Source organism: Lactuca sativa, chromosome 8, assembly GCF_002870075.4.
Source record: "Lactuca sativa cultivar Salinas chromosome 8, Lsat_Salinas_v11, whole genome shotgun sequence".
NCBI lineage: Eukaryota > Viridiplantae > Streptophyta > Magnoliopsida > Asterales > Asteraceae > Lactuca > Lactuca sativa.
The window spans coordinates 167,222,684-167,366,862 of NC_056630.2; the positions used below are offsets into that span (position 1 = coordinate 167,222,684).

The following is a 144,179-nucleotide window of genomic DNA, read 5'->3' on the forward strand; positions in this document are numbered from 1 at the left end:
AATCCATGCGGTCCGCATGGATTTACAAATGGTCCGCGTGGATCGCACTGTGAAGAACCCGAATTTTAGCCTTTTGCCTCTATATGGGAGAGTTGTTGGAATACTTTTGGGCAACATTTGGATCGATTTTTGACCACTTTTACTGAAGTTTTGAGAGGATTTTTCATTATGAAGACTTGAAGAAACAAACACTTTTTCTCTCTAGAAGATTAGAAGATTTATGGATTTCCTTCATCTTTCATCTTGAACAATGTTTGGTATCTCTAATTTCTCTTGTTTTTGTTTAATCATAGCCATGCTAGGCTAGATTTATCATTGGTTGACTTGGATGTAAAATCTTGAATGTTTTGGTTATTTTGAAGAACTCCATGAACTTGTGTTGAATATCTATGATCATATTTTCTATAAAAACTTCCTTCATGTTTATATATCTCTAGTCATGAATATTGATATGTGAATATTATTTTTGTTGGTTAAATTATTGGCTAAGTAATGGGTCTTCAGTTTAACAAACAACAATTAGTTTAAATGTTTGTTTTCATTTCATTTAGACTAAGAAAATATTTTGTCCATAGTGGTAATGAAAGCAATAGATTAGTCTTCGGATTTGGTGACTCTTAAAACCTAATGCTAATTGATTTTCATGAAATTACGTGCTTCATTAGTTTTGTGACATTGCTTTAGGAAATGTGCTATGAGCTTCTCTAGTCATTTTAATACAAAAGAAGAGTTGAGGCAAGTTATGCTTATAAATTGCTATAGCCAAATTATATTAAAAACACAAGTATTGCACCTTGGTATTCTCATGATTATTTAACCAAATGTTCAAGTAATGAAAGTCTAAAGTCAACCATCTTTATCTTATTGATTTTACATCAAACTTTTCTTTTGTTGAATTATGTTTTTAAATGTTAATGTAATTCTAGTTTTATTTTAAACATCTTAAAAGATCAAAATCCCCCAATTTTATTTTATTTTAGTTTTACAAGTGTTTGTACACCAAGATTATCATAGAAGTAACAAATTGAACCAATCTCCGTGGATACGATCCCTTTACCACTATACACTATTTTAGTGTGTAATATTTAGGGTATTAATTTTGTTGGCCTCGACAACCACCAAATTTTGGCGCCGTTGTCGGGGATTGGTTTATAATTAATCAGTTTGTTTCCCGATGTCTAGATCTCATTGTGCAGGTACTCTAGTTTCAAACTCAAAAAAATGAAGAAAAAAGTATGGTTCGGGAATGAACACCCCTTGCATTGAAGATAAACTTTCTGAGCTAGCTCAGTTAGTTATGATGATTGAAAGTGACCAAAGTGTGCAACCTATGCATCTCCCTTTCTTTGTATTTGAGATAGTTACACTGCGATATGATAGCTCTAGATCCTCGTAGATAGGATGGTTGTTATGGTGGTATGAGTGGTTTGATCTGTATATTTTTGTAGAGTGGAAGAGGTTATTTTTCTTGACCTATAGTTAGGTCTGACTGTTTGTATGCTGGTAAGAGACTACCTATTGTATGTGCACATGATTTTTTGCTAGTTGTGGGGTATTCTATCCTGAGGATGATAGGACCCTAGTATATTGGTTAAGACTATTATACGGTTATCTGATATTGGTGCACATGTCTGATTGATAGTATGTGGGTATTCCAACATGATGGTTGTGGGCCAGGAGTATTCCATCCCGGTAGGATGATTGGACTCATAGTAGGTAGGCATTCCAACCCGATGGTTGAGGGACGGGGGTATTCCATCGTCAGACTTCTTCATCTGATGTCCGTTTTCCTCATACGAAGTCAGATTTAGACGTTCTTTTTACGTACATTTACGGTTTAATGTTATATACAAATTTCATTTAGATACTTAAAGCTAAAAAATATTGTATTGAAACTTCGTGTTTTTTGTTTAATCGGTGTTGCCGGTTTTGTTGGGAATTTTAGCATAGTTATAACTTCTTCGTTATAACTCGGATTTTTGTGTTCTTTATATGTATGTAAACCTTGTTATGATTCCTACCACTTCATTTAACCCAAACAAGATTTTAGGAAAGTTATATTTTGACCTAAATTTGACTGGTGTTACATATTAATGTCTCAAAATATTGGGTTGTCACAAGCAAGGTACATGATGGAGTTTGTCGGTCTTTTTCTGGGTGCCACAAGTGTGGCAAGGAGGGCCACATAGCCAGGGACTGCAGGCTGTAGGCTCCAGCTGCTGGAGTCCGACTTTGTTATCATTGTGATCAGGTGGGCCATATGAAGGCCCAGTGTCCCCTCTTGGCTGCTAGGCCAGTGCAGGCCCCAGCACCAGCCACTTTCAAGCTCACTGACAGGAGTCAGGGCAGGGCAGAGCCTCCGAAGGCTCCAGGGCGTGCTTATCAGCTTATGACCGGGGAGGCCGGATCAGCGCCAGAGTTATCAGCCGGTATGCATTTTCCCTATCTTCTGTTTATGATTGCATTGTTGGTTTCTTTTCTTTGTGCATGAGTTATTAGGGCATAGGAAATGCTTGTGGGAAATTCTTGGTTAAGGAGTTATAGATGGAAGGATCTTGTGGTGCTTTCAAGAGAAAGATATAGGATAGAAAATCGCCAGATCAAGATGAGTAGCTATGATTCAAGGATTCATAATTCATCAGTGGCTAATGTTCTAAGTGGGGGCGAATTGGAATTTCTCAGATGAGGTATTGTATTGATATGATGCTGCCTTATGCAGTTGGATGTCGGTTTCTAGAGGGACACATTGTAGTGACCAGTTGCTGAAGACCCAGTATGGATGTAGATCTATGTGTAGGTGTGGAGTATTCTTCCATGCCAAAAAGCGATCAGTGGGTATGTCTTCAAGTGATGAATGTGTTGAGCAAGTGTAATGAGGACTCTTTATAGGTTATTCAGTTGCGTTTTCTGGACCTGAGTATATGTGTGCCAGAATAGTAGCATGTTCCTTCAGTGATTAGTATGGAGAGAATTCTTGATGCCATGGCAATGTTTGATGTTGCAAGGTTGTGGTCAAGCCTCCTTGGAGGTGGCAGAGATGGGTATCTCCAGGATGGAGTTTTGATCAATGGAAGTGGAAGTAGCAGCGTCAACACACTTGAAGCAACCCAGATCTATGTTGAGAACCATGTGAGGGTATTCCAGCCATATGTCGTGGACATAGAGATTATGATAGTTCTGTTCCCTGCTATATCATGTTTGGGATAGACATAATGTTGAGGTTTGGATGAGTTGTTCTTGGTTTTTGCCGAATTAGAGGAGTTTGAGGGGGGATGCAAGGATAGTTCCTTGGATTTCAAGTATGGTTGGAAGATATGGGTTATGTTGTAGTGGTATTCCAATCTAGGGTATTCCATCATGAGGATGACTGGACCCTATTATTCATTGGACCGGATATGTTTGGTATTCCAACCTAAGGGTTGATTGGGCCAAACATGTGTGAGGATACGAGGGTATACCATCCAAGGGATGACTGGACCCGTCGTAGATGTACCTAGCATTCCAGCCCGAGGCTGATTGGGCCAGGTATGAGTGTTATGCGATTTAGCTGGTTGTCCATGAGGGTTGTTTGGACGCGGAAGGATGTGTTATCTTAGCACAGAAAAGGGATTAGATTTAGGAGGAGAACTGGACGAGTTTCCTATATTGCGAGTACCCGGGTTGTCGTCAGTTTTTGCAAGAGAAAGATAGCTAAGTGCTATGGTAGGGTCCTGTTGTTTATTATGGTATCCATTTTTCGTAAGCTGCATAAGTAGGTGCAAGACGGGAAAATGGTAGTATCGTCAGGTGATATTTAGTTGATATGTGTAGTTATCAGGGGAAAGAAGCCGGTGACCGGCTTGGATCAGTTGACAAGGTTCGACATCGAAAGAAGTTGTTTCATAAGAGATACAATAAGTAATGTCGACTGAGACCGAGGTTCGGTTCAAGGCGGGAGATTGCATTGTAGCAATGATATTTGGAATCATGTGCTACAACCAGCTTCGAGGACGAAGCCTAACTTAAGTGGAGGAGAATTGTAACACCCCAAGTTCAGATGCAAGAGTTCAGATGCTTAAAGTGTAAATTGAGGAAGCTACTTGACGAGTAGGTGAGATTACTCATCGAGTCGGAGCGGGTTCTAGTCGCGAGTTAAGTGACCAACTCGCCGAGTCGGCGGTTGCACTCGACGAGTTGGTGCTGGGAAGAGAAAACCCTAATCTTAGGGTTTGCATCCTATTTAAAGGACCTTAAGTCCTCACCTCAGCCTCCTTGTTACCTCTTGAGAGCCAAAAAACCCTAAAATCGTGTGTGAGCCTTTGGAGTGATCTTGGAAGCTTTGGAAGGAGATTCTAGCAAAAGAGGCTTAAAGATCAAGTGCAAAGCATCAAGGGACTCGTATAGATCCAGAATCTATTTCATTTTAGGCACATTTTTGAGGTAACAAGTTGTTACCTTGATCCTTTCCTTTCTAAATCAACCTATGGATGGATTTGGGGCTTTTTAGTATGTTTAAGATCCATTTCGGGTCGTGGGTCTAGATCTGAGGTTGCAACTTCAGATCTAGACTTGTATTGGTTTAGGAATCATAAAGCATCAGCCCTTGGTTTTTTTGTGAAGCATTCTTGCCTTAAACCCTAGCCCTACCTTTGTTTTGGGCCAATAGCACCTTGTACTCATGTAAAGTTGGCAGCTTTACGTGAGAGTCATGCCCTAGGAGGTTGGATCTATAATATGGAGCCTCTACATGGCTCAAAAAGTGACTGTATGGATGAAGGACTGCAGAGAATCGACGAGTTTCATGGGTTGAATCGGCAAGTCATATGATGATGGGCATGGACTCGATGAGTTGGATGAACAACTTGGCGAGTCTGTTGAAGATTGTCGTGGACTCGACGAGTCATAGCGCAGACTCCCCCCCCCCCCAACCTCTTCTGGTTAAGACTCAGATCAGTGAGTTGAGTGGTGACTCAGTGAGTTGGTCAGGATAGGACTCAGAGATTCATGGTCTCGACGAGTCATGGGGTGACTCGGTGAGTCGAGTCGTGACTGAGAGTTTTCTGAAGTTAAGATCCCGGTGAGTCAAAGGGTTAACTCGGCGAGTAGGGTCAATCAAGAAGGTTGACTTTGGGCCAGTACTTTGACGTTGACCCGTTTGACCTTCAAGGGTATTATGGTAATTTGTATATTTATGTCAATTGATCATTGATGGCTATAGGTGTTAGAGTCTGGGGCAGTGCTTCGGGATTGTGCTTTCGTGGTTCGGTTCGGCAGGTACAAGGTGAGTTATCCTCACTATACTCAAGGGTCTAAGGCACCAAGGCTAACCCTTTGCTTTGTATTTGAGATAGTTACACTGTGCTTTAATAGCTCTAGATCCTAGTAGATAGGATGGTTGTTATGGTGGTATGATTGGATTGATCAGTATTTTGGTAGAGTGGAAGCGGTTAGGCTTTGTGACCTATAGTTAGGTCTGACTGTCTGTATGCTAGTCGGAGATTACCTATTATATGTGCACATGATTGCTTGCTAGTTGTGGGGTATTCCATTCTGAGGATGATAGGACCCTAGTATGTCGGTTTCGTCTGTTATATGGTTATCTGATGTTGGTGCAAATGTCTGATTGATAGTATGTGGGCATTTCAACCCGATGGTTATGGGCCAAGAGTATTCCATCCCGGTAGGATGATTGGACTCATAGTAGGTGGGCATTCCAACCCGATGTTTGAGGGCCTGGGGTATTCCATCCTGATGGATGATTGGACCCATAGTAGTTAGAATAGATGTAGGAGTGTGGGCATTCCAACCAAATGGTTGTGGGCCAGGAGTATTCCATCCCGGTAAGATGATTGGACTCATAGTAGGTAGGGCATTCCAACCCGATGGTTGTGGGCTAGAGTATTCCATCCCGGTAGGATGATTGGACTCATAGTAGGATGACATTCCAACCCGATGGTTGAGGGCCTGGGTATTCCATCCTGAAGGATGATTGGACCCATAGTAGTTGTTGTTGTATGTGTAGGTGTCCAAGCATTCCAACCCGATGGTTGTCGGCCGATAGTATTCCATCCTCGTAGGATGATTGGACTTATAGTACATTGGCATTCCAACCCGAAGGTTGAGAGCCAGGGGTATTCCATCTGGATAGTTGATTGGGCCCATAGTATTTTGTTCATTGATGTATGTGTATGGTTATGTGTGTATGGTTATTTTGGGGGAACTCACTAAGCTTTCGGGCTTACTGTTTCAGTTTATTGTTTCAGGTACACCAGGAGATCGTTGCAAGGCAAAGGCGTGTTCGTACCACTCCTCATATTTCATGATTTTGTGATTTAGTTCTGGGGATACTCTGATGTTTAAACTGTTTTGAAAACAATTAGTAATAACTTAATGGTTTTTGAATGGATTAAAATGTTTTAAATTTGCGCAAATTTTATGGGTGTTACAATACAATTGATATAAACAATATAAAATACTAGTTAGGATGACATACCTCTTAGGTAGCTTGAAACCCTAATGTATTTTTCCTTTAAAAGCTTAGCCCCAATCGTGTGGAATCCTCAAATGGAATCACAACACATCATGGACAAAGGTGGAACTTGAGAGAGAATTCCATGCACCCAAAAACACCTATGAACTCCAAGAACATGCACGTAGGCATTTTTTAGGTTAAGAACTTGTATTTATATGTTGGATTTCAAGGGTCATGCGTATAACCCAAAACCATACCCATGGGTTTATGATCCATGGTTCATGTGGCCCAACTCTTTATGTATCCATACATAAACTTGGTCCAACATGGATCATAAGCCTAACACATATAAATGTAAATATAATTAATTACCATAATTAGTCCATATAGATTTTAATTAGTCTCTTTTGATCACTAAATTAATTCCAAATTAATTCTTGATCAATACTAATTAAAACATATGATTTAATATTAATATATTATAACTTATAATATATTAATAAATAAAATATATAACCTTCTCTCAAGAATCCATCCTAACAAATTGTCTTGATGACATGCAACCCAAATGGACCATGCTACTCTTGGGTCAACTACATACCAATAATAGTTATGGGCTTAGACATCCAATCCAACAGTCTCCGACTTGGATAAGTCTAAAACTATTATTTCAAGTACGAATCCAAAACCTGACTAGCAATCATAGCTCTTAAAAACTGCTGTCAAACTCTGACATAGTCAATGACGTGTCCATTAGAAAAGGGATCATATATTTCTCCATTCTAGATACCATATGGACTGAGACATGGATTATGATCATACTCTCTGTCCATCTGTGGTTTCCCAATTTCCGATTTATGACAACCGACTAATTCAACAAATCAAATCAGTCCAGGCCCGGCCGGGTACTTACGTTTTTCATCTCTAAATCATCGAGGGGCCCACGGATATCGCTTTTATCCCTCCAAGGGTAACAGGAATGGATAAACTTCGACTCATATGCTTGCTCTATTTACTCATCAATTCACACACAACAATGTGTTTTATAACACCAAGTTACCGGTGCGTTATCACATTATCAATGTGTAACCGACTTGTAGACTGCAACTCATATCTCCAAGTTTGAAGAATATAGGATATTATCATCTCATGATCACTCGTGATAAAATCGATGAAGTGATTCAAATGAGCGTGGGTTTAATCCAATACTCGAATCCTATTCCAAGAGCACTCATGAATACTGCAGCTATGTCCAAAACACCTAGACCCATTCATGACAATCTTTCCTCAATACCTACTTCCAAAGTATGATTGATTGTGGATTGTTTGAATAACCTAGTTATTTGGGAAGTCAAAACATGCAAAGTGAAACACAAGAATAATACTAATCCTATATAGCCCAAAACTTTTGAGAGTAAATAAAACACCTTTTATTTAATCACGATATTCATTACTCATTATTCATTGTATAATGTTTCAAATAATCAACTTAATACTTAAAATAAAACAATAGTTGTGCCATGCTCCAAGCATGCACACTATGTTTACCTATGGTCCTTTCTTTGTGGACTAGATCAATTGAAAACATTTCAATGATGCTCATTTCACAATTCCACATCCTTATGACAAATGTAAGAATACAAGATTATTTGCCAATTTGTTAGATTGTAAGCTTGCATGTTATGATCGTCTTGTAATGACTATGCATAAGCAATAACAAAGACTTGGCTACAAACATTATAAAGTATTCTAATCAAGAGAAATTCCATGGAAACGAAGTCTAAAATTCAAAGTACATTCCTTTGAACATCCTTCTAGCATTAAGTTTTCTAATCTTGCATAGATTTAAAGAATAACTTCCACCTATGGAAACATTTCCATATTCCCATTTTGACTATCACTTCTAAACAAGAGTTGCCTTTTTTCAGAAGATGTCAATATGGTCCTTTCCAAAATTTAAACCATGCTTCCAAGTGTCCAAGAGCAACCAATCTTTGGTAAACCTCATATTGTCCTCGACAATTGCTTAATCATTTTAGTCATATCCAGTTCTCGTCCTTTTTCCTATTAATGCCACAGGCATTTGGAAAATTTATAAAAGATGAATATTATAGCACATGAAATCGATCCTATACCCAAAACATATGGGACACGATTCATGATGTCTCACATAAAGACATGATACTTGAGCAGTCTTTTGCTATAATGTTTCTATTTGCCATGTTCTCACATTTCAGACTATGAAGAGGGATGCCGTAAACATAATCGAATTTTGAGAATGTAATTAACATTTCCATATATAGAATTTCCTTATGTTGAACCATTCCAACATTACATTCATATATATATACTTGACTAAATTTGATTAAAATCTCAATCTAAGCTTTTAGAATTGAGATGAAGTATAATTTCCTTTCCCTTAATTACAACAAAACAACTTGTCAAACCCTGCAACTTTGCAAATTGAACCTTTTGTTTTTTATAATTAACATTGCTAGCTTGCAAAATTTAACATGATACTCATGCTCCCACTAACATGATAATTATATCCTTATTAGCATAACACTTATGCCCCCACTAGCTTTGACATGTATCCAGAAATCAGTAGGATATCTAGAAATGATTACTTTGTTGACTTTCTTACCAAAGTTCATATTCCTGATACGAGATGCTTTGATAAGACTTTATCTAAGCTTCCCAAAACAGACACCTTTCCTTAGATAGCTCACATGTGTGTTTAAACAATTATGAAGAGGGTTGTCGTAATCAGAACGTTTAGACCTTTTTCCATTTCTCACAATTCGAATTATGAAGAGGGATGTCGTAATCTAATCCTTTAAAATCTACTTAGTGAAAGCGTTTATCACCATCATTTTCATGAATCGGATAGATACCACTTGGCACTTAGATTTTATGGTGTATGTGTTCCTATCCATGTGAATTTGTCATAACCATAATCACAAGAGAAAGTTAGTGACAAATCCAAGCTTATATGGACTAAACATGATCAATCTAAATTTCTTGCCACTTGGCAGCTCAAGGGCCTACCATTGCTTCCAAGTAGTTACGAAAACAACAGAGAAGTCACATAACCCACATGCATACTCAAATTTAATTGGAATGTGTACAAAAACAAGAATATGTCAACATGATAGGTTACAAACCTCAAGTCGTGTACTAGTGTTTAACAATAGGTTTACTCTTGATTAGTTCTTGAATCTTTCAAGATCTTTAAGACTCCCACTGACCTCTTGACATATAATATTCTCTATGTCAAGAAACATTTCTTAACAAACAAATATTCACGAGTTAGTGCAGATTCTTATCAAGAAAACACTTCACACTATTGGTCTTAGTTGGTCTTTGTTTTATCCAAAACATCACAACTCAACAATTTCAAATGTACAAGAGTAGAAAACATTTTACTCTACATTTGATAAGTGTTCTAAACCTTTCTTAACGTTGTGTCACTCAGGATCGATCTTGGAGTGTTATTCTAAGACTCAATTTTGGAACGAAGCATGATTCATCTTTTGATTTAACCATCTCAACAATTCACGATTCCTCTTCTTAGTCAAACAAATGCACCAAGATGTCCTTAGAGGAACAATTGTGACATGGCTTTCCATAATCTTTAATATGATCATAAAACATGATATTGAAGTACTCTCCCATCTTTTCATATTGGAGAAACTTTTATCTTTCTTCCTTATTTGATTCTTCTCATTCGTCCTGCCATACATTGAAAATTTTCCAATGTTTCAAAATTATACATAAAATTGTAAGCGTAACATATTTACTAAACTTTAGTAAATCATGACGAATAGTCTTATCGTTCTTTGTGGTGGACCTGATCAGCGTGCAACCAAGTGTACCCGATCTCCTAGTCCTTCACTTGACTCACATATACATGTGAACAAGGAATTAGTCTTAATTTCCCCAAGATGAAAATTCTCATTCATTATACAATACAAGTTGCATGATTCCAAGTTTCTATCCAACTGAAACTTGGGTGATGAGAATCTTTCCTTATTTGGTAAATTATGACACTGCCACAAACGAAAGAATCAAATCCAATTTCCAATATTTCTATCAATGGAATCATATAAACAACAATTTTTTTACTAATGCCATTGTAAGGAAACTTAAAATAAAAATAAAAAAACTTTTCCTTTATTTAAAAAATTGCGGAAAACTTTTCCTTACAATGCAATGTCAAATGAAAAACATGTTGTTATATATTCCTAAGCAATCTATCATGACTCTTAAGCAGCAGCTTAGAATTCTGATATTCAGATCATGCGATCGAAATCCATCTCTTCACAATCAGAAGTAGCTTATTCTTCCTTTAAGCTTCATTTCTTTTCTTCAATTCTACAAAATTTCAAAATGCGACCTACTCACATCATGTAATAAGAATCTCCAAATAGGAACTTAATAGAGTTAGATAGTGGACTTTACCTGAAGCATAGCCAAATTTTGACTTTTACAATGCGAGTGAACTTTCAGGTAAATAAGGCAGATTTGCAACCAATGCCCCTTCTTTTGGAAATAGAAACATATGGACTCTTTGGTAATGGTACACAGGACTTTCACAGACTTAGCAATTCTCTTTACCATTGGGTCAAATGACTTGACAATGGCCGATCCCTTTCCATTGGGAAAATAAAGCTTTTCTAGACTTCTAATGTTACTATTGTTAATGTCCAAGGATATTTGCGAAGTAGATCTTCCAATCAAATTTGCCTTACCAGTGCTCTAAATCATTGTTGATTCAGTAACAACAAGAAAATAGGTAAGATCAATAAGGGTCATGTCGTTATCTGTCATCAGGGAGTGACTAAAGAACTTAGTTAACAACCAACTTCCTCGAGACTTCGACACCCAAATCTTCCATCATGTCAATATGTGACTTCATTTCCAAGATTTGAGCACATATAGACATTTCTTGCCAATAGAGATTGAGTGACATTGAACTTTTCAAGTACTTATGGGTTAGGGAGAATAATTGGAGGAGGTGGAGGAAGTGAAGTATGATTTCTAGTCCCATTAATGCACAATAAAGAGATTAATCTTTCACCTTTGATCGCCATGTGGGATATCATCTTTATTAGCAAAACTTTATCCAAAAGGATAAGGAAGACCATAGTCATCATAACTAGACATCTATGAGGGAGAAATTCAAGTTAAGTTGATTTAAGTCCTTAATATAGCACATATTATGAAATATTAAGGCTTGGAACCAACACAATATTTTATAACTTGGAAGAGGAATGCCATAATCCAAGATACAAAATATTTGAAGGTAGTTAAATGACGATTTACCAATTTCCACCATGAAAAATGAAATTTAACATTAGGTTTTAAATTAATTAAAACTCCTAGATCTTTTGAGATGCATTGAACTATTTAATGGCATGTTTAAATCTCGATTGTGCCCTTCAAGTTTGTTACTGGGATGCCGAAGATCACAAAAAAGGAGTGAATAACCATGCAAATTAACTTGGTACACTAAATGTTACAACCACCTAATAAATGTGCCAGTTAACCACACATGATCCATTGATCTGTGATTAACATCAAGCTACCCTTTGTCACACACTGTCAGTACCAGATTAGTGTGTCAGTTAACCACACATGCTCCACTAACGACTTAACAAGGTGCAAACTGCAATTCCATGGGTTAGCACCATATTCACATTTTCCTAAGTAACTAAGATGGGTAATTTATAACTGTAGTTACTTAGTATTTATCAATATACTTTTAATGAAGGGAGAATTAGTGTCGTGTCCTACCCGTTCGGCTAACGACCCTCCACCATTCAAGGAAGCGGTTGGTGAGAGTGGACACCCATTAAACTGCTATTTTATAGGTTGTAGCCTTATACCCCCCTTATAGAACGACTTAACGGTAAGAATGACTTACTCTTATACACAAATATTAAACCTATAATATTATAATAGTATAAGGGTTGAATTTTAAACATTTAAAATTTTAAGGGTTTGAATAAAAGTATACATGGGAGGTAACTTTACAAATTCCAAAACTTGAGGGCAAATTTTGAACAATTCAAGAACTTTCGGTTTCCATAACTTATGTGTTTAAAGTAGTTTAATGAAAAACTCTTCAAGTTCCATTACTTGAGTACAAGTTATGGAAGACTTTAAAAACATTTAAAAAATGCGAATCTTAATTTTCATAACTTATGGAATTTTTATGAGTTTTTATAATTCATAAATCAGACTTTTCATATAACTTGAGGACAAGTTGCAAAACACATATTATGAACAACTTTTAGATCAATTAGGATCAAAAATAATTATCACATAATTTTTCTATTAATCTAAACTAACTCATAAGAACAAGATAATTCATATAATCAATCTTCAAGAAATTAGCATATTCATATAAACTAACACAAAACTTGAAATTATGACAATTATCTAATAATTGGAAGAGAATCAACATTACGATAACAATAAAATCAAATTTTATGAACAAAAACATTTTGTGGTAATGATTCTAATCCAAAACAGGCCAAAAAAAACTCAAAAATCTGCTGTCTGGACTGTGAACTCGTCGAGCCCATTACTGGACTGGACGATTCGAAGACAAAACACATGCAACTCGGCGAGTCACCCAGTGGAATCGACGAGTTGACTGGGCAGAAGGCAGAAATTTCGATTTTTTTTTGCTTTGAAAACCAATAACAACATCAAATATAATAGAAAACAACACATGGCTCTGATACCACTGTTGGGTTTTGTATACTACAAAATCCTATGATGCGCATACAACCTAAACACCTTGGATCTATGTTTTCTCTAATTATACATGCAATCTTGTTTCCATGGCTTTAAGCCTACAACTAGCATACAATTCATATAAACAATATAAAATACTAGTTAGGATGACATACCTTTTATGTAGCTTGAAACCTTTTTGTATTTGGCCTTTAAAACTTAGCCCCAATAGTGTGGAAGCCTCAAATGGATTCACAACACATCATGGACAAAGGTGGAACTTGAGAGAGAATTCCATGCACCCAAAAACACCCATGAACTCCAAGAACATGCATGTAGGCGATTTTTAGGTTAAGAACTTGTATTTATATGATGGATTTCAAGGGTCATGGGTATTACCCAAAACTATACCCATGGGTTTATGATCCAGTGTTCATGTGGCCCAACACTTTATGTATCCATACATAAACTTGGTCCAACATGGATCATAAGCCCAACACATATAAATATAAATATAAATAATTACCATAATTAGTCCCCGTAGATTTTAATTAGTCTTTTTTTATCACTAAATTAATTTCAAATTAATTTTGATCAATACTAATTAAAACATATGATATCATATTAATATATTATAACATATAATATATTTATAAATCATATATATCACCTTCTCTCAAGAATCCATCATAACAAATTGTCCTGATAACATGCAACCCAAATGGACCATGCTACTCTCGGGTCAAGTACATACCAATAATAGTTATGGGCTTAGACATCTAATCCAACAGATATCGTGTGTGCCTCCCGAGAGGTAAGTGGAGTTCCGGATTGATTTGGTTCTGGGAGCGGTGCCTATCGCTCAGGCACCTTATCGCTTTGAGCCACCAGAGATGTAGGAGTTATCCTCATAGCTCCAGGGGCTACTGAGGAAGGGATTCATCAGGCCGAGTAGCTCGTCGTTGGGAGCGCCGATCCTTTTTGTCAAGAAATAGGATGGTTCACACTGGACGTGCATTGATTACCGGGAGTTGAACAAGCTGACGGTCAAGAACCGTTATCCACTTTCGAGGATTGATGATTTGTTTGATCAGTTGTAGGGGGCGTCTTGGTTTTACAAGATTGATTTGAGGTCTGGATATCATCAGATGAGAGTCTGTGAGGAGGATATCCAGAAGACGACCTTTAGGACTCGCTATGGGCACTACGAGTTCGTGGTGATGCCTTTAGGGCTCACCAATGTGCCGACAGCATTCATGGATCTCATGAACCGAGTATGGATGCCTATGTTGGATCGATCGGTGATCGTTTTCATCGATGATATCTTTGTGTATTCCAAATCCAAAGAGCAGCATGATGAGCATCTGAAATATTCTTGGAGTTTTGAGTTCGGAGAGGTTGTATGTGAAATTCTCCAAGTGTGAATTCTGGCTATGCGATGTCCAGTTCCTGGGACAGCTCGTTAATCAGAATGAGATATTGGTCGACCCACACAAGATTGAGGCAATTATGCGATGGGAGGTGCCGAGATCCCCATCCGAGATTAGGAGTTTTCTGGGATTGGCTGGCTACTATCAGAGATGTATCAGAGATTTCTCCAAGATTGTCATCCCTTTCACCAGGTTGACCCGGAAGGGTGTTACTTTTATTTGGGGTCCCAAGCAGCAATCCTCATTTGAGACGCTTCGCCGGAGATGGTGTGAAACCCCGATGTTAGCCCTTCCTGAGGGAGTGGATGACCTTGTGGTATACAACGATGCATCTATATCAGGGATGGGTGCGATGTTGATGTAGAGGGGGCACGTGATAGCGTACGCATCGAGGCAGTTGAAGCCTCATGAGATGAGATATCCCGCCCACGATCTAGAGCTGGGGGCGGTGGTGTTCGTCCTTAAGATCTGGCGCCACTATTTGTATGGGGTTCGGTGTACCATTTACGCGGACCACAAGAGCCTGAAGTATCTCATGGATTAGCTCAACCTAAACATGAGACAGAGGAGATGGTTAGATGTGGTGAAATACTATGACTGCGAGATCACGTATCATCCAGGCAAGGCTAATGTGGTAGCCGACGCCCTAAACCATAGATTTGAGAGTGCTCCTATCCAAGATGTGTGTATGAGGATGACGGTGATGACTCCAGTCTTAGATACCATTCGAGAGGCCCTGGTGGAGGCCGTGAGACCAGAGAACCGCAAGAGGGAGTAGTTGATTGGGCAGGTGTTTGAGTTTGTGACAGACAGTCGTGGGCTTATGACTTTCCGAAGGAGGATTTGGGTGCCTTATACAGGCAAAGCTCGAGGTATACTGATGGACGACGCGCATAGATTGAGATTCTCAATCCATCCTGGGGCCATTAAGATGTATTTGGACCTAAAGAAAGATTATTGGTGGCCCTGTATGAAGAGGGATGTTGCTTGGGTAGTTGAGATGTGCTTGACCTGCTATCGGGTCAAAGCAGAGCACCAGCGTCCACATGGTCTATTACAGCCTCTAGAGATCCCCCAGTGGAAGTAGGAACAAATTTATATGGAATTTATCACCAAGTTACCGAGAAATGGCATGGAGTTGACGCAATTTGGGTGATTATGGACCATCTGACGAAGAGCGCTCACTTTCTCGCTATCAGTGAGAGTTCTTTTGTAGAGAGACTGGCTGAGATCTATGTGAGAGATGTGGTAGCTCGGCATGGAGTGCCGACCTCGATAGTGTCAGATTGAGATGTGCGCTTTACTTCTAGGTTCTGGAAGAAATTTCATGAGGATTTGGGTACCCGGTTACATTTCAGTACCGCATACTATCTGCAGACAGACGGACTGAGCGAGCGGACGATTCAGACTGTTGAGGACATGTTGCCTTCATGTGTTATGGATTTTGGAGGATGTTGGGACACTTATTTTCCCTTGGCTGAGTTTTCTTACAAGAACAACCATCATTCGAGTATTGGTATGCCTCCCTTTGAGCATCTTTATGGGAGAAGGTGTCGGACTCCCATTTGTTGGGGAGAGGTAGGGCAACGAGTGATGGGTGGCATTGAGATGGTGCTGAAGATGGCTGAGAAAATTTAGCAAGTCAGACGGAGGTTACTGACGACCTAGAGTCACCAGAAGAGTTCTACAGACAGGCGATGATCCGAGCTGGAGTTTCAGGTCAGAGATTTTGTACTCTTAAAGGTATCCCCTTGGAAAGGGGTGATCCGATTCCGGAAACGGGGCAAATTGGGGCCCCGATACATCTATCCTTTCAGAGTGGCTGCCATAGTGGGTAAGGTATCTTACCGGTTAGAGCTACCTTCATAGTTGAGTTAGATCCATTACACCTTCCACGACTCTCAACTGAGGAAGTGTGTAGCCGATGAGGCGGCAGTGGTACCCTTACATGACATCCAGGTGGATGCAAGCCTGAATTATATTGAAAGGCCGATTGCGATCTTCGATCGAAAGGTGAACATTCTGAGAAACAAAGAGGTACCCCTAGTTCATGTCCAGTGGCAACATCGGAGAGGGTCCGACTTCAATTGGGAGCCGGAATCCAAGATGCGAGAGCAGTACCCAGAGCATGACTTCGAGGGCGAAGTCTAATTGTAGTCGGGGAGAATTGTAACATCCGTAGTTCCAGGTATATTGTTTATTTATTTATTTTTGAGGACTATTGAGCAACTCGACATGTTGGTGCAACAACTCGTCGAGTAGAATCACATTGTGCCACGTGGGATTAGTGATCTACTCATCGAGTCAGAGAGTCGACTCGCCGAGTAGACGCTGTGAAGTGAAACCCTAAATCCCCGGTTCTGGGGCCTATATAAGGTCACTTATAGCCTCATTTGTGGCTCATCGGCTTCTCCACCTTCTGTGCGAAACCCTAAGCGAGTGTAGTAAGCTAAGAGAGTCTCCAAACTAACCTTGAAGGAATTTAGTGCATCTTTGAGGAGGAAGAGGAGTTTGTTCAGAAAGCAACAAGAAAGGAATTTAGTGCCTCTTTGAGGAGGAAGAGGGGTTTAGGCCATTTCTTTGAGAGCTTCAAGAGGAAGGTAAAAATTTTAAATCTTTCCCCTTAATTTGGTTAGATCTCATGAGTTGAGAAATTAGGGTTTTCATCACATTTTATTTTGGGACTAAGAGCATACTAAGTTATCAGAGGTTTAAACCTCAGATCCGGATCTTGTGAGGTCCCTAGAGCCCTAAGGTCCAAACTTTATTCATCCATATGAGGAGTATGGTGTTTAACACCATTTGAGAGCATGTATTGGTAGATGTGAGCCAAAACCACCATGTATGAGCGTAAAGATCAAAGATTTACATGACAATCGAGCCTTAGGATGGTAGATCTGGTGTTTGGAGTGATAGATCTACCTTGAAACGTCTGAATGGGAAATCATATCGAAGAGACTCGTCGGGTCCATGAGATAACTCGACGAGTCGGTTAGGTTTTGTCCCGATGCGCTGGACCATGAGATAGCTCGGCTAGTTAGGGGTTAACTCGATGAGCTAGACCTTCGCGAGACTTATGACGAACAAGTGGGCTCGACGAGTCACATGGGTGCACTCGGCAAGTCAGGTCAAACCTAGACTGTTGACTCGAGTTTGACTTCTGTTGACCTTAGGGTTTGGTCAACATAAGTAATGGAGACCATGGGGGGCGAGGGGGTAAAATAGTTATTTCCCCATTCCAAGAGTTAGATAGAAAGAAAGAACAACCTTTGGTGTATTTCAGTATGAGTAGAGTATTAATTAGACACAATTATCCAATGTGTTATGCGGAGGCTAGTTTGAGATTTTTGAGTACGAGACTTTTACTTGCTAGCTTACAAGGTGAGTCTTCTCACTATGCTTACCATGAGTGGTATCTTTGTGTGACTGAGATATCTTATGTGCTTATCTGCGTATGGTGATATTCTGCATTATGTCTTTGTGATTTATGTTGAGTATTATTATTATGAGCTTATTGAGTTAGGACCGGAGGGTCCACCCGAGTTGTGGGACCAGAGGGTCTCCACTGGAACACATTGACCGGAGGGTCGTATTAAGTTAGGCTCTAGTGGCTAACATGATGTGTGTGGTATTTTGGGGAACTCGCTAAGCTTCATGCTTACTATGTTATGTGTTATGTGTTTAAAGTACATCCAAGGATCACAGGAAGGCCCCAGATTGATTGTACACACACTCGCGTTGGAGATATGTTGGTGGAGGATTATGGATCTGTGATAAACAATTTTTGAAAACGTGTGTTGATGTTTGATATTTGAGATTTTTGAGAAGTATGTCATGTTTTTATTTGTGTTTGAAAATGAAAAATTTTGGTACGAAATTTACGTTGTTACATGTGATGCATCGATCACCAAAATTTGGAGCAGTCCTCATGCAGAGAGGACGGGTGATAGCATATGCTTCGATAAAGCATAAGTCGCATGAGGTGAGATATTCCACACACAATTTGGAGTTGGTAGCGGTGGTATTCGCTCTGAAGATTTGGAGACATTATCTCTACGGGGTCCGTTGTACCCTATACACGGACCACAAGAATTTGAGACATATCAAGGATCATGTAACAACCCAAATTTTCAAATGAATTTTTCATTTTCAATAATCAAAACATATCCCAGTAAACCACCAAATCTCAAGTACAATCGTTTTCAAAATCAAAATGTCAAAAATGTTATTTCAATTACCAGAGTGTCCCATAAAAACGCCTGAGAGAGTGCATGCCGTGCCATCAAGCCTTGCCCTTTTCCCGTAGACTCAGAAGTACCTGAAACAAACCAACAAGCTGTTAGCTAATGCTTAGTGAGTTCCCCATAGCATACCCTACATAATCCACATAATCACATATTCCATATTAGCTATGAAAGTTACACTAACCACATAAGCCATCCATACAAACATATAAGGATGCCTTAGGCTCCTCCTAGGGTTGTACTCCAGGATGCCATGGGGTCCCCCACATGGTCGTACACCTAAGTGTCTTGGGCTCCCCCATGGTATTTAGCTTAAAAGCCATGAGCTCCCCCACATGGTCTTACATCCAAGTGTCATGGGCTCCCCCATGGTCTTTACTTGAAAAGTCATGGGCTCCCCCACATAGTCTAACATCCAAGCGCCATGGGCTCCCTCCATGGTCTTCCCTGGAAGTATCACATATATAACTAGCATACCACTTAGCATATAACCAACTAGGATACCACAAATCACTACATCAACTAGTGTACCACATATAAAAAAATGGGTCGGCCTTGGTGCCTTCGACCCATTCGTATGATGAGGAGACTCACATCTAAAAAATCTTGAACTGATGAGATAAGATCAGATAAGTGCCAATGCGCAGCTCGAACTCAACTACCTATAATCGCCATGCTACTCGTCGAGTGCATCTAGCAACTCATTAGGTTCCTCCAGTGTTTAGATAACTGGGGAAATCCCTAACCAGCTCGTCGGGTTATCTCATCAACTTGCCGAGTTACTCGTCAGACAAAAAATGGGAAAAACCGATACAACTCTTCCAGTTATTTTTTCAACTCGCCAGGTTTACTATGCATACCGAAAACATGAAAACCCGCTCCAACTCGTCGAGTCGTCAGGGAAACTCATACAGTTTTCCCTTGTCTTAACATAATCAGTCCTTCCAATCGAATCCAAACCTCCAAACTACAGATCCAGTCCCTTGAGACCGAAATACCATGTAAATTTGCAAACTTTACGTGCATGCATGGCTTCAAGTGGCTGAAAACTAAAACTAGGGTTCATATAATGCTTATGACATGGGAAAGGGCCTAGACTAGGTAAAGGGAGCAACTTTATGTCCATGAAGGCTTAGAGGTGTCCAAATCTGGAACCATATCCTTATGACAAGTCCAAATCTGACTTTGACACCATTATCTTGTTCAACTCTTGATAATCTATACACATCCTGTGCTCCCCACGGGGAACTACACGGACGGATAAACCCTCAGTCTAGCAGCTCCTGAAGCTGCGTAGATAGCCCTACATCTCGGACGGAGCTAGCCAGTATGGTGCCTTGGCTATCATAGCAGCACCCGACACCAAATCAATGTGAAACTCAACTTGCTTCTCCGGAGGCACTCCAGGAAACTCTTCGGGGGAAGACACCCCGAAAATCTCGTACATCTGGCACACTACCCGAATCTGTTGAGGTCTAAATCCTTGTATCCGAGATATATGCCAAAAATCCAGAATAGTCCTGCTGAAGAAGTCTCCTAGCCCTCACAGCTAAAAAGAGGGTTGGCCCCTACGAGGCCCTTTCTCCATGAATAACTAGTTCTCCCCCACTTGGGGTTCGAACCCTCACCAGCTGGTGCTCGCAATCAATCATGGCCCCATTGGCCCCCAACCAATTCATCCAATACCTTAAGACCGAAATACCACGTAAAGGTGCAAACTTTACGTGCATGCATGGCCTCAAATGGCTAAAACGCTAAAACTAGGGTTCATACAATGCTTGGGACATGGGAAAGGGCCTAGACTAGGTAAAGGGAGCTACTTTATGTCCATCAAGACCTAGAGGTGTCCAAATCTAGAACCATATCCTCATGACAAGTCCAAATCCGAGTATGACACCATTTTGCACCAAAAATGACCCTATTCTTTCATAAGATGAGATCTAAGCAAATGGAGATCAAGGTAGCAACTGTTTACCTCCAAATCGATGCTAACACCAGGTAGATGTCGGATCTAAAGCCCCCTCCTCACTTGAATCTATTCAACCTTCAAGTTTCCTTCCAAAAATCACAAGATTCACTCTCCAAAGCTTACATACACTCAAGAAGACAATAAAGCATGACAAGGGTTTCTCTATGGACAGTTAGGACGATGAGGGAGGCTAACAATGAGCCATAAGTTCTTTAAATAGGGTACAAACCCCTGAAAATTAGGGTTTTCCTTTACAGTGCCTACTCGTCGAGTTGGGGCCTTCCAACTTGTCGAGTAGATCCTAAGTCCCGCGTCCATAAACGATCTCTACTCGTCGAGTTGAGCTCCCCAACTCATCGAGTCTCAGTGCAAAACCCTAAAAAAAACATAAAAATTAAATGATACTTGGACGTGCGTTACAAATCTCCCCTACTTTAACTAGACTTTGTCCTCGAAGTTCACTGACGCAAACAAATCCGGGTAGTGATCTAGTCACTCGCATCTCCTCTTCCGGCTCCAATGTCTATTCAGAACGTCTCCGGTGCAACCATTTCACCTTCACTAATTTCACCTCTTTGTTACGAAGAACCTTGGTCTTCTGATCCATAATCGCAACAGGCCTCTCAATGTAGTTCAGGCTCTCATGCGTCTGAATGTCGTCCAGATAAACAAGTGTGGCCTCCTCTGTGACACACTTCCGAAGCTGGGACACCTGAAAGGTGTTGTGTATCTGGCTAAGCTCATCCGGCAGATCCAAACAGTAACCCACCTTGCTTACCCGGGCCGAAATCCTGAACGGGCCAATATATTCGGGGCCTAACTTGCCCCTCTTCCGGAACCTGATGACTCCCTTCCATGGCGACAGTTTTAGTAAAACAAAGTCATCCACCTGGAACTCGAGGTCCGATCGATGCCGGTCATCATAACTCTTCTGACGGCTCTGTGTGTCTATTAGCCAGTCGCGCACTTGCTAAATAAATTTTGTAGTCTTGAGCACTACCTCGGTGCTCCCCATGACTCGGTTCCCTACCTCACCCTAACAAACAAGGGTCCTACATCTCCGACCATACAACATCTCAAATGCTGGGCGGTCGATACAAGCATGATAACTATTGTTGTATGAAAACACTGCTAGTGGGAGGTATGTATCGCAACTCCCTTCGAAATCCAACACAGATTCCCGAAGCATATACTTGACCATCTGGACCGTCCTCTCGCTCTGGCCATCTGTTTAGGGGTGGTAAGTCGTGCTGAAAAGTAACTGAGTGCCCAGTTCCTTGTGGAACTTCCTCCAGAATCTAGACATAATTTGAACATCCTGATCAACGATTACTGACACTGGCACCCCGTGCCAAGCCACCACCTCTCGCACATAAATATTCGCTAACTTGTTAGCGGATATGCTCTCGGAGATTGGAATAAAGTGGGCACTCTTCCACAGTTTATCCATAATAATCCATATGACATCCACACACCTCGCTGTCCTCGGTAGCTTCGTGATGAATTCCATAGTGATCTCTTCCCACTTCCACATAGTAATTGGTAACGACTGAACCTTACTGTGAGGTCTCTGATACTCGACCTTGACCTTCGTGTAGGTCAAGCACCGCTCCACAAACCATGCAATCTCCTGCTTCATGCAGGGCCACCAGTAACTCAACCTCAGATCCATGTACATCTTCGTTGCCATGGGTGAATAAAGAACATGGGTTTGTGTGCATCCTCCAAAATTTTCTACCTCACACCCCCAGTTACCGGTACCCACAGTCGGCCACACTATGTCAAAAGACCTCGACTATCCCAAACAAACAAGGGATACTGACCCCGAATCCGCTATATCTTAAAATTCTCTTTCTTCACACCTTTTACCTGAGCTTGCTTGATCATATCTAACAAGGGAGAGATCACTGTCATCCTCAAACAAACATTCCCGATTGGGGCACCTGCCACCTTGCGGCTCGAAGCATCGGCCGCCATATTGGCCTTCCTTGGATGATACAAAATTTCGCAATCATAATCTTTTAGTACATCCAACCACCCCCTCTGCTGTATTTTTAGGTTTTCCGGATCCACGAAATGCTTCAATCTTTTGTGGTCAGTGAAGATGGTGCACCGAACTCCATACAAGTACTGCCTCCAAATATTGAGGGCGAACACCACTGCCCCCAATTCCAAGTCGTGAGTGGGGTAGTTCACCTCGTGATGCTTCAATCTTGGAAAACCAAGACGCACCCTACAGTTGATCGAACGAATCATCGATCCTCGGAAGCGGATAACGGTTTTTCACCGTTAGCTTGTTCAGCTATCGATAATCCATACACACCTTGTGTGACCATCCTTCTTTTTCACAAACAGGATCGGTGCTCCCTATGGGGAACCGCTCAGACATATAAACTCTCGATCTAGAAGCTCCTTAAGCTACGTAGATATCTTGTATATCTCGGGCGGAGCTAGCCGGTACGGTGCCTTGGCTATCGAAGCGGCACCCGACACGAGATCAATGCGATACTCCCCTTGCCTCTCCAGAGGCACTCCAAGCAACTCTTTAGGGGAAGACATCCCGAATATCTTGTACATTTGGCACACTACCCAAATCTGTGAAGGTCTTAATTCTCGTATCCGAGATATACGCCAAAATCCCGAACAACCCTGCTGAATAAATCCACTAGCCCTCGCAGTTGAACAGAGGGTTAGCCCCTGCGAGGCCCTCTCTCCATGAATAACCAGTTCTCCCCAAATTGGGGTCCGAAACCTCACGATATGGCTCTCACAATCGATCATGGCCCCATTGGCCCCCAACCAGTTCATCATGTCGATCACCTTCAGCCCTTGCAACGGCATCAGGACTAGATCAACATGAAACTTCTCCTCAAGCACATTCAAGACACAGTCCTGATACACCCTCGGAACACTCATAGTCTGGTCATTCGCAATCTCAACCTCAAGCAGGGAATCCAATATCCCCGGTGCATCCTGAAACTTCTTGCTAAGCGCAAGAGATACAAACGATCTGGTAGCACCCTGGTCGAATACAACGTGAGCCAACATACCATTGACCAAAAAGGTCCCTATACATGAGCACATATATACAAATAAGCAATACAAATCAATATCAACCAGGGAGGATAAAACTCATACCATCCACGACGTCCGGCACTGCCCGAGCCTCCTCGGTAGTCAACTGAAATACGCGACTCTTCACCACTGGAGCATTCGCCTTAACGGGGCGGCCGTCATTAATCCTCAGTGTGGCGGGTGCAAGCACCGCCACTACTCCTCCCCCCTCCTTGCAACCTTGGACAATCGGCCCGCTTATGGCCGGTATGGTTGGATTAAAAACAAATCAAGCCCTTCTTGGGGTAATCCATGCTCATGTGACCCGGCTGGCCACATCCGTAACATCCTGAGCCTGCTGCTCGACAAGCCCCACCGTGCGGTTTACCGCACTTGGCACACTGGCCACGGCCCTGCTGGCCCCTACTGGAAGGATTCGAGGTCTTAGGCTTTTTAGCCTAACCTACTGCTGTTTGTGCCTACTCTGGTTTCCTCTTGGTGCGGAACTCCAACTCCATATTCCCCTTACGGGACATCTACACAATCTCGTTCAAGGTTTTACCCCTGTAAAGCTCACAAATTCGTGGATATCATCCCTCAGCATGGAAGGATACCTCTTCTTCCTAATGTCCTCATCTGTAGCATACTGTGGTATCAAAATGCTTGTTCCCGAAACTTGGTGGTGATCTCCGCCACAGTTTCGGAGGTTTGATGGAGCTCCTGGAACTCCCTCACTAATCGTTGCACCTCAATAGGTGATGCAAAATCCAAATCAAAGCGTCTAACAAACTCTGCCCCTGTCAACTCATCCACACATGTTGCTCCCACCTATCTAGACACCTCTCCCCACCTATCCTAGGCTCGATCCCATAGCATACACGAAGCAAAAACCAACATTTACCGTATCAAGGCAAGAACTTGTGTGTTGGGTGTTCTCCATGTCCGCCACCCGGCGTCGGCTAATTGTCGTGTCCCTGACCCCGAAGAACTCTGGCGCTCCACACACCTTGAACTCCCGGAATGAGGGAGTTCGGCCCTCGACCTAGCCCGCAACAATCTCAGTTCCGAATGACCTGAGCCTCTCCTCCAAAATCTCCATCACCCCTTCCTTGATCGTCTCGGAGATCACAGGGGTAGCGTCAAGGATGCCCTTTGTAACCTCGGTTGCAATGAGGTCGCGCAACCTCTCATCAATGGGTTTGGTACCGTCGCCCGACCTAGATTTGGATCTTGATTCTGATCCCCCTGCTCCAAATCATGTCACCACCATACATAACTGCAATATCATAACACATAAAGATCAGGATGTCCAAAATGGGGATCCTCCTACATCGGTTCTCCTTAGAGCCTCCAATCTAACATTGGTTCGGGTACAAGTCATGTGCTTTCAGTAGTACGGGCCTAATACTACCTTCCACACCTATATACACCTTCCCCAAGGCTCTACCTGGTAACCCTAATTTATCCCAAAACAAAATCTATCTTGCAGGCAACCGCATAGTTCAAATCCTACACTATCCTAATATTTGCTCCATCCATAACAAACAAGTACTGAATCATTATAGGTTGGCTTTATGCATGCAAATTATACACCGAAAAGGATCAAATAGACTTTCGAATAATCGATTCTACCCTAGGACCCCAACCAACTAAGGAACAGGAAGTAAGGCCAAATCAATCATTCTAAGGCTATAACCTCCTAACTGTCTACAATTTTAAAAGCGTACACATAGCAAAATCCATCTGACTATCATAATCCAAATATCAATATAACATGGCTAACAAATTGGGGAACTACTTACTTGAGCTCGGCCGATGATGCGCATTGCACTCTCCTCTTTTTCCATTTTAAGAAGTTTTTAACTTTTGATTTTTGAAAACAGTTTTACCATTTCCTTTGTTTGAGTCTTGACACACCCGAGAGTGTGTCTGAATCCCTCAAACCAAGGCTCTGATACCAACTTGTAACAACCCAAATTTTCAAATAAAATTTTCATTTTAAATAATCAAAAAATATCCTAATAAACCACCAAATCTCAAGTATAATCATTTTCAATAATCATAACATCAAGAATTTTATTTCAATTATTAGAGTGTCTAATAAAAATGCATGAGAGGGTGTATGTCACACCATCAAGCCTTTCCCTTGTCCTTAGGCTCAGAAGTACCTGAAACAAATCAACAAATTCTAAGCTAATGCTTAGTGAGTTCCCCAGAGCATACCCCACACAATCCACATAATCACATAATCCATATTAGTTAAAAAAAGCTACATTAACCACATAATCCATGCATACAAACATATAAGGATGTTGTGGGCTCCTCCTAGGGTCTTACTCCAGGATGCCATGGGCACCCCCACATGATCTTACACCTAAGTGCCATAGGTTCCCCCCGTGGTCTTTAGCTTAAAAGCAATGGGCTCCCCTACATGGTCTTACATCCAAGTTCCATGGGCTGCCCCATGATCTTTACTTGAAAAGCCATGGGCTCCCCCCATCGTCTTCCAAACAAGTATCACATATATAACTAGCATACCACTTAGCATATAACCAACTAACATACCACATTTCACTAAATCAACTAGTGTACCACATATCACAAAATGGGTTGGCCTTGGTGCCTTCGACCCATTAGTATGGTGAGAAACTTTATGTCCATGATGACCTAGATGTGTCCAGATCTGGAACCATATCCTCATGACAAGTCCAAATCCGAGTATGACACCATTTTGCACCAAAAATGACCCTATTCTTTCATAATATGAGATCTAAGCAAATAGAGATCAAGGTAGCAACTTTTTACCTCCAAATGGATGCTAACACTAGGTAGATGTCGAATCTAAATCCCTATCCTCACTTCAATCTCTTCAAGCTTCAATTTTCCTTCCAAAAAGCACAAGATTCACTCCCTAAAGCTTCCACACACTCAAGAAGACACTAAAGCGCGGCTAGGGTTTCTCTCTGGACAGTTAGTACGATGAAGGAGGCTAACAATGAGCCATAAGTTATTTAAATGTGGTACAAGCACTAAAAAAACTTAAAAATTAAATGATACCTAGAACATGAATTCGATATCATCTGAACTATAACATTAGGCTACACAGGTGGCTGGACATAGTCAAGGATTATGACTGCGAGATTCTTTACCATCTGGGTAAAGTTGTGGCGAACGCCCTGAGCCGCATGTCGACTGTATCTTCTGTTTCAGCTGCATGTATGAGGATATGTGTAAATTCTTCACATGTGAGCTTGATCAGGGAAGCTCAGGCCAAGGGTGTACGACAGGAGAATAGGATGTTGGAGAGGATTAGGGGCTAGATTACCAAATTTGTGCATGATAGTCAGGGATTGTTGATCCATTGTGGTCAGGTATGGGTTTCGATGTCTAGTGGGGTCATACTGATTGTATTAGAGGAGGCTTATAAGTCTCGCTTCTCTATTCACCAGGGGCCACCAAAATGTACCAGGATCTAAGTTTGAGTTACTGGTGGCCATACATGAAGAGGGAGATCGCTTGGTACGTTGAGAGGTGCTTCACTTGTAGGATGGTCAAGGCCAAGCACCAGAGGCCGCATGGCAAGATGCAGCCTCTAGAGGTTCCCATGTGGAAATGAGAACAGATCACGATGGACTTTATCACCGAGTTTCCGAGGACGACGAAGGGATATGATGCTATATGGGGCATCGTGGATCGATTAACCAAGAGAGCCCATTTCCTGGCCATTCAGGAGAGTTCATCGGCCGAAAATTTGGATGATGTATATATCCGTGATATTTTTGCTTGCCATAGGGTGCCGGTCTCTATTGTCTCGGACTATGATGTTCGATTCACCTCCTGCTTCTGACAAAAGTTACGTGATGAACTAGGCACAAGACTGGATTTTAGCATCGGATACCATCTGCAGACAGACGGCTAGAGCGAGCGAACCATTCAGACCCTTGAGGATATGTTACAACCCTGTGTTATTGACTTTGGTGGGAGTTGGGACTCCTACCTACTATTGTAGATTTCTGCTACAATAACTTCCATTCCAGTGTTGGTGCTCCACCTTATGAGCTGTTGTATGGATGGAAATGTTGTACCCCAATCTGTTGGGGTGAGGTTGGTCACAGGTTGATGGGTGAGACCAAGGTGGTTCTACAGACTACCAAGACGATTCAACAGATCAAACAACGGTTGCAGACTACTCAAATTCAGGGTTGGAAAGGTGATTCGCTTCAGGAAGAGGGGGAAGTTGGGTCCCCGATACATTGGACCCTTTCGGATCATTTCCAGGATTGGCAAGGTGGTGTATAGACTAAACCCTCAGGATCTCAATCAGATCCATAGAACATTCTATGTTTTGCAATTGTGGATGTGAATATTAGAGGACGAGGCGATTGTATCCTTAGATGATATTCAGGTTGATGAGCGCCCTACGTAGAGATACTGGTGGCTGTTCTCAAGATGAAGGTGAAGGTTCTGCATAACAAGGAGGTACCTTTGGCAAAGGTATAATGGGAGAATCAGAGGGGCTCCGGGTGGATCTGGGAGCCGGAGGACGACTCCCATGTATGAAAATTTAAAGATATTGTACATCACATAAGACCTACTCAATGATTTGGAGGCCCGAAGTCGTCATGTAGAAACTAATCAGATCACATGGTTTATGGAACCTACTCGACGAGTTGGATGGCCCTAACTCGACGATTTGAAGTTGTGTATGAAAACCTAATTTTTAGGGTTTTCACCCTATTTAAAGGACCTTAAGTCCCCTCTCCAGCCTCTCTTACCACCTTATCGCCTAGAGCAACGCTATTTTGTGCATCGTATCTCCTTGTGTGTGTGTGTGTGTGCGAAAGCTTGGAAGGTGACTTTTTGTGCTCTTTTGGAATGAAACCCAAAAATTGAAGAGATTAGAGTGAGGAGGAGGCAATAGACCGGACATCTACTCTGTTTTGACGACCATATTGAGGTATAAAGTTGATAGCTTGACCTCTTATTGCTTAGATCTCCTCTTACGAAATTATATGGTCATTTTTTGTGAAAAATGGAGTCATTCTCTGATTTTAGCTTGTCAAGAGGATGTTATTTCAGATATGGACACCTCTAGGCCTCCATGAACATAATGATGCCCACTTTATCTAGTCTTGGCCCTCATCCATGCCCTAAGCCTCTTATTAAGCTTAGTTTTAGCATTTTAATTCCTTTGATGCCTTGCATGCACGTAAAGTTAGCAACTTTACGTGGTATATCAGTCCTAAGAGGATAAATCTGTAGTTTGGGGCTTTGGATTCAGCTGGAAAGGAATGAATATGAAAAGGCTGAAGGAAGTCAGCGAGTTGCTTAGCCAACTCGACGAGTTGAGTCGGGTTTTCCCACTTTCTGGATTCTAAATAAACTCGGCGAGTTGCTGAGATAGGGTTTTCCCAGTTTTCTGATTTCTGAAGGAACTTGACGAGTTACTAGCTATACTCGATGAGTTGGGTCAACGTGGACTGTTGACCTTGATTGTTGACTTTGACTTTGACTGGGGTTGACCAAGTTTGACTTTTGAGGGTATTTTGCTAATTTGGGACTTGATGGAATTAGTTCTATGGTGGTTGTAGGTGTTTGAGTTTGGAGCCATGTTTTGGGAGCTTGATCTTATAGTTCAATTCGACATTGTGAGGTGAGTTTTGCTCACTGTACTTAGGGGTCGAAGGCACCAAGGGTGGCCCATTGGATTGATATCTTGGTAGTTGTTGTTATGTTAAGTACAAGTTAGTTATGAATGCTAGTTTGATATGCTAGTATGGTAGGTCTGTAGGACTACCTGTGATACTATCTAGTTATCTATATGTGTTTTTAGCTGTTACATGCTGACATGTTGTGTGGGTAGGATTGAGGTTGTACTGCTCCGTGCGGTAACCAACAAACCCTGGAGTATGCTAGATATGAACTATGGGCCAGGTAGGGCATGCCAGACTAATACTGAGGACTCCTAAGCATTCTAGATGCAAGCTGAGGGCCAAGGGAGCATGTCGGACTCGCACTAAGTGCTGATCATTTATATATCAGTCTTAGGACTGAATGGGCAAGCCAGTCATAAGCTATCGGTTCAAAAGCAAGCCAAACTTATGTTTTGGGCTCAGGAGCAAGCCATATGTGAGTTGTGGGACTGTAAGGCAAGCCATACTGATATTCTGGGTTCGGGGGTAATCTAGTTTGGAAAGCTGTGGACTCATTACATGCTGTTATTATGTGTGCTATTTGTTATGTATCAATATTTTGAGGGAACTCGCTAAGCTTCGGCCTTATAGTTTTGGATTTTTTTTTCAGGTACTTCAGATGATCGCGGGAAGGCAAAGGCTTGATCGTGCACGTCCTCACATTTTATGATTTTCATTTCTAGGATACACTGATGTGAAACTATTTTGAAAACATTTTGTAATAAGTAATGGTTTTTTGATGCTTGAAAAAGTTCTAATTTTTTACGAATTTTATGGATGTTACAGAATAGGACATAAAATTATGGTACCGTGCAAGAAAGTGAAATCTGGTCTCCTTTACACCGTATCATTTACAAATTGACCGCCAATACTATCAACGAGAGACAGGAGGGGGACAAAGTCCCGAGGTTGGATGTTTTCTTTCTTTGGAGCCTTATGACTCCAGATATCCTTGTTGACATTTCGTATCTTGTGGCAAAATTTTTGGTGGTTCGGGAAGGCAAGGATCGTCGTGGGTCTCCTCTTTATGTTGGAATGTTAATTACTCAGTTGGCACGGTCTTTTGGGATGCTTGAAATACATGAAGCCTCTATGTTAACAATCGAGCCTGGAAAATCTTTTTCTCTACTTTTGTACAAGCGCGTTAATATTGTCATTGACAACAGGTATGGTAATTATTCCATTCCCAATGATAACCCAAGAAACCAACCTCAAAGGTGGGTGAGACAACGAATGGGTAATGCGGATGATGATGAGCCACCATTGATACCGACAAAAGACGAGCTTCCTATGGACCCTTACAATGTTGCTCTTTGGCGGTATTAGGATAATTTTGGTCATGGTGTCAATTATAGCAACATGAACTTGGATCTCCTTATGCAACACATGAACATTCAGCGACCCAATGTGTCGCCAGTTACGTACATGTACATACCATGTTAGGAAGAGTTATAGCAAGAACAACAAGATGAACCGAGTGGTAGTAGAGGTGGAGCCAATGATGAGGAGTTATTTGTTTTATCCTTTGTTTGGAAGTAGATTAAAGACAATTAATTTTTGTTTTGTTTTGTTTTTTTTTTGCTTTGGTTTGTTTTGGTTTGCTTTGGTCTATGTACTTAGATATCAGTAATTTAGGATTTGAGCATATCGAGTATTATATTGATAAGCCGAGTGATGAGTCACATTTCCAGATATGAACATCCTTATTGGTGACAAATTTACGGAGGAATTATGCTGAAAAAACAGCACTATCTGTCATGATTAATAACCAACACGACGTGGCCATCCTTACCATGACGTGTTGTCGTTATAGAAAACACAAAAACTTAAGCCACCATTCAACACAAAGTGGTCTCTTTTACCACGAGGTGGTGACTTCTCCGGTGCGATTTTTGAGTCTTTTCCTACACATTATGAAGTACAAATGTCCAAAGTTTTTGAGTCAAATTCCATAACGGTAAACTACTTCTAGTTTTAAACATATTAGAGAGCGATACTAAACACGAGCAACACAATCCACATAGCATTTTCTATTCCAGGGGAGTTTATTTCTTTTTCTCCCTCTTTACATTTCTGTATTAAATAGCACGCAATGAGGGCATTGCATCAAATAAGTGAGGGGTAGGGGTATATAGCATTATGAAAAGAATTTGATTTTTCAAAATTTTCATTGCTAGTTTTGACAAACATGCATTCATATAAACTTGAAATAACAGTTTACATTAGGAAAACCTAGCTAATTTAAAAATTTTGCTAGTATTGTATGGGATGATCTGATGAGATCCCAAATGTTTACTTGAGCCAACACATATTATAGTGTATTTGTGGCTTCCCATTTCCCTGTGAAAAGTCATGAGATATGAAAGATAATCTGGAAGCTTATATGATGTAATAAGTTCTACAGCGTGTACCCGAAATCCATCCAAGAGAGCTTATGTAGTCATTGCACTTAGACTAATACCTTAACCAATAAAGGTTGAAGTTAAGTTCCTTGCTTAAGCATGTAGGACTTTAGTGGAAAAAAGTGAGATATGTAAAAAAAAATTACCAAAAGTATAAATAATTTTGGAACGATGAAGTATGAAATTCAAAGATCAAACGTTTGAAGAAATCCAAAAAGTTGAAGATACCAAAAATCAAACAAAAAGGTGGTGAATATATCAAAGAAGAGATGAAATCCAAAGAGCTACATTGTGGTATCGAAGTTGTAATTATTTCTAGAGTTATGTATGCTTGGTGGTTTAACCAAAAATACCTTGAGGTTAAGAAATATTTATGGCGATAGATTCGGAGGGTTGCAAAAATGAATGTCATATAAGCTAAGGGGTGAGGGTTCATAAGGATTGTGAGTATTTAGGAATGAGAAGTTTTTAGGAACCATAGACGCAAATATATGCATTGTGGTCTTGGGATAATGGTTGGGTTTGAAATAGATTGTTTTATACAATATTAGTAAGATAAACAAAAAATCATTTTTCTTGGGAGCAAGCAAAGAACAAGTGTGCGGTATTTTGATATGTTCATATCTATAAATATATTTGTACATCATATCTTAATATTTTTAGTTATTTTTATGCCTTTTACAGAACAAAAGGTACTTAATCTCTTGAATATTGTGTTGTATGGATAAAAGATATGCTCGGAGCAAAAAAGAAGCTGGAAGCTGGAAACAAAGAATTTGGATCAAGACTTAGAAATGAAGAAAATATACTCTTCACGTCATGGTGACATTCCCACGACGTGGTGTTTTGGAATGTCCCGATGAATCTAGAAGACTAACTGAATACGGGATAAACACGAAGACCACAACGTGGTGGACTTACCACCTCGTGGTGATCTGTTTTTGGGAAATTATAAATAGAAGCTATTCTCCTCCAAATTTAGAACTTTTTTGGAAGGTACTATCGATTTTTGAAGGCCTAGTATCCGAATTGAAGCTTGGAATTGAAGAAGTCGATCATAGCTTTGGGAATTGAGAGCATTAAGGCAATACAACCCTTATTTACAATTTTCTACTTTGTTTAATTATGTTTACTACTATGAATTTCGTTTTTATGAGTTTGTTTGTTGATATCATGGGCTAAAACCTTATTACTTTCGTTTAGTGTAGGTTTTCTTGACTATTAATGGCTTGATTTATGGTTAGGATTAAGTTTTGTTGGTTATTTCTTACAATAGCTTATTAAAGAACCTTCTATGCTTATGAAAACTACTTTTTTGTTTATTGCTATGTTTAATTTAGATTGCATGACCATCTCTCTTTATTAAACTTGAATCTTATGATAATTATGATTTGGAAAAGTTATAGGAATAGTTTTTTGACCAAAACCTAAGGTTAAATATGAAATGGGTAAATAAATGTAGGAGATAGTATATGACAATCAATCATATATTAAATGGAGTCAATAAACCATTTTGATCAATCCATTATAAGTCTAATTTAACTCGAACTGAACGCTAGTGGCCTTGTTAGTTTATCCACTTGATCACCGTATGAATGAACTTGTTTGCTAAAGGATTAAGTTATTTAACATTAATTTGGTCAACTTAGGAATCGGTAACCAATGAAACATTAATCCATTGCACTTCCATAAATCAACCATAATAGCAAGTAAATCGAAGCTAAAACAAAACCTCTCAAATTCCTTGGTTAAATCGTCTTTTGTGTTCCTTACTTTTTGGTTTAATATTTACTTTATTAGTTTATAGTTAGTTAGTTTGGTTAATTAAGTTTCTATTCTTGCAAAACTAGAGCAAACCCCTTTTCCTTGATTTGTTAGTAATTTAGTTAGTTAGTAGATTAGAATTAGCTAATAATCTTCTAGTAACACCTGTTTAAGGTATTAAGTAATTTACATAAATTTTTTGGGTTTGTGCATGGACTCGGCGAGTTAGAAGCCCCAACTCGTCGAGTAGTGGCCGTCTCATGGACGTAGGGGCAGGACCTACTCAACGAGTCGGAAATATCGACTCGACGAGTAGGAGCTAAAGTGAGAAAACCCGAATTTTAGGGTTTCCACCCTATATAATCTCCTGAAGAACCTTGAGCCTGACCTTCCATCAGCCTCCAAACCCTAAGAACTATGCAAAACCCTAATTCCCATTCTCTTTCATTTGGGGAGCCAGAGTGACTTTTGAAGCTTAAGAAGAAGGAGATAGTGAGAAGAAGGAGAAGATCCAGCAAACCAAGCCCTCACTCTTGAGCTTGACCATCTTGTGGACTGTTGTAAGTCTTCAAGATTCGATTTTTATTATAGAATATGGCCAGATCTTGAGTTTACTCTTCATTTCCTATCCTTCTTGTTGATTGCATGCATGGGGTTCATAAAGTTTGCAACTTTATGGATCTCTAGGGAAAAATAGTCCCAAGGTGGGCTAGATCTAGCTTTTGATCAAGCAAGGATGTCATGCAAGAGTTTTTAGAGCATATTTCCACTTTTTGGCCATTTTGACCTAAACACGTGCATTGGACATGCATGTCCATAAAGCCTTCATCTTTGGATTGTTTTAGATGCACTCGATGAGTTGAGGTCAACATGGATTGTTGACCTTGACTTTGACCATGGTTGACTTTGATGGTGATTTTGGGATGATGACAAGTCTATCTTATGATGCTATAGGTAGTTGAGTTGGAGCAGCACGTGGGGCATATCTGATTCTAGCTTGTCGGTTCAGCATTCGTGAGAGGTGAGTCTTATCACCATACCATTGCGTCTAAGGCTCCAAGCCTGGCCCATTTTATGTTATGTGGTACACTATTTGTAGTAGAAATGTGTGGTATGATAGTTAGCTTTATGCTAAGTGGTATGCTAGTGATTATATGATATTTGTATGGAATACCTAGGGGGGTGGGGGGGGATCCCGTGGTAGTTGGATATAAGACCTTGTGGAGGAGCCCATGGCATTCCTAGGTAAAGATCATGTGGGGGAGCACATGACATGATGGTATAAAACCCTGGGGGAGCCCACTGCATCCTTATATGTTTATGTATATGTTAGGTAGTATGGTAGATACTTCTGTGATATATGATATGCTAGTTATTTATGTATGTTATTGCCAGGAAGACCCTAGGGGGAGCCCGTGGCATTTGAATATAAGACCATGTGAGGGCGCCCATGGAATTCCTAAGTAAAGACCATGTGGGGGAGCCCAAGACATGAAGGTATAAGACCATGGGGGGAGCCCACGACATCCTTATATGGTAGTATGCATGGCTTATGTGGTATATGTAGCTTTTATAGCTAATATGATATGTGTTATGTGGATTGCATGTGTGGTATGTACTGGGGGACTCACTAAGCATTAGCTTATAGGTTTTGGATTTGCTTCAGGTACATCTGAGCCCAAGGGTAACGACAAGGCTTGATGGCGTGGCGTACACTCTCTCTAGCGTGTTATGGGAGACTCTGATGTTTTGAAATAAAAGTTGTAATTGATTTGAGTTTTGAAAACAATTATATTTGGATTTCGTGATTTATGAGATATTTTTTGCTAATAAAAAATGAAAATTTTCTTTTGAAAAATTGGGTTGTTATATACGAGTTGGTATCTGAGCCTTGGTTCGAGGGATTCGGGCACACCCTCGGGTGTGTCAGAACTCAAACTAGGGAAATGGTAAAAAATGTTTTCAAAAATAATATGGAAGTTAAAATTTTAAAGAATGGAAAAGAGGAGAGTGCAACGCACGTGATCGGCCGAGTCAAGTAAGTAGTTTCCCCATTATGTTAGCCATGTGATACTGATATTTGAGTTATGGTAATCGTATGGATCTTGATATGTCTATGCTCATAAAACTATATACGGTTAGGAGCTTATAGCCTTAGAATGATTGATTTGGCCTTATTTCCTGTTCCTCATCTGGTTGTTCTCGTAGGGTAGAATCTATTATTCGAAAGTCTATTTGATCCTTTTCTGTGTATATTTTGCATGCATAAAGGCAACCTGTTATGATCGGTTTGATTGATGTGAGTAGAGAAAATCTTAGGACAGCCTTGGATTTAATGTATGCGGTAGTATGTGGGATATGGTTTATTTTGTGATGGCTTGGAGTTATCAGGTAGAGCCTTGGGGAATGGTATATGTAGGTGTGGAAGGTAGTATTGGGCCCGTACTACTGAAAGCACAAAACCTGGTACCCAAACCAATATTAGACCCGAGATCTCTAAGAAGGACCAGTGTGTCAAGATCCCTGTTATGGACATCCTGATCATTATGTTTATTGGATTGCAGTACAGTATGGTGGTGACATGACATGGAGCTGGGGGATCAAGATCAGGATCTGGGTCTGGGTCGGGCGATGGTACCGAACCCATCGACGAGAGCTTGCGTGAGCTCATCACAACTGAGGTTACGAGAGGCATTTTTGATGCTACCCCATTTATCTTTGGGACGGTCAAGGAGGGCATGATGGGTCATGGAGGAGAGGCTCGGGGCATTCAGAGATGAGATTGTTGCAGGTTAGGTTGGGGTCCGAACTCCCTCGTTCCGGGAGTTCAAGGTGTGTAGGGCGTCGGAGTTCTTCGGGGTTAGCGACCTGTTTGATAGCCGATGCTGGGTGGAAGATATCGAGAACGCCCACTGCACGAGTTCTTGTCCGGATGCAGAAAAGGTGGGTTTGCGGCATGCATGCTTAGAGACAGATCCCGAGACTGGTGGGGCAAGGTGACTATGTTGGGTTATGTATACCACTGTTGGATTAGGTGTCTAAGTTCATAACTATTTCTGGAATGTACTTGACCCGATTAGCATGGTCCATTTGGGTTGCAAGCATCATGCATTTCGATAGACTAAAATGAGCAAAATAACACTTAATGTTTATTAATATATTATAACTTCTAATATATTAAAAATATTATTTAATTAGTATTGATCAAGAATTAATTTGGAATTAACTAAGTGATCAAAAGAAGACTAATTAACTATATGGGTTGATTATGTAAATCACCCATACTTGTATAGTGGCCTATGCTCCATGGATTATCAACTTGGTCTAAAACCCATAGGATGCTCCATGGAGGCTCCATGGTGTTTTTGAACCCATGGATCCAAGAAATAGAGAGTCATGTCAATTAGGATTTACATGGTGTAACCCTAATTATGACACACTATATAAGAAACATGTTGTAGACCAAAATCGACACTACTAGTGAGAACAAGAGGGCATAGTCGATTTTAGAAGTTTTCTATTTCTCTCAAGGTTATTCCAAGTGTATTTCGTGTTGAGTGAGACATTTGAGGCATCACACTTGAGGTGCTAGGTTCACAAGGTTCTCAAGGAATTCAAGCAACTAAAGGTATGTATTTCTTACTATCTTTTATGTTTAAAAGTTCCCCACGTATGCTAGATAGGTTATGAACCTTGGAAAAAAAAAATTGCATGTATCATAGATAAATTTGTTGGATTAGTGTCTAAGTCCATAACTATAATTGGATGTACTTGACCCGACTCGGCATGGTCCATTTAGGTTGCATGGCATCATGCATTTGGATAGACTAAAATAAGAGAAATAACACTTAAGGTTTATTAATATATTATAAGTTCTAATATATTAATAAGATTATTTAATTAGTATTGATCAAGAATTAATCTACAATTAATTAAGTGATCAAAAGAAGACTAATTAAATATATGGGTTGATTGTGTAAATCATCCATACTTGTATAGTGGGCTAAGATTCCATGGGTTATCAAGTTAGGCTAAAACCCATAGGATGCTCCATGGTGTATTTGAAACCATGGATCCAAGGAAATGGAAAGCCATGACAATTAGGGTTTACCCTAATTGTGACACTATATAAAGATCATATTCTTGGGAAAAATCGGCCACAAGTGTGTGAAGGAAAGGGCAAGTCAATTTCATGAAGTATCATTTCTCTCTAAGTCCATACAAGTACATATGGTGTTGTGTGAATCATTTGAGGTGTCACACTTCGGGCACTAAGCTCTCGAGCTACATGGAGTGAAGCTACATCAACAAGGTATGTATTACTATCTAGTTCATTACCCAAGTATCAATGTTTTGTATGCAAGTTAGGGTAATACCTTGGATATTCATATTTGCATGTATAATAGAGAAAACATAGATCCAAGGTATTTAGGGTTGCATGTACACTTAGGAGTGTTAGAATGCTCAAAACCCAACATTGGTATCAGAGACTAGGCTTGTTTTCAATTATACTTGATGCAAAGTGCTGAAAAATGCTAAAAAATTGATTTTCTGGCTTTCTGGGCACTGGACTCGCCGAGTCCACTGATGAACTCGCCGAGTCCTTGAAGAAAATCATCCTACTCGTCGAGTAGGTTCATACAAAGCCGATCTATAAGGGGGTATACGGTTGCTGCCTACAAAATGGCAGCTTAATGGGTATCCATTCTCACCCACCGCTTCCTTGCTCGGTGGAGGGTCGTTAGTCGAATGGGTAAGACAAGGACTTTAATTCTTCATTAAAAGTATGATAAATATAAAGTAACTAAATGTTTTTTTTTATAAATTCCCAATCTTAGTTACTTTAGGAAAATGTGAATAAGGTGCTAACCTGTGAAATTACACTTTGCACATTGATTAGGTCGTTAGTGGAGTGTGTGTGGTTTACCGGCACACTAACCTTAACTTAACAAGGTAGGAAAAGGGTAACTTAACATTTATCATAGTATCGGTGGAGCGCATGTGGTTAACCAACACCTCGATTGAAGGGTAAGTATTAAGGGTACCAAGTAATTTGCATGGTTACTTCACACCTTCTTTTGTGATCATCGGCATCCCAGTCACAAAACCTGATGGGCACACTCGAGATTGAAACATGCCATTGAGAATTTCAATGAATCTTAAAGAGTCTAGGAGTTTCAAAACCAATTAAAACCTAATAATTTATTTTGTTTTTTCAAGATGGAAATTGGTGAATCATCATTCACCTACCTTCAAATATTTTATAGCTTGGATTAGGGCATCCCTCTTCTAAGTTATAAAATATTGTGTTGGGTGCCGATATCGTTGCGAGGGTTGAAGGTGATTGTCGGCATGGACTGGTTGGGGGCTAATAGGGCCATGATTGATTACCAGCGCCACTTGGTGAGGGTTCGAACCTCAAGTGGGGGAGAACTGGTTATACATGGTGAGAGGTCCTTGCAGGGGCCAACTCTCTATTCGGCTACAGGGGCTAGTAGATTTATGCAGCTGGGATGTACGAGATTCCTGACTTATATCTCAGATACGAGGGTTGAGACCACGACGGATGTGGGAAGTGTGCCGGTTGTACTGGAATTTTAGGATGTCTCTCTCGAAGAGTTACCAGGAGTGCCTCCGGAGAGGCAGATGGAGTTTCACATTGATTTGGTGTCGGGTGCCGCTCTAATAGCAAAGGCACCATATCGGTTGGCACCGCCTGAGATGCATGAGTTATCTACGCAGCTTCAAGAGCCGCTAGACCGAGGGTTCATTTGTCCGAGTAGTTCCCCATGGCAAGCTCTGATCCTGTTTGTAAAAAAGAAGAATGGGTCACATAGATTGTGCATTGATTATCGGGAGCTAAACAAACTAACGGTGAAGAATTGTTATCCAATTCCAAGGATCGATGATTTTTTCAATCAGGTGTAGGGTGCGACTTGGTTTTCCAAGATTTATCTCCGGTCGGGATACCATCAGGTGAGGATTCGGGATGAGGACATACGGAAGACAGATTTCAGGACTCAGCATGGGCACTATGAGTTCATGGTGATATCGTTTAGGCTCACCAATTCCCCAGCAGCGTTCATGGATCTCATGAAAAGGGTGTGTAGACCAATGTTAGATCGGTCTGTGATCGTTTTTATTGATGATATCCTAGTCTATTCTAAGACCAGGGAGCAGCATGAGCAGCATCTGAGAGAGGTATTGAAGACCTTAAGGGTGGAGAGGCTGTATGCCAAGTTCTCGAAGTGTGTTTTTTTGTTGCGAGAGGTACAGTTTTTGGGGCACATCATCAACCAGGAGGGCATTTCGGTTGATCTATCCAAGGTTGAGGCAGTGATGCGGTGGGAAGTACCGAAGAATGCATCTGAGATCCGTGGATTATTGGGTTTAGTGGGCTATTCTTGGAGATTCATCCAGGATTTCTCCAAGATTGTTGTGCCGTTGACCTGCTTGACCAAGAACAATGTGACATTTTGATGGGGTACGGATAAGTATTTGGCTTTTGAGACCCTGAGACAAAGGTTATGTGAGGCTCTGATTCTAGTACTATCCAAGGGGTTAGATCATTTGGTACTGTACCGTGACACATCGATTTCAAGGTTTGGTGCGGTACTAGTGCAGAGGGGGCACGTGATAGCGTACGCCTCGAGGCAGTTGAAGCCTCACGAGGTGAATTACCCCACTCACGACCTAGAATTAGGGGCAGTGGTGTTCGCCTTCAAAATCTGAAGGCATTACTTATATGGAGTGTGGTGCACTATCTATACTGATAACAAGAGTTTGAAGTATTTGATGGATCAGCAGAACCTCAACATGCAACATAGGATGTGGTTGGACGTGCTAAAAGATTATGATTGTGAGATCCTATATCATCAAGGGGGCCAACGTAGTGGCCGATGCTTTGAGCCGCAAGATGGCAGGGTCCCAGATTGGTAACATTTGTATGAGGATGACGGTGATCTCTCCATTATTGGATATGATCAAGGGTGCCCATGTTGAGGGAGTGAAGAAAGAAAATTGGAAGATAGAGTGAATTCAGGGACAATATCCTTTGTTTGTTAAGGATAGTCGTGGCCTTTTGACACAGTGTGCCCAAATGTGGGTACCGATGACTGGAGGAGTGAGATAGAAGATATTAGAAGAGGCACATAAGTCCATGTTATCAATACATCCAGGGGCTACAAAAATCTATAGAGACTTGAGACTGAGTTATTAGTGGCCCTGCATGAAGGGGGGATCGTCTGATTTGTGGAGCGGTGCTTGACCTGTAGAAAGGTCAAGGCCAAGCATCAGCGGCCTCATGGCAAGGTTTAGCCACTACCCACTCCCATATGGAAATGGGAAGAGATCAATATGGACTTCATCACAAAGATACCGAGGACAATGAGGGGTGTGGACGCCATATGGGTGATCATGGATAGATTGACGAAGAGTAGCTAGTTTATTCCAATTTATGAGCGTATATCCGTTGAGAAGTTGGCGGATATCTATGTGTGGGAGGTGGTGGCTAGACACGGGGTGCTAGTGTTGGTAGTCTCTGATAGGGATGTTCGGTTTACATCTAGGTTCTAGAAGAAGTTCCATGAGGAACTGGGCACTCAGCTACGTTTTTGCACGACATAATAGCTCCAGACTGATAAACAGAGTGAGAGGACAATCCAGACACTTAAGTATATGTTGCGAGCACGTGTGTTGGATTTTAGAGGGAGTTAGGATACGTACCTCCAACCGCCAGAGTTTTCGTACAATAATAGCTACCATGACAGTATCGACCGACCTCCATTCGAGATGTTGTACAGTAGGAGATGCAAGACCCCGGCTTGTTGGGGCGAGGTTGGACATCATATCATAGGGAGCACTGAGGTAGTGCTCAAGACTATCGATCCAATTCAGCAGGTGCGCGACCGGCGACGGTGTGAAAACCCGAAATTTCTAGCTTTCATTCTTCATTGTTATTAAAGTTAGCTTCGTTTTGCTATTTTATAATGAGGTTTTGGGTCAAAAAGAGTGCTTAAAGCTTAGTATAAATGAGATACGTGTCGAAGGATGGATTAGATTGGGTGTAGCATTGGAAAAACCGGCCAAACACACCCAACCAGGTGAGTGCGGCCAGCCAGCTGCACACAGGCCAACCACACACACCTCCAGCCGCACTCACTCCCCTATATATACTATCCTTGGTCATTTTAATCATTTCTTACACTTCTACAAAGCAAGGACCCGAAAATCCTCTCAAGTATCATCCGGAAAGGTAACATCTTTCACCAAGAACACCAAGAACACCATGTTTTCTGGCAGCACACGCCTTCTGGCAGCACACCTGGCTGCACACATGGCCGCACACACGTGCTGGCAGCACACCTGGCCGCACACACACATATAGTGTGTATTTTGGCCATACACTATCTTGTATAGCCTTATAACCCTTCATACAATCATATATGGTTGTAACACTTCAATATAAATGTTTACTAGTCCCTAAAGTGGTCCCAATTCATTAATTAGTTGTTCATAACACTAATTATATTCATATATGTGCCAATATATGATAAATAGGATTCGCGTGTGTACTCAAGTCACCACTTGGCGCTTAGCAACTGATCCAACATTGTCATCATAACCACTCACTACAGGTGAGTTCATACCCCTAAATTAAGCTTTGAAATGTTTTTAAATGATCTTATGGGGGGAATACAAGTTGAACAATTATAGTTATTATATCAATCACATGTGATTAATGACTACCAAGCAAATGGTTTTCTTACTTTCCAAACTATTTATCAAACTGTTTTACCTCAAACTGTCTTACACACTCCTTTAATTGTCAAATACTTTTACTTAAACTCTTTTAAACTTATATTCTATGTATCTATATAAATATAGTTATATAAGTAGGATTGAAAGGACTTAGGACTGCTAGTCTACCCCGCTTCCTGTTCTTGTTTGATTGTGTTCTTAGGGTATCAAGGTTAGTTGTCCAAAGGTCGTTTGAATCCTAGTTATATATTATGTATATGTATATAGATATAAAAGGTTATTTCTTTCATTCAATTCCATGCCCTTGGGTAGCAAGGGTATACAAACATGTTCATACATTACTAGTAACCTACCATAGGGGTAGTTTAGGAAGATACTATTACTAGAACAATGAAACATACAATGAGTCAGTTCATACATGAGTCAATACATACTATGATGAGAACCAAACATGAAACAGAGTGACGAGAAACAAACAATAGACACTATGATGAGAAACAAACATATAGCCTAGACAGAGGAAGAATACACAATACAGCTAGCACACAAATCACATTTCATATACATTAACCACATTTATGTGAGCCATTAAGCAGGGCATGGCACTACCTACCATGACTGCTTTTGTATCCAAATCCCCTTCATTGGACAGCGTATTGAGGTTGCGTATAGATCTATATTGGATTTGTTGGGTCAAAATATGCTTTATACTTTACTTTTTTGGGCAATTATATTTTTGTGTAATAGTTTATGAATTTTCGGTCTAGTTTACGGCTGAGTTTACGGCCGTAAACACCTTACGGCCGTAAACTCATTTACGACCCATGTGTTTCCGGCCCATATCCAACATGTATAAATAGAGGTGTTAGGGTGATGAGTAGAGATTGATGATTGACGAACAATGAAGTAGTTTACGGCCAGAGAGAGAAATCGTGTATGTGAATCTTTTGTATCCGGATTATAATTCTAATCAATTCATACACAGATTCATCATATTCTTCTTCTCCTCTTTTATTTATCTGATATCATCCGTTTGATTGGGATTCCGCACCATCAAACGGATCTGACTGATACACGGGCAGATTAGGGACTTACAATTGGTATCAGAGCCAGTTGTATCAGTCAAAAGGAATTATTGTTTCATCCAATAATCGAATATTCTGTGTTTACGGTACAAGCTTACGGCCGTAAACACCGAGTTCTTGGGCCGTAAACTCTATTTGGAGCATTATTTGATCTTATTTTCGAAATATTTTTGCGTTTTTGGATAGATCTTGCAAAAATAAAGGGGGTTTGTTCTTTGTGTTTTTCATAAAAAGGGGTTTTTGATTGAGTTTTGGAGCTTCAAAGTCGAATTTTCACGTAATCTTAAACTGTTTTCGGCCGGAGCTTACTGCCGGAAACAGTTCACGGCCGGCGGCGGCATTTGCGTTTACGGCTAGGGTTTCCGGAGGCTGTTCACGGCCGGCGACAGCATTCCAGTTTGCAGCTAGGGTTTCCGGAGATCTCGGCTCGGTAGATCGGCTCGGACGTGGCGGCTCGCGATTTCGGCTCGGCTTGGATCGCTGCTTGAAGTGTGCGGCTCGACAAGAACGGCTCGGCTCAGCAGGATCTTTTGATCATTCAGCAGCTTCAAATAAAAAGAAGGGGACGCGAAGCTAGGGGGAGGCCGGGATTCGAACCCATGTCTTCTATACAATCAGTCACGCGCTTTGCCACTTGGGACAACATACCTGTTGTTTCAAAGCTTCCATTTTTTTAACTATAACCACTTCCTGTCGCAGCAAATTTCGCCAATTTGTCATTTTTAGCCCAAAAATTAAATTTCTTTTAATCTTAAATTCCTTTTTCATCCAAAATACAATTAAAAAAAATAATAAATAAATTAAATTAAAATTAATAAATAAAATTATATTTTAATTTTTGACTTTAAAAACTTTGACTTCTAGTTTTGACTTTCTCGTTTAATTTTTAAAATTTCAAATTTAGCTTTTCGGTTTGACTTTTAAGTTTGACTTTTGAGTTTTATTTTTTTTTAAATTTGACTTTTAAGGTTGTTTTTAAAAATTAAAAAAAAGGGGGGGCATTTTAAGTTTGACTTTTAAGTTTTATTTTAGCTTCTAGTTTTTTTAATTGATTTTAAGATCTACGAGGGAATTTGAAAACATGAAAGAGAGTCGTCAGGATATCTTAAGACAAAATTTCAACATGTTCGATTATATCCCTGGAGAAACCCTCGAAACTCAGTTGCAAAGATTTACTACACTCACTACTGAGATGAATATAGCTTGGATCTTCTTGACTAAGTCCGAGATAAACAAAAAGTTGCTAAATTCACTTCCAAAATCGTGGGATATGAACGTGGCTATCATCAAGAAGACAAAAGATCTCAATCATCTTAGTCTTGCTGATGTAATTCATGAACTTGATGTTTTGAAGTGTAGAGAAACAATGAGTTCTGAAAACATTCCGGTCACTGAAGTTATACATGTACTCCAGCTTGTGAAGCCACGATTAAATTTCTTCGGGAACAAATTGATATATTTAAAAGAGAAGTTGAGGACCTGAGATATGAAGGATATCAACTCAGGAAAGGACAGTACCCCCTGAAGGCTGAATTAGAAGCAAAAACCAAGGACTTTAGGAAACTTCAGGAAGAGTACAGCAACAAGTGTGAAAATTATGATTATGTTAAGAGTCAACTTGCTGCTGTAACTGAAGAACTTGATGCTTTAAAAATTAAGTGTGGAAAAGCTGATGTCAGTTTCAAAAATTATACTGCGTCAAGTCAGATAGTCGAGTCCTTATATGAGACACAGTTAAAATTCAAAGAAAATCAAAGCAAGGGTCTAGGGTATGATAGTGTTCCTCCTCCTTTCAATGATAACTACACATCCATCCCCATGACAAAGAAAGAAATTGACATGGAGGCACATCTTCGATATGGCAAACCAGCTGGATTTGTGTCAGGAGGTATTCAGGTTGACAATACTGATGTTTCTGTTACATGTGCAGGTAAAGTAGCAGAAGATGAGAACAAGGAGAGCACTTCTGAACAAACCAATGACTCTTTGAACTCAGAATCCATTGCTTCAAATTTTGTTGCTCCTAACAAACCTGTCGTTGAGAAATACAGGCCTCCAATTCCAACGCAACAAAGTGCCTGTTGCAATTATGCATGTGGGGACAACAAGAAACGAGGCAAGGATACGCCACCAGGGGAAGGAAGAGGTAACTTCACAGTGAAGAAAAAGACTTGTTTTCACTGTGGAACACCTGGTCACATTGCCCGAAACTGTCCTAATCGTGCGTACGTTCCCTACTACGCACAAGGCTGGCAGAACGCGTCAAGAGGGAGACACTCCAAAAGATACCCCTCGAGATCACGATCAGACATTGACGATTGGAATGCCAAGAAGGCCAAGAATTCAACTCCCAAGGCCAAGCATCCAACCCACAAGGAAAAGAATTTGAATCCCAAGGGCAAGAAGGGAATGCCGGCCAAGAAGCCCAGTTCAAGAGATGCTCCCGTGAAGCCAAAATCAAAATCATCTCAACGGTCGACATCAAGTTCCAAATCAAGTACTGAGCCACCCATAGGATCGAAAAAGAAATGGGTTAAACCCAACTACAAATGGGTTCCAAAGGCTCACCCTCCCAAATCAACTAACGACTCTAATGTTTCTACATCTTCTGTTTGTGATAAGCAGGATATGTCATGGGAGAAAGTATTGTGTGTTGATGACAAAGGTCGACCTAGTTTCAAAATGGACTGGGTTCCAAAGACCAACTAATCCCGCTATGTGTCGGAGCAGCTATGGAGGCATATCATCAGACTTCGATTTGTTGGTAGTGGTTGTTTCAGGCACATGATAGGAGGCATCTCTCAACTGTACGACATTCAGAATTTTGTTCGAGAGTATGTGTCCTTTGCGGGAAAGGAAAGAAGGGAAGAAAAGAAGGTATCACACGGGGTTAATGCTTAATGATATGAAGAATTTTCGGATCTATTCTGAGATTACGTGTGTTGTTCTCAGACCTTCTGGATGCAGATTCAATCGGTGAATTACGGTTTGCGTTTTCTTCTCTATACTCCTAAGTTTTTGTTAACCTGATTTGCTTTAAAGACTAATTTTTGTTTTAGGATAGTTTAAATTTGTGCATTTACTTTCGTTTCTCTCCTATGCACAAATTTAGGGGAGAAATAAAAACAAAACAAAAATTTTTTAAAAAAAAAATCCAAAAAACATCAGAAAATTAGAAAATAAAAAAATATATTGGTTATGAGTCTGTGCTTGAGGGAGATGTTTTGGGAAGTGATATTATCAAGTGATAACAGGCAATCTGAGTCTGCGTAACGTACCCAAAGTTGAAGGGTCTATGCCCTGACTTGATGCGTCGGTAGGCACGAAAAATTCTAAATGGACTTGACTGGGGAGATTTGAACTTAGGAAATTTATAGACTTGACAAATCTTGACCTAGTTAGATACGTTTAGCCTGACAATACGACGCTCGGATAGGTTGAGCAGGGAGATATATATGGGAATCTACTCGTCACATTAATTGAACACGTACTTGGAACCGTGGCTTAACTTTTCCTCGATGTGCGGATTCTGTCCTTAATTCCGATTGGATGGGGCGACTGGTAAATTCCGATAAATTAGGTCTGTAGAAAATCGTTTTCTTTCTTTCTATCTGTTAGTCATATGTTGTCTCTTTTGCGTGACTTCCAATCCGACCTGGTACACAACATATGCAACTCTATTTCTCTGCAGGCTATATATAAATGTGTGAAATACTTCTTACCTGTTAGCCGTATGCTGTCTCCTTTGTGCGACTTCTAATCCGACCTGGTACACAGCATATGCAACCTTCTTCTTCTCAACCCCTCTGAAGTAGTTAGCAATAGAATTCTGAATCTCTTCTCTCTCTGAATGGTTGTCTGCTCACCCGGTGTTAGGAGTACTCTGGAAGTTCTTGATGGCTGGGTCATATCAGGAAGCGAGAAACACGTTTCAGTACACCTAAAATTGAACTCATACAGATTGTCTGTAGATCTCGTTGCTCAATTTAGGTGGACAACAATATCCCTGGTCGTCGTCATATGAATGGTCCTTAAGATATAGTATCTAGGAACTTAGGATCAGATATAATATCTAGGAACTTAAGTTCACCTGTCTTGTAAAAAATAGTATGTCCTAAATTTGTCAAAAAAAATTCGTGTTTAAGTGGACAACAATACCGACGATCGACCAGACAAAGATGTGAATATGGAAGGTACCGACAAGTGGATAAAGTCTGTCTAAAAACTTTGATCCTAAATCTCTCTTAAAGTTAGATATCATTTTTGTTTTTGTTAAATTTGTCATAGTTTCTGCTAATTTAAATATTAGGGGAGAATTAAAAATTAAAAAAATAATAAAAAAAATCCAAAAATAGTGTTATTTATGTTTATTTCTTGTTCAGAAAAATAAAAAAAAAATAAAAAATCCAAAAATAATTTTCTTTCTATTTTAATTTGTGTGCTAAGTTTTCTTTTAGTTTTGTTTTGTCTTGAAAAGTGATTTCAGGTATAGATAAGACTCATGGAGTTTGTGTTGAAGATTTATGAGCCAAAGCCTCGTCCGTGAGCACCGAAGAATTCGCATTCAAAGGAGCAAGAAATGAAGATTATTCTTTCAAATTCAATCTTTCAACCCCAGAAGCAAGGTGAAGCTGAAATTGAAGATTATGTGACGGATTGCATTGAAGCCTCCTCAATCAGTCTGCTGCTATCTTTGTACCTGCTGAAGTGATCCAGAAGATTTTGTTCTCTCTGATTTTCTCTTTGAAGATTCTCAAGCTGAATGCGCCATCTTTCAAGAATCAGTACAAGAAGCCTCCTCACCCAACGTGCGTTCAATGCTAAATTCTGAAGAAAACCTCAAGTTCTCAAGATGAAGTCATTCATTGAAGATTCATATGTTCATCCTAATGTTGTGAAGAAATCGAAGGTTAAAGCTGAAGCCAAGCTCTCATTGAACATTATCAAGAAAGTCAGCTATTTTTTAGGGGGAGCTTGTTGGGTCATTAAGAAAAGAAAGCTATAAACCAAGGGGGAGATTGTTGGGTCAAAATATGGTTTATACTTTACTTTTCTGGGCAATTATATTATTGTGTAATAGTTTATGAATTTTCAGTCTAGTTTACGGCTGAGTTTACGGCCGTAAACACCTTACGGCCGTAAACTCATTTACGACCCATGTGTTTCCGGCCCATATCCAACATGTATAAATAGAGGTGTTAGGGTGAGGAGTAGAGATTGATGATTGACGAACAGTGAAGTAGTTTACGGCCAGAGAGAGAAATCGTGTATGTGAATCTTTTGTATCCGGATTATAATTCTAATCAATTCATACATAGATTCATCATATTCTTCTTCTCCTTCTCTTTTATTTTATCTGATATCATCCGTTTGATTGGGATTCCGCACCATCAAACGGATCTGACTGATACACGGGCAGATTAGGGACTTACAGGATTGACTATCCTACACCTTGTTGCTCGCTACAGTAGGACTTGCAAGTCTATAGGTGCCAAACGTCATTTTCACGGCATCTTACATTGTCGTCTTTCAGCTAAGTCGGTAGCAAGATAAAGGCCGATCACATGTCACCTTAAAATTTACATTAGGTTTAAGGTAGTTAGTACAACAGTAGCTACAATTTACTACATTGCAGTGCTATAACATTTTCCCTTTACTTTTTACTTTGTGATGTTCACACAATAAACAATAATGCAAAAACTATATTTTTGGTTAATGATAGTCGGATTTGGGAAAATACACACTTTTCCAAGTGACACACACACAAATACTAGATGCCTTGGAAGAAGGCTACTTTTAGTAGAAAACATAGGGTTTTCTAGGAGAGTTCAATCAAATACAAAACATTTAAAAACATACACATTACATCTTACAAAACATCATACAAATGCTTTGATACAAACACAGACACCAATATACTTTTGATGTATATAATTTTTGGTGCCAGGCATTGAGAATAAGGAGCTCGTTCAAGACTCCTCTTTCATTTTGATGTATACAATTTTTGGTGTCTATAAAACTTGACAGAACACACCTGTATGAAATTATACTATTAATGCAATGGATGATGTTGTTGCTTGTTTACTACTTTGCATTGTTGTGATACTGTACATGACGTCCTCCACCCCAGAACGTTTCCGCCGTTCATCGGTTTTGGGGGTGTGACAGATTGGTATCAGAGCATTGTTTATAATGAATTGAGTGTATCAACCCATAAAAGATATATAAACTATAAACACAAGCGGGATTTAAAATACTCTGATAAAGAGTCTATACTTTTAAATAATAAAATATTTACCCAAGTATACATACCTGCATTCATACTAAAATCAGTGTCACTAGGACAAAACAAAAGTATTACGATTGTTGGACAGCACAAGTAGACTTAGAGACATATGGTCAACCCTAGGAAGATGTAGCCTGATCAACTACATTATCTGAGGAGTGACTAGCATGTGCCTAAGTGTGGTTGTGAGGTTGCAACAAGTCTAAAAACTTACCAACACTACTACAACAAGAACTGTAGAAAAAAACATTAAACTTAAAATACTATAGGAGTATTTTGTGTTACAATAATCACTTATCTGAGAATTAAAGGTCTTTATTAGTATGCAAATAGTTCCTTAGTGGATACATTACGGGTATATTTGCCTAGGACATCATAGCCTTAGAATCTGTGAACCCTTGCTTTACTTCCTATTATTGTTTGATTGTGGGCTTAAAGTTAGGATTCATTTATTCGAAGGGCTATCCTGTCATGAGTACATATAGCTGGTATGCACTAAACAAGTATTGGAGTAACTGATAAGGATCATATAATAAATTATCTAGTTAGTTTGTCTATTACTTATTTCTTTATCCCTCTTCTCGCATAGATTAAATGGCTGGATTCCATATCCCCGGAGATCCGTACTTCCCCAACAACGACAATGCAGGATGGCTAGAAGATGAACCAGAAGATGATCACCCAATTCCTTTGGATGATCATGAAGTTGAAGGCTTTTCTGATGGTTCTAACTTAGAGCCTGAAGTCAACAACCTACCTCAAGTAGGTCAGGCTCTGAATAACAACCCCCGACCCGCATTTCAAGGACCCACACCTCTGTGGGCAACAAACTTGAATACCTGGAGCCATGAACAAGGTATACCTATTCCCTACAATGGAGACAGAAGTTTCTACAACCTCACTGATGGAGGTTCTGCTGAAAGAGTCTTACCCATGATAGTTAGTAGGATGTCTCAGAACACGATATTGGGGCAATCATCTATCAATCGAATCTTGGAAATTGATGCCAACACTGGTGTTAACACTATCCAGATTCGCCAACTAGAGTCTTCTCAGGAAAGAGCTCAGGTCAGCAATGCAATGCTTCATAGGGAGCTTGCTAAAACCCGAGCTGAAGTCAGGGGACTTCGAGCTCAGCAAGCAAGATCGGATCGGCATTTAAGGGACATCGAGCGACTTCTGTTGGATTCGAGGACTCACTCTAGCAGTTCTCGTCGCCGATAGAATCTTATTAACTTTTCTTTTGGATACAACATAGTTATGTAAAAACTTTAGGCTAATTTCCTATCCTTGTAAATCTTAGACCTGTTAGGTCTTGATTAGGTCATGGTTCTGTCAAAATTTTCCATCTTGGTTGATGTAAGACCTACTTCTAGGTCATTTTTCCCAAACTTATTACATCTGTAATTACAGTATCTTTGAAAGATGTCTAATCTAATGGAAATTATTATTCAAATTGCTTTCGTCTTCATTCAATCCTATTCATTCAATTATGCTGTTGGGCTATTGAGAGTTAGTCCGTGTGTCATTCTCATCAATTTTCCTTTCAAATTCTTATCAATATTTGTACCTTTCTAAAATTTCAGTTAAAAGATGACTCCACGCAAATCACCAAGAAAAAGTCCTCCACTACCACCTATTCCTCAATTTGATACAGCAGCCCGCAATGCTACTGTAGCTGCAGCTGTGGCAACAGCCATGGCTGAATATCATTCCTCAAGTTCCACTGAAGGAGGGACTCCTATTCCAACTATACAGGTTGAAACCCCTGTGCACTCAAAAGAGTGCTCCTACAAGGATTTCACGAACTGCAATCCATTGTCCTTTAAAGGAACTGGCGGAGTCATTGTACTCTCGCAATGGTTTGAGAAAACCGAATCGGTTTTCGCAATCTGCTCGTGTCCAGAAGGGAGCAAGGTGAATTTCGCAGCTTGCACCTTTGAAACAAAATCCCTAGCATGGTGGAATGGCCATGTTAAGTCCCTATCTCTCCTTGTGGCAAATGATATGGGCTGGGATACTTTGAAAGACCTCATGAGTGAGGAGTACTGCTCGGGGGGCGAGATTCAAAAGCTGGAGGAAGAACTTTGGCGCCTAACCATGAAGGGCTCCGACATTGTCGCATATACCGCCAGGTTGTGTGAACTGGTGGCCCTCTATTCCAATATGATTCATACAGAGGGAAAGAAGGTCGAAAGGTTTATATGGGGACTGGTGCCACCATACAAGCAAATTTTTTGTCATCACGCCCTACTACATTCGATAGTGCCAAGCGATTGGCACAGCAACTAATTGACCACGGGGTACGTACCCCGGCATCAACAACCACCCTAGCCATCTCAGAACCAACTAGAACCGCAGAGTCCAAGCAGAAATTTTGGGATGACAAGAAAAAGAATAAGGCTATCAAGAAACAACAGATCGTGGCAGTTCATGCTGCTACGACACCTGCCACTGCTGCTATTCCATTAAAGTAGTATTCTGGAAGCTTGCTGCTCTGCAACAAATGTAATTACCACCATGTGGGAGCCTGTCGGGAAATGCAGCGTGTAAACTGCAACAGGAAGGGGCACACTGCCCGTTTCTACAAAGCTCCGGCGAGGCCAATCACCCAAGTCCCCGGCGCTGGAGTGGTCCAAGCTTGCTACAACTGTGGCGATGTGGGTCATTACAAAAGGAACTGCCCCAAGGTAGGAAATGTCGGTGGAGTAGGAGGAGTTCTGACTATAGGCCATAAGGAGGCGATTGCCGACCCCACAGTGGTCACTGGTACGTTGCTCCTCGATAACTCTTATGCATGCATTCTATTTGATAGTGGATCGGAGAGAAGCTTCGTGAATCAAAAATTTGCTCTTTTACTTAAGCAAAAATCACGGGCACTCAAAGAAACGTTCACAGTAGAAATGGCTAATGGGAAGACAGAGAGCACTAGATGCATATACTTAGGGTGTACTTTAACATTAGATAGTCATTCATTCTCGATCGATCTCATGCCAGTCTCAATTAAAAGTTTCGACGTCATCAATGTCATGGATTGGTTGAGTCTTCAGCATGCCGATATCATGTGTTATGAAAAGGTTGTCCACCTTAATCTTTCGTCTGGTGAAACCCTAGTAGTTTATGGCGACAAACCCGGCACGAACCTTCATATCATCTCGAGCATTCAAGCTCATAAATTCTTGCGAAAGGAATGTCGCACATTCCTTGCTCATGTGGTCGATGTGAGCCAAGAAACAAAATCTATTTAGAACATTCCAGTAGTACACGACTTTCCTAACCTCTTTCCAGAAGAACTACCAGGACTACCTCCGCAACGACAAGTCGAGTTCAGAATCGACTTAGTTCCAGGGGCTACCCCCGTAGCCAAATCGCCTTATCGTCTAGCACCTGCAGAGATGCAAGAACTATCTTATCAACTTAACGAACTACTCAGTAAGGGCTTTATAAGACCAAGTTTCTCACCCTGGGGAGCCCCAGTCTTGTTCGTCAAGAAGAAAGACGGATCGTTTCGAATGTGCATCGACTACAGGGAGCTCAACAAGCTAACCGTTAAGAATCGTTATCCTTTGCCAAGGATAGACGATTTATTCAATCAACTTCAAGGGGCGAACTTCTTTCCAAAAATCGACTTAATGCCGTTCGGATTAACAAACGTGCCTGCAGTATTGATGGATTTAATGAATAGGGTGTGTCGCCCTTACTTGGATCAGTTCCTCATCGTCTTCATCGATGACATACTTATCTACTCTCGAAGTAAGGAGGAACATAGTCAACATCTGCGATTAGTCTTAGAAACCCTGCGCACAGAGAAGCTTTATGCAAAATTCTCAAAATGCGAATTTTGGATCCGCCGAGTCGAATTCTTAGGGCACGTGGTTAGTGAAGAGGGAATACACGTGGACCCTTCCAAAATTAAAGCCATTGAGAGCTGGTCAGCACCGAAGACGCCTACAGAAATTCGTCAATTTCTAGGCCTCGCTGGCTACTATCGCAGGTTTATTCAGAACTTCTCCCACATAGCGAAGCCTCTAACAACACTTACCCACAAGGGCGTATCCTTTGAACGGGAGGAAAAGCACGAGAGAGCGTTCCAAACGCTCAAACGAGCCTTGTGTACCGTGCCAATACTATCCCTTCCCGAAGGAATAGAAGACTTCGTTGTCTATTGCGATGCATCGAATCAAGGACTCGGATGTGTTCTGATGCTGCGAGGTAAGGTTATCGCCTATGCCTCGAGACAGCTGAAGACACATGAGGTCAACTACACGACCCACGATCTTGAACTAGGAGCAGTTGTATTTGCTCTGAAGATCTAGAGACATTATTTGTACGGAACAAAGAGCACAATCTTTATAGACCACCAGAGCCTACAACACATATTCGACCAGAAGGAGCTCAACATGAGACAACGACGGTGGGTCAAGCTACTCAGTGACTCGAATGCGAAATTCGTTGTCATCCCGGCAAGGCCAATATAGTAGCTGACGCCCTAAGTCGGAAAGAATATTCTGGTCGTAGAGTCAAATCATTGACTATGTCTATCCATTCACACTTGTCCACACAAATTAAGGCAGCTCAGCTTGACGCTTTGAAGCCCGAAAATGTGGCGGGTGAATCCCTGAGAGGGATGGATAAGAACTTTGAGGTTAAGGGTGGCGGAACTTATTATTTCGTGGACCGGATCTGGCCCCCAAACTTGGTGGTTTCAGGGACTTGGTCATGAACGAGGCGCACAACACTCGTTATTCCGTCCACCCAGGTTCAGATAAGATGTATCTGGATCTTAAAAAGTTATACTGGTGTCCTAACATGAAATCAGAGATTGCTACCTTCGTGAGTAAATGCCTTACTTGCGCAAAGGTCAACGTCGAGTACCAGAAACCCTCAGGCCTCCTACAACAGCCTGAGATCCCAGAATGGAAGTGAGAGCAGATCACTATGGATTTCATTACCAAGTTGCCCAAGACAACGGGTAGACTTGATACCATATGGGTCATCGTCGACAGATTGACCAAGTCCGCACACTTCCTACCTATCAAAGAAACAGACAAGATAGAGAAACTCACAAGAACTTACATTAGGGAGATAGTACGACTTCCCATATCCATTATCTCGGACAGAGATAGTAGGTTCACTTCTAGGTTCTGACAGTCGCTACAGAGTTCCTTAAGAACTAGGCTGGACATGAGTACATCCTACCATCCGCAGACAGACGGACAAAGTGAGAGGACTATTCAAACCTTGGAGGATATGTTGCGAGCCTGTGTGATCAACTTTGGGAAGGCATGGGATACTCATTTACCTCTTGAAAAATTTTCCTACAACAACAGTTATCACACAAGCATAAAGGTTGCTCCATTCGAGGCCCTCTATGGCCGCGAGTGCAGATCCCCTCTGTGCTGGGCTGAGGTGGGTGATACCCAGTTAGCTAAAGGACATGATCCTGAAAGCACTCTCACCGGTCCGGAGATCATACGGGAAATGACAGAGAAGATCGTTCAGATCTGTGAACGATTGAAAGCCTCCAGAGACCAACAGAAAAGCTACGCCGATAAACGTAGAAAACCGTTGGAATTCCAGGTGCGCGACCATGTTTTATTGAAGGTCTCAACCTGGAAGGGCTTAATACACTTCGGAAAGCGTGGAAAGCTAAATCCAAGGTACATTGGGCCTTTCGAGATTCTTGCCAGAATCGGCCCAGTAGCTTACAAACTCAATCTACCGAGCGAACATAGTAACGTACATTCTACCTACCATGTATCGAACTTGAAAAATTGTCTGTCCGACGAGACTCTTGTAATCCCACTCGATGAGATCGAGATCAACGAGAGCCTCAACTTCGTGGAAGAACCTGTAGAGATCATGGACCGAGAGGTCAAGCGAGGACCAGAATTCACTTGGAAACGAGAGGATCAGATGAAACTGAAATAGCCTCATCTTTTTACTCAGTTACTTGTAATTACTTATTTGCTTAAATTCTAATTTCGGGACGAAATTCCTTCTAAGGAGGGGATGATGTAACAACCCCAAATTTCTAGCTTTCATTCTTCATTGTTATTAAAGTTAGCTTCGTTTTGCTATTTTATAATTAAGTTTTGGGTAAAAAAGAGTGCTTAAAGCTTAATATAAATGAGATACGTGTCGGAGGATGGATTAAATTGGGTGTAGCATTGGAAAAACGGGCCAAACACACCAAACCAGGTGTGTGTGGCCGCATACTACTAGAAAACAGCCTTTTACGACGCTCATTGCGCGTCATAAAAGGCTCAGACGACGCGCAAATGCGCGTCAAGGAAGGCCCTGTCATAAAGAGTTTTGCGCGTTGTCTATAGATGACGCGCATTTACGACGCTCATTTACGACGCTCATTTACGACGCACAATTACGTCGCGCATTTACGACACGCAATGCGTATCAAGGAAGGCCCTGTCATAAAGGAAGACAACACACATTCGCGTGTCATAACCTTACGATGCGCGTGTTAATGACACGCAAGGCGTATCAAGAAAGCCCCTGTCAAGAAAGGCCATGTCATAAATGAAGATGACACACATTTTTGCGTATCATAATTTTAAATGTTTTAAAAAAAACATTATATTATTGATTTACTAATTTTCAAATTAAATAATACATTAAAAATTTCATAATACAAAATAAAATACCATAAATAACAAAGATAATTCATTTCACTAATATGTCAAATACAAATAATTATTCCAATATTGAGTAATTGTAATAAAAGAAATGAACTCAAGAGAAGTAGAATTTATATACAATCGTATTATCTAGCTTACTATGTGCTAACAACTCTCTGTGTGTTTGCTTTTGCTTGAGTGTTGTTTCCTCCAAAGCTTCTAGCCATGCCAAAGTATGAGTCTTGCTTTTGCTTGAGTCTTGTTCATGTCCAAATCAAGTAAAACATTGCTAACTTATATTCATCAATTCCTTGCTATGAAGTCTTAGATAGATGCTTAACTGCAATATCAAATACTTCTAGCAGACCCTGGAGATCAACCTGCCAAAATAGTACACCAAATTAATCAGAAGCTGAGATGCTACCTATAGGACAATCCAAAAACATAGTAAATCCATGGACTTACTGTGGATCAATAATTACATACACCAAAGTAATGAAAACAGATGTTTGTTGGCCACACAACACACATAACAAATGTAGCAGAAATGGCACATACCTTCCTGGAACTGAATTGAAGTCACCACAGACGAACATTGGAATATCTGCACTTGCAATTATATTTTCCAATCCTTTTAACAGTGTGTGAACCTTCAATTTTCACATTTATATAGTTTTTAAGTTATTAAACAAGAAGAAAAAGTGTATATATACAAACAACAAGAGATACTTATCTTCTTTGTTGTCATTTCTCTTCGACAAAATCTACACTAAAAGAAATGTGGCGCATGTATGTTAATGTCAAAATTCCTATGAGGGCAAAATGGTCATAATAATTCGGAACAATTCGGAAGAGTATTTTTGTCCGAGTGGAAAGGGAATCTTGATTTTATACATTTATATATATATATATATATATATATATATATATATATATATATACATACACACACACAACACAACACAATTTCAATGTATGTCAGTGTGTGTGCTAATAACCGAGAAGCTAAAGAGCTTCCTAACATGGAAGATAACATGAAAGTAGCAAAAATGAAACCATGTGGAATGTCTTCACCATTTGCACTTAAAGCAGGTGTCCATAGAAACACAAAAGTGTACATTGAACCCTCAAATAAAGATTGTATTGCACCCAATAATGCTATCTTTTCATCTGTTTTTACACAAAAAAGAAACTAATAGGTCAAAATTTAGAAGGCAGAATGATATGTATGCATAATTACAAGATTGCCACTTTGGATTCTTCATGCTTCTCCTGTATATGTATGAGAGAGAGAGAGAGAGACCTGATGCAATTGCAACAGCAGCACCCCTGAATTGGGTCATTAGATCTTTGCTTTTTGATGAGTCACCATAATTTTCAGTCCATGATGATATGATGATGGCCATTCCAATGGCAAGAAAGATTGAAGTTGCATCAAATGGAGCAACAGGTCCCATGGCCAATGAACCAACTAATTGATTTCCAAATAAACTAGCTAAAACGGCAACCAGTCCATTTCCAAGAAATATTGCCTTGGAGAATGTAATTGATAGCTATTGTTGCTCAAAACCTCTCTATAGATGCATCAAAACAAGAGCATTAGAACCATACACAATATAAAGGGTGTATTTAGAAATGTAATATTATATCTCACCTTGTTGTGTTTAGCAACAAGCCATGATTCAAAGGCTGAAAAGAGGAGAGAGGTGGCAATCCCTCCCAATATACGTCCCACCATTAGAATTCTGTACTGAGGTGAATGCTTGGTGATGCAACTCAGAATGTAGGTTATGTAGTAAGTGATTGAAGCTCTTTTTCCTTCTCCTTCTCCTTCACAGCCCCATTTTTAACAAGTTCTTACTCTTCTAAGGTTGTTTTCTTTGAATTTTGATCCTTAATTTCCACCTTTGATTCAGGTTCCTTTCATGACAAATCTGGTAAACTTTTCCTCACTACATATTACATAACAAGATTTGTAAGCATCTATCTCACTAACAGTTGAGTAAGGAAACTGAAATTTGCTTTGTACTTTATTTTTTACCCATAGCAGCAACCTACTTACATACGTACGTCTCCTTACCAATAATAGCAATGTATTTGATTATTATTTTTTACATATAATAACACTTATAAGTTATACCTACAATAATAGCAATGTACTTTATTTTTACCCAAAATGGCAATGTTGCATTTTCTACATATATATACGAGCATTTTAAGTTATGTACTACATAATAATACTATCTGTAAAGAAAATATACGTTTGTTTCTACTAAAAACAAGCTATCAAGATTAAAATCCAACATTGCTATATTGTTATTATGGGTAAAAATACAGTACAATGCCTATATTGGTAGAAAGAGTATAGTATGTTGTTATTTCTTGCAATATGCCCTTAAAAAGAAGGGAAAAAAGTACAGCAGAAGTACTTGGAGGTCTATTTTTGGCCTTTGCAACACGTCAATTTGCTTTTCCATCATCAAAACTGCTACTTCCACTTTCTGTTTCACTTGAACTCCCAGAGCTCCTAAAGTAAGTCCACTTTTACAAGTTACAAATACAATATTATATGACAAGAGATTTAAGTTATATATATATATATATATATATATATATATATATATATATATATATATATATATATATATATATATATATAGATATATATCAAAAGCAACTATTTGGGCCTTCTTTTTGATCCTTTGCCAGACAACCGTCTCTTTTCTTTTCGTTTGTTCTTACACTGTTTGACTTCTTTCTTTGTTGATCTCTTCTTCCTCCTGTTACCACCAGCAGATGAACTTGAAGAATCGGAATCAGCTTCTGATTCGGACTCCGAATCGGAATCAGAATCACTCTCCGAAGAATAAGAGTCGGAATCTGAATCAGATGGTGAGGACTTCCTTCGTTTCCTCAATTTCTCCCTGACAGTTGATTGACGACATTTTTTTACTCGCCTATCAGAACTGTCATCAGAAGAAGTATCTTTCTTCACAGTTTTTTTCTTTTTACCTATAAAGAAAATGTAACAATAAATTATATAATCAAATAAATGTTATTCATGGTTAATAAATAACAACAACAATACCTTTTAAGGGTTCCACCACATTATTCTTCTTATCTTTAATAACTTCGCCACAATCCACAATTTTTACCACACCAGAAGGTTTTCCATCACTTGTTCCCAACAACTCAATCTTCTTAATTGTCTCCATTCCCTTTGTTACCTTACCAAAAACAACATGTTTCCTGCCATATGATATAACTAGTGAACAAAGCTAGGGTACATAAAAAGATTATAAAATCAAATACTTTCCCTGCACCATCAAACACTAGATTGCTTTAATATATTGTTCCCAATCAGGGACAATAACAGTAAAGCAAATAAATTGATTTTTGTTTTTTAAATAATAAATTAAATTAGCCTTAATATGAATTGATACATTTAGGGGGAGTTTATTTTTTTTTAATAATAATGATAATACAACAACACTTACAATAATAATAATGCAACAACAAGACAAGACTAGATTCACTGACCTGAAAGACATTCCCCTCCCCAACAATTGCTCCATTTCCAAACTTGGTGTTGTCCCTTGTGATATTTGCTTGTGCAAATACCATTTGGTCAATACCTGTCCCACTCAGTGTTGTTGAGGTCATTAACTAAGAAATATACAAATAAATTCCAGATCTTATCACAGTAACACTACATACAAGTAACATTCCCATTAAGACATTTCCTGTAAGGAAGAGACTGGATAACAAGAAAAAGAGAGAAAGGATTATGAGAAACAGATATACATACCTTCTGCCTCCTGATTCTATCATTTTCTTCTTCCAATCATGAGATTTTGTTTTCCAGCTCATATGTGTAAGCCTGTTAAACAATACAACATTTTCTCATCACATATTTATAAAAGGTAAAATGAGAAAGAATACATGAGTTTAGTATCATACCTATTTTCTTGCTCGAGAGCGTGCATCAGATTCCTTATAAACGGTCTTACAGTTCAATGAAAGATAGAAAATCTCAGGGTGCCTTGTAAAGATTCGTCTAAAACCCTAACAATTCTTTTCTCCATTTAACTCACTTTATCAAGATTTTAAGAAGAGGCAGGCAGAAATGCGACTAAAATTACAACATTGGCTATCTATGGAGGGTGAAGGATTAACAAGAAATTACTTGACTAAATCTTCAAAAGCTTCCAAGTTTTGTATGAAATTCATGATTGAAACTTGGAGATCCTGAATTTTGATAGCTCTGTTCCAGAGGATTAAGAGAGATACAAGACAGAGAAAGCCCTAAAAGAAATTGTAGAAGATTTCAATTCAATATTGATATGGCGATGTTGGGATGGGAGAGGAGAAAAGAGAGCACAATCGAGATTTATATAGGTAAATGGAAATAATCTCACCTGAACATCGGGAATCAGTCTAACTTCAGCATTCGCAGTGTGGCTGCAGATGTAATGGTGGTAAAGGGGGATTTATGGAGAACAGATGAGAAATATGTTGGAGAATTGGATGGAACTGAATTCGAAGCCATAATCGCCAAAATCAATGAGTCGTTCAGTAGATGGTGATGAAGAAGAAGACCAATCGGAAGGACCGATGAAAGAAACAACAACTAGGTAGAAGGATGACCAAAAAAAGGCATGCGAGCATCTTCATGTTTCTTCTCTTTTCGTCTCTGTCTTAGAGGGAGACTAGGGCTTGAAATTTCTTGATCTTAGAGTGACACTAGAGCAGAGATCTGATGAGACGATTAACAAGTAAGGTCAGGAGAAAGAAAATGAGTGATGCGAGGGGAAACCGGGTAGAGCAAAGAATAAATCCGGCGATGACAAGCATGTTGTTGCTTTTATGGATGCCAACAACCAGAAAGAGAAGGTGGTGGTGTTCGGAGTACGAGCGAAAGAAGCAGCGGTAGTTGTTGCCGATTACGGAGTCGATCCAACTGTCGATTTCATCAGATGCACTCTGAACTCTTAGAGATGATGGGGTTCGATGGTGGTGGTTGCGGTTAGGGCTTCCAAATGAAAAGGGATAGAGAGTGCAGAGGTAGAGGAAGACGGGCTACTTCAAAAGGATTGATAGCATCACAATTCTATTAGGGTTCATTGGAGAAGAAGGAGATAAATGGCGGGGTGTTTAATTTTTTGGGATTTCATTTCCCGGCTATTAAAAAAATGGAGAACGCGCCCTTCCTAAAAAAATATAAAACGAAACCCTTAGAAGACGCCCTTTTTTCGTTAGGTGCCCTCCGTGTTTTTCTTTTCTTTTTTTTAGACACTAATTTAATGGCACGCAAAAATGGGTGACCTCTATCCTTCAGTTTTTGGAAACCTAACATTATTTTTATGGACACACAAAAATGCGTATTGTAAATCTGCGAGTGTCATTGTTTGCGCGTCATTAAAGGGTATTTTTCTTGTAGTGGCACACTAGAGTATGCGGCCAGCCAGCCGCACACACACACCTCCAGCCGCACTCACTCCCCTATATATACTATCCTTGATCATTTTAATCATTTCTTACAGTTCTACAAAGCAAGGACCCGAAAATCCTCTCAAGTATCATCCGGAAAGGTAACATCTTTCACCAAGAACACCATGTTTTCTGGCAGCACACGTCTTCTAGAAGCACACCTGGCCGCACACATGGCCGCACACACGTGCTGGCAGCACACCTGGCCGCACACACACATATAGTGTGTATTTTGGCCATACACTATCTTGTATAGCCTTATAACCCTTCATATAATCATATATGGTTGTAACACCTCAATATAAGTGTTTACTAGTCCCTAAGGTGGTCCCAATTCATTAATTAGTTGTTCATAACACTAATTATATTCATATATGTGCCAATATATGCTAAATAGGATTCGCGTGTGTACTCAAGTCACCACTTGGCACTTAGCAACTAATCCAACATTGTCATCATAACCACTCACTACATGTCAGTTCATACCCCTAAATTAACCTTTGAAATGTTTTTAAATGGTGTTATGGGGGGGAATACAAGTTGAACAATTATAGTTATTATATCAATCACATGTGATTAATGACTACCAAGCAAATGGTTTTCTTATTTTCCAAACTATTTATCAAACTGTTTTACCTCAAACTATCTTACAAACTCCTTTAATTGTCAAATACTTTTACTTAAACTCTTTTAAACTTATATTCTATGTATATGTATAAATATAGTTATATAACTAGGATTGAAAGGACTTAGGACTGCTAGTCTACCTTGCTTCCTGTTCTTGTTTGATTGTGGTCTTAGGGTATCAAGGTTAGTTGGCCGAAGGTCGTTTGAATCCAAGTTATATATTATGTATATGTATATAGATATAAAAGGTTATTTCTTTCATTCAATTCCATGCCCTTGGGTAACAAGGGTATACAAACATGTTCATACATTACTAGTAAGCTACCATAGGGGTAGTTTAGGAAGATACTATTACTAGAACAATGAAACATATAATGAGTCAGTTCATACATGAGTCAATACATACTATGATGAGAATCAAACATGAAACAGAGTGACGAGAAACAAACAATAGACACTATGATGAGAAACAAACATACAGGCTAGATAGAGGAAGAATACACAATACAACTAGCACACAAATCACATTTCATATACATTAACCACATTTATGTGAGCCATTAAGCAGGGCATGGCACTACCTGCAATGACTGTTTTTGTATCAAAATCTCCTTCATTGGAGAGAGTATTGAGTTTGCGTATAGATCTATACTGGATTGACTATCCTACACCTTGATGCTCGCTACAGTGGGACTAGCAAGTCTACGGGTGCCAAACGTCATTTTCATGGCATCTTACATTGTCGTCTTTCAGCTAAGTTGGTAGCAAGATACAGGCCGATCACATGTCACCTTAAAATTTACATTAGGTTTAAGGTAGTTAGTACAGCAGTAGCTACAATTTACTACATTGCAGTGCTATAACATTTTGCCTTTACTTTTTACTTTGTGACGTTCACACAATAAACAAAAATGCAAAAACTATATTTTTGGTTAATGATAGTCGGATTTGGGAAAATACACACTTTTACAAGTGACACACACACAAATACTAGATGCCTTGGTAGAAGGCTACTTTTAGTAGAAAACATAGGGTTTTCTAGGAGAGTTCAATCAAATACAAAACTTTTACAAACATACACAATACATCTTACAAATGCTTTCATACAAACACAGACTCTAATATACTTATGATCTCACCAACTATAAAGATGATACTTGCTTTCAAAATAACTTGTATTCTCAGGTCGCCAGTAGATAGGTACAGGTGCCAGGTATTGAGAAGAAGGAGCTCGTTCAAGTCTCCTCTTTCATTTTGATGTATATAATTTTTGGTGTCTATAAAACTTGACAGAACACACTTGTATGAAATTATACTATTAATGCAATGGATGATGTTGTTTCTTGTTTACTACTTTTCATTGTTGTGATACTATAAATGACGTCCTCCACCCCAGAACGTTTCCGCCGTTCATCGGTTTTGGGGGTGTGACATGCGGGTCGTGCAAAGCCATCAGAAAAGTGTTACTAAAGGTGTCGCCTTAGAAGGGGGGTCATTAGGTTTCAGAAGAGGGGCATGTTAGGACCTCGATATATAGGCTCGTTCAGGATTATGGCACGGGTGAGAAAGGTGGCATATCGCTTGGAATTGCCAAATGAGCTTAGCCAGATTCACAACACCTTCCATGTGTCGTAGCTTCAGAAGTGTGTCACTGACAAGTCTGCTATCGTCTCTCTAGACGACATTTAGGTAGATGAGAGTCTGAACTACATTGGGAGAGGCCTGCTAGGATTCTTGATATCATGACCAAGGTTCTTTGGAACAAGGAAGTGAAGCAGGTAAAGGTGCAATGGCAGCACTGAAGGGGCTCTAAATGGACATGGGAGCCAAAGGAGATTTGTAACAGACTTCGAGGATGAAGTCTAGTTTAATTGGGGGGGATTTGTAACACCTGTTGCATTTATTAAGTAATTTACATAAATTTTTAGGCTTTGTGCATGGGCTCGACGAGTTGTAAGCCCCAACTCGTCGAGTAGAGGCCATCTCATGGACGCAGGGGCAAGACCTACTAAACTAGTTGGAAGTATTGACTCGGCAAGTAGGAGCTGAAGAGAGAAAACCCTAATTTTATGGTTTGCACCCTATATAATCTCCTTAAGAACCTGAAGCCTGACCTTCCATCAGCCTCCAAACCCTAAGAACTGTGCAAGACCCTAATCCTCATTCTCTTTCATTTTGGGAGCTAGAGTGACATTTGAAGCTTAAGAAGAAGGAGATAGTGAGAAGAAGGAGAAGGTCCAACAAACCAAGCCCTCACTCTTGAGCTTGACCATTTTATGGACTGCTATAAGTCTTCAAGATTCGATTTTTATTCTAAAATATGGCTAGATCTTGAGTTACTCTTCATTTCTTATCCGTCTTGTTGATTGCATGCATGGGGTTCATAAAGTTTGCAACTTTATGGATCTCTAAGGCAAAATGGTCCCATGGTGAACTAGATCTAGCATTACATTAGGCAAGGATGCCATGCACGAGTTTTTAGAGAATATTTCCCCTTTTTGGCCATTTTGACCTAAAGACGTGCATCAGACACTCATATCCACAAAGCCTTCATCTTTGGAACGTTTTGAGGACTATAAACTCTTCTGGAATGGAGGGATTCTAGATCCCTAGAGTTTTGCACTTTATGGCAAAGCTTTAAAGCTTTCCAACCTTTGATAAGGTCCTTGTAGCATTTGGAATTGTTCTAGAGGGTAAAGTTGGAAGCTTTATCTTTCTAGACACCTTTGGGCTTTAGATACAAGCCCTGGAGTCCCTACATTCGGTGTATCATCATAACAAGCAAAAAGGAAGGGGGAATCGACGAGTTGCCCTAGTAACTCGACGAGTCGCATTGGGTTTCCGCATCTTCTGGATATCAAGTGAACTCGTCGAGTTGATGAAACAACTCGGAAAGTTGGCTAGGGTTTGACCAGGTTTTCTAGATACGATAGGAACTCGACGAGTCCCTAAATGCACTCGACCAGGTTTTCTAAATGCACACGACAAGTTAAGGTCAACATGGACTATTGACCTTGACTTTGACCAAGCTTAACTTTGAGGGTGATTTTAGGATGATGACAAGTCTATCTTATGATGCTATAGGCAGTTGAGTTTCAGCACATGGGACATATCTGATTCTAGCTTGTTAGTTCAACATTCGTAATAGGTGAGTCTTCTCACCATACCAATGGGTCTAAGGCACCAAGGCTGGCCCATTTTATGTTATGTGGTACACTAGTTGTAGTAGAGATATATAATATGATAGTTAGCATTATGCTAAGTGGTATGCTAGTCATTATATGATATTTGTATGGAAGATCTCGGGGGGGGGGGGGGGAGCCTATAGCATGATGGTATAAGACCCTGGGGGGAGCCCACGACATCCTTATATGTTTCTGTATGTGTTACGTAGTATGATAGATACTTCTGTGATATATGATATGTATGTTATTGCCTGGAAGACCCCAGGGGAGCCTATGTTATTGCCTAGAAGACCCCAGGGGAGCCTATGTTATTGCCTAGAAGACCCCGGGGTAGCCTGTCACAGTTGGATATAAGACCATATGGGGGAGCCCATGGCATGAAGGTATACGACCCTGGGGGAGCTCACCGCATCCTTATATGGTAGTATGCATGGCTTATGTGGTATATGTAGCTTTTATAGCTAATATGATATGTGGATTGTGGATTGTGTGTGGGGTATGCTCTAGGGAACTCACTAAGCATTAGTTTACAAGTTTTGGATTTGTTTAGGCACATCTAAGCCCAAGGGCAAGGGCAAGGATTGATGGTGCGTCGTGCACTCTCTCAGGCATTTTATGGGACACTCTGATGTTTTGATATAAAAGTTGTAATTGATATGAGTTTTGAAAACAATTATATTTGGATTTCGTGATTTATAAGATGTGCTTGGTTAATCAAAAATGAAAATTTTCTTTTGAAAAATTGGGTTGTTACACTTGTTCCCTATGTTCGATAGTTATCTATTGTGTTGTACTATTTTCAACAGGGTACATTGCCCTAGGTAATAATTAGTTACATTAGTAGGTATAACTAGTGCATAATCATTTTGTGAATCATAAAGCATCTCATTGCGTTTTTTTATTGCTCATTTTTTATGCCCGATTTTGGTTTTTTAGGTTTTGTTGTGAGGTTGTTCATCGTTTATATTTGGTTTCTAATCTGATAGTAATCAATAGTTTATATTCTTCATTTATGTTCGTTACTACTTACTTGCAATGTTCCATTCAACTGTAATAGCTCCTATCATTTATTAATATAGTTTCTTTTCTTACAATATTGGATTTTCAAACAGATTTCATGAGGTTCAAACGTTAGTCTTCCATAGGTATGTGGAATACGTATGTTTCTGTGTTATATTTTATTTGCGCTTCGGCTCTGCACTTGAATTAGGGCATTGTAGTAATGTTTTATCATAAATGTTGCAAGTTAACGTTGTAGTTTTGTGAAAATTAAGGTTTTATATAATTCCTGAAGCTATTGAAATGAGTTTGGTTAATTGTTCTATATTTGCCCTCTACCCCTGCTAGAGCTTTTAGTCCCGACAAAGGTAAAAAAAATTGGTCCTTAGTTGTAAATAAAATCAACTTAGTTGGTTGGATTTTATTTGGATTTTTGTTGGTTAAACGGTGTTGATAGCAAATTGGTATACAAGTATTTATTTCCCCTGTGTAAAATTCAGCAATTTTATACAGTGTAAAATTTGCCTTATTCTTATCGGCGTTTTTGTTGTTTATGTTGAAATATGTTGTTCATTTTTTATTTTATTTTTCAAGTTATTTTTTAGAATACCCTTGTTTTATTGTATGAATTCTCTCATTTTGATAAAAGTTTTTGTGTATTGCAAAGTTTAATAGAAACTCTCACAGACAACTATCATAACAACATTCTTTGGTGCATTTAAAGTTGATGGGTTTGCCAAAAAACCATAGAATGATGTTATTTTGTGGTGCATCCCGGAGGCTAGAACGTTTTTTTTTCATAGTTAGTATATGATGTTTGAAGGTTATTTAAAAGATCGTGTACTGTTTAGTACTGTTGATAAAAGTATGATATATTTCTATTCAGATTTTCTATAAAATAACTACTATTTCAATCTTTTGATGAATGACAATGCTTAAATTGCAGGTTTTTGTTCCTAAAGATCTAATAGAAAGAGACCTTTTAGAGTTTTAATCAATGTTTTGAAAAGCGGACCGGTCATTGAATCGATTGTGTTACCGGTTCAATGGTATAACCGGTTCAAAAAACCAAATAAAATAAAACTATAAAATAAATTATTAACAACGGAAAGAAAATAAGAAATTAACAAAACCCAAATGAAATGTCACATTAATTATATATATGCTATTATTAAAAATGTATAATTTTTACGGTACTCTATCCTAATGCTCTTATTTCTCTTTGTAATAAATATTGAAGTCTTAAATAATTAAAGGTGAAAGCATATGAACACTTTTTTAACCATTTGGCAGCTTTACTATTTGATTGCTACGAAATACGCAAGTTACTAAAGTAACAAACAATGTTTATATTTAACAATGAGATGATTCCTAATTTCTATTTTTAATCAAGTAACAAACAATGTTTAAATTTAACAATGAGATGACTCCAAATTTCTATTTTTAACCAAGTAACAAACAATGTTTACATTTAACAATTCATTATGTCATAAAAATATTAATTTTGTTCTAAGATAATTATTGTATAGTCATCGTGTATTCTAAATTTTGTTATCTATCATTTTAAATAAGTGTTATTGTCACTGTAACCCAACACACTTTAATATATTGGTTTAAATGGTCTTTCATAACTATTTTTTTGCATTTGAAGCACATGAACTTTTATTTTAACGGTCATTTTGGTACTTTTACCTACATTAGAAGGTAACACTGCTTTATTAAGTGCCAAGTAAGCATGTGAGTCAACATTAACTTATAAATTTATCGTTTTAGTTTTATTTCATTTGTTTCAAACTCCATAACAATAACAATATAATACTTCACCATGGTTATGATTCCACAAACTTGAGCTCCACTATCGTAACGTGCAAACAACAAAGAGGCCCGAAAGGTGAGTTCCGCTGCCCCTTCCGACCTCCGCTGTCACACAATTCATGTTTACCCACTCTGTAAATTTTCGTAAGTTTAAATCTTGTGGAAGTGGAACTAATCTTCAAACCCAATCTTTCTTGTGATTCCACGATTTGCTTCTCATCTCTTGAATCGAAAAATAAAGTAAATAACTATCTCAGAGTAGCTGAATGGAGTTATTCAGGAAGATGAAATTGGCCCGACTAAAGACCCTAAATTCTCAATTGCCACAAATCACTATTAAATCCCCTGACAAATTCTAATTTTCCCCACTCAATCGCTCTGATTTCTCTTTCTTTTCTCTGTAAATCAAAAATCTGGTGGTTATTCCTTGATTAAATCGAAAAAAACTTAAAGGGTTAACAATGAAGAAACCACAATCATCACGAAGAATCACAAGATCACAAGCTATGGCTATGGCTTCCAAGAACAGCAAAAGCAACAACACCAGTGTAACCGTAACATCATGTAAGTTTTCTTTCGTTATTTAATCTTTTTTTTTTTCAATAATTACTCAAATGGGTTTGGTGTTTTGATTTTTTCATGTATGTTTTAGTTGATGAAAACGACGAATCTATGATGGATGTTGAAACTGTGGCAGCTAGACCAGAGAAATTATCTACGACCCACTGGTTGTGATGCACAACACGTGTTTGTGGAAATGCAGTAAAATGATCCACCAACTGCAAAGAAAGAAGGGAGGATGGTGTATGGCATGGTGGTGGATGATGATGAGACTGTTGATGATGGTTATGAAGAAACATTGTTTTCATTAAAGGGGCATGGATTCGAGGATATGACTCTGAATTTGGAAGAAAACACATGGATAGATGATATAATCATGTGCTTTAGGAATCCATTGAATGGCAAGCTTTTTCAACTCCGGTTAGCGTTGCCACCCAAACAGCTCTGATTCTAGCTTGGAGACAACAACAATGGTGGGTTCCTACGGGGCTTCAAGAAACACAACAGCAACCACCGTCTACGGTGGAGATGGATGATCACAAGGAAGAAGAAGGTGGTGGGTACGAGATTATTGCCAACAAGATATCTTCAGTGGCTACTGTCTAGAGATAGAAAAATGAAGAGAGAGAGAGAGAGAGAGAGAGAGAGAGAGAGAGAGAGAGAGAGAGAGAGAGAGAGAGAGAGAGAGAGAGAGAGAGAGATGAGGTGGATTAGTATGGTGGCATTTACAAACTGATGATTCGGATGGGATCACCGGGTGACCCCTTCAAATTTTCCAAAAGGCAATTTTAAAACCTAAAAATACAAGTTCATGCCCTTTAAATGCAAAACATAGTCACCAGGGACTATTTAAACCAATACCACCATGAAAATTAAAAACTTTATCATAATATAATATGCTTTTGGTTTGGTATTTTTTAATATTAATGTTATTGGAGATTTACAATGAAAGTACATTTTGTAGATTGAATATAAATTGGCTAAAAGAATTATTTAATATTTAATAAGATTTTTAGTTTTTATTATAATAATTTTATTTACTTTGAATTTGCCTGATAAAGTAGTATATTTTCAAAATTTTATCAATCACGCCCTTCTAAATAATAAATTTTACTCGGTCTTTTGAAAATCAGACCTGACCGGCTGGTATAACCAGGAACCCGTCTGTTAACAGGTTTTTCATAGCCTAAAAACCGGTTGTAAACAAACTGGAAAAAACTGGTGGTTCAACAAAAAAAACAAGTCAAAATGCGATTGGAACTTAAAGAAATTCGACTGAGAACCGAATCTTGACTTAAAGTCTTCCTACTGCGAGGTTCCACTCTCCTCCACTTGAAATATGCTAGAAACTGAGAACTTCGTAGTCTTTGATACCAAGACTAACTCGGACTCTATTACTTGATCCCATTTCCACATACGTAGGAGAATCTAAATCCATATAAGATTCATACATTCCAACTCGCTTACAATCAAGGAAAAACATAATTAATCCATACATAACATGATATCAAAGAAAACCAAATAAGATAATTCCAATTAACTGGTCATCCAAGATTACAACTGAACTTGAAATATAGACTGAAGTTATAGACGGATACCAATAGTACCACAACTGCTAAAATATAAGAACCGCCAACTAAAATCTCGTTCCTTGGGACCCCGGTGGTCCCATGATGACCATCAGGTAACTGCCACGCTAAGGGTGTAGGATCCAACACCTCACTGAGAAGAGGGAAATGAGCTAGAATGTGGTCTTCATGGCCGCAATGGAAACAAATTCGCATACTCCGCCTACAATCTCTACCAAAATGGCCCTCCAAGCCACACCTATGACAAACAAAAGATTTTTGTGTCCCTTCAACTGATACTGAACTTTGGTCGACGGACTTGAACCGCTTTGCTACAGGCTGAGACTGATCAGGAGCCTGACACTGCTTCCTTTCCTGGGTCACTATCTCAATGTCTCAGCACTGAGTGGACACGAATTACCAAATGCCCGTCTTGAGGATACTCAAGTACCGAGTCATCTGAGCCTACTCTGAAGCAGCCAACTCAGGAACTAGACAAATCCCTCTTAGTGAACATTTTGGTGATCTATGTGACCAACTCGGTTGTTTGTCTCAGATCCAGGTACTCTTGGGCCAGTCTCTCCCTCTGAACCAAGGGAACATACCTTGATCAGAATATCTTTCAGAATTGTTCCCAAGTCATCGTGACCCTTTGCTCAGGAGTATAAGAACTAGTCACCAGTCTCCACCAATCCATTGCCCCCAACATGAGAAGGTTCAAGGCGCACTTGACCTTCTGGTCATTCGGACAAGAACACATGAAGAAACAAACCTCTACATCAAACAACCATCTTATCACTACAATCAGGTCCGAGACCCCATCAAACACTCGGGGCTTCATATTATCGAAGTCCCAATACTGGAAGGCTCTCTCTCCTCAAGCCCTAATGGTAGCAACAGTCGTGGTGGCTGCATCAATAACAACCTCAGAAAGTGTAGCATAACGATCATCAAAAAAACTCAATCATGGCGGTCTTGACCATCCCGAATAACTCCATAGTCACCTCCCTGATCGCCTTGACCACTTTTGTAGTAATGATCCCAAAAATCTCCTCCTCACTCAGACCTACTCTCCCAGTGTTGCCTGCTCCTGCTCCTGCTCCTGAACCTCCATTAGTCACCATACTGAAAATACACCAAGAAAAGATCAGACATCACAATACAATGCTTAACACACTAGGCGCTACTCCTATTAGTTCCTTAGCAGCCTCAAAATTCATTTTGTATCTCATATGGATCATGTGCTTTCAGTAGTATGGGCCCGTACTACCCTCCACACATATACGTACTTGACTTAGAGTTCATCCTAAGGTTCTAAGTCATTACACTAAGCCACACCTAGGTGTGCTAACACCCATTTCTCTTGCGATCTACAACTAACTTCCTAGGCACTCTTCCTAGAATTACTCTCGCTCCTGCACCACTAGTTGCTTTTGTTAATGCTTATTGTACACAATATGGGGTCAAATAGACAGTCGAATAATCAACTCTGGCCTAAACCCACAACCAAACAATGAAGAGGAAGGAAGTCCAAGTCGATCATTCTAAGGCTATTCAATTCAGACTATATACAACTAATCAACATACACACATCAATCACACAATCAAAAGAATATATCATATAAGCAACTTTCTAAATCATAAGGCATCATAGAAATTAGGCATCAAAATCCAAAAGTTTCTAAAAGAATATTATCCAATAGCATGCTTTTCTAACAATTCATATATCAGCAAAAATCAATACTCAGCAACCATAAAAAGTATGGGTATTTTGGGAACCACTCTCTTGTTCGGGCTCTAGCTTCCTTTACACACCGCATCCTTCTGAAAAATTCAACATTAAGTCAAGGCCCACATTCCCGATCCAAAGCCAACAATCAAACAAGAACATGACAAGAGACCAAGCCCATGTCCTTAGCCTAGTCTTTTTACTATAAATTATTTCTTTGAAAAACATTTTACAAAAATTCTTGGATCCTAGTTTGAGACTAGATTCACACAAGTGTTCCTTCAATTCAATCAAACTAGGGCTCTGATACCAACTTGTAACATCCCATTTTCACAACCAAAAGTTCATTTTTGTTAAGGTGAAACTTCCAAATTTATAAATCGATTATTAAGAAAAACTGTTTATTCCAAATTACATTTATTAAAAATCAGAGTATCATTGAAAATGCGAAATCCTCAATGTTGATGGTAAGTGTGTATAGTCCCGCCTTCGCCTTCCCATAGCCAATGATGATACCTGAAACAATAAACAATTGGGTAAGCATAAAGCTTAGTCAGTTCCTTCAAAATACCACCACACAAACGGATAACATACACAATCAAACATGTCGGGTCCAATAAACCATCGGGTTGGAATACTAGGGTTTCTTTGCCTAACGCCTCGACCCAAATGCTCTTCCCGAGCCTCCATTCCTTCGGCTTATAGCTAGCCCGCACCGGGTATCTTGGCCTAAGCACAAAGCAGGACCGCCTCAGCCCAAACCAAATGCAACATGTCAACATGTACACATTCTAGGATTAAGTAGGCACGTAATACATGAAACATCAATCATACAACTCACTACTGCCTACTAGTCCTCTCACAACATACAATCCTGCTACCAGCTAACCTCCATAGAATGCATAACCATAAGTAACCAGAGGTGAGATAACCACCCGAACAATTGATCCTACTCTAGAGCCACAACCAAACAAGGAACATGCAAGAGAGCCTACACCAAGAGTTCTCAGGATATCCTACATGACCACAGACAATCCCTAAGGACACTCCATAGATGACAACCAAGAAGCACAGATAACATACACTTCTGCAGATTATTACAACAAAGCAACATACTCAATACCAATAGACAGATCTAACAGATCACTACAGCATAGAAGCATACTTGATACCAGAACACAAATCTAACAGACCACTACAGCATAGCAACATACTAAATATCGACAATCCAAGGAATGCATGGCCCTATATACTCAGAGGTGAGATAGCCACCCGGACATGTGATCTAACTTTAGGACCACAAGAAAACAAGGAACATGTAAAATAGCATAGATCGAAAGTCCTCAGTCTATCCTACATGACTATGTACAGTCCCTAATGCATCCCGCTACGAGCATATATTTAGTACTAGTGGGGCGGCATTGGTGCCTTCGGACCATAGTACAATGAGACGAAACTCACCACAATATGCGTGTAGGAAACCGCCGTAGCAAGGAAGAAATCTACCAGCTTCAACTCACTTGAAATCAAGTACAGGAAGATATTAGAGTCAATTCTCGATCACATGTCATAGTTACTTGCAATAGAGACTATTTCACATGAAATGACAATTAGGATTCCACATAAAAAGACGATTAGAGTTAACTAAGACACTTAACCAATTGAGTACTTAATCACCTAAGGGTAGGACTGATTAAGGTTCACTTAGTCATTCTTGGGTATAATAATAATCCAAGCAATATCCCAAATGTACGCCCCGATCATTGTCCAAAATAGGGTCTCCCAATTCTAGGGTTTTCCACATAAAACCATAACTAAGGTTAGTGATCCACACTAAACCCCTTGGGGACATAATTCGTTAAGTCTAATACTACATTAAGTTAATCACAGGGCATTACCGAGTGGTGTGACCACATAAAACCATAACTAGGGTTAGTGTTCTACACTAAACCGTAGAAATTGCTCATTAATATGTATGTATAATACTCTTTATCCCTATTTTTATGCTCAACTTAATATTGTTGTATGGAAAACGTGTATCACATAAATAAAGCTTTGTCATTGTTATTTGTTATTAAACACATATGAAAAAGTATCTCATAAAGTGTTGTTTTTTAAGAAACCACCGAGTTCAACATTTTGTTCTACCTTGTAAGCACAATGTCATGTAAATTAAGTTCTAATGTGTTATATATATGTCACTTAAAAGCTTTTAATTTATAAACCTAACTATTCTAACCAACTAAAACACAATAAGCAGTGTACCTAGTCGCATAGAAGTAAAGTAGAGTAAGTAAGCTATCGAAGTTATTGAACACATGTAGCTGTAATTCTAATTTAGAAAATAAGTGCTTAAAATTAAACTAAGAAAAATAACTTAAATGGGGGGGGGGGGGGGGGGAGTTTATCTTATTTTTCAAGTTAAAAAAAAAGAAATTTAAAACACGTAACTAATATTACTTCAAATAAATGAAAACAGCTAGAAAACGATTATTAATCAAACATAAAAGATACGCCCGTTTAGCTTCAAATCCCTCCTTTTCCTATGATTGATTTCAAGATAATGAATTAATTTCGTTGGTTACCAAATTATAAATTACTATTTATCATGATCCGAATACCGTGGAATCGGGTCTCTTAATAACTATGGGTTGAAACTCAGGAATCAAAGATGCGAACTTGTCATTAGTCTCCGGAAGGGGTGACAAGGGAGAGACAGGTGCGTATGAATGTTGATGATTCGGAACATCTCCCATAAAGGTCAGATTTTGCAATTCCTTCAAGGTACTAGCTATTGTTTTGGAAACTCGCTTTCGAGATAAAGAGCATTTGACCAAGGATGTCAATTGAATTATTCAAGGCATCTATTTTTGTCAGTCATTTGTTGATTCGCTTCAAGTATGTCAATTGAATTATTCAAGGCATCTATTTTTGTATTGAGACGTTTGTTATCGAAAATTAAAATGTTTCTTTCTGAATAGGTGAGTTCACATTTGTCTTTTAAAATGATGCATTCATCTTTTGACATTACAAGCTCATGCTCTAAAGACTCAATTTTCAACTTTTTGTCCCCAAAACGTAACCTAAGACAATTTAATTCACACTCCTTCTCACTGGCTTCTATGGCAGACTCATAGGATTTATAGATGGTGCTCATATATGTTTGGATCTAGGTTAGACCAGGTGGATCGTTGGTGGCCATGTAGCAGTACTGTGGTTCAGCAACATCGTCTTCATCTTCTGACCCAGAGGACCAATTGCCTTCATTACATTCAAAAGTTTGTCTTGCCATCAAGCACATGTTTCTTCCAGTCACCATGTCATCATCATCTCCGGATGATCAATATCCTTCGACATCCCTTGATACAGTAGTTATGAAAGCTTTTTCACTCTCTGCCATCTCTTGAGCTCTACGGGCATAGTACGCAGAGTCCTTGATCTTTGGTTTTTGCGGTGCTTCAGCCAAGCAATCTTTTTCAAAGTGGTTTGCATGTCGACACTTGTGACACACAATTTTTGGTTTGTCGTATTTTGGATTCTACTGTGGTTTCGAAGTAGATTTTGGGTTTGTAATGTTTGGTTTGTATGAAGGAGGATTTTTCGGAGTTGGGTGTGATTCCAGAGCTGAGTATGGTAAAGGATTGTTTTGGTGAGTAGCATGGAATCAATTTTGGTATGGATTGTAAGATGGATTGAAAGGACGTTTGTATTTCATGGAGAGTAGAGCAAACTCCTGTTAGAAATGGAGTTTAGAATCTATGGCATCGGAATCATCAACATGATAGTTTTATGTGGTTAAAACAGGTAAGCAGGATTGAACAGATGGAACAATGGGTTTGAAAGGATCCGAGGTGGATATGTTCGGTATGGTTCGTTCAAAGGAATTGAAAAGAGTAAGAGGACCTCCGGAGAGTTCCCTTATGGTCTGAGCACCATTAGATTCGTGTCCTTGAAGTTCATCAAAAGGTTGGTAAAGCTTTAACTTTTTAAAGGAGCCAATACTTTGGAGACAAGATTTCACATTTCCCCACCCTCTACCAAGGCTTTTGATGAACTTGATATTGTACTCCAAGGGATTTTGATACAATCCCATGAGCAGTCATGTTGTTGAGTACGATTCGGTACCGGTTAAAGGTTGAGGCCATTGATTCACCTGGAGTGGTAGTGATTGTGTTAAATTCATTAACAACCGAGGTGAGACGCTTGTCTTTCATGTTTTCCGAATCTTCTATCAGATCTTGGAGAGTGTCCCAAATTTCTTTTGCTGACTTACACAACTTAATATGTTCAAAGAGTGAAGGTGGAACACCAAACACCATTTCCGAGAAGGCAACTTGATCAACATGCAACTTCTCAATATCATCAGCAGTTAGAGGAGTTGGACGGGTCTCATCTTGACCCATAAGTTGAGCAGCAACATCTCTTACAACTGTTCTTACTGGAACATGAGGGCCTTCTTTGACGGATCTCCAAATAGCTTCACCTTTCTCTTTAGCTAGTAAAAATCTTTCCCTTCTAACTTTCCAATGATCATATTGTTCCACAACTAGCAGTGGGGCACGTGTACGGCTACCCACACTATTTACGATTCGCACTAATATGATCTGTTGAGTGTTAGAAGCAGCCATTGAAGTTAAGGTATCTTCAATAAAAAGTGGTATATAGAAGAACTTTTATCCTTAACACATAAATGGTTGAAATACCAAGGTAATTTCCAACCAACTATAATCTGATCTTGTGGATTCAAAGGAAAACCACTCAAGCTCTGATATCAATTAAGAGAACAAATTGATCTGTTGCGCAGGGACAAGGTTTGAAAACTCAAACCTTGAGTTAATACTTAAGATCAATGTCTGCTTACTAATGAATGTTCCAGTCAAGTCTGGATAGACAAGTCAAGTTTGAGTTAGTATATTAAACAAATATTCAATCCGTAAATGAAGAATGAGAATTAAGATCAAAGTAAAGTTAATAAATGAAGAACAAAGAGAATTTTGTAAAGAGAGTGAAGTAAATGAAAATAGTGCCAAAAAGTTTGAATAATCCGTCATTTGATTTAACATTGAATGATCCTATAAGTAGGAGAATGAAGTACATGGTACTAACCGGTTACATACATAGGACTGGATAAAAGAGTTACATATGACACTCTGAATATCCGAGTTGACAAAAGGACTTAGTCGTATGACTAGCTCAATTAAATGAAAGACAAATACATTTAATGCATAAAGAAAAAATAAAAATTCTGGAACATCAAACAAAGTTCATTATTGAATTCCTTCACTCTCTTTCTTCATATCACCAACTTAACATCAGGTCCGGACACAAACATATTGCGGAGCAGGCTTTACTTCAGAACTACAGCTGACTTCGGAATTGACAAGCGGATTTAGGATTGCTGGAGGTTCACTTTCAAGTTCCAACAATCTCCCCTGAAGTGAACTTAGCAATCAAATTAGCTTAGTTAGCTTCTTCTTTGATGAACGTGTAGGCTCAGAACAACCATTCACGGACTTCGATGTACCAGGTAAGTTGACTCACAAACTTTTCTTTCACTTGTTCCGGAGCTTCAGACTTGGACGCTCGACTGATGAACTTCCGAAGAGCTTTGGTGGGAACTAGGTGTTTATTAAGGACTCTAAAAAAGTCTTTCTTGTTTGTCTTCTTTGTTGTGTAGACAAACCCTAGAATCGGTTCATCAATTGGTCCATCAGCAAGCATTTCAGCTTTAGGAAGCACATAATCAATCTTTGCAACAAAATCTTCAGCTCCGAACAGATGAGCCAACTCATAGTCGCATCGAAAAAATTGCACGACATAATCTTTGAGGAAGATCAGAGTAGCATGGTAAGCACCCATGCTGATATCAGTATTTTGAATTCCTTAAAAGTGAGTAGCTAAAGTGAGAATGTCATTTGGATTCATTGTCGGGAAGTCAACATCAGTGATGGTGCGGTATGCTGGTTTGTTCCGGATGCTTTAATATCGGAACAATGGACAATTGAGTACAAATTTTACCTAAATCTTTCTTCTAAACCTTTAGATCTTTGTTATCCTTTTCCTTTCCCACACTTCCTTTTGTGGTTTTTCGTTCTTGGAGTAGAAGGTTTTTAACCTTTCTCGCTCAGTTCGGATAATCATCTCCAGATCGTCATTTGGGTGAAGAGGAGCGAACTTGATGTAGAACTTACTGTATGGAGAGAAAGAGAGAGAGAGAGATAGGGGAAGATGGAGTTGTTCGGAATCATTTGATGGAAGATCATACTACATGAAAGGTACCATATCAGAATCATGAAGAATGATTTCAAGGCATAGAGAGGATATTCAACGCATCGGATCAGGATTATCCTTAAGAGCATGAATACGGATGTTGTCCTCTAAGGCTTTGTTGATTTCCTCTTGAGACCATCCAAATTTTTGCTTCGGTGGAGGTCCGGAGTGGAAGCCTTGATGTCCGGATGTTATGGGTTTCTTGCCTTTGTCTTTCGTTAGGGTAGAGATGACATTCACCATGTTTCCATCAATAACAAATTCCAAAGTGGGCGTCGGAAGAGGTTCTTCCGGAATGATGTCAGGGATCCGGAGTGGGAACCGTGGTCAATAGGATCAATTCTTGGATCCAGGATTGGTGGTAACATGGAAGGGGTGGCTTGGAAAGCTTGAGTTGTTAGGAAAGTTTTTTCCTTAGCCATTTGAATTCCCCTTTGAAGGACATCAGGTAAAGAAGATGGCCAAGAAACTGCAGGCCATATCTTCTTTTCTTCTTCGATCATTGGCTTTAGGAAAATATTCCTTGGAGCTTCAAGAGCAATAACTCCACTGGTAACATATTCTTCTTCTTCACTGTCATCATCATCATCGTTGTTCCCTAGAAGTCTGGAAAGAACTTGGACTTCATCATCGGAACTGGTATCTTCATCTTGGAGTTGAAAATCCAAGGCAGAGTTCCAAGGTTGACTTGGACCTTCTCCCTCTCTTGCATTGATGGCTTTAGAACCGGTGCAAGAATCAATGAATCCTTTAAATTAGAAAATTTATCAAACACCTTTTGAAGACCAGTGTTGAAATTTTTTGTGAGGGCATCATATGCTTCTGCAGTTGGCGCTTGGGAGGAGAGATGATCAAATAAGTGTCCAAAGATGGAAAGCATCTCATCAAACTTGCGATTCGGAACATCAAGAATGTTCCAAGTGGATCTGAGCAGTTTGATGAGAACTTGTTGTATGATTAAGTTCATCTCGTCCTTCTTCTTAATCTCTTTTTCAAGCATCTGAATTTGCTTCTCATGATCGACATGGGTATGCTTGATGATATTATTGGTAGCAGCAACCAAGTCGTCATGGACTTTGAGCATTGTGGTGATTATATCGAGCTAGTGCTCAACGGAGGCATCATATTTTGCTTCAACTTCCTCGATTGAGTGTTTAAGTCAGAGTAAGATCAGTTGATCTAGTTGGGCTTCTTGTTCTTCTAAGAAAGGTCTGGACTGATTGGATAAGGACTGGCGAATTGGATCTAGCTTGGAGTCTAGTTCGGAAACCTTTTCATCAATCTTGGAATTGAGTTCGGAGATGGAGGCTTCAATTGTTTCTACCTTTTTTATGGTTCCGAACATATTTTCCTTAATCTCCAAGAGAGCAAATGGATCAATATAGTTGCTGGATGAGGATCGGGTAAAGTCACTAGAATGATTGTGGTTCGAATGATTAGGGTGAACTGAAGTACCAGGCTTGGTTGCAACATCAACACGGAATTTGAGAGATGACTCGGTTTCTAGAGTTGAAGATGAGGATCCGAAATCAAATGTTGATTTGGATGAAGAAGCTTTATACTAAATTTTTGGGAGGGAAATATTGAATTAGTGGCAACTGTTTCTCCTATATCATCGAACATAACTTCCTCCGAATGTTCTTCATTCGGTTCTGTTTCATGAAGATTGTGGTTCGGAGATGATGGAGTTTCACTTGTGGTGAGTGCTTGATTTGCCCTGTTTCGCATCTAGATCAGAGTGGCTTCAACATGAGATCTGGTATGTTCGGGATGTATTGGCATAGCCTTGTCAACAAAATCATTCCATGTAGGATCATGGAATCCTAGTCATCATGTACTCCTTCCGAGTATTAGACCAGTTGGGGCATCCGAAATTGGAGGGGACTACTCTGGCTTCGGAATGCTTAGGGTCCTAAGGAAGTTTGATTTGTGAATGGGCACAATCCTATCACCAGTTAACTTTGTCTCTAGGATGCCATTTTCAACTTTGACCCTCGAAAAGCAATATGCAAAAGATGAAGTGGAAGTGGTGGTTCTAGAACTTTGATGAGTGGAATGGCAATAGGATGATGCGCGATGAACTCAATCATGACTCGAATGGGTTAGTCGAAATCCAAGGGATTTATTGAGAACATTTGAGACGTATCCCTAAAAAACGGCTCAGATGATTGAGAAGAGGATGAGTCCTTGGATGATTTCTTCTTGGTGGCAGTCTTCTTTGGTGTTGAAGCGACTGCAGATGCTTGTTGAGTTGAAGATGGGGACGCCATTGAAGAACTATTAATATAGCTTCAAGAACACGAAGATCACAAAGGTTTTTGAGGGTTTTTGAGAATATTTTGAGCACGTAAAGAGGTAAATGAGGGCTTTGAGGTGTATTTATAGGTAAGTAAAATGGTTTGGTTCAGGAAAAGTAATGATGAGGATCCAAAACTCAACCGGGTAGTCATTAAATGAATAACCATTTATGGAAGTGAGTTGAATTGTGAAGGAAAGTTAGGGATGATTTTAAGCTTTGAATGGAAATTTCAAACAACGATTTGATGGTTGCTTTTGGAGACGTGCAATCGTTGTACAAGTTTTAAGGAAGCTAAGGATCCTCAAAAGTTACCGTTACAAAAAAAAAGTTTCATCTTATAGACCTTTGGGTTTGCGGGTGATTGATTTCGGAAAAATTGAGAACCGGAGGGGAAAGAGAAGTATTCCGGAGCATGTTATTTTGAAGAAAGGGTCCGGAATAATAGTCAGTCCGGAGTGAAGTATGATGTTTCGGAGCCAAACAATTAATTGTGATTCTGGAGTGAAAGATTGAGAATTTTGAAATGGTTTTTGAATGTTCCGGAGGAAATTAAAGAAATTCCGGAAGATGGTTTGAGAGAGTTTCGGAAGATGGAGTACAATACCTTTCCAAATTTGAATTCCGGGACGACCTTATGAAGTAAATTCCGAGATGCAAAAAGTAATTAATATGACTATGGGGACTTTGAACAAAAAATAATCACGATGAACTGTACAGCTTAAAACTCAAGTGATGGTTAGAAATAAAGACAAGTAAAATGATCCTATGTATTCCGAGAGAGAATAGTTCCGAGATTAAAAATACTTTTGATATCAGAAAGAATTTTCTTTCGAATACTTTCATCAAAGAGAACAAGTGTCTTGAAAGAACTGAGGATATGGCAACATCATGCCCATCTTGTTCAGAAAACCATTGAATTTGGTCTCATATAATGCCTTAGTAAAAATATCAGCAATCTCATCGTCAGATGCAACAAAAATGAGTTCAATGTTACCATTTAGAACACGACCTTTTATGAAATGGTACCTTATATCAATGTGCTTTGTCATGGAGTGCTGAATTGGATTGTGTGAAATCGTATTGGCACGTTGAGAATCACAATAGATAGGGATGCGTTGAAAACGGTAACCATAATCCAAGAATTAAGACATCATCCATAGAACTTGAGAGGTACAACTGGCAACAACAATGTATTCAGCTTTGACTGTAGAGAGTGCAATGCAGTTTTGTTTCTTGGATGACCAACTAACCAATCGACCACCTAAAAAATGACATCCTCCTAAAGTACTTTTCCTATAATGTTGTAGACCACCATAGTTTGAATCTGAATATGATTGAAGTAGGAAGCTCTCATTTGCTGGGTACCAGATTCCGAGACTCTTTGTACCTTTGAGGTACTGGAAAATTTGCTTCATAGCCAAAAGATGAGACGTCTTTGGGTTGACTTGAAATCTGGCACACAAACATGTAGAAAACATGATGTCTGGATGACTTGTTGTGAGATAGAGCAGAGATCCAATCATTCTTTTTTACTTCTTTTCATCAACCGCTACACCTGAAGGGTCGGCAAAGTTCTTGTGTCCGAAACCCATTGGTACCTTGGCTTAGGCACAGGTGTCCATTGAGTACTTTTTGAGGAGTTCTGAATTGTACTTCTCATGGTGAATGGAAATACCTTTGTTAGTTTGATTGATTTGAAGACCATAAAGGAAGCTTACCTCCCGATTCATTCTCATATGGAATTGATTGTGTGACAACCCGAAATTTTCATTTGTACAAACCCTAAAGTCAATCACTTGAATTAAAATTCAATTACATTTCTGCTAATTTTTAGCCGGTTTAAAGTCCGTTTGAGTATTTTTTATTAATTATTCATGAATCGAACGGGTAAAAGGAAGTGATTTCTAGAATATAGGGATAGCAATGGAACAACCAACACCTTAGTTAGGTGTTCACGGCCAAACAAAGGGAATTTGGGCCGTGAACTCTAGCTTGGCCTTGAACTCATGGCTTAGACATGAGTTTACTCCCCAAATGGTTCATTTCTCACTTTCACCCTCAAGAACACTCCCCATTCTCTCTCAATTATCATCGCGTTCTTCACCCGATCTTCCGAAAACGTAAGAATTTCTCGACTTGATTTGTTGTTATAACCTATCACCTAGTGTGTATACATCATTTCATCCATTCATTATTGTTTTTCACTTATATCTTCAAAACACCAAGAACACACACACTAGTGTTCTTGGACCTTAAACACCCAATCGAGCTTCTATCTTGTAAGTACACTTGCCCTAGCTTCTTGTGTTCTTAATATGGACTTGATAACCCTTGAAAATCATCAAGAATCATAAGAACAAAGGAGTTCACGGCCAAGGATGTTCTTGGGTCGTGAACCCTTCTTAAGGTGGCTAACTGGACCCTAATTCCTTCCTAAGCCATGGATGCCAACCTTGATCCTTCCTAGAAGTGTTTAGGACATTAAACAACGATCAAAAGAAGTCCCCTTGAGAGTTTACGACCGTAATCAAATAAGGATATGGTCCTTAGGCTATGAACTCTACAAGGTAGTGTTAGTGTGCCCCTAATGCTTTCCTAAGGCTTGGACTCGATCATCGGATGTCCAATCATGACTTGTTAGACCTCAAAACACAATTTGGCACTTAGTACCATGAGTTTACAACCATAAACTCATGGGGAAATGGTTATGGGCCGTAAACTCCATAAGGAGTGGTCCTTGGGCCATAAACTCCAATGTCATGCCATACGACCCTTAGATGCAATCCTTTTTTACCACTAACACTTGAATCAAAGTGTTTCTATGTCCTAGGTTGTTTTACTTTGGTTAATTAGTTGTTAAATGACTAATTGGATACATATATGTTTCATTATATGTTAACTATGATCATTGTGTGTGTTCAAGCCCTCACTTGACACTTAGCATCCGTTACCGATCCTACTATCGCATCACTCACTTCAGGTGAGTTCATACCCCTGAAACTTATCTTTTAAATGATTTTAAATGCTTTTATAGTGGGGAATATAAGTAGATAACATGCTAGTTATAAGATGAATCACATGTGATTTATAACTGTGTTTCAAACAAGGATTTCATATACTTCAAACTGTGTTTCAAAACAATCTACTTTTAAATCATTTTATAAACTGACATCAAGTCTTTATTTATTTGTTGTTCAAAACTCTTTAAAATGTATTACAAAAACTCTTTTATACTTTTATATTGTCAAATGCATGCCTATAATGTATATTTATAGAAGTAATGTTTAAAGGACTTAGGATGGCTAGATCGCTTTAATTCATTTTCCTCGTTGGGATGTGGCCTTAGGGCATTGGCTAATCATCCGATGTCGTCTAAATATTAGTTATATATCATGTATACATATATAGACATAAAAGTTCTCTTTAATCAGTTCATTACCCTTGGGTAGCAAGGGTATACATTCATCTATTCATTTACATAACTTACTAGTAAACTATAATATGTGTAGTTTAGGAGGATACTATGATATACGAATACTATAAAAGAGAATACTATAACATAGAATACTATAACAAAGAAAACTATAACAGAGAACACTAGACAGAGCATACTATAACAAGGATACTACTCAGAGAATACTATACATAAAATACTATTACTATAACAAGTATATTATAACAAGGTTCAGATATAACATAATGTGAGATACTACTTCATGACACATCGACCATTTCCTTATGTCACGTTTTGTACCCAGAATCTCCTGGAGGGAGAGCGTGAGTTTGCGTATAGATCTATACTGGATTGACTATCCTACACCTTTGTTGTTCGCTACAGTGGGACTTGCAAGTCTACAAGTGCCAAATGTCATTTCTTCTGACGTCTTTCATCGTCGTGTAATATTCAGATTAGTATGGTAACAATCATATCACATTTTGCCTTAATTAAACCATTGGTTTTAAGATAGTTATTACTTTAGTGATTAATACAAATAACACTGCAGTACACATATACATTTTCCCATTATATTCAAATTGTGATCTTCTCACATAAGGGGTAATATAAAACTATATTTTGGAAATGTTAGTCATACTTGGGAAAAGCTTTCACTTTTACAAAGAGACAAACATACAAAACAGTCGGGTCTTGGTAGAAGACTACTTTTTATACTAGTAGAGAATATAGGGTTTTCTAGGAGGTTTCAAACATATACAAACCTTTACATTGTTCAAATTCAAACATTTTCATCATACTTATACAAACATTGACACTAAATACTTATGAACTCACCACCTTTAATGATGATCTACACTTTCAAAATAACTTGTATTCTCAGGTCACCAGTAGACAGGTACCGATGACCAGGTTTTGAGATGACGGAACATCTTCAAGACTCGTCTTTTATTTTGATTATTCTTTTTGGTGTCTTATTACTATTAAAGAACACACTATTATGAAATTAAACTATTAATGCAATGGATGATGTTGTTTCTCATTTACTACTTGCATTGTTATGATATTGTACATGACGTCCTCCGCCCCAGAACGTTTTCGCCGTTCTTGGTTTTGGGGTGTGACAAATTGTCACACCCCGAAACCGATGGCATAAACGTTCCTAGGCAGACGACGTCATGTAGAGTATCACAACCAATGGACATAGTAAGCATAGTAAACACAACCATTACATTACATAGGAATATTTACACTTTTTTGAAGGCAAGGTAATACATGTTATATATATATATATATATATATATATATATATATATATATATATATATATATATATATATATACACACACAGACACACATCAGTATAACAAAAGTAAAAACGAGACTTCTATACGCTCCATCTTCTCCAAAAGAAAGCGGGTTACCTGTCTAACGTGAACCTGAGAATACAAGCAATTTTAGAAAATATCAGCATAAAGTGGTGAGTTCATAAGCGGTTTGTTTCTTGTAAAAGAACAAGTTTCCTTTAGTTTTCTGAAAGAGTTGTTAACCAAGAAAATCCCATATTTTCTTATAAGACAAGTTTAGTTATCCATTTGTTAAATAGCCTGGTTAAGAGAAGTTAAGTTATCCCAAGAAAAACCCTTATTTTCCTAAAAGTTGGTGGTTGGTTATCCATACACGAATATCGAATATCTACCATACTTATCAAGAATTTTATTTTCGAAACTCTAATTTCTCTTAGAGGAGTATATTAATAGGTGTACTTTCGAAACTCTGGTTTTACTCAGAGGAGGATATTAGATGAAATTTCAAAGCTCTGTTGACACTCAAAGATGTACATTAGCTGTATTTTCGAAGCTCTGGTGACATCCAAAGGCGTATCTTAGACATATTTTCGAAACTCTGGTGACACTCAAAGAAGTACATTAGATGTATTTTCGAAGCTCTGGTGCCATCCAAAGGCGTATAATGTTAGTAATAATCTTGTTTTATGATTAACATGAATCCTACGTAAATTATAAAATATAACATAAATTATAACATTTTATAATGAGTTTCACAATTAGTCTGAAAGCTAACTCTGCAAGTTAAACGGTTGGTCAATATGGTTTTCAGCGTTAAAAGCATATTTAACATATAACTATAAGATACAAAATAATAAGTTTTGAGTACAAGTTTCCTTGTAATTTTGTTTGTATCCCCCCTCTGAAAACATCAAAAAACACGGAAGAAGGTATAGGGGTATGAACTCACCATACGAGAAATGTGCCGGTTAGGATGCTAAGTGTCAGTTTTAAGGCTTGAACACGTGCGAGGTTCCTATGTAACATAAGGAGATACATAATTGTATCTAATTAGACTTTGAACTACTAATTAAGTAAGATAAAACACTCCGAGGCGCAAAAACACTTTATCTCAAGTGTTAGGAATGATCTGGGTTGCATCTAAGGGGGTGTATGGCCTAGATATGGCATTTTCTGTTCAAGAGGAAACTCCTGGGGGAGATTACAGACCATAGACCATATCCCCATGAGTTTACGGTTGCATCTAAGGGGGTGTATGGCCTAGATATGGCGTTTTTTCTTCAAGATTAAACTCCTAGGGGAGATTACGGCCCATAGACCATATCCCCATGAGTTTACGGCTGTAAACTCATGGGTGGTGTGTTCTTGGATGCTTAATGGTCTTACAACACTTGTGGAACTAGGCTAGGTTCAATTCTAGCGCATGGGAAGTGATTGAATCATCAAATGAACCAATTTAAGGGGTTTACGGCTGTAAACAACGAGTTTACGGTCGTAAGCTCTCACATGCACATTCCTTTTGTGTTTTGATGGTCATAGGTTAAGCATAAATGATTCTAGTCCAATATACAAGCCTTGGAAGGAAGTTAGGGCACCATTTGACCACTTTATAGGAGTTTAAGGCCAAGGAACCATTCCTTGGGGGGTTTACGGCCGTAAGCTCTTAAGGACATGGTTTCCTTCAAGTTTAAGGTCCCTAACACAATGGTGGTTGGTTCTAGACATTATTCCAAGCCATAAGAGGTGTCTAAGGGGCAATTTAACACCTTAAATGGTGTTTACGGCCTAAGAAGGAGGGTTTACGGTCCAAGAATGTTCTTGGGCCATAAAATCATGTTTACTCCCCAAATGATAAGATTTTGGTGTTCTAAGTCCATTCATGCAAGCCCCTAAGTCATATCTAAGCACTCGAAGTGATTTGGAAGGGTTTTGGGGCTCCAAAACCCCATTTATGGGTGTTTATGGTTTGGGATTATTCCTGGACCGTAAACACATGTTTTTGGAACATTTGGATGATTTAAACACGGATTTGAAGGCTAAAAAAGCTAAACTATAAGCTAGGATAGATCACTTACCAATTTGGGGCTTGAAATGGGTGATTTTGGATCAAAACATGGATTGTAGAGAGAGAGAGAGAGAGAGAGAGTGGAAAAGCTTCAATTGAAGTCCACTCACCCTTATATAGGGTTTGAGTTTGAGGCCCGGTGGAAATCTGTGACAACCCGAAGTTTGCTCCATCACTGTAACCCGTTTCCGTCCATAAAATTCATCTTTTTCGAATTGTTTTTGAGACTTCTATTGTGAATTAATTGGTATCCAAACACGTTAGAAACTCATGAAAACATCCCAAACTATTACTTAGAAATATTTTAGATTCGACCATATCGGGTTACGACAACTTAATCGCGTGCGACTAAAAGCCTCGCTTAACGTCCGTATCGGGTAGAATTCTACCGTGTCTCAAACTTTAACCATATATAAAGTTGAGAGAGCCTCATTTGAAGCCTTTTTCTACTCTCTCTCCTCAATCCAAGTTCTAGGTCCAAAAATCATCAATTCAAGCTCCAAATCTTCAAGGTAACTATCCTAGCTCATAGTATAACATCTTTAGCCTTCAAATTCGTGTTTAAATCATGAAATAGGACTAAAGACTTGTGTTTACGGTCTAGGAACCTCCCCAAACCGTGAACACCTATAAATGGGGTTTTGGAGCCCCAAAACCCTTCCAAATCATTTCTAGTACTTAGATAAGGCTAAAGGACTTGCATGTACGAGATTTGAACACCAAAATCTTACCTTATGGGGAGTAAACTTGAGTTTACGGTCCAAGAACATGCTTGGACCGTAAACCCTCATTCACGGACCGTAAACATCATTTAAGGTGTTAGTTTGCCCCTAAACACCTCCAAAAAAAAGCTTCCATAAGAGTATAGAACCTTATATCCTTTAAGAGATTCACCAAAACATACACAAAAGAGTCACACTTGAGTTTACGGCCCAAGAACATTCTTGGACCGTAAACACCCCTTCTTATACCATAAACTCCTCCAATGGGTGTTAAAGTGCCCTTAACACCTTGTATGGCTTAGAAATGGGTCTAGAACTTAGCATGCTTAACTTTCAACCACCAAATCACATGAATCATGGACAAACATGAGTTTACTGCCGTAAACTCACCAAGAACATCTTGATAGACCGTAAACTCCTTTCCAAGGTCAATTCAAGTCCCAATCATTTCCTAAGCCATGGAATGAACCCTAGAACCTTCCTTTGTTCATTGTAATCGACCTAGGACCGCGAAAACACTTTAAGGTTGGGTAAACAAGATTTTACCACCGTAAACTCCTAATTTACTGCCGTAAACTCCTCAAATGGTCCTTAGGACGTCCAATTTGCCTTCCAATGCCTTAAAATTGAGCCTAGCATTAACCAACAAGAGTTGTAAGACCATTAGGCACCCTAGAACACCCCACCATGAGTTTACGGCCATAAACTCATCGGGACATGGTCATAGGGCCGTAAACTCTCTTATGAGTTTACTCTTGAAGAGTAAACTCCATATCCAAGCCATATACGTCCCTAGATGTCACCCGGGTCACTCCTAACACTTGAAATAGAGTGTTTTCGCGTCTCGGAGTGTATATTCTCAATTGAATAGTAGTTCAAAGCCTAATTAGATACAAATGTGTATCTTTTCATATTAAATAAGAACCTCGCACGCGTTAAAGTTCCGATCTGACACTTAGCATCCTAGCAGACACATTGTGCGACTGTGAGTTCATACCCCTACTCTTTTTCCGTGTTTTTCAAATGTTTTCAGGGGGGAATACAAGAAAAAGTACAAGGAAATCTTGTACCTAAACTTATTATTTTCAGTTCAAATGTTTCATAATTTGTATGCCTTTAATATTGAAAATCGTATTAACCAACAATTTGAATTGCAGAGTTAACTTTCAGACTAAATGTAGATTCCTTTATCAAGTGTTATAATCTATGTTACATTTTATAGTTTGCAAAAAGGAATCATACTAATCATAAACTAGGACTAACACTAATAGGATACACCCTCGGATAGTAACAGAACGAATACAAAAGTGCAGTTAGGAAAAGAACAAATACGAACGTACAGTTAGGAACAGAACAAATATGAAAGTACAGCTAGGAATAAAACAAATACGAATAAAACGAATAAGAATTAAACGAATACGAATACGAAAGTACGCCTCTGGACATCGACTGATTTACGAAAACATACGCCTTTGGATGTCGACAGAGCTTTGAAAATACGTCTAAAGTACGCTTTTGAAGTCACCAGAACATCGAATATACAGTCAATGTACATTTCTGAGTGTATCCAAATATTCAAAAATACTGTAAAGTATGTTAGATATTTGACATTCGTGTGTAGGATAACATAACTACTCATAATCGAATTGTGTAACGAATGATAACTAAACTATTAGGAAAATAAGGGATTTTCCTGGAATAACATAATGGCTCGTAATCGAATTAAGTAACGAATAGATAACTAAACTATTAGGAAAATAAGGGATTTTCCTGGGATTACAAACTGTACATAACCGGATCGTATAACAAATGGATAACTAAACTTTACTTATAAGAAAATATGGGATTTTCCTGGATAACAACTTTTTCGGAAAACCAAAGGAAACTTGTACATTTTCAGAAAACAAACCTCTTATGAACTCACCAGCTTTATGCTGATTTTCAAACTGCTTGTATTCTCAGGTTTACGCTAGGCCGGTACCCCGCGATATTTTGGAGAAGACGGAGCGTAGTCGTCACGTCTTTACTTTGTTCATATGATATATGTATAACACTTGTAACTCTTTGTTTTCAGAGAATGTAAATGAATTGATGTAATGTAAAGTTTTGTGTTTACTATGCTTACTATGTACATTGGTTGCGATACTTCATGATGTCCTCTGCCCCGGAACGTTTCCGCCTTCGGTTTCGGGGTGTGACAGATTGATATCAGATCCCTTGTTTATAGTGAACTAGTATACCAAACCTTACATGGTATAAGACTATAAACACTAAGGGGCCTAAGTGCTCTGAACTAAAAGTATACCTTAAAATGTAAGTACTTTCAAAAATATACAAGTATACCTAACCGTCGAAATCCGTAACTACAAGTAGAACAAAACATAAGTAAATAGGTGTTGTACGCTGCGGTTAAACCTGGGCAGTTATGTAGTCGTGTCTGTTGGATAAGGTGTCTAAGTGCATAACTATTTCTGGTTAGTACTTGACCCGACCCGGCATGGTCCATTTGGGTTTCATGGCACCATGCAATTGGATAGACTAAATGAGAGGAATAACACTTGGAGATTATTAATATATTATAAGTTCTAATATATTAATAATATTATTTTATTAGTTTGATCAAAGAATTAATTTGGAATTAATTAAGTGATCAAAAGATAACTAATTAAATATATGGGTTGATTATGTAAATCATTCATATCTTGTATAGTGGGCTAAGAGGCTCCATGGATTATCAAGTTGGGTTCTACCCATAGGATGCTCCATGGACGCTCCATAGGAGTTACAAACCCATGGGTCATGGAAATGAAGAGTCATGACACATTAGGGTTTACATGGTGTAACCCTAGATGTGTCAACACTATATAAGAATCCCATTCTCCACAAAATCGGCTACACATAAGAAACTAGAGGGCTAGGCCGATTTCAAGAAGTGTGTATTCTCTCAAAAGTCTTTCCAAGGGCATTTGGTGTTGTGTGAAGCATTTGAGGCATCACACTTGGGGTGCTAGGCTCACAAGGTTTCAAGGAACATAAGCAACAACAAGGTAAGTTATTCTATCTTTCATTCAATTAGAAATTGTTCCCCATGTATGCTAGATAGGAATATAACCTTGGAATTCAACTTTGCATGATAATTAGACAAACATAGATCCAAGGTTATTAGGGTTGCATGTACACTTAGGAAGTGTTAGAATGCTCAAAACCCATCAGTGGTATCAGAGACTAGGTTTGTTTGTTTGTTATTTGTGCTTAAAAGTTGAAAAAAGTTGAAAAACTTGCTGTCTTCTTGATGAACTCGCCGAGTCCATGGGGAGACTCGCCGAGTTCACTTGTATCTTCAACCTACTCGCCGAGTAGGTTCATGCACTCGGCGAGTAGGAGCCACAAAGTGCAGATTTTCGACTTTATTTGCTGGAAATGGACTAGAAACATTACCCTAAACTGTTTTGGTACTTGAAAACTTGTTTTAGATGGTGTAATGTCTTTGCTAATCCATTTACAACAACTAGTTATCAAAATTACAAAGTTTGAAGTGTAATTTTGATTCATGAAAGTGTTCATGTTCATGTTCTTGATTTTATGATGTTTAGATGATCATAGGAATTATTTGTAACCTATGTGGTAGTTTAATTCTTGATCATAATGTGTTTTAATGGAGTCCATAACTTGTCCTCAAGTTATGGAAAACCGAAAGTCACTTGAGTTAAAAACCATTAAAAGAACACAAGAGTTAGAAAAATGAAGAGTCTTCATTTTATTACTCTAATAAACTCATAAGTTACAAGAAATGAAAAGTTTTGAAAGTTTACAAAACTTGCCCTCAAGTTTTGGAACAAGTAAAGTCATGTTAAAAACTTTAGTTCCAACCCTTAGAATTTTAAAAGTTAAAATTCAACCCTTATACTTATATTATTATGATTTAATAATTATATATATATATATATATATATATATATATATATATATATATATATATATATAAGAACAAAGTCGTCTTACCGCTAGTACGCCTCATTCACGAAGTCGGTCTATAAGGTGGGTATAAGGTTGTTGCCTATAAAATGGCAACTTAATGGGTGTTCACTCTCACCCACCGCTTGCTTGACCGGTGGAGGGTCGTTAGCCGAACGGGTAAGACAAGGACTTATAAATTCTCATTAAAAGTATGATGAATATTATAAAGTAACTAAATGTTTTATTAAATTCCCAATCTTAGTTACTTTAGGAAAAATGTGAATAAGGTGCTAATCCATGAAATTACACTTTACACTTTGTTTAAGTCGTTGGTGGAGCGTGTGTGGTTAACCGGCACACTAACTTGGAATTAAGAAGGTAGGTAAAGGGTGACTTAAAGTTTATTATAGTATCGGTGGAGCATGTGTGGTTTACCGGCACATCGATTGAGTGATAAACTTTAAGGGTACCAAGTGATTTGCATGGCTACTTCACACCTCGTTTTGTGATCCTCGGTATCCCAGTCACAAAACTTGGAGGGAACACTCGAGATTGAAACATGCCTTTGAAAAGTTCATTGAATCTCAAAGAATCTAGGAATTTCTAAGAACCAATAAAAAAACCTAATAGTTAATATTTCGGTTTTTCATGGTGGAAATTGGTGAATCGTCATTCACCTACCTTTCAAATATGTTATAACTTGGATTACGGCATACCTCTTCTAAGTTATAATATATTGTGATTGGGTCCTAGCCTTAATATTACATTTGGGTGTTTTATTAAGGACTCTCTTAATATCTAAATTAATCTTGTCCTTTTCCTTCAGATGTCTTCAAACAATGCTGCTTCTGGCTCTAATCCTAATGGCTCCTTTACCCTTATGAACTTGTGTGGGAAAGTCACTTTTGATGGATCCAACTTCAATGAGTGGATCAGAAACATCAGGATGATTACCTGCTACGAGGACAAAGAATATGTCCTTAACAAGGAGCTTAAGGAGATTGATCAGACCACTGCAACTCCCCAGGAGATCGCTGGCTTTCAGGCACATGAAAGGGATGCTACGAAAGTGGCATGCATTATGATGGCCACGATGACAGCGGAACTCCAAAAGTCTTATGAGGATTTCTACCCTTATGAAATGCACCAAGATCTGATGGAAAGATACCATCAAAGTGCACGGCAAGAGAGGTATGAAATCATCTGCTCCATGATAACAACCATGATGAAGGATGGGGAATCCGTCACGAGCCACATGTAGAAAATGCAAAGGTATGTGGATCGATTGCTGAAGCTTAATGTGAACTTCCCTGAGGAGCTTGCAATAGATATCATTTTGCACTCCTTACCATCGTGCTATGATCAATTCCGCATGACATATCACATGAATAAGGAAGAGGTCACGCTCAGCAAACTTCAAGGACTTCTGAAGACCACAGAATCAGGTCTTAAGGGGAAGTCGGTTGTTAACACTCCTACTCCAAACTCTACTCCGGTTTTGGCAATCGGGAAAAGTCGACGGAAGAAGAGAAAGAGCTCTTCTAAGGGTACCAAGGCTAGGACCCTTGACGACTCTTCTTCAAGTGGAACCAAGAAAGGTTTTGTTACTCCTTCTTCTGACCCAAAAGAGGCTGAATGCTTCTATTGCCATGAAAAATCACGTTGGAAGCGAAACTGCCCAAAATACCAGCAAGATGTGAAGGATGGGAAAGTTAAACCCAACCGTGAAGGTATTTACACTATCATTTCTAATAACTCACCCCATTCTAAATCTTGGGTCCTTGATACCGGTTGTGGTATTCATATTTGTTGTGACTTGCAGGGACTAAGAAGAAGTGAGAATGTGGAGCAAGGAAGAATAAACTTAATCATGGGGAATAGGAAAGCTTTACCTATCACCAAGATTGGAGTTTATACTTTATCGCTAAGTAGTGGGTTTAGTTTAGATTTGAATAAGTGTTGTTATTCACCAGAAATGGCAAGAAATATTATTTCCTTTCATGCATTGCATAAACAAGGTTTCACCTTTTCATTTGATAATGAAGTTGGTTCGATTAATGCTTTCTTTAATAATGTTCTTTATTTTAAAGCATTACCTTGTGATGGCGTGTATGAAACAGTATTTGTGGTTGATAAATTAGGAAATAATGTATTGTGTATTGATTCTGTTAATAATAACTTGGATAAAGCATCATTATGGCATTGTCGTCTTGGACATATAAGCAAGAAACACATAGGCCAACTCCAAAAGGATGGAGTCTTGGAGTCATTTGACCTAAAGTCAGATGATAGTTGCGAATCATGCTTACTTGGAAAAATGACAAAGTCACCCTTCACAGGCTCGTGTGAGAGGGGTGAAGGTTTGTTGGACCTTGTACACACGGATGTGTGTGGACCATTCAAACATGCCACAAGGGATGCTAATCGTTATTATTTGACTTTTACTGATGATTACAGTAGATATGGATATGTCTACTTGATCAAGCATAAGTCAGAGACTTTCGAAAGGTTTAAGGAATTTAAATAGGAAGTCGAGAATCAATTGGGCAGGAACATTAAGATGCTTCGATCCGATCGTGGTGGTGAGTATCTTAGTTTAGAGTTCCTTGACTATCTAAGGGAATGTGGGATAGTCTCACAATTGACACCTCCTAGGACACCACAGTTGAATGGTGTGGCTGAGAGGCGTAATCGAACCTTGTTGGATATGGTTCGTTCCATGATGAGTCGAGCTTCGCTACCAATCTCATTCTGGGGGTATGCCTGAGAGACTGCCGCCCATATCCTTAATCTAGTCCCTACAAAGAAAGTTGCCAAAACTCCTCACGAGATGTGGACTGGTAAAGTACCCAAACTAGACCACATCAAGATTTGGGGTTGCGAGGATTTCGTGAGACGCGAGACTCATGATAAGCTTCAACCCCGAAGCGAGAGGTGTATTTTCATTGGCTACCCAAAACAATCCTTTGGTTACCTCTTCTACAGACCTAGTGAAAATGTGGTCTTTGTAGCTAGGAGGGCTTTCTTTAGAGAGAGAAAGAGTTCATAAGCCAAGGAAACAGTGGAAGGCAAGTTGATCTTGAAGAAATTCAAGAGTCAAACGGTGAAGGAACTTCAAACCCTAACACTCAACTTGAGGAGGAAACTCCTGTTGAGCCAATTGACAAGTCTGTACCTATGAGGCGTTCCACAAGGGTTAGGAATGCTCCTGAGCATTACTATGGATTCCACATTACTGCAGAAGGTGATACACTTATCAGTGATGAGACACTGATAGGTCTGGATGAACCTAACAGTTACGCGGAAGCCATGACAGGCCCTGAGTCAGCCAAGTGGAAAGAGGCAATCGACAGCGAAATACAGTCCATGTATGACAATCAAGTTTGGAACTTGGTTGAGAATGTACCAGGTCGTAAGACAGTAGGGTGCAATTGCGTCTTCAAGAAGAAGACCGACATGGATGGTAAAGTACACACTTATAAGGCTAGACTGGTTGCAAAGGGCTTCTCTCAAATTCTTGGAGTGGACTATGATGAGACCTTTTCTCCAGTAGCCAAGATTAAGTCTATTCGGGTTCTGTTGGCCACAGCTGCATTTCATGACTTTGAAATATGGCAAATGGATGTCAAAACCGCTTTCCTTAATGGAAAGTTGGCTGAAGATGTTTACATGAGTCAGCCAGAGGGTTTTGTCAGCAACGAGTACCCTAATAGAGTGTGTAAGCTTGAGAAATCCATTTATGGATTGAAGCAAGAACCTTGCAGATGGAATCTTTGCTTTGATGAAAAGGTCAAGGAATTTGGCTTTTCTAGGAGTGAAGATGAGTCTTGCGTGTATGTCAAGGCTAGTGGGAGTATAGTTAGCTTTTTGGTGTTGTATGTGAATGACATACTACTCATAGGAAATGACATCCCAACTCTGCAGGAAGTTAAGTCCTGGCTTGGGAAGTGTTTCTCTATGAAGGACCTAGGAGAAGCTGCCTATATTCTAGGGATAAGGATCTTGAGAGATCGGAGTAAAAGACTAATTGGACTTAGTCAGAGTACCTACTTGGATAAGGTGCTGAATAGATTCAGCATGCAGGACTCCAAGAAAGGAGAGTTACCCATCCAGAGTAACGCTAGATTGAGTAAGACACAGAGCCCTAGCACTGAGGTTGAGATAGCAGAAATGAGTCGAATACCTTATGCTTCGGCAGTAGGATCGATCATGTATGCTATGACGTGTACTCGACTTGATGTAGCCTTTGCCCTGAGCATGGTTAGCAGGTATCAGGCGAACCCTGGCAAGGCACACTGGACTGCGGTAAAGAATATCCTCAAATACCTATGGAGGACTAAGGACTGGGTCCTTACCCTCGGTGGGAATGATGACTTGAGAGTTGTAGGGTATAGTGATGCTAGCTTTCAGACTGATAGGGATAATTTCTGCTCTCAGTCGGGCTGGGTCTTTACCCTAAATGGAGGAGCAATTTCTTGGAAGAGTTCCAAGCAAGAGACAGTGGCTGATTCAACTTGTGAATCAGAGTATATTGCAGCTAGCGAGGCGGCAAAGGAGGTGATATGGCTGAAGAACTTCATTGGAGACCTTGGAGTTATACCAGCTATTAAAGAGCCAATGGAAATTTTCTGTGATAGTGAAAGTGTTGTTGCCTTAGCTAAGGAACCTAGGGATCATGGGAGATCCAGACACATCGACAGAAAATACCATTTTATCAGACATCGAATAGAAGAAGGACTGCTCGTGGCAAAGAGGGTATCATCGGATGAGAACCCAACAGATCCCCTCATGAAGGGACTGACTCGGGTTAAGCATCTTCAGCATGCTCGGAGCATAGGGCTAAAGGATGATATTAGATTTAGTAGTTAGATAACCTCGAAATTTGTAAAGTGTAATTGACATTAGATAATGAATAGAAGGTGTTTTATTAATGAGTAAAGTGCTGCTATCTCTTGTCGATCGTTTACTATATTTCTTTTACATGTTTTGACTTCCAGAATAATTTTGTTTGGTGTAACATATTATTCAAACCTCCACAGTCGGTCATATGTCGGAAGTAGGTATGAATCAAGACTGTCATGATTGGTTGCAGAGGTCTAAGGTGTTGGACAAGGCTACAACAATCATGAGTGCTCATAAGTTCTGAGCATTGGACACAACCCACGCTCACTGGAATCACTTCATGGAATTCTATCTCGAGTGATCGTGAGACGGTAATATCATATAAGTCTTCAAACCTAGAGATATGATTTGTTACTTACAAGTTGGTTATGCATTGATTGTACGAAAACGCATTCGTAACTCGATGTTATAAAACATGCTTTTGTGTATAATTCAATGAGTGGTAGAACAAACATATGAGTCGAAGTTTATCTGTTCCTTCTTGGATTAGAAGGTGATATCTGGGCCCCTCGATGATTTTGTTTTGACGTATGTACCGGGCCTGGTCAGAACTAAGTTGATGTGTTCAATTAAGTTCTTTGTCAAGCAAATCAGAAATCGGGAAACAAACTGTTGGACAATGAGTAAGCCATTGTTCCATGTATTTGTCCGGCTGATATCTAGAACAGAGGATTATATGATCACTTATCTTAAATGGCGTATCAACATCTTCTCAGTTCCGAGAGACCTTGAAAGAGCTACGATTGTCGGTCAGTTCCTGAAGTACTGGAGTTATAGTTATTAGACTTATCCAAGTGGGAGACTGTTGGATAAGGTGTCTAATTCCATAACTATTTCTGGTTAGTACTTGACCCGACCCGGCATGGTCCATTTGGGTTGCATGGCACTATGCAATTGGATAGACTAAATGAGAGGAATGACACTTAGAGATTATTAATATATTATAAGTTCTAATATATTAATAATATTATTTGATTAGTTTGAGCAAAGAATTAATTTAGAATTAATTAAGTGATCAAAAGATAACTAATTGAATATATGGGTTGATTATGTAAATCATTCATATCTTGTATAGTGGGCTAAGAGGCTCCATGGATTATCAAGTTGGGTTCTACCCATAGGATGCTCCATGGAGGCTCCATGGGAGTTACAAACCCATGGGTCATGGAAATGAAGAGTCATGACACATTAGGGTTTACATGGTGTAACCCTAGATGTGTCAACACTATATAAGAATGCCATTCTCCACAAAATCGGCTACACATAAGAAACTAGAGGGCTAGGCCGATTTCAAGAAGTGTGTATTCTCTCAAGAGTCTTTCCAAGGGCATTTGGTGTTGTGTGAAGTATTTGAGGCATCACACTTGGGGTGCTAGGCTCACAAGGTTTCAAGGAACATAAGCAACAAAAAGGTAAGTTGTTCTATCTTTCATTCAATTAGAAATTGTTCCTCATGTATGCTAGATAGGAATATAACCTTGGAATTCAACTTTGCATGATAATTAGACAAACATAGATCCAAGGTTATTAGGGTTGCATGTACACTTAAGAAGTGTTAGAATGCTCAAAACCCATCAGTGTCTAGGATCAATATAGCCTGGCCAACTATATTCATTCGAGACACAGCCAACATGTGCTTGGGAGTGACGGTGGTATGCGTTGTCACACCCCGAAACCCAGGGCGGAAACGTTCCGGGGCGGCGGTGACTTCATGTATGTATCACAACCAATGTACATAGTAAGCGAAGTAAACAAACATTACATTACATATTAGAATTTACATTTGTTTGAAAACCAAGTATTACAGTTGTTATACATATGTATATATGAACAAAAGTAAAGACGCATCTACTATGCACTCCGTCTTCGCCAAAAAGGATCACTGGGTACCTGTCTAATGTGGACCTGAGAATACAAGCAGTTTGAAAATCAGCATAACGTTGGTGAGTTCATAAGCCGTTTTGTTTTCTGAAAAATGAACAAGTTTCCTTTTGGTTTTAAAAAAAGTTACAAATCAAAGAAAATCCCATATTTTCTTATATGTAAAGTTTGGTTACCTGTTTTGGTTACACAAATCTAGTTATGAACAATTGATATCCCAGGAAAATCCCATATTTTCCTAAAAGTTGGTTACCGATCTGAAATGTAATGTAAAAGATGTATTCTGAAAACCTGGTTATCCTTGTGAAGTGTATTAGTTTTAACATGTACATAAAACTAATAAGTATAAAATAAACTAATTACCAACCCACTATTACTAACAAGTAAATATCTGTTATCCAAATTGCGAGTTCCATAACCATACGATAGACTAGATATGGCAATATGTAGTCCACATCACTTTATGACTTTCGTCACCCTTGAACCTTTCGGTTCGGCTGTAGCTAGCAGCCAGGTATGGGGTAGTCAGCCCCATATAGATTTATACACTCAAGTCACGCTCCCTATCTAAGAGATTCTGGTTACGGGGGCGGTCCTCCACTCGTGTATCTCTGTGGAGTGTTTCCGAGGACGTGTCTCCAATTTATAGGAATAACATATTTACTAGTAATAATACAAAAAATCTATTACAAACAATGAATCCTCCACTCGTGTATCTCTGTGGAGTGTTACCGAGGACAAATCAAATGTAGCAATATATTGCTTTTAACAATAATGATATGAAACTATTCATTTGTGAAATATAAAACATAACAGTTTATAAAGAGTTTCACAAATAGTTTGAAAACTGACTGTACAGGTTTATTGTTTGGTTAATACTATTTTCCATTGTTAAATGTAATAAATACTTTAAGTACAAGATATTCTTGTACTTTTTCTTGTATTCTCCCCCTAAAAACATTGAAAAACACTGAAAAAGGGTAGGGGTATGAACTCACCAGTCGAGAAAACGAGTTGATTTGGATGCTAAGTGTCTGTTCGGGGCTTGATAACGCGCGAGGTTCCTATGTAATATGGAATGATACACAAATGTATCTAATTAGACTTCAAACCGCTAATTAGATAAGAGTAAACACTTCTAGGCGTGAAAACACTTTGATCCAAATGTTTGGAGTGACCCGGGTACCATCTATGGACGAGTATGGTTTAGATATGGATTTTACCCTCCAAGAGTAAACTACTTGGGGATTTTACGGTCCAAATGACCCATTCCCCATGATTTTACGGCCGTAAACTCATGGTGGGGTGTTCTTGGTTGCTAAATGGTCTTATAACACTTGTGGGTTGATCCTAGACTTGGTTTCAAGGCTTTTGAATGAGATTTGAACATCCTAAAGACCATTTGAGGAGTTTACGGCAGTAAACTATGAGTTTACGGCCGTAAACTCTTGTGTGACATGTTTCAATGTGTTTTGGTGGTCTTAGGTCAATTACAATGCACAAAGGAAGGTTCTAGGGTTGATTTTATGGCTTAGGAAGTGTTTGGGACTTGAATTGACCTTGGAAAAGTAGTTTACGGTCTATCAAGATGTTCTTGGGAGTTTACTACCTTAAACACATGAGTTTATAACCATAAACTCATGTTTGTCCAAGCTTCATAGGTTTTAGTGGTTGAAGCTTAAGCATACAAGGTTCTAGGTTCAATTCCAAGCCATACAAGGTGTTAAAGGCACTTTAACACCCATTGGAGGAGTTTATGGTCTAAGGAGATGAGTTTATGGTCTAAGAATGTTCTTGGACCGTAAACTCAAGTTTGTCCCATTTGTGTATGTTTTGGTGCATTTCTTGAAGGATTATAAGGTTCTATGCACTCATGGAAGTTCATTGGAGATGTTTAAGGGCAAACTAGCACCTTAAAAGGTGTTTAAGGTCTATGAATGAGGGTTTACGGTCCAAGCATGTTCTTGGATCGTAAACTCATGTCCATGCCTCAAATGGTGTGATTTTGGGGTCCTAAGCTCATGCATGCAAGTTTCTAAGCCATATCTAAGCACTAGAAGTGGTTTGGAGGGGTGTTCACGGTTTTGGGAGGGTCCCCAAACCGTAAACACATGTTCATGGTGTTTTTGAGTGATTCAAACATAGATTATCATGCCAATCAAGTTAGACAACAAGTTAGGATAGATTGCTTACTAAATTGAGGCTTGAAAGGGGGGTTTTTGGACCAATTTCGAGTTCTAGAGAGAGAGTAGTGAGAGAAAGTTGTGAGATGGGCAAAAGTCTTCAAAAGTTGTCCACTCAACCTTTATATAGGGGTTGGGTTTGAGACCCAGTGGAATTTTACCCGATACTGACGTTAGACGAGGCTTTTGGTCGCACTCGATAAAGTTGTCGAAATTATGAATTAGATGAAACTAAATATTTTCTAAATGAAAATAGAAAATATTTTAATGTTTTAAAAATGTATTCTCGACACTTTTAAAACCTAAATAGAAGTCGCAATAAATTAATTTAAAACAAAGCTAACGGAAAAATTGGAACGTAACGGCTTAATTTATAGAAACGGGTTACAATAAAGGAATGAACTTCGGGTTGTCACATTATCCCCCCATTAGAGGGAATTTTGTCCCGAAATTTAAGATTAAGATACAAATCATGGATCTGGAAATAGATGCAGATACTTCTGTTTCATCGAGTCTTCATGCTCCCAAGTGAATTTTGGTCCCCGCTTGGCATTCCAGCGAGCCTTCACTATCGGGATGCGGCTTTGCTTCGTACGTTTGATCTCTCGATCCATGATTTTGACTGGTTCCTCCACGAAGTTCAAGTTTCCATTGATCTCGATCTCGTCCAAAGGAATCACGACGGTTTCATCAGATAGGCACTTCTTAAGGTTCGAGACGTGAAAGACGGGGAGGATGTTACTAAGCTCTTGAGGTAGTTGGAGTTTATAGGCTACATGACCGATCCTGGCGAGGATCTCGAAGGGTCCAATGTACCTTGGGTTAAGTTTCCCACGCTTTCTAAAGCGTACCATGCCTTTCCAGGGCGAGACCTTCAACAGGACATGGTCTCCAACCTGGAACTCCAGAGGTTTTCGTCGTATATCGGCATAACTCTTCTGTCTATCTCGTGAAGCTTTCAATCGTTCCCGGATTTGGATGATATTTTCGGTAGTTTCGCGGATAACTTCAGGACCAGTGAGAGCACTGTCGGGGAATTGACTCTTGACTAACTGCGTATCCCCTACCTCGGCCCAGCATAGAGGGGATCTGCACTTGTGACCGTAGAGGGCCTCGAACGGAGCAGCTTTGATACGGGTGTGGTAACTATTGTTATACGAGAACTCTATCAAAGGCAAATGTGTGTCCCACGACTTTCCAAAATCAATGACACATGCCCGCAGCATGTCTTCCAAAGTTTGGATAGTTCTCTCACTCTGTCCATCGGTCTGAGGATGATAAGTCATGCTCATGTCTAGCTTGGTTCCAAGAGCTTTCTGAAGGGACTGCCAAAACCTTGAGGTAAACCTGCTATCTCGGTCGGAGATAATGGAAGCAGGCACACCGTGCAGTCGGACTACCTCCTGGATGTAGATCCGCGCGAGTCTTTCCATCTTGAATGATTCTTTGATCGGAATGAAGTGAGCAGATTTTGTCAAACGATCGACAATTACCCAAATGGTATCGTACCCACTCGGACATTTGGGTAACTTGGTGATGAAATCCATGGTTATCATCTCCCATTTCCACTCAGGTATCTTGGGCTGATGGAGCAAACCTGAGGGTTTCTGGTACTCAACTTTCACCTAGGTGCAATTTAGGCACTTGCTCACGAATGTAGCTATCTCGGCTTTCATGTTTGGCCGCCAGTATTGTTTCTTGAGATCTAGGTACATCCTATCCGAACCCGGGTGAACAAAGTATTTGGTATTGTGTGCTTCCTCCATGATAACCTCCTTGAATCCTCCGAACTTTGGAGTCCAGAATCGGTTCATGAAACAGTAGACTCCGTCATCTCTGATCTCAAGTTTCTTATCCATTCCCCTCAAGGCTTCGTTTGACACGTTCTCAGGTTAGAGGGCTTCTAACTGGGTGTCTTGGATTTGCATGGATAAATGGGAATAGATAGTCATCGTCAGTGTCCTTACTTTACGGCTCGAACTTTCCTTTCGGTTAAGGGCATCTGCTACCACATTGGCATTGCCGGGATGGTAGCAAATGTCGCACTCATAGTCGCTGAGCAGCTCTACCCATCATCGTTGCCTCATGTTTAAGTCCTTCTGATTGAAGCTGTGCTGCAGGCTCTTATGGTTAGTGAAAATCGTACACTTGGTCCCATAGAGATAATGTCTCCAAATCTTCAGTGCAAAGACTACGGCTCCTAGTTCCAAGTCATGAGTGGTATAGTTGACTTCGTGTGCCTTCAGCTGTCTCGAGGCATAAGCAATTACTTTTCCCCTTTGCATAAGTACACAGCCCAAGCCCTGGTTAGACGCATCACAATAAACAACAAAGTCCTCCGTTCCCTCGGGTAGGGATAGAACAGGCGCGCTGCACAAGGCTTGCTTTAATGTTTGGAATGCAGATTCTTGCTTTTCACTCCAACAAAAGGGTACACCTTTCTGTTTTATCCTAGAAAAATTCTGGATGAATCTCCGATAATAGCCGTCGAGACCCAAGAATTGACGGATTTCTTTGGGTGTCTTCGGTGTCGACCAATTCTCTATCTCCTTGATCTTGGATAGATCCACATGAATACTGAAGGGTTTTAGTCATAAGAACATCCTATGTGCTCATACAAACCCTAATGCTTGGATCTAGGTTTCTCTATTGTACATGCAATTTATCCAAGACTATAAACCCTAGATCTAGCATATGATAATCAATACAACATATAATTAGGGTTTAGATCATACCTTGATTGTTATGTAGCAATAACAATCTCAAATCCTCCTTGTAATGACTTTAGAAAAACGTGTAGAAACCATAGAGAACTTGTTCACCACGTTTTTGGAGCATAAGGGTTCTATATATAGTGAGGCTATTAGGTTTATCTAACAAGGAAACCCTAATTTGGATGCTTAAGCCCTAAGCAACCCATGGACTCCTTTCCTTAAAGGCCTTTGATGATTTCTAATGGGTTTCCCCATAGAATTCGTCCAACCTTATAATATAAGGCAATCCATAGCCCAATTGCAATTATCTTATAATTACAATTACAGTCCCTTAAATTTAATTAATCTCTTTTACTCACAAAACTAATCACTAATTAATTCTTGACTAATATTAATTAAACAATATGATTTCTCCTTTAATATATTATTCTCATAATATATTAATAAATCATATTTAATCCTCTCTCTCCATAATTCATCCTATCAAGTTGCTTTGGTGAAGGCAACCCAAAAGGACCATGCATCATCGGGTCAAGTACATACCAAAATAGTTATGGACTTAGACACTAATCCAACAGTCCTCTTCGCTTACCAAGTGACCGAGGAAAGTTACTTTCCGAATCCAGAATTCACACTTGGAAAATTTTGCATATAGTTTTTCAAATCTAAGGGTTTCCAACACTGACCTTAAGTGTTGTTTGTGATCTTCTTCAGTTCTGGAGTAGACAAGTATGTTGTCAATCAACACGATGACGAACTTGTCTAAGAAGGGACGACACACCCAGTTCATCAGCTCGACGAACACAGCTGGTGCATTGGTTAGACCGAAGGGCATCACTACGAACTCGTAGTGTCCATACCGAGTCTTGAAAGCTGTTTTGGAAACATCACTCTCATGAACTCGTAGTTAATGGTACCCTGAACTAAGGTCTATCTTTGAGAAGTAGCTGGCTCCTTGAAGTTGGTCGAAGAGGTCATTGATTCGAGGAAGAGGATATCAGTTCTTGACAGTTAACTTGTTCAGCTCACGGTAGTCGATACACATCCAGAAGGATCCATCTTTCTTCTTCGCAAACAAAACTAGAGCTCCCCGGGGTGAGGAACTCGGTCTGATGAACCCTTTGCTGAGTAACTCGTTGAGTTGGCTGGATAACTCCTGCATTTCCGCTGGAGCTAAGCGATACAGAGATTTGGCTACGGGGGTAGCTCCAGGAATTAGGTCGATGCGAAATTCAACTTGACGTTTAGGAGGAATTCCCGGAAGCTCTTCGGGAAAAACGTCAGGAAAGTTGCAGACTTCGTGGATGCTCGTGAGGTCTTTAACTTCTTGTTTCTCGTTGATTACATGGGCTAGGAATGCTTGGCATTCCTTTCTCAAGAGTTTCTGAGCTTTGATGCAGGAAATGAAACGAAGATTGGAGATGAGTTTATTTCCATAGATCATGAGAGTCTGATGGCTTTTTCGTAACAAAGGATATCAACATGCTTGGGACTCAACCAATCCATGCGAATGATGACATCAAAGCTCTTTATGGAAACTGGCATAAGATCGATGGGAAATGAATGATCGTTCAGGGTAAAGGTACAACCTACGAACACATCGCTAGCGCTTTCTTTCTCACCGTTAGCCATCTCGATAGTAAACGTTTTGGTTAATGGTTGGGGATTCGGTTTAAGATTATGTTTGAACGTATGACTAACAAAGCTTCGTTCAGCACCCAAATCAAAAAGGATACTAGCATAAGAGTTGTCGAGAAGGAACGTACCCGAAACAACGGTGGGATCGGCGACTGCCTCTTCTCGTCCCATGGATAGGACTCTCCCGGTTGTATTCTAGCTGTAGTCTTCTTGGGGCAGTTTCTCTTGAAGTGCCCAACTTCTCCAGAATTATAGTAGGCTTGACCAACACCTGCTCCAGAAGATTGATTAGCTAATTGGGCTGGTGCTTTGCAGAATCGGATCGTGTGCCCCTTTTTACCGCAGTTGGTGCATGACAGCTCACGACAGGGGCCGGGGTTATGGTGGTATTTTCACTTTTCACATTGGGGAAGGCTACCAGCATACCTACTAGTAGGTGTTTGAGTTGTGGATCCCACGGCAAAAGCAGTAGTAGCAGGGATAGTAGCAGCATGGACTGCTACAGTCTGTTGTTTCTTGGAGGATCCTTGAGAAGGTTGGCCTTTCTTCTTCTTCCAGATCTTTCTTTTATCACCACTCCTCTTGGTTGGTTCAGTAGTAGTGGTTGCTTCCTTGTGGTTGTCACTGTGGTCAATCAGAGTCTGGGCTAAGCTTTTGGCACTGTCATATGTATCCGACATCGCAGATAAGACATTTCCTTTGGTCGGTTGGGTCAGCCCCCAAATAAATCTCTCTATCTTCTTACTCTCCAGGGTAACCAATCCCGGACAGAGTAGCGCCAGGTTATCAAATCTCGAAGTGTATGCGACAATATAAGGCAATCCATAGAACTAATTACTAATTAATTCTTGACTAATATTAATTAAACAATATGATTTCTCCTTTAATATATTATTCTCATAATATATTAATAAATCATATTTAATCCTCTCTCTCCATAATTCATCCTATCAAGTTGCTTTGGTGAAGGCAACCCAAAAGGACCATGCACCATCGGGTCAAGTTCATACCAAAATAGTTGTTGACATAGACACTAATCCAACAATCTCCCACTTGGATAAGTCAAATAACTATTCTGCATATGACTTCAGATCCTGATCTGCAATCGTAGCTTTCCAAAGCCGCTGTCAACTCTGATCCTATCAGATACGTGTGTCCTTTAGATAAGGGATCTTATATTCCTCCATTCTAGATATCGTATAAGACATGCTTTCTAATCATTCTCTATGTACTATTTCTCGACTTTCGATTGATGACGACTGACTAATTGAACAAATCAAATTAGCCCTAGCCCGGCCGAGCATTTACGTTTGTCATCACTAAATCATCGAGTGGCCCAAAGATATCGCTTTTATCCTTCTTTGGATAAAAGGAACGGATAAACTTTGATTCAATGCTCGCTTGTACTTACTCACCGAATCACACAAAAAATATGTTTTATGACACCAAGTTACTGGTGCGTTTACATATTATCAATGTGCAACCGATTTGCAAGATACAACTCACACATCTCGGTTTCAAGAATATAAGATGTTATCGTCTCACCAATCACTCGTGATACAATTCGTGGAGTGATCCAAGTGAGCGTGGGTTTAATCCAATGCTCAAATCACATTCATAAGCACTCATGAATGTTGCAGCAAACATTTGCTTATGTCTAATGCTCTTTAGACAATCCACACACAAATTCACGACAGTTTTCATTCATACCTACTTCCAACATATGAACGACTGTGGCCCGTTCGAATAATTTGACTGTTCTAAACCAATTAAATTATTTAGGAAGTCAAAACATGCAAAGTGAAACACAAGAATAATACTAATCCCATATGGCCTCAAACCTTTGAGCAATAAAACACCTTTTATTTATCACCGTATCGATTACTCATTATTTGTTGTTTCGGGTAATCAACTATTTTCTTGAATTATTACTACACTTGTCCCATGCTCTTAGCATGCACACAATGTTTTCATATGGTTCTTACTTTGTGAAATAGATCAAATTGAACACATTTCCAATCATACTCATTTCACAACTCCTAATCCTTTTTCATGAGTGAAAGAATATCAAATTCTTGCCACTTATCGAATATGCTAGATTCTAACATTTTATGCAATGATCCTTTCGTAATATCACTGCACTAAAGTCACGATGACTATTGCCAATGAAATTACAAAGTCCTCTATCGGAGATTGTTACAAGACAATTCCATAGATGTGATGTCTCTCACTCAAAGTACATTCCTTTGAGCATCCTTTTGCATAAAAGTTTCTAATCTAGACATAGATTTTCAATATTCAATTCCCAATATGGACACGTTTCCATATTTTCCATATGACAACTCATTCTTAATAGAATCTTATCTATTTATAATAATGTCGATATGTTCTATCCAATACTATAATTCCAACTACTCACAAGCGACCAATCCTCGGCGAACTTTGGATTGTCCTTTGATAGTTGTTTAATTATCTTAGTCAAAACCGATTCTTGTCCTTTTCCCTCTAAATGCACTAGACATTTGGAAAATTTTAGAATGGTCAAATATTATAGCATTTGCAATCGATCCCATACCCGAAGCATATTTGACACGATGCATAATGTCTTACATAAAGATTTGATACTTTATCAATCTTTTGCCATAATATTTTATGTGCTACGTTCTCAAAATTCGAGCTATGAAGAGGAATGCCGTAATCATAAGAGAACACACTATGTATCCTTGACTAAATTTATTAACATTCCACAACCTAAGCTTTTAAATTTGAAATGAAGCATAATATTCTCTCCCTTAATTATAGCAAAACAACTTTTCAACTCTTGCGACTTTGCAAAGTATAACTCTTGTTTTCTATAATTAATATTGCTAACTTGCAATACTTTCCATAGTAATCATACAATCATAACATTTATGCTCCCACTATCATGATGATTATTATAAACATAACACTTATGCTCCCACTAGCTTTGACATGTATTCGGAAACCAGCTTAACTTCTAGAAGAACAATACTTATTGAATTTCTTTAGTTCATGTTTCTAATACCTAATGCTTTGATAATCCTTTATCTAAGATTATACACCTTTCCCTTAGATAGCTCATATGTGTGTCTAAACAATTCAGACTAATTGCCAAATCTCACAATTCGAATCATGGAAAGTGATACCCTAACCATAATCGAATTCGAGAATACAATTTTCACAATCACTATCTTTTTAAAATCTCTCTTAGTGAAAGTATTTCCTCACAGTCATTTTCATGAAGGAGGGAATCTTATGACACTTAGATTTTAATGGTGTATGTGTTCCTATCCATGTGAATTTGTCAAAACCAAAGTTTGCGACAAATTCAAACTCATATGGACCGAACTTTCTTGATCTTGACTTCTTGCCTTATGGGAACACAGCTGCCCACCATGTCTTCCAAGTAGTTAAGCAGCTCACCTTTTCCTATCAATGTACTTTTCATTGATCAAGGTGCCTGCCTTTTATGCGTTCAAATGAGAACTCATAGGGCTCACATGTATAATTAACTCAATTAGAACGGCACAGAAGCAATATAGTGTCAACACGATAGGTTGTAAACCTCAACTCGTGTGCTAGTGATGATCGATAAGCTTTATTTTGATTTTTTCTTGAAACCTTTCAAGACCATTTAGACTCCCACTGACTCCTTGACATATAAACTTCTCTTGTCAATAAACATTTCTTGACAAATATTCAAGAGTTAGTGTAGCTTTTATCAAAACACTTCATAAATTGGTCCTAGTTGGTCTTTGTCTTATCACAGACATCACAACTTTCCACATTTGATGAATTTTATAAACCTTCTTAATACTTTTCACTCAATTTCACAATCTTAACTTTAAGACTTGTTTAGGAATGAAGTATGATTGACTTCTTGATTTAACCATTTCTTCAATTCTTGATTCCTCTTCTTAGACATACAATTGTACTAAGACTCACTTAGAGAATCAATTGAGATATGGTTCTTAATCTTTAAGACATATCCTAAAGCATAAAAGGTACTCTCCCTTCTTCTCAGAATGGAGAAACTTTTATCTTTCTGCCTACTTGATTCTTCTTATTCGTTCTGCTATTGATTTAAACTTTTTCAATCAATTCAGAATTACACTTAATCTTATAAGTATAATCATATTTACTAAACCTTTAAATCATGACGAATATCTTTGTTATTCTTGTGGTGGACTTGATCATCACACAACTTTGTGTACTCGATCTCTTAGTCCTTCACTTGACACTTGGTCGTTGAATTGGTCTAATTTCCAAATATGAAATTTCTCATTCATCGTGCAACCAAGTTGCATGATTCCAAGTTTCTGTCCAATTGAAACTTGGGCGATGAGAAACTCTCCCTATTTGGTAAATTCTCGACATTTCCATAATTAAGAATCAAATCCATTATTGCTAATAATAAAATCATTCAAACATCAATTTTTCATACATGCCATTGCAAGGATAAATAAATAATATAAAATCAAAATTTATTTTATTGCGGAAAAATTTGTCCTTACAATGCAATTCTTTAAAAACTATGCTTATACATATTTCTTAGCAATCTTATTCTAACTCTAAGTAGTAGCTCAAGAATCTAAACTTCAAGTAATGCGATTGAAATCCATTTCATCACGGTTAGATTCTGCTCACTTCTTCCCTTAAGCTTCCTCTCTTTTCTTCGATCCTACAAAACATCAATTGTAATCTTATCACATTATGTATTAAGAATCTTGAATAGAAGCTTAAAAGAGTTAGTCAATGGATTTTACCTAAAGCATAGGCATACGTTTTGACTCTCCCATCTCTTAGATCTCTTAGGTAAATAGGGCAGCTTCGTCTCCAATGCCCCTTCTCTTGGCAATAAAAGCAAATTGACTCTTTTGGAACAGGAAATGGAACTAGTTCAGACATTGCCTTTCTCTTATGATCAAACTTTTCGATCATAGCATGTCTTTGGTTTCCATTGGCTATATCCATAGAGGTCTTGAAGGCAAATTCACTAATCAACTTTGCTTTTCTATTGCGCCAAACCATTGCTGATTCAGCAGCAATAAGCATATAGGTGAGATCTATAAGGGTCACGTCGCAGTTCATCATATAGTACTCTTTTACGAACTCACTATATGAGTTAGGAAGTGACTAAAGAACCCAGTCAACAACCATCTCCTCACTGACAACGGATCCCAACATTCTTAACCTATCAATGTGTGACTTTATCCCTAGGATGTGTGCACACACCGACTTTCCTTCTTTATGTTTACTTGCCAAAAGGGCTTGAGTGAACATGAACTTTTCAAGCCTTCGAACTTATGGGTTAGGGAGAATAATTGGAGGATGTGCAGGAAGTGAAGTATGATTTCTTGTTCCTCGATCGAATCATGGAATATCATCTTCATGTGGAATGCTTGTTCCACGGGATTTGCGAAGACCATAGTTGTCGTACTTTGACATCTACATAACGGGAGAAAACAAATTCAAGTTAGTTGATTGATTGAGTCCTTAGTAAATCATCCAAATGAGATACTAAGGCTAGGACCCAACACAATACGCTACAACCTAGAAAAGGGATGTCGTAATCTAGTTGCAGAATATTTGAAGTTAAGTGAATGACGATTCACTAATTTCCACCATGAAAAACGAAAAAGAAATTTAAGTTTTAAATCTATGAAAACTCCTAGATCCTTTGAGATTCATTGAACATTTTAATGGCATGTTTAAATCTCGATATGCCCCTCTTGTTTGTGACTGGGATGCCGAGGATCACAAAGCGGGTGTGAATAACCATGCAAACTTACATGGTGCCCTCACATGTTACAGTCACCTATTCGATGTGCCGGTAAACCACATGCGCTCCACCGAACTATGACAAACATTGAGTCACCCTTTGCTACCTTTGCTTAGAACCATTTAGTGTGCCGGTTAACCACACACGCTCCAATAACGTCTTCGCAAGGGCACAAAGTGTAATTTCATGGAATTGCATCAATTCACTTTTTCCTAAGTAACTAAGATTGGGAATTTGTAAAGCATTTAGTTACTTTTGTACTTCATTATACTTATAATGTAAGGTTTTGTCCTATCCTACCCGTTCGGCTAACGACCCTCCACTAGTCAAGAGTGTGGTGGGTAAGAGTGGATACCCATTTAATCGCCATTTTATAGGCAATTTCCTTAAACACCTTATAGACCAGCTTCGTGAATGAGGGCTACTAACGGTAAGACTGACTTTTACTCATACATATATATAATGTTAGACTTTTAATGTTATATATAGTATATGGTGTATTTTACACTTTTAAAATACTAGAAGGTCAAATTTAACTATTATACTTTTAATTCAATTAAATTGTAAACCTAAACTTTTATGGATTTATTAAACCTCTTTTAATTATACACCTTAATTAATTAATAAAACCATAAGGGTGTGATATGAACTTTTCAAAACAATATTAGGGTTTTAGAATTTAACATTCCTAGATTAAACTTTTAATCAACTTTTAAATTCCAAAACTTGAGGGCAAGTTTTAAAACATTTCAAAACATTAGGTTTAGAATTTAAATATACATCAAAATTAAACTTTTAATCAAAATTTAAATTCCAAAACTTGAGGGCATGTTTTGAAACCTTTTTCAAAACATTAGGGTTTCAACTATTTAAATTTCAAAACAAAACTTTTGAGTTCAAATTTAAACTATAAAACCTAAAGGGGAAAATTGAAACTTTTCATAACACAAGGATCAAATAACAAATAATATAAATTAAACAATTAATTTCATCATTATCTATATTTGACCTAATTTCAATTTCTTGCAAAATAAGTTACCCAATTAATACAAATAATCCAATCTTTATCATATAAGGAAGTTATTATCTAATCCATTGGTAATTATCTTTTGTTTAATCAAGGATATACTCAAAAATATGAATAAAATCGGATTTTAATGATCTAAAACAGATAAGGCAAGTATCCATGAGTAAAACAGCAAGAAATCCCGAAATCCCCTCTTTCGCTCAAACTTGCCGAGTACCCATATAGACTCGCCGAGTAGGGGCCTACTCGCCGAGTCCGCAATGGGACTCGCCGAGTTCATCAGGAAGTTTGGCCAAAAAACGATTTTTTGCAACTTCAATTAACACATAATGCATCAATATAATAGAAAGCAATCAAGGCTCTGATACCACTGATGGCTTTTGGTCAAAAAAACAAGCTATGTGCTCATACAAACCCTAATGCTTGGATCTGGGTTTCTCTATTGTACACGCAATTTATCCAAAACTATAAACCCTAGATCTAGCATATGATAATCAATACAACATATAATTAGGGTTTAGATCATACCTTGATTGTTATGTAGCAATAAGAATCACAAATCCTCCTTGTAATGACTTTAGAAAGCTTAGAGTCACAAATTTCACTCCTCTAATGGTTCACAAACACCAAGAGCAAGAGGATGAAGAAGAGAAGAGAAGGAGGCTCTCAAAAACGTGTGGAAACCCTAGAGAACTTGTTCACCACGTTTTTGGAGCATAAGGGTTCTATATATAGTGAGGCTATTAGGGTTATCTAACAAGGAAACCCTAATTTGGATGCTTAATCCCTTAGCAACCCATGGAATCCTTTCCTTAAAGGCCTTGGATGATTTCTAATGGGTTTCCCCATAGAATTCGTCCAACCTTATAATATAAGGCAATCCATAGCCCAATTGCAATTATCTTATAACTACAATTCCAGTCCCTTAAATTTAATTAATCTCTTTTAGTCACAAAACTAATTACTAATTAATTCTTGACTAATACTAATTAAACAATATGATTTCTCCTATAATATATTATTCTCATAATATATTAATAAATCATATTTAATCCTCTCTCTCCATAATTCATCCTATCAAGTTGCTTTGGTGAAGGCAACCCAAAAGGACCATGCACCATCGGGTCAAGTACATACCAAAATAGTTATGGACTTACACACTAATCCAACAGTCCTCTTCTCTTACCACGTGACCGAGGAAAGTTACCTTCCGAATCTAGAATTCACACTTGGAAAATTTTGCGTACAGTTTTTCAGATCTAAGGGTTTCCAACACTGACCTTAAGTGTTGTTTGTGATCTTCTTCGCTTTTGGAGTAGACAAGTATGTCGTCAATGAACATGATGGCGAACTTGTCTAAGAAGGGACGACACACCTAGTTCATCAGCTCGATGAACACAGCCGGTGCATTGGTTAGACCGAAGGGCATCACTACGAACTCGTAGTTGATGGTAACCTAACCTAAGGTCTATGTTTGAGAAGTAGCTGGCTCCTTGAAGTTGGTCGAAGAGGTCATTGATTCGAGGAATAGGATTTCGGTTCTTGACAGTTAACTTGTTCAGCTCATGGTAGTTGATACACATCCGGAAGGATCCATCTTTCTTCTTCGCAAACAAAACTGGAGCTCCCCAGGGCGAGGAACTCGGTCTGATGAACCCTTTGCTGAGTAACTCGTTGAGTTGGCTGGATAACTCATGCATTTCTGCTGGAGCAAAGCGATACGGAGATTTGGCTACAGGGGTAGCTCCAGGAATTAGGTCGATGTGAAATTCAACTTGACGTTCAGGAGGAATTCCCGGAAGCTCTTCGGGAAAGACGTCAGGAAAGTTGCAGACTTCGGGGATGCTCGCGAGATCTTTAACTTCCTGTTTCTCGTTGATTACATGGGCTAGGAATTCTTGGCATTCCTTTCTCAAGAGTTTCTGAGCTTTGATGCAGGAAATGAAACGAAGATTGGAGCTGAGTTTATCGCCATAGATCATGAGAGTTTGACCAGAAGGAAGGTTGAGACGGATGGCTTTTTTGTAACAAGGGATATCAACATGATTGGGACCAACCAATCCATGCCAATGATGACATCAAAGCTCTTTATGGAAACTGGCATAAGATCGATGGGAAATAAATGATCGTTCAGGGTAAGGGTACAATCTACACATACATCGCTAGCGCTTTCTTTCACACCATTAGCCATCTCGACGGTAAACATTTCGGTTAATGGTTGGGGATTCAGTTTAAGATTATGTTTGAACGTATGACTAACAAAGCTTCTTTCAACACCCAAATCGAAAAGGATACTAGCATAAGAGTTGTCAAGAAGGAACGTACCCGAAACAATGGTGGGATCGGCGACTACCTCTTCTCGTCCCACGGCTAGGACTCTCCCAGTGTTATCTGCTGTAGTCTTCTTGGGGCAGTTTCTATTGAAGTGCCCAACTTCTCGACAATTATAGTAGGCTTGACGAACACCTGCTCTAGAAGATTGATTAGTTGATTGGGCTGGTGCTTTGCAGAATCGGATCGTGTGCCCCTTTTTACCGCAGTTGGTGCATGACAGCTCATGACAGGGGCCGGGGTTATGGTGGTATTTGCACTTTTCACATTAGGGAAGGCTACCAGCATACCTACTAGTAGGTGTTTGAGTTGTGGATCCCATGGCAGAAGCAGTAGCAGCAGGGATAGTAGCAGCATGGACTGCTACAGTCTGTTGTTTCTTGGAGGATCCTTGAGAAGGTTGGCCTTTCTTCTTCTTCCAAATCATTCTTTTCTCACCACTCCTCTTGGTCGGTTCAGGAGTAGTGGTTGCTCCCTCGTGGTCGTCACTATGGTCAATCAGAGTCTGAGCTAAGATTTTGGCACTGTCATATGTATCTGGCCTCGCAGATAAGACATTTCCTTTGGTTGGTTGGTTCAGCCCCCAAATAAATCTCTCTATCTTCTTACTCTCCGGGGTAACCAATCCTGGACAGAGTAGCGCCAGGTCATCAAATCTTGAAGTGTATGCGGCAATATCGGAACCCTTCATCTTCAGGTTCCAGAGCTCGTGCTCCAACTTCTGTATTTCTCCCCGAGGGCGGTACTCAGCTAGAAGAAGTTCCTTCATGGCCTCCTAACCCATAGCATTAGCTACAAGTAGAGTTAAGGATTTGACTCGGCCGTTCCACCAAGTCAAAGCTTTATCGGTTAAGGTACAAGCGACGAACTTCGCCTTATCAGACTCTGAACAAGCATAGATTTCAAAGATAGATTCAATTTTCTCGAACCATCGGGTGAGGGAAAATGACACCTCCAATGCTATCAAAGGACATGGGTTTCGCGTTCATGAAATATTTATAGGAACACTCCTTGCGGTGTCCCTGGCTACCTTCTTGGTTCTGAGGCTGGGGACCACCTCCTGAACCACTGGGGTTCATTTGAGACATGGCGGCTGCTACGGAGGCAGTAACAGCTACCTGGAACATTACAGGATCAATTTGAGGAGGAGGTGGTGGCGGAGGAGGGTTGTTGTTCTTTGAGCTGGGTCTCTTTCTTGGAGGCATCTTGATCTATAAAGATCAGGAAAGAGAGGATGGTAACTCCTCTGAATTGAATCAAGAGATATGACAGATATTGAATTCTATTAAGCGATAAAGCAGGAATGAATTATTAAAGCAGATAAATTATCGCTAAAAGTATGATCGAGGAGCAATGTTGGAATGAGGATTTCTATAATGAAGCTGGCTCTAGAAATACTCCCATAGTGTTTAATGATTCGCTACGACGACGGATCATTGTTTAGGTATTCGGTAAGTTTTAGGCATGCCGCATACTACAGTCACTCCTAAGCACATGTTGGCCGTGTCTCGAATGAATATAGTTGGCCAGTCTATATTGATCCTAGACACGACTACGTAACTGCCCAGGTTTAACCACAACATACAACACCCATTTACTTATGTTTTGTTCTACTTGTAGTTACGGATCTCGACGGTTAGGTATACTTATATACTTTTTGAAAATACTTATATTTTAAAGTATACTTTTAGTTCAGAGCACTTACGCCCCTTAGTGTTTATAGTTTTATACCATGTAAGGTTTGGTATACTTGGTTCACTATAAACATGGGCTCTGATACCAATCTGTCACACCCCGAAACCCAGGGTGGAAACGTTCTGGGGCGGAGGTGACTTCATGTATGTATCACAACCAATGTACATAGTAAGCGAAGTAAACAAACATTACATTACATATTAGAGTTTACATTTGTTTGAAAACCAAGTATTACAGTTGTTACACATATGTATATATGAACAAAAGTAAAGACGCATGTTATACGCACTCCGTCTTCGCCAAAAAGGATCACTGGGTACCTGTCTAATGTGGACCTGAGAATACAAGCAATTTGAAAATCAGAATACGCTGGTGAGTTCATAAGCGATTTTGTTTTCTGAAAAATGAACGTGTTTCCTTTTGGTTTCTGAAAAAGTTACAACTCCAAGAAAATCCCATATTTTCTTATATGTAAAGTTTGGTTATCTCTTTTGGTTACACAAATCTAGTTATGAACAATTGAAATCCCAGGAAAATCCCATATTTTGCTAAAAGTTGGTTACTGATCTGAAATGTAATGTAAAAGATGTATTCTGAAAACCTGGTTATCCTTGTGAAGTGTATTAGTTTTAACATGTACATAAAACTAATAAGTATAAAATAAACTAATTACTAACCCATTATTACTAACAAGTAAATCTCTATTATCCAAATTGCGAGTTCCATAAACATACGATAGACTAGATATGGAAATATGTAGTCCGCATCACTTGATGACTTTCGTCACCCTTGAACCTTTCGGTTCAGCTGTAGCTAGCAGCCAGGTGTGGGGTAGTCAGCCCCATATAGATCTATACACTCAAGTCACGCTCCCTAACTAAGACATTCTGGTTACGAGGGCATCCTCCACTCGCGTATCTATGTGGAGTGTTTCCGAGGACGTGTCTCCAATTTATAGGAATAACAAATTTACTAGTAATAATACAGAAAATCTATTACAAACAATGAATCCTCCACTCGCGTATCTCAGTGGATTGTTACCGAGGACAAATCAAATGTACCAATATATTTCTTTTAACAATAATGATATGAAACTATTCATTTGTGAAATATAAAACATATCAGTTTATAAAGAGTTTCACAAATAGTTTGAAAACTGACTGTACAGGTTTATTGTTTGGTTAATACTGTTTTCCATTGTTAAAACCATGTGAATATCAAAAAATTTTAAATGTAATAAATACTTGAAGTACAAGATATTCTTGTACTTTTGCTTGTATTCTACCCCTGAAAACATCGAAAAACACTGAAAAAGGGTAGGGGTATGAACTCACTAGTCGAGAAAACAAGTCGATTTGGATGCTAAGTGTCAGTTCGGGGCTTGATAACGCGCGAGGTTCCTATGTAATATGGAATGATACACAAATGTATCTAATTAGACTTCAAACCACTAATTAGATAAGAGTAAACACTTCTAGGCATGAAAACACTTTGGTCCAAGTGTTTAGAGTGATCCGGGTATTATCTATGGACGAGTATGGTTTGGATATGGAGTTTACCCTCCAAGAGTAAACTCCTTTGGAAGTTTACGGTCCAAATGACCCATTCCCCATGAGTTTATGGCCGTAAACTCTTGGTGGGGTGTTCTTGGTTGATAAATGGTCTTATAACACTTGTGGGTTGATGCTAGACTTGGTTTCAAGGCTTTTGAATGAGATTTGAACATCCTAAAGACCATTTGAGGAGTTTACGACAGTAAACTATGACTTTACGGCCGTAAACTCTTGTGTGAAATGTTTCAATGTGTTTTTGTGGTCTTAGATCAATTACAATGCGCAAAGGAAGGTTCTAGGGTTGATTTTATGGCTTAGGAAGTGTTTGGGACTTTAATTGACCTTGGAAAAGTAGTTTACGGTCTATGAAGATGTTCTTGGGAGTTTACTACCTTAAACACATGAGTTTAAAACCATAAACTCATGTTTGTCCAAGATTCATGGGGTTTAGTGGTTGAAGCTTAAGTATACAAGGTTCTAGGTTCAATTCCCAGCCATACAAGGTGTTAAAGGCACTTTAACACCCATTGGAGGAGTTTATGGTCTAAGTAGATGAGTTTACGGTCTAATAATGTTCTTGGACCGTAAACTCAAGTTTATCCCATTTGTGTATGTTTTGGTGCATTTCTTGAAGGATTATAAGGTTCTATGCACTCATGGAAGTTCATTGGAGGTGTTTAGGGGCAAACTAACACCTTAAAAGGTGTTTAAGGTATATGAATGAGGTTTTACGGTCCAAGAATGTTCTTGGACCGTAAAATCATGTGCATGCCTCAAATGGTGTGATTTTAGGGTCCTAAGATCATGAATGCAAGTTTCTAAGCCATATCTAAGCACTAGAAGTGGTTTGGAGGGGTTTTAGGGCTTCAAAACCCTCCTTAGGGGTGTTCACAGTTTTGGAAGGGTCCCCAAACCGTAAACAAATGTTCATGGTGTTTTTGAGTGATTCAAACATAGATCTTCATGCCAATCAAGTTAGACATTAAGTTAGGATAGATTGCTTACTAAATTGAGGCTTGAAAGGGGGGTTTTCAGACCAATTTCGAGTTTTAGAGAGAGAGTAGTGAGAGAAAGTTGTGAGATGGGCAAAATTATTCAAAAGTTGTCCACTCAACCTTTATATAGGGGTTGGGTTTGAGACCCGGTGGAATTTTACCCGATACTGACGATAGACGAGGCTTTTGGTCGCACCCGATAAAGTAGTCATAATTACGACTTAGATGAAACTTAATATTTTCTAAATGAAAATAGAAAATATTTTAATGTTTTAAAAATGCATTCTCAACACTTTTAAAACCTAAATAGAAGTCACAATAAATTAATTTAAAACAAAGCTAACGGAAAAATTGGAACGTAACGGCTTAATTTACAGAAACGGGTTACAATAACGGAACGAACTTCGGGTTATCACATGCGGCATTAGAAAACTTACCCAATACCCAAAACAACGAGCCGTCGTCGCAGTGAAACATAAAATATTACGGGAGTATTTTAGCCAAATCCGAATACGTTGTAGAAATTCATTTCGAGTATTGCTACTCGTTCCTTCTTTAGCGATAGTTTATCTGCTTTGATAACTCTTTCCTGCTTATCGCTTATGGAACCCTATATCTGTCATAATGAGATATCCCTTGTTTCATATCTCATATTTCAATTTAGAGGACTTACCATCCTCTTTTTCCTAACCATTTTAGATCATCATGCCTCCAAAGAAAGGACCCAGCTCTAGGAACAACAACTCTCTGCCACCATGTTCTCCTCCGTTCGACCCTGTCTTATTTCAGGCAGCTGTTACTGCTGCAGTAACTTCTGTAATGACATTGTTGAACCCTAGCTGGTCCACTGGACCAGGAAGTAATATCTACCCCCAAAACCATGAAAATTATCAAGAGCATCAGACCGAGCGTAATGAGAGTAAAAAGGTTATCTGGAAAAAGAAGCGAAAGGGTCAGAGTTTACAAGGACCCTCCAAGAGGCATGAAACTATGGCAGTTCAAGCTGCCACTACTTCTGTTGCCGCGTCTACAGCTCAAGCACCTACTACTAGGTATGCTGGTAACCTCCCTTGGTGCAAGAAGTGCAGTTACCACCATCTCACTTCCAGTCCTTGCCGTGAGGTGTTTTGCAACAACTGTGGCAAGAAGGGCCACCTTGCGCGAAACTGCAAAGCACTAGCTCAACCAACCAATCAAGCTTCCGGATTGAGTACCGATCAGGCCTGCTATGGTTGCGGCGAAGTTGGGAATTATAAGAGAAACCGCCCCAAAGCAACAACAACTAGCAACGCTGGGATAGTTCTAGCTATAAAACAAGAGGAGGCAGTCGCCGATCCCACCGACATCGCGAATACATTTCTTCTCGAAAATTTTTATACTCGCATCCTTTTCAAATCTAGTGCCAAAGAAATTTTAATAATCATTCATTCAAGCGTCTTCTTAAACATAGTCCTCGTTTAGTAACCGAAGCATTTACCATCGAGATGTCTAACAACGAGAAAGAGGACGTTAGCGATATATTCATAGGTTGAACCCTTACCCTTGGCGATCATCCTTTTCCCTTCGATCTTATGTGGGTCTTTCAATTAAGAGCTTTGAAGTATTCATTGGCAAGGATTGATTGAGTCTCAATCATGCTGATATCCTTTGTTCCGAAAAATCTATCCATCTCAACCTTCCCCCTGGTCAACCTCTTATAATCTACAGCGATAAACTTAGTTTCAGCCATTGCATCATTTCGTACATCAAAGCTCAAAATGCTTCCCCGAAGGGAGTGCCATAAATTCCTAGTCTATGTGACCATCGAGAAACAGGAAGTTGCATCCCTGAAGTCTACAATTTTCCCGATGTCTTTCCGAAGAGCTCCCGGAAATTCCTCCCGAACGCCAAGTAGAATTTCGCATCGATCTAATTCCTGGAGCAAACCCTGTAACCAAATCTCCATATCGATAGGCTCCAGCAGAAATGCAGGAGTGACCTAGTCAGCTACGAGTTCACAGGAATGATGTTTTCAAAACAGCATTCTGGACTCGATATGGTCACTACGAAGATGTAGTGATGCCTTTCGGTCTAACCATTTTCTTTGGTTACGTAGTAAGCGACGAAGGCATGTTACATTCTGAAACGCATATCCCGAGCTACATAGAACTTTTCGAAATCCTCATTAGGATCGATCCCGTAACCTACGAACTCTGACTACCCTCAGAACTTATCATGATCCATCCAGTATTCCACGTTTCTATCCTTAAGAAGTGCCTTTTCGACGAAACCCTAGTAATCCCTTTAATGAGACCGAAATAAATGAATGTCTGAACCCCATAGAAGAACCAACCGAAATCATAGATCGAGAGATTTAACGTATAAAACAAATCCGTATCCCGATAAGTGAAGGATCTGAGTTCACTTGGGAGCATGAAGATCCGATGAAACTGAAGTATCCGTATCTCTTTCCAAATCCTTGAGTCGTATCTAAAGTTTGAATTTCGGGACGAAACTCCCTCTAACGGGGGGATAATGTGACAACCCGAAGTTTGCTCCATCGCCGTAACCCGTTTCCGTCCATAAAATTCATCTTTTTTGAATTGTTTCCATTTAAGCTTTTAAATTAAGTCATTATTTTTTAGACTTCTATTATGACTTAATTGGTATCCAAACACGCTAGAAACTCATGAAAACATCCCAAACTATTACTTGAAATTTTTTAGTTTCGACCATATCGGGTTACGACAACTTAATCGGGTGCGACCAAAAGCCTCGCTTAACGTCTGTATCGGGTAGAATTCCACCGTGTCTCAAACTTTAACCTCATATAAAGTTGAGAGAGCCTCATTCGAAGCCTTTTTGCACTCTCTCTCTACTCTCTCTCCTCAATCCAAGTTCTAGGTTCAAAAATCATCAAATTTAAGCTCCAAATCTTCAAGGTAACTATCCTCGCTCATAGTATAACATCTTTAGCCTTCAAATTCATGTTTAAATCATGAAATAGGACCAAAGACTTGTGTTTACAGTCTAGGAACCTCCCCAAACCGTGAACACCTATAAATGAGGTTTTGGAGCCCCAAAACCCATCCAAATCACTTCTAGTGCTTAGATAAGGCTAAAGGACTTGCATGTACGAGATTTGAACACAAAAATCTTACCTTATGGGGAGTAAACTTGATTTTACGGTCCAATAACATGCTTGGACCGTAAACCCTCATTCACGGACCATAAACATCATTTAAGGTGTTCGTTTGCGCCTAAACACCTCCAAAAAAAGCTTCCATATGAGTATAGAACCTTATAATCCTTTAAGAGATGCACCAAAACATACACAAAATAGTCACACTTGATTTTACGGCCCAAGAACATTCTTGGACCGTAAACACCCCTTCTTATACCATAAACTCCTCCAATGGTTGTTAAAGTGCCCTTAACACCTTGTATGGCTTAGAAATGGGTCTAGAACTTAGCATGCTTAACTTTCAACCACCAAATCACATGAATCATGGAAAAACATGAGTTTACTACCATAAACTCATGTGTTTAAGGTAGTAAACTCACCAAGAACATCTTCATAGACCGTAAACTCCTTTCCAAGGTCAATTCAAGTCCCAATCACTTCCTAATCCATGAAATGAACCCTAGAACCTTCCTTTATGCATTGTAATCGACCGAGGACCACCAAAACACTTTACAGTTGGGTACACAAGAGTTTACGGCTGTAAACTCCTAGTTTACGGCCGTAAACTCCTCAAATGGTCCTTAGGATGTCCAATTTGCCTTTAAATGCCTTAAAACTGAGCCTAGCATTAACCCACAACAGTTGGAAGACCATTAGGCACCCTAGAACACCCCACCATGAGTTTACGGCCGTAAACTCATGGGGACATGGTCTTGGGGCCGTAAAATCTCTAATGAGTTTACTCTTGAAGAGTAAACTCCATATCCAAGCCATATACGTCCCTAGATGTCACTCGGGTCACTCCTAACACTTGAAATAGAGTGTTTTCGCGTCTCGAAGTGTATATTCTCAACTGGATAGTAGTTCAAAGCCTAATCATATACAAATGTGTATCTTTTCATATTACATAGGCACCTCGCACGCGTTCAAGTTCCGATCTGACACTTAGCATCCTAGCCGACACATTCCGCGACTGTGAGTTCATACCCCTACTCTTTTTCCGTGTTTTTCAAATGTTTTAGGGGGGAATACAAGCAAAAGTACAAGAAAATATTGTACTTAAACTTATTATTTTCAGTTCAAATGATTCATAATTTGTATGCTTTTAATATTGAAAATCGTATTAACCAATAGTTCAAATTGCAGAGTTAACTTTCAGCTAAATGTAGATTCCTTTATAAAGTGTCATAATCTATGTTACATTTTATAGTTTGCAAAAAGGAATCATACTAATCATAAACTAGGACTAATACTAATAGGATACACCCTCGGATAGTAACAGAACGAATACGAAAGTACAGTTAGGTACAGAACAAATACGAAAGTACAATTAGGAACAAAATGAATACGAAAATACAGCTAGGAATAAAACGAATACGAATTACACGAATACGAATACGAAAGTACGCCTCTGGACATCGACTGAGTTACGAAAACATACGCCTTTGGATGTCGACAGAGCTTTGAAAATACGTCTAAAGTACGCTTTTGGAAGTCACCAGAACATCAAATATACAGTCAATGTACGTTTCTGAGTGTATCAAAATATTCGAAAATACTATTAAGTATGGTAGATATTTGACATTCGTGTGTAGGAATAACTACTCATAATCGAATTGTGTAACGAATAGATAACTAAACTATTAGGAAAATAAGGGATTTTCCTGGAATAACATAATGGATCGTAATCGAATTAAGTAACGAATAGATAACTAAACAATTAGGAAAATAAGGGATTTTCCTGGGATAACAAACTGTACATAACCGGATCGTATAACAAACGGATAACTAAACTTTACTTATAAGAAAATATGGGATTTTCTTCGATAACAAATTTTTCGGAAAACCAAAGGAAACTTGTACATTTTCAGAAAACAAACCGCTTATGAACTCACCAGCTTTATGCTGATTTTCAAACTGCTTGTATTCTCAGGTTTACGTTAGGCAGGTAGCCCGCGATCTTTTGGAGAAGATGGAGCGTAGAAGTCACGTCTTTACTTTGTTCACATGATATATGTATAACACTTGTAACTCTTTGTTTTCAGACAATGTAAATGAATCTATGTAATGTAAAGTTTTGTGTTTACTATGCTTACTATGTACATTGGTTGCTATACTTCATGACGTCCTCTGCCCCGGAACGTTTCCGCCTTCGGTTTCGGGGTGTAACAAAATCTACCCGATACCGACGTTAAACGAGGCTTATGATCGTACCCGAATAAGTTGTCGTAACCCGTCGTGGTCGTAACTAAAAATCTTCCAAATGAACAATGAGAGTGTTTTCGCATGTTTCTAATGTGTTTGGACACTCATGAAGTCACAAGAAAAGTCTCAATTTAAATAACCTAATCCAAAATGTTAACAGAACAATTCGATAAAGACGAGTTTTATTGACAGAAACAGGTTACAGTGACAGAATAAATTTCAGGTTGTCACATTATCCCCCATTAGAGGTAATTTCTTCCCGAAATTTAGAATTAAGATACAAATCATGGATTTGGAAGAGATGCGGATATTTTTGTTTCATCGAGTCTTCACACTCCTAAGTGTATTCGGCTCCACGCTTCGCATTCCAGCGAACCTTCACTATCGGGATATGGCTTTGTTTCGTGCATTTGATCTCTCGATCCATGATTTTGATTGGTTCTTCTACGAAGTTCAGACATTCGTTAATCTCGATCCCATCAAGAGGGATCATGAGGGTTTCATCAGATAGATAGTTTTTAAGATTAAAGATGTGGAAGACAAGATGGATGTTGCTAAGTTCTTGAGGTAGTCAGAGTTTGTAGTCTACGGGACCGATCCTAGCAAGGATCTTGAAAGGTCCTATGTACCTCGGGTTAAGTTTTCCACGCTTTCCAAAGTGTATCATGCCTTTCCGGGGTGAGACCTTCAACATGACACGATCTCCAACCTCGAATTCCATAGGTTTCCGTCGTTTATCGGCGTAACTCCTTTGTCTGTGTCGTGAAGCTTTCAGTCATTCTCGGATCTGTGCGGATAAGTGGGAATGGATGGTCATTATCAGTGTCTTCACCTTGCGGCTTGAACTCTCCTTTCGGCTAAGGGCATCTGCTACCACATTGGCCTTGCCGGGATGGTAGCGGATTTTCGCACTCATAATCACTTAGCAGTTCTACCCATAGCCATTGTCTCATGTTTAAGTCTTTCTGATCGAAGATATGTTGCAGGCTCTTATGGTCAATGAAGATCGTGCACTTGGTTCCATAGAGATAATGTCTCCAAATCTTTAGTGCGAAGGCCACTGCTCTTGACTCCAGGTCGTGAGTTGTATAGTTAACTTCGTGTGCCTTTAGCTGTCTCGAGGCATAAGCGATAACTTTTCCTCTCTGCATAAGCACACAGCCTAAACCCTGAATGGAGGCATCACAATAGACAACGAAATCCTCTGTCCCTTCAGGCAGGGACAAGAGAGGTGCGCTGCACAAGGCTCACATCAATGTTTCGGAAGGCAGTGTCTTGCTTTTCACTCCAACAAAAGGGTACACCTTTCTGTGTCAGAGTGGTTAGGGGTTTGGCGATTCTGGATAAAATTTGGATGAATTTGCGTTAATAGCAGACGAGACCCAAGAATTGACGGATTTCTATGTGTGTCTTCATTTCCGACCAATTCTCTATTGCCTTGATTTTGGATGGGTCCATGTGTATGCCTTCCTCGCTTATCACGTGACCAAGGAAAGTTACCTTCCGAATCCAGAATTCGCACTTGTAGAATTTTGCGTATGGCTCCTCCGATCTAAGAGTTTCCAACACTTACCTCAAGTGTTGTTTGTGATCATCTCCACTTCTGGAATGTACAAGTATGTCGTCAATGAACACGATGACGAACTGGTCCAGAAAGGGACGACACACCCGGTTCATCAGGTCCATGAACATTGCCGGTGTGTTGTTTAGACCGAAGGGCATCACTACAAACCCGTAGTGTCCATATCGAGTCCTGAATGCTGTCTTGGAAACATCATTCTCGTGAACTCGTAGCTGATGGCACCCTGATCTAAGGTTTATCTTCGAGAAATAACTGGCTCCCAGAAGTTGATCAAAGAGGTCATCTATTCGAGGAAGAGGATAACGGTTTTTGACGGTCAACTTGTTCAACTCGCGGTAGACTACACACATCCGAAAGGATCCATCTTTCTTCTTCACAAATAATACCGGGGCTCCCCAGGGTGAGGAACTCGGTTTGATGAACTCTTTACTAAGTAGCTCATTGAGCTGACTGGATAACTCTTGCATTTCTGCTGGCACTAATCGATATGGAGATTTGGCTACAAGATTAGCTCCTGGAATTAGGTCGATGCGAAACTCGACTTGACGTTCGGGAGGAATTCCCGGGAGGTCTTCCCGAAACACATCAGGAAAATTGTAGACTTTGGGGATGCTCTCGACGTCTTTAACTTCCTGTTTCTCGTGGATTACATGAGCTAGAAATGCATAACACTCTTCTCGTAGAAGCTTTTGAGCTTTGATGCATGAAATGATGCGAAGATTGGAGCTAAGCTTATCGCCGTAGATCATGAGGATTTGACCAGAAGGAAGATTAAGGGGTATAACTTTTTCATAACAGAGGATATTAGCATGATTGGGGCTCAACCAATCCATTCCATTGATAACATCAATGCACTTTATGGAAACTGGCATTAGGTCGATGGGAAAGGAATGATCGTTCAGGGTAAGGGTAAAGCCTATGAATATATCGTTAGCGTTCTCTTACTCACCGTTAGCCATCTCGACAGTAAACGTTTCGGTTAATAGTTGAGGACTATGTTTAAGAAGATGTTTGAATGAATAGCTAACAGATTTTCTTTCAGCACCAGAATCGAAAAGGATTGCAAGCATAAGAGTTGTCAAGGAGGAACATACCTGTGGCAATGGTGGGATCGGAGACTGCCTCAACTCGTCCCATAGTTAGAACTCTCCCGGTGTTGCCAGTTGTTGCTGCCATGGGGCAGTTTCGCTTGAAATGCCCGACTTCACCGCAACCGTAGCAGGCCTGACCGACACCCGCTCTGGATGCTTGATTGGTTGATTGTGTTGGTGTTCTGCAGTTTAGCGCAAGGTGACCCTCCTGAACACATTTTTTACAAAACGTTTCACGACATGGGCCAGGGATACGATGGTGGTAACTGCACCTGTTGCACCACGGGAGGGTACCTGTATATCCACTGGTAGGTGCTTGAGCTGTAGAAGCGACGACAGAAACAACAACAGGGGTAATAGCAGCGTGGACTGCCATAGTTTGCTGCTTCTTCGAGGACTCCTGCGAAGACTGACTCTTCTTCTACTTCCAAAATTTTCTTTTCTCACCACTCCATTTTGTCGATTCAGGAGTGGTGGCCGCTTCCTCAATATCATCTCCGTGGTCGATCAAAGTTTGCGCTAGGCATTTGGCGCTGTCGTAGGTGTCTGGTTTCGCAGCCAAAACATTTCCTTTAGTTGGTGGGGTCAACCTCCAGATGAATCTGTCAATCTTTTTGCTTTCCGGGGTAACCATACCCGGACAGAGAAGCGTCAAGTCATCAAATCTGGAAGTGTAAGCGGCGATATCAGGACCCTTCATCTTTAGGTTCCAGACTTCATGCTCGAGCTTCTGCATTTCGCCCCGGGGGCAGTACTCCGCAAGCAGAAGCTCCTACATGCTCTCCCATCCCATAGCATTGGCTACAGGCAGGATTAAGGATTTGACTCGACTATTGCACCAAGTCAGGGCTTTATCTGTGAAAGTGCAGGCGGCGAACTTCACCTTGTCAGCTTCAGAATAGACACAGATTTCGAAAACAGACTCGATCTTCTCAAACCATCGAGATAGAGCAATAACACCTACAGTACCATTGAAAGGTGTGGGTTTCGCGTTCATAAAATCTTTCTAGGAACATTCTTTCTGGTGTCCCTGACTACCTTCCTAGTTTTGGGGCTGAGTACCACCTCCTGGACCGCCTGAACCATCGGGGTTCATTTGAGATATGGCAGCAGCCACAGCAGCAGTAACAACTGCTTGGAACATGGCGGGATCAAATGGAGAGGAAGGTGGTGGAGGAGGATTGTTGTTCTTTGAGTTGGGTCTTTTCTTTGGAGGCATCTTGATCTAAAAGGATCAGGAAAGAGAGGATGGTAAGGCCTCTGAATTGAATCAAGAGATATGGAACAAGAGATATCTCATTATGACAGATAGAGTGTTCTACTATGTGAAAAGAAGGAAAGAGTTATCAAAGCAGGTAAACTATCGCTAAGGAAAGAATGAGTAGCAACACTCCAAATGAATTTCTACAACGTATTCGGCTTTTGGCTAAAATACTCCTATAGTATTTTATGTATCGCTGCGACGATGACTCGTTGTTTGGATATTAGGTAAGTTTTAGGCATGATGCACACCACAATCACTCCCAAGCACATGTTGGCGGTGTCTCGAATGAATATAGTTGATCAGGCTATATTGACCCTAGACACGACTTCATAACTACCCCAATTTAACTACAGCATACAACACCCAATTACTTATGTTTTGTTCTACTCGAAGTTACGATTTCTGGCGTTGAGGTATTCTTGTATACTTTTGAAAAATACTTATATTTTTAAAGTACACTTTTAGTTCAGAGCACTTCGGCACCTTAGTGTTTATGGTTATATACCATGTAAGTATCGGTATACTTACTTCACCATAAACAAGGGCTCTGATACCAATCAGTCACACCCCAAAACCGATGGCGGAAACGTTCCGGGGCGGAGGCCGTCATCTAGAGTATCACAACCAATGTACATAGTAAGCATAGTAAATACAACCATTACATTACATAGGAATATTTACATTTGTTTGAAGGAAAGGTAATACATGTTATATATATATATATATATATATATATATATATATATATATATATATATATATACACACACATCAGTATAAAAAGAGTAAAGATGAGACTTCTATACGCTCCATCTTCTCCAAAAGAAAGCGGGTTACCTGTCTAACGTGAACCTGAGAATACAAGCAGTTTTAGAAAATATCAGCATAAAGCTAGTGAGTTCATAAGCGGTTTGTTTCTGGTAAAAGGACAAGTTTCCTTTAGTTTTCTGAAAGAGTTATTATCCAAGAAAATCCCATATTTTCTTATAAGAGAAGTTTAGTTATCCATTTATTAAACAGCCTAGTTAAGAGAAGTTAAGTTATCCCAGGAAAAACCCTTATTTTCCTAAAAGTTGGTGGTTGGTTATTGTCACACCCCCAAACCTGAACGGCGGAAACGTTCGGGGGCGGATGACTTCATGTGGTAACGTAACAAATGAATACATAGTAAAGAAAGCAATACAACCATCATATATATAATTGAAAGTTACATTTATCAAAATTTACATGTTCAAAACTTAATTACAATATGATGTTAAAAACACGAGATTAAACTGGCGCCGCAGCATCCCTTCATCAAAAGCGTAATGAATACTTGAAATTACGGATTTCCTTGGACATACAAGTAATTTTGAAAGAGTAGATCAGCATTTAAGCTGGTGAATTTCATAAGTATTTAAGTGACAATGTTCAAATGAAATGTTTTATCTTTGTTTGTTTGTGTTTAGAAAATCCTATATTTTCTACTAGTATAAAAGTAGCCTTCACTCAAGACCAATGTTTGTCTCCAAAATGTATGTAAGTGTAAAATAACCAATGAGTTTGAAAACCTTGTAAATCAATGCATTTTTAATACCCCTTGTGAGTTTTATAACCATACTATTGACTCGGAATGCCTATACACAACGTTCTTCAGGCGTTGGAATGTTATGACGTTTGTCACCCCAAACGGTGGACTGCAGCTAACAGTCAGGGCGCGGGTTTGTCAAGCCCGTATAGATCTATAGACAAACACCATGCTCCCCCTCCAAGGGATTCTGGTATAAAATATAGGACTTGAAATGTGTACTCGAACGTACATGAAGTTAGTGTCTCACAAAACCGTGGTATAAAAACATATCTACTTGTTAAAATGTTACGTTTGTTCTTGTATATGAAAGTAAATTTCTTGAAATTCATGTTTCTAGTACATAAGAGTTAGAAATTTGTTCGTAAAACTATACCTATTATAGTTTTCTAAAAGTGTGCCTTGTTTGTTTAAAAACACCTAGAAAAGAAATCACTTGTTTATGAAACCATAGATTTTTGGTGTAGAGTCTAAGATAGACAAGAATAATCTAAGAAAAGTTTAGTTTATACATGCATTACAACAGTGTATATTTCGCAAGATAGAATGCTATTTTAACATATTATATATATATGAAAATTCCTTATAAAGTTTGTAAATCGCATGTGATTTGGATATATAAAAGCATATAAAAGAGTTTCTTTATGTAACACACGATAATACTCGTGTGTTTTACTTGTAATCCCCCCCTTGAAAGCATATAAAAGCATTTAGAATATTTAGAAAGGTTGATTAAGGGGTATGAAACTCACTTGAAAGTTTGAAGATAGCGAGATGGAAACCCGGGCAGAGTTTCGTCTCGGGAAACGGATTTTCCTCGGGATTCTCGGGAATCTCGGGAGTAAAATCGACCCTCGGGACTTGAGCCAAAAAGACCAGAGCTTCGGGTTTGAACGGGCACGGAAAACGAGACAAGATCGTGAGAGAGAGGAGAGAAATGAGCCCTTTTCTCGGAAGCTCTCGCATCCTATTTATAGGAAGGCTGAATCGCCTCCGTACAGGGGGCGTACGCTCGTACGCAGCGCGTACGCGTACGTCATGCATGACCGAAGCCTCGACTGCCTAGGCTTCGGATGGGACGGGTTGCTTGGTACGCGGGTCGGATGGGACGGATTGCTGGGGAGACGGGTCGGATGGGACAGCGGGTCGGACGAGACAGCGGGTCGGATGGGTCGGATACTTCGGACGGGTCGGATGGGTCGGAAAGGGCGACGTGGACGATCAGAGGCCAAGTCTCTCGGGTACGCAGGGCGTACAGGGGTACGCAGCGCGTACCCGGATGAGGACGCTGACTCCTCTTCGGATAATGTCCGAATTTTTGATTTAAATAAATATATAATTTATTTAATAAACTTCAAAAATTCATATCTTCTGCATACGAACTCCGTTTTCGATGGTCTTTATATTCACGCGTAGGTGAGACTACGCTCTACAACTTTCGTTTAGACTCCGACGGCAAATTCCGAAATTATTTTTTTATTATTTATTTTAAACTCATCGTGTTTAAGGAATTTCTTTGAAAATTCATAACTTCTTTATCTGATGTCGGTTTTTGCCAGACTTTTTACCGCTGGAATACCATTGTCGAGACCTTCGATTCTCGTTTAGGTCATTCTGGCCAAAAGTCGCTCGAACTCCGATTCGAGTTTTTAGCTGTCAGTTGCTAAGTCGAACTTGGAAAAATCATAACTTCGCTATATGAAGTCAGATTTGGGCGTTCTTTTCACGTACGATCATGGTTCAAAGACATTTAAACATAGAAGGAAATTAAATAGAACTATTTGTACATTTTATTATGAAAGTAAATTTTATTACCAAAAGTGGTTACAATACTTGACCTTTTTGGTCATTACAAAGAGTTGAAATATCGGGTTGTCACATCATCCCCCCGTTAGAGAGAATTTCGTCCCGAAATTTAAAGTAGTAAAGATACTAGTGAACATGAAAGAGATGAGGGTACTTTTGTTTCATCTAATCTTCGCGTTCCCATGTGAATTCAGGTCCCCGCTTGGCGTTCCAGCGAACCTTCACGATGAGTATGCGACTTTGTTTTGTTTGTTTGACCTCTCAGTCCATGATTTCTACTGGTTCTTCCAGAAAGTTGAGGCTCTCGTTGATCTCGATCTCGTCGAGTGGAATAACAAGAGTCTCGTCGGACAGACACTTTTTCAAGTTTGAGACGTGGAAGGTTGGATGGATGTTACTAAGTTCGCGCGGTAGGTTAAGCTTGTAAGCCACAGGGCCGATTCTGGCAAGGATCTCGAAAGGCCCTATGTATCTTGGATTTAGTTTCCCACGCTTTCCAAATCATATTAAACCCTTCCACGGTGAGACCTTTAATAAGACGTGGTCTCCTACCTGGAATTCCAAAGGTTTCCTCCTTTGGTCAGCGTAGCTTTTCTGTCGGTCTCTTGAGGCTTTCAATCGTTCACGAATCTGAACGATCTTCTCTGTCGTTTCACGTATGATCTCCGGACCGGTGAGAGTGCTTTCAGGAACTCTTCCTCTAGCTAACTGGGTATCGCCAACTTCAGTCCAACACATAAGGGATTTGCACTTTCGACCATAGAGGGCTTCAAACGGAGCAGCCTTTATGCTTGTATGATAACTATTGTTGTATGAAAATTCGACAAGGGGTAAATGAATATCCCATGCCTTTCCAAAGTCAATCACGCAGGCTCTCAGCATATCTTCTAAAGTTTGTATTGTTCCCTCACTTTGTCCGTCTGTCTGTGGGTGGTAGGCTGTACTCATGTCTAGCCTAGTTCCCAGGGAACTTTGTAGTGACTGCTTCCCTTAAGTAAGTTCTTGTAAGCTTCTCCATTTTGTCAGTCTCCTTGATGGGTAAGAAATGTGCAGATTTGGTCAATCTGTCGACAATGACCCATATGGTATCGAGTCCACTTGTCGTCTTGGGTAACTTGGTTATGAAGTCCATAGTAATCCGCTCCCATTTCCATTCTGGTATCTCTGGTTGTTGTAGTAATCCTGACGGTTTCTGATACTCGACCTTAACCTTAGCGCAAGTAAGACATTTACTCACGAAGGTAGCAATTTCTGCTTTCATGTTAGGCCACCAGTACAGCTTCTTAATATCCAGATACATTTTATCTGAACCTGGGTGAACGGAATATCTTGAGTTGTGAGCCTTAGTCATGACTATGTTCCTGAAACCACCATGTTTTGGGGTCCAGATTCGGTCCATGAGATAGTAGGCTCCGCCACCCTTGACTTCTAGATTCTTCACCATTCCACATAGGGATTCACTTGTCACATATTAAGGTTGCAAAGCTTCCATTTGTGCCTCCTTAATTTGTGTGGATAAGTGGGAATGGATAGTCATGGTCAGAGATTTGACCCTCCGACCAGTGTAATCCTTTCGACTGAGGGCGTCAGCTACAACGTTGGCCTTGCCAGGATGATAACGAATTTCGCATTCGTAGTCATTCAGTAACTCGACCCATCGTCATTGTCGCATGTTGAGTTCCTTTTGATCGAAAATGTGTTGAAGGATCTTGTGATCGGTGAAAATAGTACTCTTTGTTCCGTATAAGTAGTGCCTCCAGATCTTCAGAGCAAATACCACTGCTCCTAACTCAAGATCGTGTGTCGTATAGTTCACTTCGTGTGTCTTAAGCTGTCGGGAGGCATAAGCGATAACCTTCCCTCTCTGCATAAGAACACAACCAAGTCCTTGATTTGACGCATCGCAATACACCACGAAGTCTTCTATCCCTTCGGGGAGGGATAGTATCGGTGCGGTGCACAAGGCCTGCTTTAGTGTCTGGAATGCCTTCTCTTGTTTCGCTTCCCAGTCAAAGGCCACACCTTTCTGGGTTAATGTAGTAAGAGGTTTCGCAATGCTCGAAAAGTTCTTTATGAATCTGCGATAGTAGCCAGCTAGACCTAGAAATTGACGAATTTCTATAGGTGTCTTTGGTGCCGACCAGTTCTCAATAGCCTTAATTTTGGAGGGGTCCACGTATATACCTTTCTCGCTAACAACGTGGCCTAAAAATTCGACTCTTCGAATCCAAAATTCGCATTTAGAGAACTTTGCATAGAGTTTCTCCGTTCGCAGTGTTTCTAGGACTTTTCGTAGGTGCTGACTATGCTCTTCCTCACTTCGAGAGTAGATAAGTATATCATCGATAAAGACGATGACGAACTGATCCAAGTAAGGGCGGCATACCCTATTCATTAGGTCCATAAATATTGCTGGTGCATTGGTTAATCCGAACGGCATCACTACAAATTCGTAGTGTCCATAACGAGTTCGGAAAGCTGTCTTTGGAATGTCCCCCTCTAGAACTCGTAGTTGGTGATATCCGGATCGTAGGTCTATCTTTGAGAAGTAGTTCGGTCCTTGAAGTTGATCGAATAGGTCGTCAGTGCGGGGTAGAGGATAGCGGTTCTTGACAGTAAGTTTGTTCAGCTCTCTGTAGTCGATGCACATACGGAACGATCCGTCTTTCTTCTTTACACACAAGACCGGTGCTCCCCAAGGTGAGAAACTTGGTCTTATGAATCCTTTTTGAAGGAGTTCATTAAGTTTACTGGAAAGTTCCTGCATCTCTGCTGGTGCAAGACGGTAAGGCAACTTCGCTACTGGGGTAGTTCCTGGAACTAAGTCGATTCTGAACTCGACTTGGCGTTCCGGTGGTAATCCTGGTAGTTCTTCTGGAAAGATATCGGGAAAGTCGTGTACTACCGAGATGCTCTTGATGTCCTTCAGTTATTGGCTTGTATCAACGATGTGCGCTAGGAATGCTCGACAATCCTTCCGCAAGCACTTTCGAGCTTGGATGCACGAAATGAAGCGAAGGTTTGTACTAGATTTATCGCCGTAGATAACTAGTGTTTCGTTGTTAGGAAGATTAAGACGGATTGCTTTCTGAAAGCACATGATGTCGGCGCGAAGAAGACTCAACCAATCCATGCCGACTATGACGTCGAAACTTTTAATTTGGACCGGCATGAGATTGATTGGGAAAGAATGGCCGTCTAAAGTTAACGTACAGCCCATGTATACGCAATTAGTGTTTTCGGTTTTTCCATTGGCCATCTCTACAGTGAATGATTTTTCTAACTTGCTAGGTTTAGGTTTAAGTAAATGAATAAAGTTTTGACTCACGAAGCTTCTCTCCGCTCCACTATCGAATAATATGCATGCGTATGAATTATCGAGAAGGAACGTACCAGCAACTATAGTTGGGTCAGCTACAGCTTCGTCGTGGCCTATCGCCAAGACTCGTCCCACACCTCCGGTGCCTGCTTCCTTAGGACAGTTCCTCTTGTAGTGGCCCACCTCGCCACAACCGTAGCAAGTCTGCCCCACACCCGCACCGGGAACTTGAGTGATAGGTTTTGCAGGGTCCTTGCAGAAACGGGCTGTGTGTCCCTTCCTGTTGCAGTTAGCGCACTGCATTTCCCGACAAGGTCCATGGTGGTGGAAATTGCATTTGTTGCACTTCGGGAGGTTACCTATATAAGGCTTTGTTGGGTAGGTATTTGTAAGAGCTGTAGTAGGTACCGTGGCAGCATTCACCGAAACCAGTTGTTTCTTTGCGGATTCTTGGGAAGACCCACCCTTCCCTTTATTCCACACTCTCTTTCTGCCATTGTTGTTGTTGTTGTTGTTGTTGTTGTTGTTGTTGTTGTTGTTGTTGTTGTTGTAGTTGTCGTTGTTGTTGTTGTTGTTTCCTTTCTGTGGTGCTGGTGCAGAAGTGGTTGAGTTCTGATGACCTCCGTAGTCAATCAGAGATTGTGCCAGTTCCTTAGCACTTTCAAAGGTGTCAGGTTTTGAAGCTAATACGCTTGATCGCATTTGGGGCGTCAGTCCCCAGATGTACCTTTCTATTTTCTTTCTCTCGGGAGCAATCATATCTGGACAAAGGATTGCCAGCTCGCAAAATCTGTTGGTATAAGTAGCGATGTCGGTACCAACCATTCCGAGAGTCCATAGCTCGTGTTCAAGCTTTTGAATCTCTCCTCGTGGGCAGTATTCTCTCATCATCATGGCTTTCAGGCTCTCCTAGCTTATGCAGTTTGCCACGATTAGGGTAAGTACTTTAACGTGGCCATTCCACCAAGTTAAAGCTTTATCAAGAAGGGTGAAAGTTGCAAATTTGACCTTGTTGTGCTCGGGACAGGAGCAAATCTCAAAGACTGCCTCCGTCCTTTCAATCCACTGCCTCAGGGCTATCACACCACCAATTCCATAAAACATCGGGGGCTTGGCATTAGTGAAGTCCTTATAGGTGCATTCTCGAGGTGGTCCATGACTCTCGCCATGGTTGGATAGGTGTGTGCCAGATCCCGAGCCATTAGTACTCGAGTTATTGATCTGCGACATGGCAGCTGCTACCACTGCGGTGACTGCTGCTTGAAACATAACAGCATCAAATTGGGGTGGTGGAAGTGGTATAGGTGCTTCCTCACCGTTGTTTCGCCTTGGATTCCTACGCGGAGGCATCCTTCAACTATAGGTTGAGAAGACAAGGATAAGAATTTCATAGAATAGAAAATGTATGTGTCTCATGAACTAAATCGCTATAGTTCAACAACAGATGATAGTATGAGTCTTAAAATAGAATAATGAAAGTTATTTGTATGACTGAAGGTATGAAACAAGTATTTGGGTTCACAAAGACCATTCAAGGTTCGAACGAAATACTTAACATAGTAGTAATAGTGCCACTTATATTAATATAAAAGTTGTTACAACGATCATGAAAATTTGACCCCTAAAAGGGTCTCCGATTACAACGTTCGAGAAATTTAAAGACTTTTAGCTGAGGTCCTAAGCTATAACAAAATTTGAGTCCTTGACAAGCACTACTTGCGACGTAGGTTGCGCTTGGAGCTTGACTCCGCATCTGAGTGCTTGGACTCCATTAGACGCCTATTAAAAGCGGCTTGTTGTTCCCTCAGTTCAGCGAGGGCTGCAATTATTTGCGCTTGAAATGCTTCGGTTTGGAATTGGGCGTTGTCTTGCATCTTATCCAGCCTACGGATGTCAAAAGTGTGAACCTGCACTTCCACGTTGATATCCCGGAGTCGACTAGCTTGAACTCCAGACTGATAGGACTGATTGGCTAACTTACCCACCATTACCGGGAGTGCTCGATCAGCTGAACCTCCGCCGCGGACATCATAGAAGTCCCGGCACATGCCGTAGGGAGGGCGTAGGTTTTGCTGTTGGCTCCAATGGTGGAGGTGACTTCCCCAGACGGGAGTCGGTCCTTGAAAGTTCCTTACGAAGACGGGAGGTTGAATGGGTGGTGGATCGATAACTTCCGGCTCTGAGTCGGTATCGGAGTCATCACCCACTTCTATGGGTTCCTCGTCCTCTTCGGGATCATCTTCGATCCATCCTCCGTTGCCTTGGTTGGGAAAGTAGGGGTCGCCAGGGTGGTGAAATCCAGCCATTTGACTGTACGACAAATAGGGTTATAAGAAATGAATAAAGTCGGAACATGTAAAACATGTAAGTTAAACTAGTTTAGCTAGCAAATACTCCTATAGTATTTAAATTCTTGTGTTTGATTCTTGTAATGGTTTGGTAAGGTTTGACTTGTTGCTTACTACGATCATTCCTTGATATACGTTGGTCCAATCTTGGGCAAATATAGTTGATCACGCTATATTTGTCCAAAATCTAATTTCATATATCGAGTCTCAATCGTAGTGTCAACTTGTCTAAATACTTGTATAGTTCTATAACATGAAAATAGTTTGTGGTATGCATGTAATTGTACTTAAATGAACTATCAATTTAAGTTGAACGAAATGCTGCTTAAGTGTAAAAAGAAATTTTGTTTTGTCAGAGAGTATTAGTCCCTTAAGCATTTATAGTTTGTATATATTATGTGGTTCAATATACTTAGTTCACTATAAAAATTGCTCTGATACCAATCTGTCACACCCCCAAACCTGAACGGCGGAAACGTTCGGGGGCGGATGACTTCATGTGGTAACGTAACAAATGAATACATAGTAAAGAAAGCAATACAACCATCATATATATAATTGAAAGTTTACATTTGTCAAAAGTTACATGTTCAAAACTTAATTACAATATGATGTTAAAAACACGAGATTAAACCGGCGCCGCAGCATCCCTTCATCAAAAGCGTAATGAATACCTGAAATTACGGATTTCCTGGGACATACAAGTAATTTTGAAAGAGTAGATCAACATTTAAGCTGGTAAATTTCATAAGTATTTAAGTGACAATGTTCAAATGAAATGTTTTATCTTTGTTTGTTTGTGTTTAGAAAATCCTATATTTTCTACTAGTATAAAAGTAGCCTTTATTCAAGACCAATGTTTGTCTCCAAAATGTATGTAAGTGTAAAATAACCAATGAGTTTGAAAACCTTGTAAATCAATGCATTTTTAATACCCCTTGTGAGTTTTATAACCATACTATTGACTCGGAATGCCTATACACAACGTTCTTCAGGCGTTGGAATGTTATGACGTTTGTCACCCCAAACGGTGGACTGCAGCTAACAGTCAGGGCGCGGGTTTTTCAAGCCCGTATAGATCTATACACAAACACCATGCTCCCCCTCCAAGGGATTCTGGTATAAAATATAGGACTTGAAATGTGTACTCGAACGTACATGAAGTTAGTGTCTCACAAAACCGTGGTATAAAAATAGATCTACTTGTTAAAATGTTACGTTTGTTCTTGTATATGAAAGTAAACTTCTTGAAATTCATGTTTCTAGTACATAAGAGTTAGAAATTTGTTCGTAAAACTATACCTATTATAGTTTTCTAAAAGTGTGTCTTGTTTGTTTAAAAACACCTAGAAATGAAATCACTTGTTTATGAAACCATAGATTTTTGGTGTAGAGTCTAAGATAGACAAGAATAATCTAAGAAAAGTTTAGTTTATACATGCATTACAACAGTGTATATTTCGCAAGATAGAATGCTATTTTAACATATTATATATATGAAAATTCCTTATAAAGTTTGTAAATCGCATGTGATTTGGATATATAAAAGCATATAAAAGAGTTTCTTTATGTAACACACAATAATACTCGTGTGTTTTACTTGTAATCCCCCCCTTGAAAGCATATAAAAGCATTTAGAATATTTAGAAAAGTTGATTAAGGGGTATGAAACTCACTTGAAAGTTTGAAGATAGCGAGATGGAAAACCGGGCAGAGTTTCGTCTCGGGAAACGGATTTTCCTCGGGATTCTCGGGAATCTCGGGAGTAAAATCGACCCTCAGGACTTGAGCCAAAAAGACCAGAGCTTCCGGTTTGAACGGGCACGGAAAACGAGACAAGATCGTGAGAGAGGAGAGAAATGAGCCCTTTTCTCGGAAGCCCTCGCATCCTATTTATAGGAAGGCTGAACCGCCTCCGTACGGGGGGCGTACGCTCGTACGCAGCGCGTACGCGTACGTCATGCATGACCGAAGCCTCGACTGCCTCGGCTTCGGATGGGACGGGTTGCTGGGTACGCGGGTCGGATGGGACGGATTGCTGGGGAGACGGGTCGGATGGGACAGCGGGTCGGACGGGTCGGATACTTCGGACGGGTCGGATGGGTCGGATAGGGCGATGTGGACGATCAGAGGCCAAGTCTCTCGGGTACGCAGGGCGTACAGGGGTACGCAGCGCGTACCCGGATGAGGACGCTGACTCCTCTTCGGATAATGTCCGAATTTTTTATTTAAATAAATATATAATTTATTTAATAAACTTCAAAAATTCATATCTTCTGCATACGAACTCCGTTTTCGATGGTCTTTATATTCACGCGTAGGTGAGACTACGCTCTACAACTTTCGTTTAGACTCCGACGGCAAATTCCGAAATTATTTTTTTATTATTTATTTTAAACTCATCGTGTTTAAGGAATTTCTTTGAAAATTCATAACTTCTTTATCTGATGTCGGTTTTTGCCAGACGTTTTACCGCTGGAAAACCATTGTCGAGACCTTCGATTCTCGTTTAGGTCATTCCGGCCAAAAGTCGCTCGATCTCCGATTCGAGTTTTTAGCTGTCTGTTGCTAAGTCGAACTTGGAAAAATCATAACTTCGCTATATGAAGTCAGATTTGGGCGTTCTTTACACGTACGATCATGGTTCAAAGACATTTAAACATAGAAGGAAATTAAATAGAACTATTTGTACATTTTATTATGAAAGTAAATTTTATTACCAAAAGTGGTTACAATACTTGACCCTTTTTGGTCATTACAAAGAGTTGAAATATCGGGTTGTCACAGTTATCCATACACGAATATCGAATATCTACTATACTTAACAAGAATTTTATTTTCGAAACTCTAATTTCGCTCAGAGGAGTATATTAATAGGCGTATTTTCGAAACTTTGGTTTTACTCAGAGGAGGATATTAGACGAAATTTTGAAGCTCTGGTGACACTCCAAGACGTACATTAGTTGTATTTTCGAAGCTCTGGTAACATCCAAAGGCGTATTTTAGATGTATTTTCAAAAGTCTGGTGACACTCAAAGAAGTACATTAGCTGTATTTTCGAAGCTTCGGTGCCATCCAAAGGCGTATAATGCTGGTAATAATCTTGTTTTATGATTAACATGAATCCTTCGTAAATTATAAAATATAACATAAATTATAACATTTTATAATGAGTTTCACAATTAGTTTGAAAGATAACTCTGCAAGTTAAACGGTTGGTCAATATGGTTTTCAGCGTTAAAAGCATATTGAACATATAACTATAACATACGAAATAATAAGTTTTGAGTACAAGTTTCCGTGTACTTGTGCTTGTATCCCCCCTCTAAAAACATAAAAAACACGAAAGAAGGTGTAGGGGTATGAACTCACCAGCTGAGAAATGTGCCGGTTAGGATGCTAACTGTCAGTTTTAAGGCTTGAACACGCGCGAGGTTCCTATGTAACATAATGAGATACATAATTGTATCTAATTAGACTTTGAACTACTAATTAAGTAAGATAAAACACTCCGATGCGCGAAAACACTTTATCTCAAGTGTTAGGAATGATCCGGGTTGCATCTAAGGGGGTGTATGGCCTAGATATGGACTTTTCTCTTCAAGAGTAAACTCCTAGGGGAGATTACAGCCCAGAGACCATATCCCCATGTGTTTACGGCCGTAAACGCATGGGTGGTGTGTTTTTGGATGCTTAATGGTCTTACAACACTTGTGGAACTAGGCTAGGTTCAATTCTAGGGCATGGGAAGTGATTGAATCATCAAACGGACCAATTTATGGGGTTTACGGCTGTAAACAAGGATTTTACGGCCGTAAACTCTCACATGCACATTCCTTTTGTCTTTTGATGGTCATAGGTTAAGCATAAATGATTCTAGTCCAATATACAAGCCTTGGAAGGAAGTTAGGGAACCATTTGACCACTTTATAGGAGTTTACGGCCAAGGAACCATTCCTTGGGGGGTTTACGGCCTTAATCTCCTAACGACATGGTTTCCTTCAAGTTTAAGGTCCCTAACACAATGGTGGTTGGTTCTAGACATTATTCCAAGCCATAGGAGGTGTTTAAGGGGCAATTTAACACCTTAAATGGTGTTTACGGCCTAAGAAGGAGGGTTTACGGTCCAAGAATGTTCTTGAGCTGTAAACTCATGTTTAATACCCAAATGATAAGATTTTGGTGTTCTAAGTCCATTCATGTAAGCCCTAAGTCATATCTAAGCACTAGAAGTGATTTGGATGGGTTTTAGGGCTCCAAAGCCCCGTTTATGGGTGTTTACGGTTTGGGATTGTTCCTAGGCCGTAAACACATGTTTTTGGCAGATTTGGATGATTTAAACACGGATTTGAAGGCTAAACAAGCTAAACTATAAGCTAGGATAGATCACTTACCAATTTGGGGCTTGAAATGGGCGATTTTGGATCAAAACTTCGATTGTAGAGAGAGAGAGAGAGTAGAGAGAGAGAGAGAGTCGAAAAGCTTCAAATGAAGTCCACTCACCCTTATATAGGGTTTCAGTTTGAGGCCCGGTGGAAATCTACCCGATACCGACGTTAAACGAGGCTTATGGTCGTACCCGATTAAGTTGTCGTAACCCGACGTGGTCGTAACTAAAAATCTTCCAAATGAACAATGAGAGTGTTTTCGCATGTTTCTAATGTGTTTGGACACTCATTAAGTCGCAATAAAAGTCTCAATTTAAATAACCTAATCCAAAATGTTAACAGAACAATTCGATAAAGACGAGTTTTATTGACAGAAACGGGTTACAGTGACGGAATAAATTTCTGGTTGTCACACAGAGTGGTATCAGAGCATTGTTTATAGTGAATTAAGTTTATCAACCCCTAAAAGATATACTAACTATAAACACAATGGGATTAAAACACTCTGACCAAGAGTTTATACATTTAAATAATAAACTATTTAACTAAGTATACATACCTGCATTCATACTAAAATCAGTGTCACAATGACAAATACAAAAGTATTATGATTGTTGAATATCACAAGTACGCTCGGGGATGTATGGTCAGTCCTGGGAGTGGCATAGCATGATCAACTATGTTGGTCCGAGGAGTGATTAGAATATGACCAAGAATGGTTGTGATGTGGCAAGAAGTATAAAAACTTACCAACACTACTATAATGAGAACTTTAGAACAAAACATAACTTAAAAATTGCTATAGGAGTATTTTTTGTTACTATTAATATCTTAGTTAGTACATCTTTTAAACTGATTCTTTTACCCCTACTTCTCACGTAGATAACATGGTTGGATTCCGTATCCCCGGAGACCCGTACTTCCCAAATAAGAGCAATGTTGGATGGCTTGATGAAGAGCCAGAAGATGACCACCCAATCCCTTTGGATGATCACCTTGCAGAAGGCTTTTCGGATGGTTCTGATTCCGAACCAGAAGTCAACAACCTACCTCAAGTAGTTCATAACCCAAATCTCAACCCCCGACCTGCATTTCAAGGTCCTACACCCTTGTGGGCGAAAAACTTGAATCGCTGGAGTGATGAGAAAGGTGAACCATTACCTTTCAATAGGGACCGATGCTTTTACAATCTTAGCGAAGGAGGCCCTACTGACCGAGCCCTACCCATAATGGTCGGCAGGATTGCTCGGAATATAGAGCAAGGTAGAGCAGCTATCGGCCAAATCGTGGAAATTGACGCTAACTCAGGCGTTAACACGGTCCGGATTGTCCATCTTGATGAAGCTATGGAAAGGACAAGGAGATTCAATGAGACTTTGCAACAACAGTTGACTGCTTCCCGAGCTGAAGTCATAGAACTTCGAGTTCGCTAGAGGGCTCATGAGCGACACCTTCAAGAATTGGTTCGCCAACTGGCAGATCTGAGGGTTCGGCCGAGGAATTCCCATCGCCATTAGAAGATGCTTAGCACATCTTTTCTTTTGATTCAAGGAATAGCCTTTCTTAAATGTGCTCTACGAAGCTTTTGTCTGTAAAATATTTTTGTCATTCAAATACTTTAACTAGACTTCTTAGCTTTCAAAGTTTTGCTACTTCAGATATGATGTAATGCCTACTCTTAGGTCAATTTTTCTGAAACTCATTACATCCTTAATATCAATGATATTGGCAGTTAACTAATGTTTCGTAGAAATCTTTGTTCAAAAACATTCATTCATGTGATTCTAGGACTCTATGGAACTCATACTCTTATCTAGTTCTTGAGCTATGGCGATTTAGTTCATGGGACTCATTCATTGACTTTACTATTGAATTCTTATCATTATACTCATCTTTTAAACTTATAGTTGAAAGATGCCTCCCTGAAGGTCAACAAGGCGTAATCCTCTGATTACTCCATCTCCAACACCACCTCCTTCACAATTTGATACGACAACTCTTAATGCTGCGCTAGCTGCGGCTGTTGCTACATCCATGGCACAATACCATAACAACCAGGGAACTAGTGGAGGTGGAACAAACGTTCATTCCACGCAAGGTGATGTCATCTTGTGCTCGTGTGAGTTCACTTATAAAGACTTCACAAACTGTAAGCCTC

The 144,179-nt window shown here is 39.5% G+C and overlaps 1 protein-coding gene across 1 annotated transcript; it reads right to left on the bottom strand.

Moving 5' to 3' along the window:
- Nucleotides 1-56,937: 56,937 nt before the first annotated feature.
- Nucleotides 56,938-57,974, bottom strand: LOC128127873 (uncharacterized). The gene is made up of 4 exons (XM_052766595.1): nucleotides 57,821-57,974; nucleotides 57,464-57,687; nucleotides 57,076-57,167; nucleotides 56,938-56,941 (listed from the first exon to the last, which is right to left on the bottom strand). The coding sequence occupies exons 1-4, from the start codon at nucleotides 57,972-57,974 to the stop codon at nucleotides 56,938-56,940; spliced, it is 474 nt and encodes a 157-aa protein (XP_052622555.1).
- Between the last annotated feature and the right edge of the window lie 86,205 nt (nucleotides 57,975-144,179).

What these genes read in the sequence shown, in the direction of transcription:
- LOC128127873 (XM_052766595.1), bottom strand. Translation starts at nt 57,974, where the DNA reads ATGGGACCTGTTGCTCCATTTGATGCAACTTCAATCTTTCTTGCCATT. An exon ending in TGCTGTTGCAATTGCATCAG is followed by an intron (nt 57,688 to 57,820) that starts GTCTCTCTCTCT and finishes GTGTAAAAACAG; the next exon opens with ATGAAAAGATAGCATTATTG. An exon ending in TTGTGTTGTGTTGTGTGTGT is followed by an intron (nt 57,168 to 57,463) that starts GTATGTATATAT and finishes TGAAAATTGAAG; the next exon opens with GTTCACACACTGTTAAAAGG.